Source organism: Phallusia mammillata, chromosome 7 (assembly GCF_965637545.1).
Source record: "Phallusia mammillata chromosome 7, kaPhaMamm4.hap1.1, whole genome shotgun sequence".
NCBI classification, from domain to species: domain Eukaryota; kingdom Metazoa; phylum Chordata; class Ascidiacea; order Phlebobranchia; family Ascidiidae; genus Phallusia; species Phallusia mammillata.
The window spans coordinates 24,616,562-24,724,011 of record NC_137258.1 but is presented as its reverse complement, the minus strand read 5'-3'; the positions used below and the strand labels follow the sequence as shown (position 1 = coordinate 24,724,011).

General features: G+C 37.7%; 8 protein-coding genes across 17 annotated transcripts; 7 read left to right on the top strand and 1 right to left on the bottom strand.

The window, feature by feature from the left end:
• Positions 1 to 9,350: 9,350 nt before the first annotated feature.
• On the top strand, positions 9,351 to 16,944 carry LOC145238235 (uncharacterized). 2 transcript variants are annotated; one of them, XM_080101345.1, is made up of 11 exons: positions 9,351 to 9,629; positions 10,189 to 10,303; positions 10,489 to 10,539; positions 10,766 to 11,274; positions 11,498 to 11,606; positions 11,945 to 12,050; positions 13,085 to 13,253; positions 14,511 to 14,608; positions 15,635 to 15,696; positions 15,778 to 15,856; positions 16,096 to 16,944. In XM_080101345.1, the coding sequence occupies exons 2-11, from the start codon at positions 10,236 to 10,238 to the stop codon at positions 16,105 to 16,107; spliced, it is 1,263 nt and encodes a 420-aa protein (XP_079957471.1). In that variant the 5' UTR covers positions 9,351 to 9,629; positions 10,189 to 10,235; the 3' UTR covers positions 16,108 to 16,944. The 2 variants fall into 2 exon arrangements, with proteins under 2 accessions (XP_079957471.1, XP_079957472.1); XM_080101346.1 differs by having other exon boundaries at positions 9,355 to 9,629; positions 11,501 to 11,606.
• A 3,309-nt stretch (positions 16,945 to 20,253) lies between these two features.
• On the top strand, positions 20,254 to 55,562 carry LOC145237247 (diacylglycerol kinase zeta-like). 4 transcript variants are annotated; one of them, XM_080100046.1, is made up of 35 exons: positions 20,258 to 20,400; positions 20,871 to 21,069; positions 22,105 to 22,143; positions 22,421 to 22,525; positions 24,075 to 24,165; positions 38,147 to 38,261; positions 38,765 to 38,848; positions 39,307 to 39,381; positions 39,534 to 39,590; positions 40,109 to 40,177; positions 40,480 to 40,518; positions 41,007 to 41,144; positions 42,821 to 43,006; positions 43,891 to 43,973; positions 45,748 to 45,922; positions 46,759 to 46,896; positions 47,464 to 47,593; positions 48,764 to 48,882; positions 49,266 to 49,448; positions 49,529 to 49,635; positions 49,832 to 49,918; positions 50,246 to 50,343; positions 50,625 to 50,704; positions 51,023 to 51,071; positions 51,183 to 51,313; positions 51,557 to 51,639; positions 51,709 to 51,751; positions 52,002 to 52,376; positions 52,791 to 52,999; positions 53,059 to 53,133; positions 53,555 to 53,774; positions 53,841 to 53,866; positions 53,933 to 54,096; positions 54,153 to 54,286; positions 54,615 to 55,562. In XM_080100046.1, exons 2-35 carry the CDS (start codon positions 20,871 to 20,873, stop codon positions 54,735 to 54,737), a joined length of 4,029 nt encoding a protein of 1,342 aa, XP_079956172.1. In that variant the 5' UTR covers positions 20,258 to 20,400; the 3' UTR covers positions 54,738 to 55,562. The 4 variants fall into 4 exon arrangements, with proteins under 4 accessions (XP_079956170.1, XP_079956172.1, XP_079956173.1 ...); XM_080100047.1 differs by lacking the exon at positions 20,258 to 20,400 and adding an exon at positions 20,525 to 20,580; XM_080100044.1 differs by lacking the exon at positions 22,105 to 22,143 and having other exon boundaries at positions 20,254 to 20,400.
• A 795-nt stretch (positions 55,563 to 56,357) lies between these two features.
• Positions 56,358 to 59,111, top strand: LOC145239611 (uncharacterized). The gene is made up of 4 exons (XM_080102976.1): positions 56,358 to 56,890; positions 57,154 to 57,233; positions 57,909 to 58,037; positions 58,180 to 59,111. Exons 2-4 carry the CDS (start codon positions 57,158 to 57,160, stop codon positions 58,488 to 58,490), a joined length of 516 nt encoding a protein of 171 aa, XP_079959102.1. The 5' UTR covers positions 56,358 to 56,890; positions 57,154 to 57,157; the 3' UTR covers positions 58,491 to 59,111.
• Positions 59,112 to 71,066: 11,955 nt separating this feature from the next.
• On the top strand, positions 71,067 to 73,889 carry LOC145239709 (uncharacterized). Of its 2 annotated transcripts, none has more exons than XM_080103097.1 (2): positions 71,067 to 71,973; positions 72,403 to 73,889. In XM_080103097.1, the coding sequence occupies exons 1-2, from the start codon at positions 71,964 to 71,966 to the stop codon at positions 73,491 to 73,493; spliced, it is 1,101 nt and encodes a 366-aa protein (XP_079959223.1). In that variant the 5' UTR covers positions 71,067 to 71,963; the 3' UTR covers positions 73,494 to 73,889. The 2 variants fall into 2 exon arrangements, with proteins under 2 accessions (XP_079959223.1, XP_079959224.1); XM_080103098.1 differs by having other exon boundaries at positions 72,181 to 73,889.
• Positions 73,890 to 73,950: 61 nt separating this feature from the next.
• LOC145239710 (uncharacterized) lies at positions 73,951 to 76,433 on the top strand. Its single transcript, XM_080103099.1, has 4 exons — positions 73,951 to 74,182; positions 74,368 to 74,448; positions 75,100 to 75,204; positions 75,873 to 76,433. Exons 1-4 carry the CDS (start codon positions 74,033 to 74,035, stop codon positions 76,017 to 76,019), a joined length of 483 nt encoding a protein of 160 aa, XP_079959225.1. The 5' UTR covers positions 73,951 to 74,032; the 3' UTR covers positions 76,020 to 76,433.
• A 57-nt stretch (positions 76,434 to 76,490) lies between these two features.
• Positions 76,491 to 82,828, bottom strand: LOC145239708 (GDP-fucose transporter 1-like). Of its 3 annotated transcripts, none has more exons than XM_080103095.1 (8): positions 82,764 to 82,828; positions 81,459 to 81,606; positions 80,837 to 80,934; positions 80,282 to 80,478; positions 79,862 to 79,951; positions 79,245 to 79,420; positions 78,831 to 79,028; positions 76,491 to 78,456 (listed from the first exon to the last, which is right to left on the bottom strand). In XM_080103095.1, the coding sequence occupies exons 2-8, from the start codon at positions 81,597 to 81,599 to the stop codon at positions 78,295 to 78,297; spliced, it is 1,062 nt and encodes a 353-aa protein (XP_079959221.1). In that variant the 5' UTR covers positions 81,600 to 81,606; positions 82,764 to 82,828; the 3' UTR covers positions 76,491 to 78,294. The 3 variants fall into 3 exon arrangements, with proteins under 3 accessions (XP_079959221.1, XP_079959222.1, XP_079959219.1); XM_080103096.1 differs by lacking the exon at positions 82,764 to 82,828 and adding an exon at positions 81,885 to 82,066; XM_080103093.1 differs by lacking the exon at positions 82,764 to 82,828 and adding an exon at positions 81,683 to 81,786.
• LOC145239707 (uncharacterized) lies at positions 82,800 to 102,317 on the top strand. Of its 3 annotated transcripts, XM_080103090.1 has the most exons (13): positions 82,800 to 83,042; positions 83,722 to 83,827; positions 85,644 to 85,813; positions 86,329 to 86,486; positions 86,877 to 86,992; positions 87,300 to 87,481; positions 87,902 to 88,101; positions 88,322 to 88,436; positions 89,145 to 89,333; positions 95,981 to 96,103; positions 98,722 to 98,906; positions 99,193 to 99,294; positions 99,725 to 102,317. In XM_080103090.1, the coding sequence occupies exons 1-13, from the start codon at positions 82,800 to 82,802 to the stop codon at positions 99,855 to 99,857; spliced, it is 2,022 nt and encodes a 673-aa protein (XP_079959216.1). In that variant the 3' UTR covers positions 99,858 to 102,317. The 3 variants fall into 3 exon arrangements, with proteins under 3 accessions (XP_079959216.1, XP_079959218.1, XP_079959217.1); XM_080103091.1 differs by lacking the exons at positions 82,800 to 83,042; positions 83,722 to 83,827 and adding an exon at positions 84,695 to 85,001; XM_080103092.1 differs by lacking the exons at positions 95,981 to 96,103; positions 98,722 to 98,906; positions 99,193 to 99,294; positions 99,725 to 102,317 and adding an exon at positions 91,623 to 93,063.
• Positions 102,318 to 104,729: 2,412 nt separating this feature from the next.
• Positions 104,730 to 106,814, top strand: LOC145239616 (uncharacterized). The gene is made up of 5 exons (XM_080102980.1): positions 104,730 to 104,834; positions 104,908 to 105,000; positions 105,136 to 105,321; positions 105,664 to 105,928; positions 106,278 to 106,814. Exons 2-5 carry the CDS (start codon positions 104,937 to 104,939, stop codon positions 106,378 to 106,380), a joined length of 618 nt encoding a protein of 205 aa, XP_079959106.1. The 5' UTR covers positions 104,730 to 104,834; positions 104,908 to 104,936; the 3' UTR covers positions 106,381 to 106,814.
• The last annotated feature ends 636 nt before the right edge of the window (positions 106,815 to 107,450 follow it).

Below are 107,450 nucleotides of genomic sequence, written 5' to 3'. Positions count from 1 at the left end.
CGGCTGAACGTCAAATAGTTTCGCGGTTTTGTGGCAAGTTTAAATCTTCCCCGCTTTCTATTGAGAAATATCGTGTGGGAATATTTTCATAACAACTGGCTTTTAAACACTACAAACGGACCTGTTCATAAGTTTAATGCTGAAAATAGAAATAGACGTATAACAAAAAAGCATGTCGCTTTTTACGTCTATTTGGGCCGTTATTTTCACCATTAAACTGGCTTTTACTTTATTTGGTTTTGTTTAAACTTTGCTGAGATTTTTTGATACGGCAGGGTTGGAAGGTTGATAGAATGAAATTTAACAAACTAGAGCAGTGGTTCTCAAACGTTTTCAGCATGCGGCGCGTTAAAGTACTGAAATTTCCGTCCGCGGCACACTTCGCAGGTTAACACAACAAAAGTTGTTCAAAGAATGTTAACTTTCAACTTTATGGTGGTGCTTTATATTTTTTTTTGCTTTTTTGAAAAAGTTTTCTTGGCACACAGTTTAAGAATCACTGAACGAGAGGTTGCATGTCCAGGGTTAGACTTGGCCCACAACAAATTGACGTTTTTGTATTTGGTGTTTATGTGATGTAGTTAAACGTAAAGTCATTTCGGTGGTGTTTTACAAAACGTCTTTGTAATTGTTTTCGTTTGTTGTCAAACACTTTGAAGCGAGAAAAACAGAGTGAAATCATTAAATGTTGGTGTTTTACCGGTTCGCCTTGTTTGATGCGTCATCAATAATTGGACCACCTGTAGTGGTAATGGCCAGCATTTGGGGATTCGGTTTCAACAAATGTTAGATTGCTTTGATATATTTCTATGGTGACGGTTGTGACGCACTTAATGACGTGCTGATGTTTGTTGGAGAAAAAAAGACAAGAAAAAGTCATTTTTTTGCTTTTTTGTAAAAACGATTAACATACCGCAAAAAATACTATATTGTAGACAGGCAAATTGAAATGTGTTTATGTTGCCTGGAAAAGGAATTGGTTGTTCATAAAATGATCTAACCGGAATTATGTCGTGTCAGCATTTAAAAAAAAATTTAATATTTTAGGCGAGAAATTTGCGAAGGTAGTAAACCCGACTTTTACACAATTCATTCATCTGATTTTACGAAACACGTGGAATCTGATGGCGCATGGCGAGTTGGTGACGAGAAACGTCTTTGAAATGCCGCTCTGATGATTCATACATCGGTCCCGCGCGCTCTAATTATGACATCATACTGCCCTTTGCGCTACCAGTTTGCTCTCTGTAAAAATTTGGCATTGAAGCTCGGTTTTGAAGGTTGTGGCCGAATCGATGACGCATTGCCGGGTTTTTCCCCAAGTTGTCAAACATGTGTATTGCTGATTTAAACCTTCTCATCGCAGAGAGGCCATTTATCGCAATGTACAGATACATCAGGAAGGTTAAATGGCCCTCGCCGGGTTTCATCTCGTAATTGCCGCCAATTTGTGTCTGTATACCCGATGTTAGCGCCAGCCCCCGCCTGCCGGAAACCTAAGGATATCAGGTCGATGTTTGGGTTGGCTCATATTGGCTTCTTACTGCCGTTTGACACGAATGACTTGTCTTTGACCGAAAATGGACTTAAAACGCAAAAACATACCGTACATGCTTTGGCGATTGAAAGAGAAATGCAATAGTTGTTCGTTCGTGGTTTTGGAGTCTAATCCAACTACAGCCTTAGTTGAAATTGTTACTGGTAACAGATAGTGTTTAACTGTTGTTTTGTATAAATTGATCCAGTTGAATTTCTGCTCAGGCACCGAGGCAAAACATAAAAAGCAAACATTGTATTTTGTTCCTTATGTGGAGACATTTTAGTGAAAAAATGTAGTAACTGTTAGTTACCTTGGGGAAAAATGTGTAAGCATTATTGCACTATGTTGGGTCAAAGACAGTGTACATTCCACCAGACAACATTTATTTACAGTCCATGGTGATAAAAAATACATTTAACACTATTCTATGTTTCATTTCAAAGTATCTACCAAATGATTCTACATGGCTTCATTGCACAAACTGAATGTTCTTCTGCTTTATACCCTGGGGCATTTGTTTCTTGCTCAAGCTCCTTTCGTCGTTCAACTTTAGTTCAGTTTCACTTTCACGAATTTCCCTTTCTTCGTACAAATGCCCAAATTCATTACAAGCGTCTTGTATTTGTTCTGCGTAAATTTAATAGCCTTCCTAAAACTTTCCAATCACTTTTAGCGCAATTTTACTCCTAACTAGCAACGTGTTAAGATTATAACTGGAAACTTGATGTCTCTTCGTAAAATTTGTGAAAAAAATCCAAGTCGTTACAGATGTCCTATATACTTAAGTGCATCAATCTGAGATGCAAAAAACCTGCTGTTCTTGGTTGCAACGTTTTAGTAATTGCATGATATATTGTGTGAGTTTAACAAGTAGTCAATCAACGGAACAAAACCAGTGAAGTTGACAGGTTTTGAATCGTTGCTGTATTTCCGCTCAACTTGTGACAATGCTAATTATATGTTTCGTCACAAAGCACATTATGAGTCGAACAGAAGTGGTGGAACGCGTTTGTACAAATCAATCACCTGTCAGTATCGATTGAAATAGCTGAACAAAGCATTAAACCCAGTGTTGCTATTTTCTAAGGTCTGTTTATCTTATTTATGTTGTGAAAGTTATGTGGTTAAGTTTTAGATAATTTTATGCTGTTGAATAAGTAAAGATGCAGAAATTGTAAGCTGCCATTTTATGAATCCAACAACAGGGGACAGAAACTACTAACAAGTACAAGATACAGTTTTAATCTTCCAAAATAAAACTTAAAAATAAAACCTAAACGAAAACAGCGTTAGACTTCACTTTTGTAATGTTCTTCAATATTAAAAATGGGCAAACGTTTTCCAAGTGACACTTATCATTTAGGTTTACAAGTTACCGTTTGAAAAATCCAACAAACAAAAGGGCAATGACAACAAATTATTGCAAAAATGTCATGTTTTTTCTGGGACATATTGGCTTTTTGTTTCTTGTTTTACAAAACTTAAAACTGATTCAAATAGCTACGTATTGTGACTCTGTTTATTAAAAACTTAGAGTCATTTAAATTTTTCACACCAGGAAATTTTTGACTTTAGTGTGTTTCCAAATGTTGCCATTTGCCATTTGGTCCCAACTATATTTGAAGCCCGACAAATATTGGACAAATTATTGCGTCGCTTCGTCCCGTCGTCGTATGCGACCTGACCTAGTTTGCGCGGTTGGAGCAAGCTGCAATGGTTAGGGAGGGGCGGTTTGGAGTAAGTGGACGCACACGCACCCTCGCGCAAGTACACACACACCACTACTGCTGCTGCTCCTGCTTCGTCAAATTGGCCGACCCTTCAAATCCGACACGCCGGCTTGCTTGACGCTGCCACAACGAGAATTTATTCGCTGCAAATATTCTTTGTTGAAGAATTTTACAAAGTGCCAGTTTTCGGAATATTTTAAAAGATTTTATTATTCTTTATGCCAGAAAACTTGCATTTTCCGGACCAGTCTCGAACAGGAAACGAGTTTGTAACGTCAGCAAAAATACAAGTTCTTGAAAAACAATTAGTATTTTGTTTAGCATTACACCAGTTGAACAAAAAAATTAAATATGCAAACTGGTGGACGAAACGCCTTATCGGTATTTTCTAAAAGAGCTGTGAAGTAGAATGTCGTTTAGTTTTGGAACAGAATCTTTTGTTGTTTTTGGCACCAGGTTTTGGTTTCGGGCGAGAAAAATCGCAAAACTTTATTTGCAAATTATGAAAGTTATAAATCACTCGCCAAATCTCGTTTTTCTGACTTCCGCGGACCGACAATGCATGTCTCCCTTCTGTCACGTCACAGACTTTCTTTTGTTCGCCCACAGTCGTCGGTTTGTGACGGAAAGAAAGAGGAACGCGTTTTGTCTTTGTTTGTTGAATTTCCTTACAAAAACCTACTGGACTGTACGTTAGTTTTCAGTACGTAACTAAATTTCCGGTCAATGACGTATTATTCGTGTTATAAATAGTGTTTTGTTATTTCTGTGTGGAATGCTTTTGTGATCTACAATGCTTGGGTGCGTTTCAAATTTATTTTACGTGGTAAAAATCGTTACCAGTACATCAACGGTCAGCACTGAATAAGTTATATATCTGCGCAAATTCAAAAACGAAAGAAAAAATGTCAAATTATTACTGAAACTCAGCGGGTGGTGAGATGAGTTTAAAACCCTTAAGTTGACTTATTGCAGATCTTGTGCAAAGTTTTTCAGGTTTTTATTGCCAGTCTAAATATGCCAGGTCAGCTTTACTTCACAACCCACCAAACATCGTTGTCACGAAACTTAAGTCTTGTATATCACTTGTTTTGTTGCTTAATATTATCACTTGTAATATTAAGTTGAATCGCCACACAGTCTGTCGTGTTAAGTTCAATGCTATTCATGTAAACTTTACAATTAATGTTGTCGACTGTCATTTAGATGTTTGAGAAAATTTGTGATTAAATCGAGATTCTAAAACTTTGTTTGTTAAAGAAATTCGTATCAGTGATAGTCATTGTTTAAATAGCTAAGCAGTCGTAACTTCCTAAATCTTTTGGTTTCTCGGTCAATCCGTTTGTCTGCCTAGTTACTTCATTGGACAAAATGTACTTTGAAAACGAAAATGCAATTTATTTTGGGTGTAAGGCCCACTTAGTAACGCCATCAATATTGTGAAGATTATGACTGTAAAAATATTGGCTGGCGTGTTAGTGGGGTTTGTAAGCCTGTGATCAATTACCGAACGGCAGTTGGTAATTTGATAGTTGAGCTGTTGGATCGTATGTTGTTTGTGGTGTGTTCTGTAACACGCTAAGATTATGTGGTTTTGTTTCAATGCATCGACAATCTAAAAATAGTGTATGATATCGCCTTGTACAATTCAATGCAACTTCAGTGTGCGATTTTAGACGCATGTTTTTACTAAAGATTACAGTTGAACTGTTTTTGTGACAAAACAAGTTTAACTGACTGTAAATTACTATATTCGCACTTTCATATCGACGCATCACGCTTGTATTTAGCAACGCTGACCAAATTGACTGGAATCAACCAAGTTTTGCGTTTAAATGGCGTCGCCCTTGTTGCCAGTTATGCGTGGAATGCTATCAGATCGCGCTCTGCACCGCGTACCACTGTCCTGTTCTCGAACGTGTAGCGCGTGGTTGCGGTTTATGATGTCACAAAAAGACGGCGATTGACTGTGCCAGGGGGCGTAGGCTCGCAATCATCAACTTCACACTTCCGCAAAAGTGGCTTTTTACTCTTCAGATGACCTTCAGACTCGTGTGCAGCCATGCGAGGCGGCAGCTGGTCTCGAAGCAGCCGTTGTTTAAGCATTGAAACTGGAAAGACGAGTTTTCTTTGTGTGGCGCCGCATGGTCTTGGAGCCAGTTGTGAAAATTTTGGGATTGTTAACCGAGGAAAGACGGCAGCAACTGGAAATGAAATACGTCACCTTCGCTCGGGGTCAAGCTGGGGTGAAAAATCCCACACACATAAGTTGGGTTTGCGCTAATACTCGTGTCCAAACAGTTCATACTGACTGGCTGCTGTTTGTCGCTGGAAAACTCCTTTTTTCTACTCAGTCCTTTTTATAAAATTGTAATTGCCGTTTACCATTTTTACACGTTAATATGGGGTAGGGGTAATTCAATCACGGTATTATTGTTTCCAACATATTCTGATAATCGTTGAACAAATCTTGTGTTTTTTAGCAACTAAACTATCAACTCTTATAATTTTGACAAACTCAACACAGCTAATGTTAGTCTTACGGAGCTGAAGGGAAACAGCTGGCAAATATGTACTTAGCAACGTCCAAAAAGCGCAAGGGTTAAAACCTGTTCTCTTGACGAAACACGGCAAAACTGCTTTAGGTAAAATGTTCTTGTTTTGCTTTGATTTCATAATTTACAACCTCGTGAATTTAAACTGTTGTGAGATGGTAGATTCGTCTCGTTTTAGTAAAAACCTTAATGTTTCTTGCCGTGATTTCATATACGTTATGATGGAAGAGATCCGCCGGATATGAGCGACTTAAATCCCGCAGGTTTCGACATGTTCCACCAATCTGTATGTAGTTGCCTGGGGTCGACATTCTGATTGGTGGGTCGATGTAAATGTTGCTAATACGTGGTTTCCGTCAAAGCAATTTCCCATATTGGCCCCCGGTATGAAATAAATAAGTACGTCATATTGAATATACAAAAGGAAGCGTGGTAATATCTCGATATGTTGGTAGTTGCTTGGTTTATCATGCCTTAATTGTCGGACATTTTGCATATTATTCTCGTGTCGTGAAAACAGGTTTTCATGAATGGGATTTAAGGTTCTAGTGACGTCTTTAAATTCTGAGTAAAGTGAGAAAAAACAGCTGTTTCTTGAAGAGAACCTATCTCTAATATTTTCATCAATAAGTTTTTTTTAATATTAATTGACCGTCCCTCCTTGGAATTCATCCAGACTCAATGCTTGTCGCGATTTTTCGTCCAGACACGCCGGAACGATCGCGCCCACTTTGTGTGTGACGTCATAAAGAGCGGTGTTACGTGTGTGTGTTTGTGATTATGCACGCGTGAAGCGTCTTTCCTGCTTTTATGGAGCCGGGCGCATTTCTGTAGCAGATGTCGACGGCCGGTTTTTGCGCCAGGCGTTGATGTTACGTCGCTCGGTACCAGGCGAATGTCGTTCTCTGCTGACAGGGTTATAAGTCAAGATATTATGTTAGTTTTTGTGAAATTTAAACAGCATGTTTCAGTTCAGCTATAGTTTGTCATCTTAGCAGTTGTTCGACGGGTAAAACGTTCCATATAAAGCCTAGTTTAACGTATGTTAGCTAGACAAAGCGAAAGTAATATTTTAATGTCTCTGATCAAACATTATACACGAAGTTTGACTTTCATCGTAAAGTTTCAGCAAGCTATCTCATGTTTTGTGGAAATATAACTTTCTTTTACCCGGTTAAAAGTGCTGGAAATGTGGCATGGTGACTTGCCTGTTTCGCCACGAGTCTTTGTTAGTTCCTGACATTTATATCACAAAGTTTGGGCGGTATTGAGAAAGTAAAATGAAAATCAACCGAGGGACTTGATTTTTTGCGATTCATCTATTTGTTGAAACCGAGTATAAGTATTTTAAACCTTGGATGTTTAAGAACTGGTAGCTAGCGTCGATTTTTTATGGTACGGCATGAAATTATGCACTGTATTTTCGGACAGAAGTAGTTTTTACTGTGAATGTTTTAGTTTATGATACATTTGAGGACGTTCAGTGTTCAACGGTTGTTTGTATGGAGAGTTTTTTTAAGTCAAATATGGATTGTGTTCGTTAATACGGAACCGTTAGTAACGTATTGCGCCCTTTATACCAGCTAAAGACGTTCTTTTATCCATTGTTACGTAACAACGCCATCTAAGCACATTTATATTGAACGTTGGTTTGTCTTGCAAAACGGAAGCATTGAGGGATTTTGAAGGAAGAAGAATTTGGTTCATAATTTTACGTGGACATTTTATTTCTCGCGATGATATCATCACAGTTTCAGCATTAAGCCACAAATTATTTGTAGCGTGAACACAAAACATCACCGTAAAGGTGAAACGGAATGAGAAAAGGTTTCAAACTGTGCCGTTGATTTCCACGCGAACCAAAAATTAAACCAAATTTCTTCCAACTATGATTATTTGAGTAGATCATGGCTTAGGAATATAAAACGTGGTTTTTCATGTTTGTATTTTGCTAATGTTCGTAGGGTATGAACTTTTGGGTAAAGTCGTTGGTTTGATTTTCAACTGTTAGAGACTGCGTTACATGTTTTTGTAGTAAGTTTGTCTGGAAAATGTATTTGGGCTTTAAGGAAGCTAAGAATGCTTTACACAAATTTTAAGGGTTGTAATCCCGTCGTAAAGGTTTGTCTGTCACGTTGTGCAAAGCGGCAAGCGACTTAAATCTTTTAATCCAACAAGCAGTCCAATATAGTAACTCATACATTCATGATTTAGCTGCGGGATTCAGTGACAAATACCTTAATCACAGCGACAAGAATCGCTGGAAAATGCATTAGGGAGAATTTTTGTGAAACTGTTGGAAATATTTGAAGGTTGTTGTTGGTTTTACGCGACAAAGTTTGCTTGAAGTTGTCGGCCTCGGGCGGAGATGGAAATCTTTGTCGAATTTGCTGAGCTTGGCAATTTTTTTCGCAGGTTTCCTAAAACTCGGTTAGTTCTGGTTCCAATAAAAGTCGGCGACCATATGTTTCCCATGTCTGGCCACCGCCCTAAAACTGCAACCAAATTGTGACAAGTATAAAAACTCTGAATTTATTTGTCCAAATAACTTCCACCATGCATTTGTTTTCTCTGTGGTCGCAAAGCAAACAAACATTTGAGCAGAAATGACGTTTTTGCAAACTTTTAAAGCTCGAAATTATCCTTGTCACAATTTTCGAGCTTGTTATGCCCGCATTCCTGGCGCGTTTTGGTCAAAATGTCGTCGGCTGAACCGTTGTGAACATACACAACCCAACAAGTTGAATTGCAGCACTTTTGTGGCAATATTCGGTTCGCAATTCAATATTTCGCTTCACCCCACTACCGTTTCCGAAACTTGCTCCAAATTTGTACCTTTAGCGCGACGACCTTTGTTGGAGGGCGTTTGTGATTATTACGTCATAATGATAGCTCTGTTTCTGATCGTCACGTGATCACTTTGGTGCGGAAGCCGGTTTGTCGTTTACAATGTGGATGTTGTGATGAGACCGAACGGAATTTGTTTGTTTGTTTTTGTTGCTGATGGATTTTGCTGAGGTCGTTTGGCGCAACCTTGAATGTTTGTTTTTTGATTTGTTGCGAGAAAGTGAACACAAATTAAAACGCTATTATTGGTGAAAAATCTGTTGTTTTCAAGCGAGGCTTTGTTGTTTAGTTTTACAGAAGTGTTTTTTTCCATTACTATGCTTGTACTTCGTGTGTAGATAAAAATATTTTTAACAGTTTGGCGCAGTTTAACAAGTTTGTCGTTCAACTGGTGTAATGCTAAACAAAATACTAGTTGTTGTTTCAAGAACTTGTATTTTTGTTGACGTTTCGCCACCAGAACGGTAGAGCTTCTTTAGAGCAATGAATGATGTATTTGCGAGCACAAAAACGAAAATGCGCAAGCGCAGTTTGGCCCAGATTTGAAAAAAAAACATGAAGGTTTATCAAATTTCAAATTTTGTTTTTCATTAAAACAAATTCTTTAGTCGTTACATTAAAAGATTTCCACGCAGCACGAGCGATTCGCACCAGAAGCAGTAGTTTATTGAAGCAGCTGTTTGTTTAAATGGCAGACGCTTCCATCCCATGCGGCACGCTTTAATCTCCGGCGTAAACGACTAGAGCGTGACGCCCTTTAATTGGTCGAATTTGGCACGTGGTCCCAACACAAAGGTTCTTTGTTACGCAGCATGTGCCGTCGGTTGGATTGAAATCACCGTACTTTGTGTTTTGCAGATATACCCTAGAAAATTGTTAATTTATTTATTTGCTTATTAGTTTGTGCTGCCGGGCGCGATGCGATATTAAAGCTTGGCTTCGAGCACAGATTTCAAGGTGAGTTTGCTGTTGTTGTGATTTTCTTCATTAAATAAAACATTACTCCTTAAACGAAGTCGGAAGTGAAAAACAAAAACAAATTGTGTTTGATTCCAAAAACAAATTTCCAACTACGACACGAGTGACGTAGTAAAACGTCAAAAAGTTCTTGATTTTGCGATTAATAATAGCAAAGTCGTTACGGCCCCGCTCTCTTTATGACCGCACAGTTGCGTGCGCATCATAGTCGGTAATTGTGATGTCACAGAGGCTAATCACTCCTCCTAGTTTAGCGCGAACACATTAACGCAAATTAAAACGTCGGTTTCTTTTCTCCTAATACATCAGCAGGTTTTAAATAAGATTTTCAAACCTATAATTTGTTCCAACTATGGTTGTTCCGATCTTTTCATGTTTTTTATCATGGAAGTGCAAGATACAAACTTGCAAGTATTTTTTGCAGTAAATTCACACTGTTTTGCGACGGCGCCGAGTGTAGGTTAGAGATAAAAAAATACGTTAATCTCAATCGGTTTGACCACGAAATTATGTTCACCCCGTTTCGTGTGTTTTTCAGATCAAGATTTTTTGCGGACTGTGATTTTTGAGTTGCATGAGATTAAAATGTCTGAGATTTTGTCAAGAAAGGCGAGATGCAGAGAGATTGACCGTGTAACGTTGCCACGGAAACGGTGGGTTGTGTTGCTAAGTGTTTAGTAGAATATGGGAAAGTTTAATTTACTGGAAATCGATAATAGTATTGCTCTGTAGTGCTACTAAAATGCCTGTAGTGTTTTGTTGGGTTAATTGTCTAATCATTAGTCAACTATGTTCCACAAAATGTTGGGTTAAAATTTAATGATCAATTTATCTGCAGGTTCCAAAGAAAGAGGTTACACAGTACAGAGAAGGGATACATAAAGGACAGGTATGAGCAAATTGTATTTAAAATTGGAAAGAAAATAATATTGAATAACTGAGTTGCAGGTTGAAATCCCACTGCAGAGCAGATTCAGTAGTGAGATATATGTAACATAACAAACAATTTGCGATGAAGTCTTTAAGTTCAAGCTTTCTCTTTAAAGCAGTAAAGTCATTTCATTCATGAAAAAAGAAAAAGTTTTGCAAAAATTAGGTATAAAAAAATTTTTCAGACAAGAGCTGGAACTTCCGGTGTTCACAACCAACACCTCTACCTCATCCGACACCACAAACTATGCCCCCATCGGTCAGAATACCTCTCTTGTCACCACGGCAACCTCTCCTCCAGTGGTCACCACGGCAACAGCGGTGGTACCTGGTCGCATGTGCCTAAACCCGTACCAGCAATCTGTGAGACCTGCGCTATGCAAAAATTCCGACGTCGAGCCATCCGACCAAAGGAACTACCACTGCTCACAACTTGCTCCCCTTGTGATGCCAAAACACGATAATACAAGCGACGAAGAAATGATCGCTGATAGTCCTGACTCTGGTTTCGAATCCACGACACCCAGTGGAAGTTCACTTGTTGATTTTGATGAAAACTCGTCAAAGTCCGATAGTTTTGATGAATTGTTAAAAGAATCCATATCTCGAACACCGTCTGTGAATTCCAATTTAAGTGAGGACAGATTATGTTTGATCCCACCACCAAAAGCTGAGCCAACTCCTACTAAAAAAGGTAAAACACCAAAATTTTTCTAAATGTTTCCGTTTGTACTGGAAATATATGATGTAAAAGATAATAGATTGGACAATTTAAATCTGCTTGCATTTATTTTCAGGTTTAGTGTGTTTTTTTCTGTTACAACTTGTTTTGTACAATACATAAATTCTGAAAACAATAACATATGTCCATACATGTCCATACATGTCTGTTTAAACAATTTTCAAAATGTTTTAAGCAGTGCAAAAGAACATTTGTCTATGGGAGGGATGTCTACAACAATTTCCAACAAATCGTGATCTACATTTACATTTGACCACAGAACATGTTAATTCAACAGTTACCAGGTAAAATTCATGTAAAATATCAAACCTGAACAATGTTATGGTAAATTAAACTTTCCGATTTCAAAATGATTCCTTGTAGAATGATTACAGTTGTAAGCGCCCAATTTGTTATCTGTATAGGTGTCTTGTGTTTTGACATTAATTTGCTCATAAATGTAAATAGTAAACCAACTTAGTACTGCAGTTAAAAAAACAAACAAAAAATAGTTGTAATGTTCAACTTTTGTGGTTTGAAATGGCACAAAAGCAACTTGTCATTTAACTTCCAACCATCCAGTGTTTAAGTGTGCTGTAAGTGTTGTAGGAGTCATGTAATCCTTTTCGTGGTTGGTTTCCAGGTTTTGCTGCATGTGGTCGGAATGCAAAGTCTACCAGAAGCCGACGAGAAACTTGTCGTGTCTGCAGCAGCATATTCGCTTTCACACCGGAGTCAAGAGGTTTCAGGTAACTAACAACATTTATTGGATTTGCATTTCTGAAAGGTCTCGACCTCTCTCTTGTAAGGTTCTGGTATTATCCGTGCAGCTTAAACACAAAGCTGTTCTTTAAAAAAAATAGGATTGAAGTTTTTGGATGAAGTGAAATGAAAATAATGTTTTTACTGGCGGTTTATGCATTTGCAACTGAAATACCTATTAATGCAACAACCGTTTTTAAGCCTGTTTCACTATGTCTCCATTGTTGCCATGGTAACCCTGGTTGACAATGAGTAAAAGTGACATATGACCTAACAATGACCTTGTTAAATTCATGAAATTCCAGTCCTTTGTGTATTTCCCTGCAAATGCATTCTGTCGGGTTTAGATGTTGACAAAATGTAAATTGACCACAAAACCTGAAGCACACATCATGTGTACCAACCAATAAAATCCTACACAAATGTTATTGCTTGTAGTCAAACAAATTGGCCTCATGGACATTTACACATTTTACACCTCAAATTTCTCAGTGCTTGTATAAACCACAATTTAACGTGCTTTGACATTTTGCAATGATCATGGCAACTGGCTTAATCCATAAAAGAAGTGCTGAAAAGGTTTGAGAAATGGATAGATTTTATTGCAACCTTTAAGAATAGCTGTTGTCATCATTATTTTAAAGTGTCACATCAGGTTGAAATATGAACCCTGTACAAAGACTTAAATAGTAATTTAATCAAAAACATAACTACATGTGTGTATAGAATACATCATGCAGACATTTCAACAATCCCCATAGCCATCATCATTACAAAGTGTCAAATCAGCTTGAATTATAATTTACACAGGCTGCCAGGCATTAAAGAGACCTGTCAAAAACATAACTACATGTGTGTATAGAATACATCATGCAGACGTTTCAACAATTACTGTTGTCATTATTATTACAAAGTTTCACAGCAGCTTGAATTATAATGTACACAAGCAGTGAGGAGATTTGTGTTGTAAACGATCCAAGTTTTTGCGGTGAATATAAGTTGGTATTTTTATCATTTTCAGTGTTGGCTTGAGGGTTGTGACGCGAGTTTCAGTTCTCAACAAGGACTCGCTCGTCACGTGCCGTCACACTTCACTGATTGCAACCTTCCCAAAGCGAAACTTTCATCCCACAATGAACGGCGATACCTTGTAAAGCGCAGAAGAATTAAGGACAAAAGAAAGGCTTTAGGTGAGCGAACTTTAGTTTACTTTTCTTTGTTCTTAATTTAATGAGAAAGGTTCTAGCTGGAAGTTCTGTTTTTCGTATGTTACCAAAATTTAAACTTTTTTTACTTGTTTTTGATCCAACCATACGTACTATATCTTGTTGTGACTGAGAAACAAGGCTTAAATTACATGAATCTTACCAATGATAATAAACCGAAACGTCTGAACTACTTTAAAAAAATCAAGTTAAATTGAACTGTTTCAAATTCAACTATATATGTTACCAAAATTTAAACGTAAAAAGAGCTCTCTTTATGATCCAACCATACGCACTTTATCGTGTTATGACTGAGAGATAGGGGAAATTTTACACGTGGTTCTTTAATACGAGTTCAACGTTGGAAAGCTTCTACCAAAATAATCGAATCTCGGCTACTTCCACCAAACGCAGCCGAAATAGTGAAGTCACGATATTTTTATAGCGCTCGCTATTTAGATCACTGTTTATTTTTAAATTTCCTTTCAAGTCTTATGATGTAATAAACGTGCGCGCGTGTGTTCTTTGTGACGTCAGAAATAGTGTCTGGCCTGCGTTGCCAACCGCGCAACGTATCGTCCGCATCGAGCTACTTTTCTTCATGCGTTGTTACTCATTTCACGAGCAAGCCGCGATATCCATTGTTACAACGAGGCAGCGCTATTGTGACGTATCAATCCTCTTTTCGATGCCACTATGATACTAGAACACAAATTAGTTTTGGAACATTGCTTCTTGTCAGTTTAGAACAAACATTTTTAGAACATTTTTAATTGATTTTGATTGTTAGCACAACAATGGCTTTTATGCGGAACAAACCGCTTTATCTTCACCACATTAAAGCGAGTTGTTTCTTGGTATTATACAAACATGTATGCGTGTGACACGAAATAGGGTTTGTTAGTTTTTTGTGGATAGGCAGCCCATTATAAGTTGTTGTTAAGTGTTTAAACCCGGCCGCTGAGATGCTGGCACATTTTTGTAGGCAAGATGAGTTTAATACCGGCTTCAACAATAAACACAAAGTACACTAAGCTGTAATGAGATACACCGGACGCGAACACTTTACACTGGTGCTTCAGTATTAACCGGAATAACCTTCACTTTCACAGGATTGTTTAGAAACATTTGCTTTCTTATTTCACCGTAACAACCTTTCACAGTGTTTGCGGCAAATTATCGAAATTTATTTGGCAAATTTAACGCAATAATCACCCTAACGTTGTAACTTTTAACTTCCAGCCAACGTCCACGACTTCATTGACCAAAGAACTGTCGATACGCTTCTGACGTCACTAGTACAGCGCGAGAAAGTGACGTCATCAGATACTACGTCACAGGTATGTTTTAATCTTTCCTTTTGTAGTTGTTAATAAAAATGCATGTTAGGTATCAAATCTTCGTTAAAGTTGCATTTAAGGTAAAGGGCGGTTTGCCATGTTTTCGTTGTTGGTCTTTTTTTCCTTCAATAACTTTTATTGTTTTTATTCTGCCACGTAAAAAGATTTCATTTGGTTCTAACACTAAAAAGACAAAGCTGGACTTATAAAAGTTCATCTGAAAACATGTTTTTAACCAACGGAGATATTGTTACATAAAGTCGCCACCTTCTTAACTTAGGCAAACTTCGCACGAAAAAATGTTACTCGAAATCTTTGCTGCAAAACCCGGAATATTTTTGATCGGCCTCGTGGCAGGAACGAGCTCCTGACCTTTAACCCCTAGTGTTATCGCTACTACGGCTCTGTTACGTCATAAACCGATCGTCGAGCTACGCGATCATGTTCAAATTCTTGCAGCAAAATTCAGCTATTAGCTAAGCGAAAACGATCAGTTTTACCACAACTTATAAAAGTCGGCAGCGGCATTTTAATTTGAAATGTCAATTTTGTCGGTTTATCGTTTAACATTTTTATGTTTGTTATTGTTTGTCTTTAATCACAAAATAAAAATATTGTACCATCGTCTAAAGCGGAAGTTTTAACTGTGACAACATTTACCGGTCACTCAGTTGGTTTAAAATATTGAATTTGGTTTAATAAATTTAAAAAAAAACGGATGTGGTTTAATGGGTTTCACCCACTGCAGCAAATTTTGCGCTGGAAAAACGCCTTTACCTTTAAATTCCACACATAATTATGGTTCACATATTGTTTTTGTCCTTATTTTTTTTCTTTTTTCTGTCTAACGCTGGTTTGTAACGCTCGTTTGGTCAAGAAAGATTGCTTCAAATTTATTTAAATTTGGACAGATGCATGTTATTATCTCAAATTTGATTCTACTGAAGTTTGACCCCAAACGACCCAGCGGTTCACCCACAGACCCCTACCTATATGCTCCAAACATATTGTCTTTAATATTTGCAGGTGACTTGCAAACGACGAAATTTCGACGGCAGCTCGTGGTTTCTCGCTGACCCACTTTTTACGTAAGCTTAATTCCGCCTCAGGGCTCTTGTGTCGAGTGCAAAGATAAAAATGTAAATAAACGGAAAATTGTGCGTCTTCAGGTGGAGTAAAGTCGAGCAGGAAAACAACGGTGGGAAACTTTTCTTCGGAAAACCGCTTCCAAGATGCAGAAAACGGAAAGTAAGAGGAGTTTTAACATTTTTTTATTCATAGTTAAATGCGAACCTAAAAATGTTGTTTGAAAGGTGTGATTTTCACAACGTTCCAAACACTATGACGACTTATTGCTAGGTTTTTTGAAAAATACAATTTTGCAAAAAAATGTTTGAATTAATAAAGAAGATTTCACAATTTGGCAAACAACGGACTTTTTGAAAATAAATTATTAAAATGAAGTTATATTTAGTTTTTACTTGCAGGCGAATTATTGAGCCTCCGATGATTCTCTGGTGCCACCCAGCGACGATTTTGTTGTTTGCAACGTACACCAGGGGGCGCCACCTGTTCGTGGATTTATTTTTCTATTTTTTGGTCCAAAAACCTGATTAGTGAAGTTTAGCCAAATTCGTCACAATAGTCCAATTGTTTCGTAGCAATGTAGAAACAAAGCGATATTCTATGCATGTTCACCGTAACAATGCATTGATGACAGTTTCATTTCATAAAAATACAAAACTCAATTTTTGCAGTTTTGTATTTGTGATATTTGTGTGCGTTTGTAGCCCAGAAAATTTTCGTGTGAAAACTTTGTTTATCGACTTTCTGGATTTTTTCAAACAATTCGGAATTTTGAAATTATCGTAAAGATAGTAAACTTTGCTCAAAACGGTCGTGGTCGTATTTTGCTACTGTGTTATAATAACTGCTCGATACAATGTCACTGGAACGGTGGCAAACTTTATTTATGCTCAAGAAAAAATATTTTTGTGATAAATTATGGGCAGAGTTTCGTATCAGGGACCTTCCCTGCCTCACATTCCTTATATGGGAGCAATCTATGATTTGCTTGAAGTTTTGTGTTTTTCTACTTCGTTCGTTCGTCGGTCCTTTGTTTATTTTTCCGGGTTCGACTTCGTTGATCTCTTTGTCTTCGCGTTCTTCCGTTTGTGTCGTCATCATTGCGATTCGACTTTTCGCGCGTAGTACTGATTACTGTTCGGTCTGTGACGTCATGGAAGTCGATTGTGACGTTGCTGCTTTCCATTTTCCCTCCATTTTTTTCGTGTAGATTTTGATGGATTTCAAAATAAAACTTCTTGAAAAATGTAGCGTACTGCGAAGGTTTAAAACAGAAAATAAACAGCGACACCGGAAATTAATGCGTTATTGGCGCAAAAAAGTGAAGGTCACAATTGCTAGAGCAAGGTCAAACGCGCTGCAGCTTCACACAACTGTTAATAGCAGGTTAAGTTACAACAGTTAGCTGTGCAATACTGCACATTAGGAAAGATGAAAAATTCGGCCATTTATAAAGTGTAAGTTATGTCAAGTCGGCTTCTGTGCTGGCACCGGTTTTCCCGGGACTATTCCTCAGTGCGAAAAGGTGGCAACGTTTGACATTCAAACCTTTCAGCAAAGGGAAGTCTCCAGGCCTTATATCCGCTCTCAGCAGTGAGAGGCCGAGCTGTGGTTATTTTGATAAGTGTCTGAGGAAAGCATGACATTATGTGGGCAATGCAGGTAATACGAACGTGTGTGTGCATGTGTTCGTGCGCATTCCTGATCTTTGGTATTGTAAGCATTGTTGACAATGTTTGTTGCTAGAAAAGGATTGCATTGTTATTTGTTTCATGTCTTTAAAAAGAACCTAACAATCTTCTTAACAGCATACCAGATTTTGAGACTTTGAATTAGACATGTTAGAAAGGATTTAAAACTACCCAGAAAACATTTTTAGCACCCTTGAAAGTTGCAACGGGTTTAATATGATTTTGTTTTGCCTGAATCTGAGCTTGATGCAAAATGTACAATAAGTTGTTTTAGGCCGACTGCTCTTGTTGAGAAAGGTCATACATTCACCCACAATCTAATAAAGTTTTGGCAGCTGCTTGGCCGTTTTCAATGGGAACGTGCTGACACTTTTATTTGCCTGCTTACTATTTTTGGGTGTCGATGGAAAAGTGCGATAACGGCCCAAGTTTCACACCTTTATATTTCAAACTTTTTTGCAATTACCTTTTTGATTTAACGTAATCTGCGTCACATGTATGTTGGTCAGCATATATTTGAAGAACTACCGTAATAACTTTCAACTTTTTCATTAGTCCAAACTTCAATGGTGGGAGGTTGCAATCACTCCCAACCTCCCAGTAATAATAACTGCAAATGGCGCGACCCCAATCATACTTTAATCGTGTTTTTACATTAATTTTTAATCACGAATTTTTTCTGTTGATTGCTGGTTGTCCCTTCGGAGGACTGCATTGATTTTTATCGCACAGTGCGGAGTCCTACAGGAGAGTTGTGAAGCAAACGCGCATTTGTAAGTCTACTCTGCCAAGTTATCGCGAAAAAAATAGTTTGGACCCATTTCAGCTGGGATTAGAAATACAAAATTATTTGAAAACTTGTTTTTTGGATTGGTGCTACTGTTATTATTGTTTGTTGGTCAAAGGTTTCACGAATGTAAACTCGTTTCTTTAGTAAAGATCCTATATTTTTTTTTGTATTAGCATAGCAGTGACTGCATTTGACGACTGAAATATAAACGTGTGCAAAAAACGGCACAATACCTCTACTTTTTGTTTAAACATTGGTCTAAAAACCCAAACATTCGAAAAAGCGGTATTGTTTAAGTTTCTATTATATACGGTAGGTTCTTACTAACTTTTATTCTAAAGAGAAACAAAAACTAAAATGTTAATGTTTCTTCTTTTTTAATTGGGGTATATTGTCTTTTGTAACACAAACAACCCGCGAGATACATCAATCAGCTTAGTGCTTAAAAGGAAAAGCGTGTAAAAGTGTTGTTACATGGAAAAATCGAAAATCAATAAGTTTATCCTCACATCGATCGAAACAACTTCCCGGTGACAGATGATTTGTGCGCTGGTGCGTAAATGTGAAGTGAAGCGTGAGATAGTAAACACAAGTTTGACGGCAGGAGAAAATTTTGAGGGATTTCTTCAAAGTTTGAGGCTTTGAGCGAAAAAATAATGAGGTTTAGGGGGGCCTGACGTGCCAGCTCAACCATAACAGCGGCTTTATATTGTTGTGCTGTGATTTTCGTTGTAGAGAGAGTTTTTGTGTTGCTTGGCTGTGTAATATTTAAGCTGGCTGCTTTGTATACATCTACATGAGCTGCAAATATTGTGTGGGTGTGTGTGTGTGGGTGTAATTACTGTGAAGATCTTGAATGTGTGGGTAGCAGTTATTATGTCTGTTGATTTCACTGATGCATTGTCTCTTGGAAGATTTCTGCTTGAAAGACTTTTTACTTTGCTTTGTTGCGTGTCGATTTAAAAAGTGTGTGTTACTGAACACAAAGTGCAAATGCAATCATATCAGGTTACTTGTTTGACTTTACCCTTTTTATTCAAACACATGGAGCAATTTCTGTTTTATTATGGTTTAAGATACAAAACGTTTTGTTGCCATAAAGAACATTTCTTAAAATAGCATAATGCATTTAGCGTAGCAAATAGTGTAACCATTGGAAGCATAACTTCATGCTAAATATGTTTGATGTGCTAATATTGTGCAAATAAATAATACTTTTTTTGAGTTTGTTTTTGTGATGGTTGTGTTAAACTTATACTATTTTAGATTTGGCTAACTACCCCTTTTTGCAGGTTAATATGGCATTTGTACATACACTTTAATGGCAACACAGTAATACCAAACCAATTAGAATGTGCTATTATTCTGGTTTGTATTTAGCAATTTAAAATTTTTAAAAACATTTTCAAGAAAAGAGCTAATTTTGTCATGTGGATGACAAAATATAAATCATATAAATCCTTTGATGTTTTGAAATTTTGCTGGAGAGGAATGAAAAGCAAAACATAATTTTGTTGAGGATTGATTGCGATTGTAATACACAACTGCTAATGTAAACCTCCTCTCAGAGATATAGTGCGAATGGACATAAATCAATATTTGCTGTGACAATGCAAGGGGTAGAAGGGCCTGGTTTTTCTTTTATGTCCAGAATACACAGAACAGGTTGAGGTTACTTATTGAAGGTTTGATGGTTGTAATGAATAAATTATGCAAGCTCTGTAAGTGGAAACTGCAATGTTTAAATATTGGCATGAATAAATTATTGCAATGCTGTGTTAGAAGTATGTTTTTTGACTGTTGGTTAGAAAAGAATGTGTATTCGATGGAATAAGTGAGAGGAAAATTTTATTAGCTGTACAAAGCAATAAAATAGATTGTGTAGGCAATTTTATGAATGGAGTGTGATGTCACCTATGGTTGATCATTTACTACAAAAATGCAATGCAGTATTTTTAAAAGGCTCATTTTTATGAATCACCTATGCTGCTGAATATAACAAGTTTTTTACTATTTATTCTAAAACTGCTAACACTTTTTGTGTTTAAAAGTGTTGTGGTTATTGTGTGACCGATTAAAACTTTTTGTTTACAGAAAAAATCTTAGGTTATGTTGTAAGGGTGCCTAATTTTTTTAAGTTGATAAAATGTCAAAATGTGGATGAGAAGTTTAAAATTGGATCTCACCAATCTTTTGTGGCTGAGCTCAACAAAATAACTGGCAAGGTATTAGAACTTATTTGTTTGAATAAAAAATCTCTGTTTTGGGAAAAGACTAGTGTCCTATATTTAGGAATAAAAATCTTGCAAAACATGTAACAGCTGCTTGTGAGTCATCACTTTAATGTAAACAAAAATTCCGACATAAACTGCTTCAAGAAATGCATTGCTCAGCAGACATTTAAGGTATCTATGCGCAATAATTCAAAATGTTAACAGCTTTTACAATATTTTTTTGAGGAATAATATATATTAACATATTTAATTAAAAACATTATGGCAAGTATAGTATGAAATTTTTGATAGTGTAACAGTGTTTAATTGCATGATTTCTGTATTAAAAAAAATAAAATAAAAAATCTTTTATAAAACTTTTATTATCCAACATTCTTAAATGATGATCGAAAATAGAGTTTGTTTTTTAGTGCAACAGTGTTTAATTGCCCTTCAAGATTTTTTTATGTCACCACTCACAGATGATGATAGTAAAACGCAAGCGCAAGGACAAGAAGATGTCCGACCCGGTGATAGATGTCACTCGTACGGATGTAAATCTGATTCAATCTCCACTTCATCTGCCAACACATATGTCAGAAAACAATACAAACAATAATGGCATTGGTGGAGGCAAGAGAAAGAACTACAAGCGGTTGTACAGTGAAGAAGCTAAAACCAGTAAGTTTGTAGTGTTATTAATCCCATGAACTAAAGTATTAGAATTTCTCTTTGGGTATGCTGTTTGTTAAGTTTTTCTGCTCCCCTTGCCAAAGGTTTTGCTTCTATTTATGTAACACTAACACAGATTTGAAAATTAGCTCACTGAAAATCGCATTAAAATTTGCATTAATCGTAACAAATGCAGTTTTGGTTAAAACATTATTATTGGAATATATTTACCTTGATGTAAACTTTCTTTCATGTTTTTAAACAAGTTATATATATATTTAATTTTTTTTGGGCTCGACTTTAACTAAATTGTAGTATTTAAGCAATTATGGCTTCATATCTTACCCAGTGTAACGCTTTGAAGCCAGTAGCATGACACGAAAAACTTTGTTATGGTCACGATGTGGTCTACTCAGGCATGTAGTTTTTATCCATAGCACCACAGCGCAGGCAGTATTGCGAATTGAGAGTCTGTGGTCAGTTGATTAATGATAGCATCACTATTTCCTTTCCTACTATCGGTGCTGAGGGAGACAAAACAATTGAATAACTGGCACCATTGCTATTTAAGTTTTGATAAGGCAACTTCTGTAATATTTTGTAATATGTTTAGTTGAGTTTGGTGGTTTAGATAGTTGGGTTTTCAAGTGTTCTTAATGTTTTGTCTATGAGCTTTTTCTTAACTTACAAAAATTGCAAAAGTGCATTTAAAAATCTTCAGTAAAAAATGGGAATTTACAGTTGCAAGAATTTAAGTTTTGCAAGTGGATTGCTTTGGCTACATTGCAGCAACTTGTGTTAATTTGGGCCACTTAAAACTTGTTGCATCTGTAAACACATGCTTAAATGGAATTTATGTCTCCAGGCAATAATTCTTGTGTTAGGAGACTGAAGTTAATTTATCTGCACTCTGCAAACTAAACCTTATGTTAGCATTTGATTTCTCATTGAAAGTTAACTTTATTTGTAACTTTAAATTACTGAGGAATATATTGACTTTCACTACCTTTGGATATTCAGTGAATGTTTGTGTTTTGTTTCCAGACAATAAATCTGGATTGCTGAAGAAAACAAAACAAAAAGGTGTTTTTTTGTTGGTTCAATTTTTTTTTTTTTAATTTTGCTTTTATATGTGAAAAATAATAAAATGCTTTTTGTGGGTTTATTTTTAAAATTTAAACACTAAACTAAACACAATAAAATCTTTACTTGAAATTTTTTTTGTTCCGTTTTAAATTGGAAAACAATTTCTCCCTTCCTAATGCATAAAACTCAACAACATTTATCCCTAAATAGAATTCACTTAACGGAGACAGAGTGGATTACTGAAATGGATTTAACACCGTATTATTGATTTCAGGATCTTTGGACAGTCTGTCGGACAGATTTAGTCGAGCGGGCTCGGAAAGTTACAGAAACAGCGAAGATGCAACAAGCTCGAAAGATTACGGTGCAATAGAAACAGGTAACTATAAATCAATAGAAATTTATGTACAAATATGTTGTATCCAAGATTTTCTGTGTAGATCTTATGAGAAAAATAAGAATAAAACTTCACATGAAAATGTTTGTGTTTGAAAGATATTTGAAATTTATAAAATAATAATTTTTTTGAGATCATTGTAAATAAATAAATTACTAGATTGTATTTCCTTTTACATGAACTAAGTAATTTCATGGTTGTGTTTGTCCTTTATATAATGTTTTTTTAAATATAAGGTTAATGTGGTGCATCATATTCATGTTTTAAATTTAAATCACCTAATTGAGATCCAGCTCAAAAAAGGTGCTTAGCTGGATTAAAGTGTTTGATGCATAGCCTTAAAATACCTGTTAATCTGTCCCATGGAACCACTGTGAGCCCAAAATACCTCCTTCACTGTTAAATATGACAGATGAGGAAGATAAAAAAAACTCACTGTTCTAAAGCCAGCCAACCTTACAATAAATAAATTCATCACACAACTAATCCTATTTTAAATCCCATCCTATTTAAAAGTTCTAAAGCAAGTTTAAAAGTTTGTAAGCTTAATATAGTTTTCTATAAATATCACTTACTGGACGGGACTTATAAATATTATATTCTGAACATGTATTTTTAACTCATAACACGATAGGTAGGTGTTTCCTAACAGCAATAAACAAATTCTCATCATAACTAGCGATGAAAACATTCGGTTGACTTGTGATAAAATACTAAAGTTGATAACTTAGAAGCATTTTGTAACATCAATGGCTTATTTATGGAAGGTATTTTTGGATAAAAAGTAACAGTTTGGCTGAAACTTTCACACAATATGCAAGTTTTTAAATGTTTACAGCAATGGGAGCGATGTTAGTAGATGGAATTGTTTTGGTTTAGTGAAGCGCTGTACTGTAAACTATGACTAACCCAGTGCCATCCTGCCAGCATCTATGTATGTGATTTAGGAAATAAATGAACAATGCCTGACTTGTCTTAGCCGCACAGATTGTAGTACTGTGTATAGCTTGGGTACATTCTACAAATGTTTTATGTGGAAATTAATACTGTTGAGTTTAATGTAGGTTATGAAATATACAGAAATGTGTTAAGGTTAGAAATTTGTAAATATAAGATAGATTACAAAGGTTACTAGTTACTTTTATGTAAAAACAAACCACAATGCAGACAAAACATTTCATCTGCTTTAAGAGTAGATCAATGTTTTTTGAGTTCTGCCACCAGATGTAAATAGGATTTGTTATTTTGTTAAAAAGTTTAAATAATGTTTTTCGTTTAATTTAAAGCACCAGTGTATGGCCTATTTGTACAATGTGTTGAAACCAAACACTTTACATCATGTACGGCTTTGCTTATAACTGAACACGGTGTGTTACCGTTCTAAACCATTTGTTTCGGTTGTCTGTGTTTGCGCTTGAAGGTTTCCCATGTAAAGTAACAGATGGCGTGCATTGATTTTGTAGGTGCCATAAGACTCCCTGCATCAGGCAGCTTAATCGATGCATTACCTTAAATCTGCTGTGTTATGTAGTTAATACCGACGACGTCCGATTGCCAGCGGAATATCCAACGAGCGATCATTTAACCGAGCGGAGAACCTCAGCACACCGCGTGTCTTACAGGTAAGCTTGGTTTTACACCTCAACGCATTTCACATATTTTCTTCCTAAACCTTGTTTCGAGGGTATGTGATGTCTGCCGTGGATTTAGTTGCTGTACTTAAGCGGTTGTTTAGGGTCAAACTTTCACGTAATATCTACAGACACAATTGTTCCCTCGTTACAATGGGAAATCTGTCCAGCGGTCACAAAACATATCATTGCCGTTTCCCTTACATGCAACCACAGAAAATTGCTTTCAACTCTCTTATTTAGCCACCAAAACAAAATCCGTGAAATTCCGGTTTTGTGTTTTCCGTTGGTTTGCTTTAGTTGTCATGGCAACGAATGTAAATCAGATAATGGTAAATATCAACGCTTGCCAAAGTCATAACAGAGTGAACATAATGTAGCAACACATGGAATTCATAGTTTTATGTCCATTGTGTGCTCACAATACACTAAATTTCCCCTGTGACGTACTTTCATTTGAAGAGGAAGCGAGACAATGTGACGTCACATCGACCGATATTTTAGGACGAAAACAGTTGTGACATCATAATGCACTATAGAGATGAAAGTGGGCCGCTATAAAGTGACGTAAATGACAGTTTTTGTTCTCAATGTTTTCATCAATTATTCAGCTTTTAGCCACCAACTCTTATATTCCGTGTTTCGTTGCAGAGTTGTGAAACTATATTGAATCTAACAAAATGTTTCACTTTATCACTTAAAGCTGGTTTGCGAGCAAGCTTAAAACTTTCAGTCGTGAAAATATTGGGGTCTAAACCGGTCGTGTTTATACCAGGGTTTTGGGCAAACTGTTTGTGGATAAAGAAATTTGATTTTTTCCCCCAATGACTAAAATATGTGACACGGCTGACTGCGCAAAACTCGCTTTTTTGATCGTTTATAAGTTACATCAAAATTATCAAAGATTTTGTTACAACTCCTGATAAAACCATGCTTTTCTTAAATCGTCAAGGTCTGATATAGTTTGACCTCTAATTGTGGTAACACGTGCGCTTGCATACGTAGTTGTGTGACGTCATCCTGTCAATCAACCAAATTTTGTGGGAAATCCACCAGAAATAGCTTTAAGTTTCCCGGATGTAGTCCTGACCTACATTTAAGCTCGGTCATTCTGTTGAGCAGCTGAATAGACCTGCTAACTGGACGCTTTGATGTTAGGGGGAATCTATTCATGATTTCTGCTACTTTGGTTGGTTTTCTGATGCAAACCTCAATCTCGTGCAAAGTTGTCTGGTTTATGCAAAGTTTCGTAGAATTTATTCGACCATTCGCTTGTCGAGTTTGTGACAATGTTTAAATTGTATTCGTCATTAGTCAAGTTTGACCGAAAGATAAGTTTGTATTGGTCGGATAAGTCAATGCATAACTGTCAATGGCCCCAAATCGATCGTTAATATCAAGTTGTCTTCTTGTTGATTTGTGTCACACAATGCATTGTCAGAAATCATCAGGGAAAAAAAAATTGGATTTGTTTGTAAAAAAGGATTTTATGAGTTAAACTGGTGTGGGAGAAAGTTTGACGGCAGATTTACGAAGCATCGTCAACCTCCTCTATAAAGACAACAGGAATGGCTTGAAGTTTTGGTTTCACTCCTCACCGGGTTTCTGCCATCTGCGGTTACTTCATGCCCCTGCTGTAAACTTTTATCGCCTCCTTGTCACAAGCCCATCCGCATACATCGTGAATTTTATGTTCCTGAGTAAACCTTACAAGCCCGCGTCACTGGTTGAGTCCACTTTGTGTTTGTACAGTGACGTAAATCAGGTGATGTAAACTCTTCACAACAACCGAGTAAAAGTCGTTCTCTGTATTTTTAGATCAAAGTAAATTGTGCCAACGCCAAACCTACCGCGTGTTTCACCAATACAGCGATTCATTTGTTCGAAACTACTGAAATAGAACTCTATGAGTCGATTGTTGTTGCGCGCTTTTCCACCATTCATATGTCGTTTGGCCATTGTTGAAAGATTGTGACGTCATAGAGCCCTCTGTTTGTCACGATCAGATTTACAAGCCGAAAAAGCGTCCCCTGTCACTTTGTATGAATGCGGGAATGAAAAGGAAATCTAATTACGGACGTCGAGTCTGGTATATTGGAGCCGAGCTTCTTGGATTGCCGTCTTCAAAGACGCGGTTCTAAATTTATTGTCAAAACAGAAAAGAAACTGAATTAGAATCGAATATTTTGGATTATTAGTGCACGCCACGTTCGTGCTATGCCCTGTTGTTGAAATACGATATCTACCTTTTGCACTGCGAGTTGGTTTCATCCGCGTATAAAGTCTGGGTGACCTGAATACTGTAGACCAGTGTTTCTTAACCTGGGGGTTGCGACCCCCAAAGGGGTGGACAAGCACTTTTTAGTGGTCGCGAACTCGCGAAGACTTGACCCAACTCAGGATGATTTTATACCAACTTTTCCCCCTGACATCTTGTTAGCATAGTAACTCACACAACAGCTTGATTGCGACAGCATTTGCAATTGTACACTTCTATGATTGCGTTTTTGGCTTTTGTTGGTGAAAAATGATGAAATATTGAAAGGATTTATGGTGACATGATGAACACATTTCTGGAAGTAAAACGTCTTAAATGTGTTTGTAAAGGGGTCCCGTTGTGTTAGAAAACCTTAAACGGGGGTCGCAAAGCAATGAAGAATCACAGATGAAGACAATACAATAAGAAAACTTTGCCAACATGAAACCAGACCAATGTTAGAAATTCATTTGGGAGATTTGAAACTTTTCCATCATGCTTTGCAAATCAATACATTACCAGTAATGAGTTGTTGGGCGAGTTTGTTTGATTAACAAACCCACTAATGAGTCGACTTTGAACTTGGCTGGTCTAGATCAATGCGCACCATTCACCAATCACTTGCAGAACGTTTGGAGCAAAAATAATGTGATACTTGAATATGTATTTGTACACCACGTTGACATTGTACGTTTTCAACGAAGTTTTTATTACCGATGTTTGGAGGATATTGTGCTTGTTCTTATTATTCTAAGGTTGCCACCATTTTTGTCATTTTAATTACTTGACCGGTTTAAAAGCCCAAATATTCTTCTTAGCAAATTATTGCTACAAAACTGTGACAAACACAAACATCGGGACAAACACAAACAAGCGTGAGTACATAGTATTGCAGAAACCAAATTGTCCAAATCGGGTAAATTATATTTCATCTTTCTCTGTTGGAATACACTGTTCTGATGAATATTAATTCGTCCACAAATGAATACTTTAGCAATCGTGTACTTGATCTGCTGTCGCACATGTGAATCTCACAACATCTACATGGAGATGATTTATAGCTTGTTTGACAGTTGGTTCGCAATTCTGTCACCAGCCAAAGGCTTTCTGTATGTTGACTTTAAGTAGTTTAAGCAAATTTAAGCTTAACTCCCAGATGCTAAATTACAACACTGAATTTTTGAAAAGTTATACACTGTTAAAGTTATTGTCATCACAACATGCTTTTCATCAGAAAAAATGTTTTCTTATGTTCGTTTGCGAATTGGAAATTTTATGTCTAGATTACAAGTGCGCCAAGTTGCAAATGACTTTGTTAAGTCAATAAAATAGTTTTACGCCCTAAAACGCGCGAATAAGTTTTTAAATGTTTTGTGTGAAATATAGCATTTATTACTCGCTAAAATGCGAAGTGTTTTTGACATTAAACGACATTTTCAGTTATGGCATCAAGGGACTTTTCATTTCAACTGACGATGATCTTTTGCGCCTTTAGCGTTTGTACATATTCATTTATATGCGGCGCTAGTGGGCAGCAGTAAGCACATATTTTGTGGCTTGTTGCTAGTTAATTTTTTCGCCCCGTGTTGAAAGTAGGTCGATATTAGAGTGTTATATTTACAGACAGCTGATCGATAAACTGCTCAGCATCAATAATACCCTGTGTGACGACTTTTTTTCAGCTATTGTTGCTCACAATGAGATGAGTTTAGGCGTTTTCTAAGTGTAGCTGGAAATTAATAGGACGCCGTATCTTTTGTTAATCACGCTGGTGTTTCAAAGTAAATCAGAAGCAGATTAAGATTGTGTTTTGCAAGGGTGGCAGGTTTTAAGTAAGGGTGAAGCAGAAGCTGCTAGATTTCCTGTGTTTTTAGAATTTCCCCAATTATGTTTGATATTTTTTTTTGCATTATCATATTACACATTTCACGCTTAAACCGGGCTTTTTAACACGACTTTGGTCAGACGAACGTAAAATTATCTTAAAACCTACATACAATGTAAAAATGCAGTTTCTTGAGTAGAAAGGCTGATAGAGTTGTTTGTGCAACAAAATTTCCAACCGAACTGTCAGTGGCTCGCAGCACAGGAAACGAAAAATTGAAATGAAACCATTGTTGTCATCACAATTAAACTCGTACATACGTTGTATACGTTTCCGGTTTTGCAAAATTGTTATAATTGCGAGTTATCAAAAGTTACTCTCTAGTTACGAGTTGAAATGTTTACCAAAACAGAATTACGTCGTTTGTTAGTGAAAAAATGCGGATGTTTTATTATCAATTGAGTAATGATTATGATTCGTATACATTGATTTGTCCAATGATTTTATCTTCGGTTGGTTTCACCGTTATCTACTCGTACATATTCTTCCTTATTCTTTGCCATTTGGAAAGTCCAAAACATGTCATAGATTTAATTGGTTTACAGAAATATTTGTGCATAAAAGCTTCGTTTATTCCAAGTACCCTTTCGACCATCTTTAAGTTAACTGTGTCCACTATTTAGTGTTTTTTCTTGGAACAACCTAAACACCCCAAAAAGGCGGCAACATTTTATCGCTATTTGTGTTGCACGATGTGACCTTTAAATTGTTTTAAAACACGTTAGCACTTTTTGTTGAAAAGTAATTCGCCCTTTAAGTGAAAGCATTTTAAAACGCCACACTGGAATGTTCAGCGACAAGGTGGTATGTTGTTTACGTTGCATGGAAATGCCGTGCAACCTTCTGACACAATAATCTCGTTAACTCATGTAGGATGTCCCAGTCACGGTTTGACATTTAAGTTTGTTGTTTCGACATTTCGAAACAATTGCGGGCAATTTTTCGTGCCGCGACTCACTTCGTATTAATGTCAGCCATATTTTTCGACGAACACGACTTTAAACGCAACAATTTTGCTCTTTGGGTGGATTATCGAAAATCGTTTGGCACAGACAAAAGATAAAACGCATCTGTTAGCCAGGAAGATATTCGTTAGCCAGGAAGATGTAAGAATTGCATTACTGCAATCTACATAACATTGCTGTTGTCGTGACCAGGACAAATGCGTTTTTATCACAAGTACTGCAAGTACGATAGCAAGGCGCATTGAGGTGTTCATAACATACAGATTAGCTGACAAACATATCACACAACAATTTAACTTGTGATCGTAGTAGAAAATGTTATGTTGGCAGTTTGAACAGTGTTTTGTACAAAAAATGTAGAAACAGGAAAAAGGCTAACAATTGATAATTGCCAAAGTATTGTCTGAACACGTTAATGAACATTTGGTTAAAATTTGCAATTACTCTTTTATGTTGTACACATAAGATAAGATGAACAAATGTTTAAAGTTTAAAAAGTGGTCTTTAGTATGCAACACATTTGAAAGAAATCATCTATTTGTGATGACATAGAGATGCAAAATAGTAAAATATTACCCGTGTCACAAATAAGCATTAGAAACTGAACTCTTTAGACAATGTTTCAGTTTTAATTTACAAAAAGCTTAAAACTGTTGTGATGTAAATGTTTTTTTTAATTACTAGTTTTAAATACTGAATAGTTTCTAAGTAATGCGTGTTACTAAGTGGGGCGTGTTGGTTTTGCTATCATTTTTGACTATTTCAAACGTTTAAAAACGCTTTCATTCGAATGGTGTGGGTTTGCAGCATAAATGTAGAAAACAATCGATTAAAATGTGAAACGTGAAGAGCTGAACAGGCTTGAGTGGCTGAACACGAACACATTTTAGCTTGATGCCTGTTTCCTTCAGCCGGTCTAACATGGAAATACGATCCGCATGCCCAATAGTGTATCAAAATTGAACAATAGTTATGCTAAACAATTACCACCGCTCGAACGTTTGACGTGAGCCGCTCGGCCTCAAACTGCCTTAATAGAAACAACAATTCTTATCTCATTTTAAAATGTAGTTTCAACGCATTTAAATGTATGTCAAAAGTTTTGGAATTTATAACATTTTAAATCTACATTCAGACGAGCTAATAATATAATAAAAGTAAACAGCTCACTGTCCAGGCCATATTGCCTTGATATTATCAGCTATAGTAAACAAGACACTCTCAAAGAACCAATTTAAACAGACAAAACGTTTATCTCCGTTCTACCTGTGTGAGCGCACAGTACTGTCTATGACGTCACAAGACAAGTGCAGGCGATGCTTGGGGTTGATAAGGAAGTGGTTAGGCTGCTTGAAACACGCTGTCGGTCGCGTAGTTTGTTGTGGTTTTATGTAGAAGGCTGTCTTGGTGTAAAGTCTTGATCACGTAGACCAGTGGTTCTCAAACTGTGCGTCGCTTCAATTTTCCAAGGGAGTCGCAGAATAGTTCTGTTTCGTGGCTTTTTGTTGTTGTAACAGTAAAAACATCTTCAATAATAAGTTTCCTCATTAACTTTTATTTGCTGGTGCGTCGCAAGCCCAGAAAAACTTGTCCATGGGAGTCGCAACAAAAAAAGTTTGAGAACCACTGACGTAGACCAATTCAGCTGAGGAGTTGATTTATTGAAGATTTATTGAATTTTCTAGTGTGTGTGAAGCTGTGGTTACAGTTAGAATAACAATGACGCTTTTGAATGGATGTAGGGAATCTTACTTTAATGCTATGTTTCTCGAATTGCTGTAGGGAGACTACAAAATGTTCAGCATCTAGTCAAGTGTTTTTGAATGGTTAAAAAGCAGATTTGCAACATACGTCCAACAATTTCGTTTGAACAGTTTTTCGTTTCAAGGAAATTCGCACAAAGCCTGGATAAAAATTTCAAGATAAATGGCATCTGCTTTCCAGCCATTGTTTGTTACTGTTTTGTTTAAATCAGTTTCGGTCGCTAAAAATAATCGTGCAGCTCTTGTGCATCGCTGCAACAGCACGTAATTGTTAACTTGCAGGAAATTAAATGCCGTATGGGTTTAACTTAAAACTGTAAAATAAGCAGACCAGCCTTTCAAACCGTTTGACGTCATTTCTAACCTTCCAGGCAATTCTTATTAAAATCCCATTTTTCTGCCCAATACGCAAAACCTCAATAGCTCGTTGATTGAGCTGCAAACCCGTCAAAAACCTCTTATTCCATGGCGCTTCCTCCTGCCACTGAGATTGAGCTGTCAGGGTAGTTTGTGACGTCATAGAGTGATCTGTGTTGATGTTTTGTGATGAGGGTGATGCGTAACACAGGTAGCTGTCATTGCACAGTGTTCATGTTGTTAGTAAAGATCGTAGACACCAGCTTAGTTTTTGCAGCCCTGGTAGTGGAGGAACACAAATAGATTACTGAAAGTTTTTCGTGTTAACGCGCCCACCCAACGAAATAAACGTTGCTTTGTTATTAAGCATATACATCAATTCCGCAATCACTTAAACTAAAGCAAAAATATTCACCAAATTAGCAGAAGGATGATTTATTAAGGTCAGACTTACGTAAAATGTGACTTGTTTTACGAGTTGTAAAATATCATATTTTTTGCAAACTCGGCGCAAAATGGTAGTAACATGTTCGGCAAGGAGTAGTGATTTACGTAATATGTAGATTTCATGTTTGACCCCTGACCTCTGAGTCACGTCACCAACTACTTGGTATTCAAGCTACTTATGTTTTGCGCAAACACGTACTGGTGGAACTGCTGCTATTTCACTACGCTGTCATGAGTCCTATACATCGTCTGTGTTTGTGTTGTGCACTGTAGGGGCTCCAACCTGTGTCAAGTAGTCAGTGCTGGAAGTCTTATATGTGCAGAATGCTGGTTCCGAACTAGCTTGGAGCAGTCAACCATGTAAACTGAAGTTTTGAGCAAAATTTTGCAAATTCTGATGCTGTAAAGTAGTAAAGTGTCGTTAGCAAATCGTCCAGCAAAAATCTACATCCAAAATTTATAGTTTGGATTTTAGTGTAGTTCAGAAAGGTTGAAGAAGTTGGAAACCACTTCTACACTCTTTAGCATGCTCGGTTGCACAAGAATGGCTTGATACCTCTTTGTGATAAATCTGCGCTTGATTTTAAAACTTTTTATTTAGTTCTGTGATATTTTACCTTCCAGCCAGTTTATGATTAGATGCTGACTTGTTAGTTCCAGTGCCTTGGTGCCTATGAACGTGTGTACGTGTACAATAGCGGTTTCCCAGTTACTAAACCACCAATTTGTAACCGAAATGGTAATAGCTGGGATTAAATAGGAAAATCCGGGCGGTTGAACCTCTAATCGGGAAAATGCAACGACCACCTTTAAGTGAACGAAAGTATTTGAGGCAATGTTAGCACAAAGAATGTTGAGATCACGTATAGCTGTTAACAACAGTGTTTTGCAACCTTACTAAATTTCGGCACGTTGATAAATCACTTTTCTGTTTAATGACAATTAAGTATGAATCATTTGCCAGTGAAAACGCATGCAAATATTTGAAAACATTTGAAAACAACTATCACGCGATCACTGAGGCCAATTTTGGTGTTGAACTAGATAACCCATTGTGAAATAACTTCACGAGTCTGCACAACCTTTATATTATAAGTGAGGAGCAGTGGCATTGTGGGAAAGGTCAAGCTTCAAGTTTGTGCATATTTCATCGCTTACATAACTCGTTTACTTCAACTTTGCCTGCGGGCCATCATCATAATTTCGCTTCTAGCAGCAATGTTCTGTGGTGGCGAAACTTGCTGATGATGTTTGGGTTCCTGGTTTAGTGGTTGTCACACCGCGGTAATGTCATCCGATAGCAGTTAACATGGGTCGTGATGTTATTAGTTTAGTCGCTTGTTTCACATCAGTACAGCCTTTAACCGCTGTTGCAGTTTGAGCTTGTCTGGTATTTTGTAAATGTCACCCATTTGAGCGGAGAAAACACAAACAGTTTTCATTGCAAGCTGCGCAGTAGTCGAACCGTGAAAACAACCCGGTTTGCAGGAAAGCAAGTTGTTTTTTGCTCGGTTGTCTGTTTGTGTTGTGACAAGCATACTTTATGACATCATAGATCAAATTTTCAAGTTAGTTTTCCGGTTTTCAATGCATGATTACTGAAGCGTGTATCTTACGTCAGATGCGGGATTATTACAAAGCTTGTTTACAACTGAGCGCTAACCTCGGGTGGAAATGTCCAAATATAAATGCAGCCGAACTTTTTAAACAGGTCTATGAAAATGTTATTAGTTTGAAAAAAAGCGCTTTTGCACTCAGACAACAGAAATTTTGGCACATTTTCAACAGAATGAATTGAGTATATTCAAGGTCTCTGACAGTTATTGAAATTATACAAACGGTTGCAGTGTGCTTTCTGCATAGATTAATATTTTCCGTTAATATTCAATAGTCACTAAAAAGCTTTTTATATTCCGCTGTAGAAAAAATAAACATTCTTCAAAGTCCGATTTTATTTGTCGACGCTACAAAGCTCATTTACGGCGTTTCTTGTGACATCATAAAGCGTTCTGTTGACACGTGGTCTGTTCGCTACATAATTGATGGGTTAAACGATACCTCAAGCATTGTTGCGTCACAAACCCTTTTGTCCGTGCCCCGTCGACCGGAACCAGTAACGAAACTTTTTCACATCAGGGCTTATTTATTTGCCAGTAAATTGCGTTTCAATCAGCTTCAGGTCGAATCGGTTCAACACATCACCGCGTGTTGTAAGAACACGTGTATGATAAGCATTGATTTGACATGTGTACATAATATGCATTATTTCAATATATTTTGAGCTTTGATGAATTTAATCATCAGGAAAGATATGAAATGCAATTTGTAGTGAGGCAGGTATTTAACAAAACAACTTGTGATAAGGTTAGCACGTTAGCAGGTATTTGCAGTAAAGCAGATAAATGTGTGGAATAAATATCATAGGATGTGGTTTTTAGAAGCGATTAGGTGCAAGAAAGTTTGTGCGTTTCGCGAGGATCGGATGCAAAGATGAAACATTTTTTGACGTTTCGTGTTTTTATTTTAAACCATTTCCTTACTTGAATATTTGTATCGCCAGTTCGGGACACAATCGTATTGATCATGCCGACACTTCAATAAATTTGGGCGAAAATATCGGGTCGGGTAGAAACCCGCTCAATAAATCAATCGACAATGCTTCTACTTTTTAATCCCATTAGACCGAAAATTAATTACAAGTAAAATATAATCAGGTTTCGATATTTCAACAAGTCGTCGATTCAATACGTGTTGAAGTAACAAGTCGTTCGGTTGTTCGCAAGTAAAATATGTGGACAATATTTTTGGAAGTCTTTGCAGGGTTTGGTAGTTTTGAGTGCAGCGGAAATTTTCATGTAGTGCATAATATCACGTTGTTGAGTCATAAATGCGATACTATTACATCACAGATGTGTTTGTTTGTTAACATTTTCAAGAATATATGTTCCCTGACATAAAAATCATGCAGCTCAATAAAAATTGATTCGCATAAAGATCACATGTGTGAAAACTAAAAATTTGCTGGAAATAGTGTTATATGTTGTTGATGTGTATCAAGTAATGATGCTTATCAGCATATTCTGTTAAGTGAATACTAAATCGAATCCAGCGTTCGTGTGATTACAAATATCTGCTTAATAACTCGATGAATTGATATCAAACCCCATTCACGTTATAAGCAGTGTGACATTTTCGAATTTCGGAGAAGAACTTTATGCAAATATGTTCCGAGAAAAGTTTACACGTCCTGTGTTAAATCGATTTAAAGTCGCCATTTCTTTTTTTGATGCAATCTTTGTTTTCTGGCACTTGGCCGCTTTGTTGGTGGTATCAGGGAGTTTTTGTGCAAGTTTGGCTTTGTGCCAAATGTGACCAAAATAATTAGTTTAGATTACTTTAGAATTTAGTTCAATTTTTTTATGCAGTGTTTGCAGTAGGAAATGTTTGGTAAAAAAATCTTTCAATCACTTTTTTTTGGATTTTTGAGTTATTTCGTTGTCAGTGTTTCGGTTGTGGCTTATCAATTCCAGTTATCTTGCCTCAATTCAACATCAGATAACGTCCGTCAATGTTTGATACTTTCCCACAATCAAATGATAATGGAAGTTAGATGGAAATGTTTTGTTAAAAATAGACAGAATCTTTTTGTTCGTCTGAAATAAACCCGGGTTACGTTTTTACTTCCTTTAATTCTAAATTGGACAGCCTGGCATTTTACATTTGATGAGCAAACCGCCAACCACCCGAGTGTGGATTTTTGTGTGAACGTTACTCTCATACTGATTGGTGACCCCATGGATCGTTGTGAATATTTACAGCCGAGTAAATTTGTGGCACGCAATCTAAACTGCGTTTGCACTTTGCCGTAGTTTCTGCCGCACTGCACATGCATTCACACAGTTACGAGAAGCATCGTGCGTTTAAACTGACTTTTTTTGGAATTTTGAGAATAGACATCAGCATTTTGTGGTAAAAACCGTTTGCAAAACAAGGAGACCGCAAGATTTTTATATCTCCAGGAATCTTTATAGTTGTTGGAAGCAAAAAACAGACTTTATTTAAAAGATAAAGGTCTTCAAGACCTTGTTTTGAATATATTGCGTGCAGACAGTTGTAGAAACTTTGTTTATATGGCAGGATAAACCTATTTAAATGCTTTTATTTGCAACTGGTAACACTATATATTTTTGCAAACCACCCTAGCAACCTTTTAGTCGTAACACTGCTGCTCACTGGAGCGTATCGTGCCTGCTGAAGCATGTCGTCACCAGCTCCGCCTCTCACTCGAAAACGAAGTTCTCGCGAACTTATAATTCCATCTGCTTACCAAAAACGACTCAACATACGAAGACGAAGCTCTGTGACGCAACGAGTGACGTCACTGCCCGGTGACGTCACTGTGACGTATCAGAGGAGCCGAAGCAATCCTGTGATTTCTGACAAGTCTCCGCAAAGTCGTTTGGAGCGACGTCGCAGCGCAGTGACGTTTCCTTCCACCTACAGATCCCTGAACGCTCCAACCAAAAACCCAGGGTGCAATACGTCATCAGTGACGTCAGCAACCGATATTTGTTGCTACGTGCCACGTGGTGTGATGCAGCACGGCAGGCAGAAGAACGATTGGTCCACTCTGGTGGAATGTTTGACGCACAAGAAGGCCGGCAACAAAATAAGCCCACTCGAAATTCGGATAAGAAAGAGTTTGGAGTAGGTGCCTATCACGTCACAATCATATAGTTCCGCTCTAGGGCTTAGATTTCTATACATTGCTTAATAATCATGTTTCCTGCATATGTAAGATTGAAATATCGATTGTTAAATCCGATTCGGCCGTTGATTGTTGCCAAATCCATTGATTATTGTTACGTCATAAGGAGTTCCTGTGTTGGGCGGAACCTGGTGTTGTGTTGGAAGATAATAATGTGACGCGACATTCTCCACTGTTCGGTCACAATGAGTAGTCAAGCGAATCGTGTGCTGGTGACAACTGCCGCCCTTTCATTGTTACCAGCGATTATTTGGGGTTAAATCGGGAGCAAATCGTTGTAGTGTTGTGGAAAGTTGTCAGTTCGTGTAAGGTTTGTCGCAGTTAGTTAGCGAACGACGCCAGTATGTTCCACAGGTAAGTTTAATTTGCATTTCGTGGCCCTAACATGGCTTCACAAGTCAGTTTTTGATTCTTGAGAGCTTTGTTTGACATTTCGTCGTCAATTTATTGATCGCGGTTGTGACGTAACAGATAGGTTTCGCGTCATCAGTTAATTGTGTTTTGCCTCAAAATGTTTCTTACATAATGTTGGTGTAGCAGCCGTGTTAGTTCGCAAACACAGGTTTTGGCAACATACCAATTTGTATTTTGATATATTGTGTGTTTAAAATGATAAATTACCAATATGGCATTGTGTTAAGAGCAAAATCGCACCTAAATGGCCGAAATTCCACTCAAAACAATCAAGTGATCTTTGCCTATTGTTGCAACAAAGTTTAACCAACAATGAGCATTGTTACGTCATAAGATCCTCGCTATTTGTAGGTTTTTAAATCACCTCAAGTTGGTTGGTTGTGGCATTTGGTCGTTTTATATTCCTTATGTGTGTGTGTGTGTACGTGTGTTCTTATCTATGTGTGTATGTATGTGTGTGTGTGTGTGTGTGTGTGTGTGTGTGTGTGTGTGTGTGAATATATGTGTGTAGGCGGTAACAAGGAAACGGATTGTTTATGGCTGATACACAGTCTTACCGTTGCACTCCTGTGCGATTGCTTTGTCTCGATGTGCAACCTCCAACATTTACTGACTTCACTGACACAAGATATAACCCTAATATCGAACAGTGTCACTTATAATTAACTTACTGGGTGGATCAACTAAACAAACACTAATAAATTGATTACCACTTTAAATGTGCAGTCTTATACTTGCTGCCATATATACCTGTGTGTATTTTTGGTCGCAGAAAATTGATGTACAATTATAGCCTAGTTTAACATAATGACTTTGCACATTACCATGATGTGTTAAGTATAGCATTTATCCCGGATATTTATACTATGCTATAACATTTTTTGTTCTGACATGATAAAAATACATCGACCATATGTTAATAGCATCCATTCAGCAAAAAACTAATGTAGTATCATAAAAAACTAAATCACTTTGTTATTTAAATCTTGCTTCGAAACTGTTGTCAATATCAGTGAAATAATTTTCAACCACGAATTTGTTAAATATGCAAACCTGGTGTTCGAAACGTTTGTTCACAATTTTGCAAAAAATCTTATTTTTGTATTTTTTCAACAGGAAAGCTATCCAGAAAGCTGGTTACAACATGAACGAGCTGGTTTCAGCCACAACTGCCAGTTTTTCTCCAGTAGCTCAGCGCAGAATGATTCCCAACACAGAAGTGGATTGGACGGTGAGGAAATTTTATGAGATGAAACCTTATTTAACATTTTGGGGGTTTCTTAACTGGAAACTTCTTTAAGAACAAACAGCAGCTATTAAGTTGCACACTGCAACATGCTGTGTATAGGGCAATTGTGTCAATTTGCGGTACGAGTTAGTTTCATTAACAATCAAATTAAAATTTAACATGCAAAATCCTTATTCATACCTGTCGGTCAAAAGGGTATAGTCACATTGAATGTGTTCTAAATAGGTGCATTGATAAAATAGGGTGAAGATTTCTAATTTAACAACAAGAAAATAACATTAAAAAAAGGTTGCACGTTGTTTGCAACAATTAAATATTCTTTGTACTTTTTTCCTCAACTAAACATTTTTTTCAGCGAGAATTTTCCAACAGGCCATTAGCATAATCTCCGTCGAATCTCTAGTCCAGCCTAAAGCTGTAGCTTTGTGACAGCCAATGTTTTTTTGGTTGTTTATTTAAATATTTTAACTATGATTTCTGTGTAGGAAAGTGCTTTAAGCGACGACCACCTCTGGGCACCGAGCAATGCTTCAGGTGATCTTTGTTACGTCGGAGAACAGAATTGTGTGGTGAGTATGACGTCACAATTGCCGAAGTGACGTAGCAATGAATAATTTATTGCGTGTTGAAAAAGAATTCGTGTAATTGGGGTAAAGGTATTTAACCTGGCAAATTGGGTGAAATCGTGAAACAAGAATCGATCGAAATTTCAAGTGTAACCTTTCGCAAATCGATAGTTAAGTTGATTTAAACGTGTCTTGTGATTTATTACGTTTCATGCCTTTTAAAAAATGTTCCAAATTACTCCAGTGAGGTAACGACGTCAATGCGATATGAATATTTAATAAAAACTATTGGGTCATTAAACACAAAATCAACTAAAAAAAACTGGATCCTTTTAAAAACGTTATCAGTCAATTTCACAGGGATTTTCGAATATTCAAATTGTTGGTTACTGTGATATTTTCTACACACATATTGTTTTCTTACGTTTTCGTGTTGTTTTTAATTTCTTGTTTGTTTATAGAAATCTGGAGGTCGTAAGAAATGTTCAGCTTGTCATATTGTGGTCCACGATGCCTGTTACGCTCAACTCGTCAGGGTGAGAAGTTAAAAACTGAAACATTATGAAACACAGGCATTAAAAACAATGAATACTTTGCCACAAATTGCTGTTTTGCCAGAAAAAAATCTTTATTTAATTTTGAAGCGCACGTATATTTTCCACGAGTTTAAATGTTGGAATTGTTTCAGATCGGATTTCGATGCAAGACGACATTCCGCGAGGCTACCACTAGGAGCATGCGAGAGGCGGGTGGATTTAAATTAGATTTCAATATCAAGATGATTTATGTGGCAGCCGAATTGTGTTTATTTTTCAATCAATATAATATTTCAAGTCTATAATTGCCCCAGCATCGCCTTGGTGACGTAATAATGACGCTTCTGGTCAAACAATGGATTGAATCGATTTTATGTCGACCACGAAAACGCGTGAATCGATTTTTATGAAATGTCTTTTTATGCGCCGACGACGTTTTCTCTACAAAGCAAACGTCATTCCCCAACATATAGATCGTCTCCAAGCGTTCTTAAATGTCGCTGTTCGACTATTTTTAACATCTGCCAGAAGAAAAAATGACAAAACTGTTTTTAAGGCGTGGTTAGGTTTATCCCTTTTGACGTCATAATAAGGTGTGTTACGTAAACAAACACGTTGTGGAATTATAAAAAAAGTAAAAACATTCAGAAAAAAAATGCAGCGCATTGCAAATCCGGGATTTCTTTTTCATGCTGCTTGGTTCATTTGTGAAATATTTTATTTTTAGACTTTAGTTGTTCATCATCATTGGGTTCATCGGAGAAAGCAAGAAGGAAAATGCAAACACTGTTCCAAGGTGGGAAAAAATAAGTTTAAAAATAACGATTATGTCAACTTGGCAATATGATTATGTACGAACATATAGAATTTTAATTGGATTATTCTTTTGTTTCTTAGTTCCCTGTTGCCATAAAATGTATCGTGTTTGAAAAACAATGAAACATTTATTATATGCGAGGTTTCACATAAATAAATCTCAATATCGGTCCTAGAATTCGCAAATTATATCTCTTTCGGTTTCAAATATCACCTTTTGTATTGTGTTCAGCTCGTTTGTGACGTCACAAGTGATAATCAATTCCGTTTATTTTGTCACAGTCGTTTGAGAAACGTTTCGGATTTCGTGAACCGACCAAGGTAAGTTGAATATTTTACTCCTGTTTGTTGGAACAAGTCAATAATTCAGAAGTTGGCTTCGTTTCGTGACAGAAAATATCTGCTAGATTTAAAATAAATAAACAAGGGTTTGTTTCAGCCCAGAAGCATAGAAGGTGCCATCCAATATATTGTTGCATGTGTAACAACTTATGCAAGACTTAATTTATTAAAACCGGCCTCTCTCTATTATTTGAGATAAATCGGAATGTTTGGTCAAAAAGACGAACATTTTAGCCGAAACTGACACAGTAATTTTGCTAAAAACTAAGTTTTCGCACTTTAGACATAAAACTAATTCGACATATATCGCGTCTACAATAGTTATGGAACAACTGATCTAAGTATAGTATGGCCTTTAAAATTGAGTTCTCATTATGTTTCAAATCCAACAAAATTTCGGGCCAAAAAAAATTTTTCTCGCCTAATTTTGAAACTGTTGCGAATCGCTTTTGTTTGTTTTTTCCCAGATCGTTGCAATAAGTTGTTCGTGGTGTAAGGAGACCTACCACAATAAAGTCAGTTGTTTCCAAATGCACAAAATCAACGAGCCGTGTTCGCTTGGAAACTTCGCGAAAAGCATCGTCCCTCCGACATGGATTACAAAAGTGGGTGAAAATATTCACATAAAGATGTTAAATGTACATTGAACCAATATCTACCAAAGATAATCTAACGAGAAACAAACAAGCCAATATATTTACATAAAGCATGACGTTTCGACATCAACTTGTGTCATTCTCAAATGAATAAATCTAAAATCAAACAGCGCGTAAAACCAGTAAAAGCAGCAAAAAAGGCAAAAAACACAAGCGCGAAAGGCAGGTTAAAACGTAAAGATAACGGCGATGAAAAGTCACGTGTTAAAACGGTATAATGGGGTCGAATTGTGATCTACATTTAGCTCTGGGGCTGTGTTCCTTAATGTTGAGTGATTCCAAAATCAGCAGGCGAGTGAAATCTTTTGACGATACACTGGCTTGTTTGTTTCTGGTTAGAATCTTTAATACCGTGAAATCTCTACCAAAGATAATCTACATATATATATATGTATATAATATAAAAGCATCATTCCAGTAAATAATAAGTAAGCTGCAGATAGTGCAAAGATATAATCTACTGCTGAATAAATTGTCCTGGCTGTGTTTTGCTATTAAAAAATATTTACTTAATGTGTTCGATGTTGTTTTTATGTCGAAAGCTGACTTAAAAGTTTTTGTCCGTATGGTGTGGCTCGTAAATTTCAAGCCTTGTTCTGCGCCGTTTTGCACAGTGGTGGGGGTTTTGCACACATACGATACCGTTAAGGAAGCCCCAATTTTATTCACCGAACATCTAGAAGAGTTAGGCCAAACTATAAGCCCAATTTTCTATTCAATGATACCGTTTAGTTGTTCAGCGATGAATAGAAACATGTAATTATGGCGATTTTGTCGTAAACAACCTGACATTAAATACCGGAAGCTGAAAGCCGGAAATAAAATTACTAAATAATCGTTGATGGATAACTGAGTATTTTCGTCTCACAAAAATAAGATTCTGATATTGTTTCTGTTTCAAATACAATTTCGTTTGATGCACCGGTTTTTGACGTCATGGTTTCGCTTGGCTGCCGCTGAGCATCTCTTAACCATCGAAGCGAATCGTATTTAGATAAAGGTGACCTTTATGACGTAACACGAGCTGTTGGGATCGGTCACGGTTGGGTGATTGTGATCCCAACGGAATGTATGTGGGTTTTTTTCACCTGTTGACACGAAACAGTGTGAACTTTTGATGCGGGTTTGCAAGAATTCTCACACCGATCTATGCGATAGTGTTTGTTTAAGTTGTTTTGTAAATATTCGAATTAAGTGAAAGTTCCTACACGATTCTGTATAAGGCAATTACGATTTTTGTCTTTGACTTTTTTATGATATTTGGCGGGAATTGCCTCAATATTTGGGAAACCCCCTTTATCAAAAGTCCAACATTTACTAAACGCCATCACGCAATATTAATGTAACGCCCAACCTTCAGCGTTGTGTTTATAGAAATCGAATAGTTCGACGCTGCTCCAGAGCAGACAAGCAAGTATCCAACACATATTCCCACCAATAGAAATTAGGGTTAAATCTTTCAAAAATACTCAAGAAAAACTGGCGTGTCATTGTTTTACCAGCAAAGTAATTTTCAGTCCTGTGCACAGATAACTTGAATTTGATTATTTTCAATTTTCTTCGGGGGAACCCCCTTACAAACTGCCTCATCAGCAAAATATGACTTAGCAAATATATTTTTTCAGTCGTCACAGAAGCAGAAATCTCTCCGCAACCGATCGAAGAAGAAAAGAGGTTCAGGAGGGACTTGGAGGAAGAAATCTTCTAAGGAAAGTCGGCAGAAAACTTTCGTGATCCGCCCTCTGTCGCATCAAGCCGCATTCCTCGCCCCAACCCTCATATTTATTAACCCCAAGAGCGGCGGCAACCAGGTGGGTTTTGTGGGGCAGAGGGGCTTTCCCATTTGACATTGGCATTGGCTTCCTCATTTCACGCATTGGGCAGTTCAGCAGTTTTATTAGCAGTTGTACTTTTTTATTAGGTTTTCAGGTTTTATCGTGCATTGCTCTAGCATTCAGTGTTATTTACCCTGATAAAGGCGACCTTTGTAGGACGTCGAAATGTCGGAATAAAAATACATTTGCCAGAAGAGCTTCATAAGGTTGAGATTTTGCCTGGCAGCAACAGCTTGTATATGTCGGGTTTTGTGTACTTGAAATACACAACAACCCATAGTAATTCGATTTGTGCTCACAGGTTTTATTAGAAGTGATACCTTTTATTATTAGATATTAATCAACTGGATTCTTTTCTTGAAATATAATATAACTAATGTTTATTCGATTTATACCGTCAATTTGCTGTACAACATATACCAGCTATAGAAACTCATAGAGCGGTTTTGCAAAATTTTCGCAAACAACACAACGACTTAAAATTCACCCAGGGAAAGTCCCAGCGACATTGTGTGTAAAAATAGAATACATGGGGTTCCCAGAAAGGGGTAAAACCCAGCGTTAGGAAATTCCCGGGGTTTTGTATTATGCTGCTCAGCACAGAAATAAAACAAAACTTAAAGTTTTTCTTTCACCAACCTGATAACCCTGGGAATTCTGCAACATCTGGTAACAGTAGAAGATATATCGAAACCCATTATTCTCTTATTAAGCGCTGGCGGTGATCCATAGATCGTGGGTTTAATTCCCACCACATCCGGATTTACAATTTAAATTGTTTTCTTGCTTCCTCCAAATAATTAAAAATTAAAAAAGGGCACCAAATAATTTCAGTGTTTCACAAGTTGTATTTTTTACAGGGCGCTAAACTGCTTCAAGCCTTTCAGTGGATCGTCAACCCGCGTCAAATATTTGATCTATCAAAAGGCGGACCACAAGAAGGGTGAGGACAAATAAAAACATATCTATAGAACCGTCTCACGAAATTTTATGGGATCTGCGAACCGGTTACCATTACTGGTTACTGTCAATGGACTTTTTGTAACAGAACCAGCTGAAAAAAAATTGAATCCCACCACTTCCCAAACATTTTTTTCAAACCTTTTTGCCTCAATTATTATTCGCCCTTAATTTACCTTACCCATTTTATTGCAATGATATCAGTGGTTCCCAACTTGGGAGGAATTTCTCCCAGGAGGGAATTATAAACTTTAGGAGAGAAATTTGCTGTACTTTTTGCATGTGGTTTGCAAATAGACACTTAAGCTTTGGAAATATAACCTGATTTATATTCTAATCCTATCTACATCTTCTGTGGGAAGGAATGAAAATGTTTTAAATTGTTAAATATTAAGTTTACCGTTTCAAAAGGTTAACTTTGTTTCTGCTGAAGAAGCTTAAAGCTCCTATTTCAGCCTAAACAAGCTTTTGAAAACATGACATCCATGAGAAAATATATTACTCAAAAGAAAAAAATTAAGCATCGCCTTAACAGCCATGCTATCCCTTCCAAACATTCGGTGTGCTGCAAGTTTTAGAAGTTTGTGACCCACTTCACACTTTCTGTGTGACATTTGCCAGGCCAGGTATACAACATGCGTTGCGTTTTATCCAAAAATACGCTCGCATTGTTCTTAATTCTTAATCCTCGCTTCAAGAAATCGGGACAAAGGCACAGCGTTCTGTAACCTTTCACTAATACAATTGACTTTATGTCTGTAGCGTCGTATGTTCCGCCTAATTCAGTTTCGTATAATAATGCACGGCCACTTATTAATAATACATCACCAGTGGCAAGAATAACCTTTATGTTGACGATAATTTGATTATTCGGTTTTGCTCGAAATAGAAATTGCACCGAAAACACAAAACAGCCACGCAGCATCTGATTGGACGGTTTGAAATTGTTGTTTATTGAAAATCCCGCCTTTCAGACATTGATGACTGATATTTCAGTCGATTGATTTGATAAGGTTTTTGATACATTGGTCACCATGTTTTTGTTTATACTCCTTTGGACTTATTGTTTGTAAATTTGATTTAAAATTTTGGTAAGATGAGAAAAGTAGCTAGAGGAATTTAATTAAAAATATTTTAATTGTCATTTCATTAAAAAACAAATATGACCACTAAGAGCTTGTGAATACATTTTATCATTGAGATTAAACAATCGCTGTTGTCATCATCTGTGTAATATGCAGGTCTTCTGCCAGTTTGTTTTCTGGATCGAGCGACTTTTCAAGCCAGTTTTTTAGTTTCAATTTTGTTTGGCGTTGTTCAAATGCCAACACAGGTTGTAACATGCAGGGGAACAAGGAATTGGGGAAATTCCTTCATATCTTGTCAAATATCACAATTAATTATTCAGATCCAATCCCTTAACGCAGCATGTTTGGTCTTTTCAAGTTGACATTAAATATATTATGTGGAATGTAACCAAGCAGAGATATGAGTATAAACCGGGTTGTCGAAGTCTTCAATATTTAATGTCGTTTTCTGCAACTTGTTACATATTCTGCAAAAGCTAAACTCAGTAAACCATTACTTTTATGTGTGGTTTTACCCATTTTTTTCTTGTGTGTTTCTTATTTCTTGGTCTAGAACCTTATTTTAAACCCAAAAGATTGTTTTATCCCCAAACTTGTTTTCGTCTGTTCCTGTCTACCTATCAATCTATTAGCTTTTAAAAATTATTAAAATTTTGTTATTTTTTACAGACTGGAACTTTTTCGTAAAGTTCCGAACCTTCGCATTCTTGCCTGTGGTGGAGATGGAACTGTTGGATGGATTTTGTCGGTGTTGGATAAACTTGCTATGCCTCGACCGCCTCCAGTGGCCATTCTACCGCTTGGAACAGGAAACGATCTTTCGCGAACTTTGAACTTTGGCCCAGTGAGTGTGATTAAGTAAAACGTATTACGGTAAAAAAAACTGAGGCCAAGCAATTACGATTATAGAAAATATTTTATCTTGGGTAACTTCGGTTCCTTACATCATTGCAACCTTTTTATTTGTACGTTTAAGGCAATTTAAGTAACACAAGCTTGGGGTCACTGATGACAATTTTACGTCACAGAAATACAATGTTTACAAAAGTTGAAGTTTAAAAAACAAAAAAAAACGCAATAAAATCGCTCCTAGAATCTATAAAGCATTTTTGTTAAAATACATTTGTTAAAATAGTCAAAAAGTTGTTAATACGCCACATGACCACTGCAGTCGGGTTCTCTAAAGCAGGGGCGGGCAACCTTTGTTACTGTGGGGCCAATTACAAATGTCAAAGTTGGATCGCGGGCCGCACCTGTGTATAACACAAAGCGATTTTGCTTTGTTGCTTAACTACAAGTATAATTCGCATTTGATTCTAGTCACATATTGCCAGGTTGCAGAAAAAATAGCATTGGGCGCATTAATCTGCTCAAAAACATATATTAGTTGGACTCGTTTGCCAATACATTTGAAATCCAAGCGTCTCTGCGGCCGCACAACCTTCAAAGAAGGGCCGCATGCGGGCCGCAGGTTGCCCACCCCTGCTCTAAAGCCTTTGACTGTTCCTGTTACTTGTTTATTCCCTTTACGGCACAGTTTTGTAACCAGCTTTTTGTAAAACCACTTGTCCAGTGCGCTTGCGATACGTTTTTGTCTTCAAAGCCATTGACCGTTGTTTTGTTACATCTTTTCACAAGACCTAGTTTTGACTGCCAGCTAAAACAAGCCTCACTTTCCAGGGTTACACAGATGAAACTGTTCCTAAGATTTTACAAGGTGTGGAAGAAGCTCGACCCGTTAAGTTGGATCGGTGGAAAATTTACGTGGAGAAAAACGAGCAAGCTCATCTGGCACCAAAACATACGGATGATGATGAGGTGGGTTAGGGGGTGGGAGGAATTTTAAAGTGGACTTACAAGTCGGACAAAGTTTGGGCTTAAATCTTAATAAAACTGGTTTAATTCAGACCTTTCACTTCAGTAAACCTGACTTTCCAGTCCAATAATGGCCTTTAAAAAATCGGTTCGGACCCGCTGACAGCTGCTTTAATCAAGTCACATAATCCTAAACCAAGTGTGTAAAACCTTGGGCCAAACAAAATTCAATCGGGTAGAGTTTGCACTCCGTCGCATTTGTTCCGTAATTTCACTTGAGTAAATCTAACTTTCCAGTCCAATAATGACCTTTTCAAAAACAAACCTGTTTGGACCTGCTTACAATTGCTTTAAATTGGCTTTTGAATTATTTTGTTAAGTTTAAACATCAAGTCACATAACCTAAAAAGAAGTGTACAAAACCGTAGGCCAAACAGAATCAACCGGTATACACAATATATGCACAGAATATATATTCCACCGAATTGTTTTGGCATCTATAGTTCCTGTGTACGAATACAGCACTGGTGTTAATGCAACCAAGCAAAACACGACATTGTTATGTTTCAGATGAGTTTTCCATCATCAGAGGACAACCCACCATTAACAGGTGTCGATCAACCGCCACTAGATGTCGTAAATAACTACTTCAGCATCGGCTCGGACGCGAATGTGTCGCTAGCGTTCCACGAATCCAGAGGTAAGCGCTCTGTACTTCTGTATTAAACTTGGGTTTGGATGTTTAGGATATGTTAAGTGGAAAATAAACCAAAATCATGGAAAACCGACATGTGTGCAGGGCAAAGTCGGGCCAGGTTCGGGCTTAGGTTTCTTAAAAACGGGCTCGATTCGGGCCTGACTTTGTTTCCTTGTGTCAGTATTTTTTTGAATAAATTTATCTAGCTAAGTTGCTGGACCTGACCTAATTGTCAAACAGCCCTAAAACGCCTTGTTAAAGACCATTTGTCTATAAATGTTTGTTGTATTGGTCTTTCCTGAGGCTTCAATGTATAGGCCTGTCAATCAAACTTTTGGGGCTAAACGGGCTTCTCAAAAACGATTCGTGTTCGACCCGGGTTTCGGGCTTGGACTTTCGGGTTCGAGCTCCAACTTCAGGTCTGTTTACAACTCTGTGCATTTGTATTAAACTTGTTGGATGTTTAGGTCGTGTTAAGTGGAAATAAACCAAGATCATGTAAAATTAACATGTGATGTGTGCAGGGATCAACTACTGCTAAGTCCCGATCTATATTACTGTTAAGCATCTATGTCCCTTATTCGAATAGAAAACTTAATTTGGTGAGCGCGATAAGTTTGTGAATCTACCACAAAATCTCGTCAGCAGCTTGTCGGCTGATTATCCTAGCATAGGATCAGCAAAAATTCTGACAGTCAACCTGAAGCAATTTTACAAAAGTGGCACTTTGCCGCCACCTAGCCGATTATCAGCGTAGAGTAGCAGAGCGCAGTCCGCTTTATGTATTGAAGTTTAAATGCCAGCGCACTATATCTTTCAAAATTGTGATTTTTTTCGCATGCCATCCTTTCAGACCATCTGGCAAGCTTGCGATGTTAATATATAAGCTATTGCTGCCAGACATAATATCAAGTTTATAGAGCTCTTCTGGCAATTGTATTTTTATTCCGACGTTTCGACGTCCTGTACAGGTCGCCTTCATCAGGGTAAATAACTGAATGTGCGTAGTACAGTGTACGATAAACAAAGTAAAAAAAATTAAATGCAACGAAAACGCAACGAAAACACTGTGCGATAACGGTATTAATATTCGCCTTAGCTTTTCCCACAAATGCTTGGATAAACCCGCTGGTGTTTCTGCTTTTAATAAATTTCCCTGCTTTAATTTCCCAGAGGCGCATCCGGATAAGTTCAAGAGCCGAACGGTGAACAAGATGTATTACGTCAGAGTGGGAGTGTTCGAGTATCTTACACGACAATCGAAGGATTTGTCAAAACACATCACAGTTGTGGTGAGGGGAAGCTGCAGAGTGCACAGCTGCAAGACTTCTATTAAAAAGACTTCGTTCTGTGATTTTTTCTGACCCACATATGCAAAAAAGTTTTAGCTGACTTTCCAACCCAAATTTCTTGCGCAATGTTGTCATATATGTTTTTATTTTTCGTACATGGTAATAATAATACTGTTTAATTGTGCTATGGTGAATTTAATAAGTTATGTATTCAATTTCGTTTGATGCAGTATTCGAGCAACGTTTTGCATAGTGAATGTCCTTAAAATTTAATAAGTCGGCTGCCGTGATTCTATTTGAATAAGTGACCTTATTGAGTTTAGACAAAGAGCCTTTTTATACGAGCTGCTTGTTCTAATTCCTTCACATATTTTCCATGACAGTGCGACGGTCAGAACATCACCCCCAAGATCCGTGAGCTTAAACCCGTCTGCATCGTTTTTCTCAATATCCCGAAATACAGCTCAGGTACTTGCCCTTGGGGAAGTCCCACCGGTACGGAGTTTGTGGCCCAACGTCATGACGACAAACTCATTGAGGTTCTCGCCTTCAGTCCAAACCAACTGGTAGGTTCATTGATACTTATGTGCGAAGACAACTTTCTTTGTAATTTGTCGTGTCATAATCAGTGGTTGTTACGTCACAGGGCATGATTTTTGTTGGAGGTCACGGTGAGAGGTTATGTCAGTGCAGATCGGCTTATATCAGAACTTACAAAACTTTCCCCATGCAAATTGACGGAGAGCCATGCAGGTGGGAAAGTGTTTTGGAAAAAATGAAATTCGCATTACGTTAAGAAATATTGGTCAAATTATGAATCTGCGATAGTTTGTGTGATTCCTTTCTTTCGTAAATGTCAAGTTTAACCAAAATAACCTAATTCTAATCAATTTCACTACATAATTCAAGTTACACGAATACAACCAAGATTGTTCGCTATTTTACTCAGATTGAATCCTTCCAACATAAAGTTCGAGTTTTTGAATCAAGCCAACGTTCTTTACAAATCGAAGAGAAGAATTTCCGCTGCGTCAGAGTAAGAGAGTTTCCTTTTTCTTTGTCCAAAAATCGACGACTAGTTAAAACCAAATTCAAGTCAAAGTCAAAAATACCTTAACCAAATTATCGTGTATTTTTAAACTCACAAACCTTTCTAAAAGTCAAAGTTAAGACATTAAGCTTTAAAAATAAACATGTAGCATCATAATAGCTCAAGCATCACCATGAAACAGTAGGTGCTCGGCCAAACTTAAAATATAAGTTTTTAAACTTCACCGCCAACTTTGTGGTGGGATTTAAACCCGCGACCTCAGATTTGTAGTGGATACAAATCCTCACAATTTCACTCTCATATTCATTCCAGTCCCCATCCTCACGACCAGATTAAGATCCGACTAAATCTTCTCACAAACCACGATTTCGACGCACAAGGCGGAAAGAAGGACAAACTTGTGACCAAAGGTGATTGTTGTTGCTCTAACTAAAATACGCAAGTACTCTTAACTCGTTGAAACTACTTTACTTAGTTTGTTGACCACAAAACTCAAACTCGCTTGGTAAATAACTCGACCTGTGCTCAGAGTTCACAACTTTAATTAATTTACTCCATCAAACATTTTTTAGCCTAGAGAGTTTTAAAAGAAAATAGAGGCAGAAAATAACTAGAGGTTTTGGCGCTAAGAGACGTGCTTCTGTCGTAGAAAGACGTTTGTGAACAAAACAATTTCAAATTATTATTTCAGCCTCCCCGTTCCTGGTGACGGTTGTGATGAGCAACTCAAGGTTGGACGTTTTACGAAGTTGCCTCGATAGTTTGAACAATGTGAGTTATAAGTTATGTGGACTATTGTCCCATCTAAACATATGTATGTTCCACCTGTGATATATATTTTTGAATGTTCGGAAAAAATAGTTTCGTTGGTCGTAACATTTTTGTAAGAGTGTTCGGATAGCTTTAGTTCGATAACAGTTTGGTAAAAGTTATTGTTGACTCAATAAATTTAGTATAATATATGGTCTGGTTACTCAAAAAATAAGCACAACGTCCTTAACATATATCTTTCAATATTTGGTAACTTAACAAATCATTAAACCCCTGTTGTTTACATATTGGTGTCTTCAAAGTACAATCTTTTTACAGGCGGCAACTTCCAACGAATCTACAGGGGAACGATGGTTTTTTCTTGATTGTAAGTTTCTATTTTATTATTTCAACCCAGCTTTAAAATAAAAGTGTTGTAAAATTACGTCGGTGAAACATTTCCATGGACGCAGTCAAACGTGTTTTCCTGATTTTTTAGCGAGCGACGATGACCGATTTTATCGAATCGACCAAAACCAGGAAAACCTGCATCTTGTTTGTGACGTCATAACGGCTGATCGCGAACTTTATATTCTGGAAATTTCCGAACCTCAGACCTCGCCATTGTTGGTAAGTTCAAACAATCGAAACATTCCACAATTGTTAAATATGTCTTTATGACGTCAACATGAAGCATTGTGACCTGACAATTGACTTTATAATTTATTGGAATGTTTGGTGATTATATATTACTTTGCAACGCAAAGAGGGAATTATGTCCATTTTTAACGTTTAATTGTTTAATTTTGTCGAAACGCACTCAGCTATGAAGATGCCTTACAAAGAAAAATAATATTTTGTCTTGTTAATTAGCATTTTCCGGTTCGTTCGCGGACAATTGACCGGAAATCCGTCCAGTTCCGGGGAAGAGTTCACAGTGATTCTGTGGTGATCGGGTAAGTTGTGTGGAAGAAATATATTTCACTGTCACAAGTAATTTTAATGTTGATTGTTTGTTTGTTCAGAGACAACTTGGCCGAACCGGTTGACTTCACTATTCTCGCACAGGTGAATTACAATCTAAAGAGTTTGAAATAATTAACAGAGGGTGCTTTAGTTGACATGGAGTCTGTTTTAATGATGGAAATGTAATGGATTAGGCAGCACCTATCCCTTCGATAGGCAAATTGATCATCGACTATTGACGTTTTTGTCAAAGTTAAATGCTGAATATAAAAATTTATATATTTCGCCTAAATTAAAAGCAAATATTTTAGGCTGAAAATAGTTTAAATATCTTTTGAATTCTTTTCTCAAGCAACGTTTGTCGATGACGTCAAACAAGTCGGAAACGGAAGTGGATTCGGCGGAAATTAAAAGCGGAAACTCGAGTCCTCGGGTTTTTACGTCACAAAAATGTCCGTCACCGCTAGATGTCGTGTTCGAGCAGACCAGGGAGGAAGAATCGACGTTAAAACCGCCTGATGACGTCATATCGCTTCAATCGGACGGAACTGACGTAACTCCGGCGATGGACCCGGAAGTGACACCAGATACGTCGGAAATGACGCAACAATTGCGAGATTCTATGATTTCTATTGACAGCGAAAAATCAAAAGATTCCGAGCAACGTGACAAGGCGGTTACTACGTCACCGGGTTCTTCTCTGACGGCATCGCCTATTACGTCACAGGTCAGTATCAAAAATTATAACCAATGTGATGTGTATCATTTAGCTCATTGAAGGCGTTATACCGAATCAGTCGGTCTCCTAAGCCTTTCCTTGTGGCAGTTGTTCTCAACTGGTGGTCCATGATGACTTTTTGGGTGGTCCACAGGACGTCCACTAAGTTTGGTGGTAAACTAGAGAGGATTGCAAATTACATGTTGAAAGATTATCCAAATGTTATGTTAATAATTGTATCCTATTGGGTAATTCGATCTTGCTCCAAACAGAAATGGTCCACGATATCAGTTTTACTGGGCCAGTGGTCCATGGCCTGAAACGAGTTGAGAACCCGCCAAGTGGCAAAGTGTAGGCGACAAAAATCTACAAACTGCTCATAGAAAAGCAAAAATGCATTGGAAATGTTTTCTATTTTTACAGCGCGTCTACGAAAGCGATGGTTCTGCCTACTCCACGTCAAGCAACGAATACGTCATCACTGACGAAACAGGCGAAACCTCACAGGGCAAAATTGCCAAGTCACGCCAGCAGTCGTTGATGACTCAGCGTTCTCCTAAAAAGGCCCCCCTGCGCCCGGCCCAGTCCAACCCCCCAATTCCAACCGGTCAGCTGCTGGGAGACTTCGTCAGGTTTGTGTCATCATAGGTACGTAACAAACCGGTGTGTGACGTTGACATGTGTGTTGCAGTAAACTGGATGAGAGCGGCGAAAAAGATACGAAGAAGAAACATCGCAGGAGTAACACCGATACTGACCCAAAGAAGTAAGTAATGAAACACATGACAATTCACACGTAACCACCGAAAATGAGTCAACAAATAAAAACGGGACCAGCAAGCTGCGAACTATGCACACTGTTCCGGCCTATGAGGTCCCATCAGTGCAGCTGGTGACAAGACATAGGCTGTATTGGCTGGTGTAGCCATCTTACAGCACTCCAGTTTTTTAGGAACCATTGGCTCACATATTCTGTTCGATGCCACAACTGGGCGTAAACCACAGAGAAAATTGACACCATTTATTATCATTTATTGGCTCGATGCTTTTACATAAAATCAGGAAAAAATTTACAAATTATGTCTCGGACTTGGTTTTAGCGTCAGACAAAATCACCTTAACCTTACCTTAAATATTTGCCGAATGAACATTATTTTACATCAAATTTATTTGAAATCTTTTTCCAGGTCACTTGCGAGCGGAGGTCAAATGCTTCTCAGTAACTTTGTCAAAACAATGAAGTTGTCCAGCAACAACAACAATAATAACAACAGCAATAACAACAACAACCTGAACATTGAAACCTGCCAAAGTTGTAATGACGTCACTATAGGCATCCCGCATCGCCATAGCAACCGTCGTACCACGTGTCGTCGCCATAGTTACACTGGAGCACGTGACCATCTGGTAACAATAGATTTGGAATGTTTTTGTTCTATTTATTATTTTCTAACATCCGTTATTTTTTCACAGAGTCAAAAAACTGAAAATCGTTTTTGGTAAGTGTGACATCATAAAGTGTTTTTGTTGGCGTCATAAACAATTAATTGTAAACAATAATATAGGGATTCGCGATTGTTGGAAGCTTCGGAGCGCGGTGACGTAGAAGCGATGAGAAAAGCGGTGCATTGTGGGGCGGACTTGTTTGCGACCACTAGTGGTGGAGAAACTGCTCTCCATTGCGCCACAAGAGGGCAGCATAACGACGCGATAAAGTATTTGACGAAAGGTATTTCTGTGTCACGTGTTTGGAGCTTTTTTTCCTCTAACGATGCTGTTTTTTAGAAATCCCTGAGATTGTAAATTTGACCGACACCTCGAAACGCTCCGCACTGCACCTAGCGGTGGAGAATTGTGACAAGGATGTTTGTGTAGATTTGGTTCGTGCTGGTGCAACCATAGGGATGGTCGACGCTATGGTGGGTTTGAATGGTGGAAATATTCTGCATATTTCGTTGGGGGTGCTGTGTTCTCCAATTCAATGTGTAAATTGTACACGGTCTTCTGCGAGCCTGTGTAGCTCAGTTTTTAGTGTTACCAATAATACACTCCTGTCGTGGGTTCGAATCCCACCGCATACAAGACTTTAAAATAAACTATGCCTTGCCGCATTAAAACGGCTTGATATCGTTTAACAATTCTCGCCGACCTGGTGCATATAGACACGAGCCTTTATAGTTGACCTATGTAGCTTGTGAGTTGGAGTGCAATTTTCCGTGTGATTGATTCCTTGTGTTTGCTTCCCAGGGTCTTAGCGTCATCGACCGCGCCAAATCAACGGACGACACGTCACTAGTCGACTTCCTGACGTCAGAACAGAAAACAAGGTTAAAAGCGGTCATGCAGATCGCACCGGAGACGGACTTATAACATTTGACCTTTTGACCCATCGGTGCAACGTCATACGCCATCTAGTGGTACTTCCTACGTCATCAGTTTCATCAGCATGTCAGTCATGACGTAACTACCACGAAGCACTTAAACCGAGTCCGAAGTTTGCGGGTTCGAACCCCGCGTCGATCGGCAGATATCAGCATGTAAAACTTTCACTGATGCAAAAATACTTTCCGTCCCTTGGTCCGGAGCAGTGTAGGCTACCACAGCAAAATCAGTCAACATTCCTCTATCTTTTCGGTACTGTACCTTATACTTTGTGCTGTGTTTTCGCCAATATGAAGCCCCACTACAACGACATTCCAACATTATTTTTATGTTTTTACAAACTACTCACTATTTGCGCCGTAATACTAACTTTACTTTTACGTTTTTTTCAGTATTACAAAATACCTAACTTACTTTCGTACGAAAGTTTTTCGTCAAAGTGACAAAATAACAAAGTTTCGAAAAGAATTTTTACGTGAAAAGTTAGTTTGTGCAGTATTTAAGTTTTTGTGCACTTCAAAATCTACTTATCACCGCTACAAACAGCTCGATCGAATTTTTATTTGTTTTGCACTGTATTTCCGTTTCATCATAAATTTTTCTTCGAAATTATCGCGATCGCCATTTTTAATCACGTCATCATCTTCCTTTTGTGACGTCACTGCATGTTATGTGACGTTTAAATCGCCGACAAACTTCAACAAAAGATGACGTATTGTTCTGTATTCTGTTTCTGACGTAACAATCTCTATTATTATTCAGATCGGGTTCATGATTTTTTCGTGCAATAAAAATTTGATGGGTTCCATTAAATTTCCCGCGCAAAGTCGGTTCCATGGTGATGTCGACGTCAAAGTAGACTATTTGGCCTTTATTCTCGATATGTTTGCAGGTGCATGAACATACCATTTTAACCAGCAGGTGCATTAAGGTTGAAGTTCGTGGAACTCCTGACCATCTTGCACAAAACTTATTCAATATCTTCTTCGGGTATAATGGTATAATAGATTCATCGACTCAGTAATTAAGATTTTAATGGTGGTTGCCATCACCAAACAACGTGTAGGCCAGGGGTCGGCAACCTTTTTTGCACTGCGGACCGTTTTTGAAACTGAAATTTTATCGCGGACCGGCCTTTAAATAACTACAAATATTTCACAATGAAAAACGCCCAAATTAGTTTATCATCCCCGAGATCCATGGGCAAAATGTTTTAAACCATTTAACCTGAAAAAGTATACGGCCCGGTAACGAACTCGTCGCGGACCGGTACTGGGCCGCGGACCGGCGGTTGCCGACCACTGGTGTAGGCTACAGTGGTGCAAAATTAAGGTAATTTAATTGTTACCTTTCGCAACTTGTATGATTTGTCGTTTGTTTTAGAAGACATTCAGAATGCTTAATGGGCAACAAATACAAGCTTTTTCTGCAGTTTGAAGCACTAATTAGGCACAACACACCGTGGCATTCTGCTTTGGAAACTTGCTGCAAAAACTGGAGCGTTCAATTAAGCTTCGTATCTTGAGGCAGATTACGCCTGGCGCTTTTGCACGAAACACGCTTTCCCGTTTCTGCGTTCCCACTCCTGGGTGAAGCAAAGCAGTTTGGGTCAAAACTTGTGGCGTGAATTGCTTGATTTTTTGATCTGCGTGTATTGCTCTAGTCTAGTACACCCGCAATGATAGAGGTATTGGAGACTTAATGCATGTTCCAGGCAGGTTGAGTTGGTGAAGCATTTTGTAGAGACATCATGCTTTACTAATGTATATTTCGTTTTGCCAACAATGCTGGAAAGTGGAGTTTGCTTAGTAGCACTATGTCTGTATGAGACAATGTGTTTCGAGTGTCTATTTTAGGCTTAAATCTTTTACCGTATTTCGATTCTACAAAATTTAAAAAATCAAAGACGCCCTGCATAGGAAGGATTCTGAACCAAGCGATCTGCGCTCTGTCGCACCCAGTGGCGGAATGCAGTTAGTGACGTAACGTGCCCGGTTCAGTGGAGCGTCAAGCCGTGAGCATTGAAGCGGAAATTGAACATCGTTGCCCCTGACAAAAGCCAGGATCTATATTGGTTGTGATGCAATAATCGGAGACAGAAGATAATCCTAGCAAAGTTTCTGGAAGATTATGAAGTGAAGGTGAATGTTCAAGTACCGTTAGATTAATGGATTGAAATAAAAAATCTGATTTTTTTTACTATTTAACAAATGTAGAAACGATTTAAAACGAATTTTTAACGTTGGCTAATATTTTACGTATTGTATTGGAATAATTAAGAAGATTATACATGTGGTTCTCAGATATTATAGTTTAATTTCTGGTGAGAATTGGGTTGACGTTATATATGGGTTTGATTTGTACTTGTGTAGTGCATGTAAAAGTAATCTAATCCTTCTTTTAGTACAATGGAGCCACCAATGCAAGACCCCAGACCAGTAAGCAGCAACCAAGAATTTGCCGAGTTCCGGAAAGATCTTGCTGGTATTTAACACGTTGCAACATTCACCACATTGTTGTTTGTAATGTAACCTGTATCTTAACCCCAAGTTTTATTGTTTCTCCTGTATTTTTATCTTGTGTCTTAGGCATGGAGCATTAGGGTTGAATTGCTTGGTTTATCCCAGTGGTTCTCGACCTTTCGTGGACCGCGGCCCCTAAAAGTAACTTTTTGGCCTGTGGCCTCTTCAAGTAACCCTGTACGACCTGTGGCCCTCTTAAAAAATTAGAATGGCAACTCGTGTTCGAATTCTGTACTAATTTCGACTTTAAACGGGTCGAATAAAGTAAACACGGATCTGCAATCGTGAAAAACCTCAATATAGACAAAGAGTATGTGAAACAGTCGATTAAATTGGGGAATAAAGTTATTTGCAACACACACTTAATTATGTCATTAAAAAAATGGATTTTAGTGGGTGTTTCTGATGAATGTACACTTTCGGCCCCCCGGAACATAGCTCGTGCCCCCAAACCTGCTTGAAAAACCATATGCATATCAACACTTGGTGGCAGTATTTAATGGACAATTCACATTTGCAAGTAATTGTCTGATTTACTTTGCGACGAAAATGTCGTTAAAAACTCTCCAGTCAAGTATTTTAATTTAAACCAACCTAATCTCGTGAAAATATCAATAACTCCGAAGTTACGTTTCAGCTTACAAGAAGAAGACTTGGTGGACGGTTCGAATCTTGGTCGTAATTGCGTTTCTCATATCTTGTGGAGTTCCGGTGATAATTTGTGGAATTATGTTTCTCGTTACCAAAACCGATCCGCCCTCGACAGGTGGGTTAGGATTGTGATGTCACAAGTTAATTCCTAGTCTCAAACCTTCCACTAAGGTTTAAGGCTGAAAAACTTAAGTTAGCATCAGGTCGGTTATATCATTTTATACAAGTTAAGTGAGAGTTTTAATCTTGTTCTTTAGGTATCGGCGAAATTATGCTTCCTATCGGCTGTGTTTCACTTTTCGGTGGAGCGCTGGTTTTCTGCATTTGTCGGAACAAGATCGCCACCAAGCGGCAATATCAAGGCATCCTCGGTCGACGAGGGCTCGATTCGGAGCGGAACACGCACTTTAATCCTGAGCGTTTTCGTCAAGAGGAGGAACCACGAAGCTCCGGACGCGCTGTGAGGGGAATCGCCCCGCAAAGCGAACGACCGAGACGTGGAAATTCGGCTCGCTCATCGGACGACACCCCTCCCCCTCCCTACTACTCTGTAATCGAGGATTTGTAAACCTCGTGTCTGTCGAACAATCAGATCATTCGAAAAGTTACATTGTCATTGTTTCCATGGTAACTAAGGCAAAGCCAGAAAACTTCTCAAAGTGATTTAATCCGTTTAAACCCTTTTGCGTTGTTGCTCGAAAAACGTAACCGAATCTTCTGTCTTCGTTGAACAAACAATCACATCATTCCAAAAGTATTGTTGTCAGTGTTTCCATGGTTACTGGGCCAAAATCAGTAAACATCTCAAAGTAACTTACTCTCTGTTATATTTGAAACCTTGACCTTTCGCATTGTTGGTCAAAGTTACAGTAATCGAATCTTGTTGGCCTAATTCTGATTTACTAAAACGAAACAAAATCCTCAGTGACGTAACTTACATCTTCTAGTCACGTGACAGTTGCCAGGGTAACCACGTCATAATGTTATTGATTCAACAGTGTTTCGAAATGCACTTCAAGCTTTGTTTTTTTATTTCTCTTCCTTCATGCTTACATCGTACGCTTGCCTTGTGACTTTTGCTCGTTGGCAAACTTGTGTAAAGGTGTAGTAACAACTACAGTGGTTTTCTTACTCTTACATAGCACCATTTGCCTTAATATTTGTCTTTCAGTAAATCTCAAGCTTTCTATTTTTGTCGCAAATATTTGTTCACACAATGACCGTTTACCATACGATAGTTGCGATCACGTGGTATTATCCAAATGAGCTAAACCTCCTTAACTTGCTATTTGTGGCAGAATTGCCGAGCTTAAAATCATTGCATGTTTTTGGATTTACAATTATTTTGTTTCAGATTTTCCTTCAGTCGTTTGTTTGTTTTATTGGTTGAAAATTTGCATTTTTCTTTTCTTGGTCACTAGGAGTTATAACTTGGTTGAAAATCCCAAGTAAAACCTTCTCTTGCGATAATTTCCGTTCAATTTGCGTTGGCTGCGCCTAATAGAGGCGATGACGTGGAAGCAGGAATCCGAAAAACCAAACGCCGTAAAATTGACAGAAGCTCAAACGAGCAAACCATGCTTATGAGTGAACGGTCGTGATTCTTCGTCCCTCTTGCGTTTTTTTGCGGACAGGGTTTGTTGGTATTTAAATTTTTCAGCCTAATAATTATGATTTGGATGTTTCCCAATAAACGAAGAATTTTTTTAAGTCTTTAAAATAAACTTGAATGTTCCAACAACTTTTTGATGTCGCATTTTTGGTGTTTTTACAATCAACATTTCTTGTTTTGAAGAAAACTCTGTTGTCACGTACGCAGAAATACCAAACGCTGCAAGGTATTTTGTGGCGCTTCGTGCTTACCCCGTTTCGCGGTTTTACCCGGTTTACCCCGCGGTGTAGGTGTGCAGTGAGGTGTAACCGACACGGATCATCGGTTTGCAGTGCTTGCGATGTTTGCGAGCAGTTCTTGTGGAAAATTATCGACTTGAAGGTGTGGTAGTGATGAAGGAAAATTGGGTTGGGATAGCCGAATTGTATTTAGCATGCGTTTGTGCGTTTCAAACGAAATGTTTCCTGCTTTTATAATGTAGTTTTATCAAACTTTGAAACGTGATTTTTAAAAATTTAGTTTGCGAAAATTTCGATTGTCGACTTGTCAGATTTTAAGGCTTCTTATAATCTGGATATTTTTTTGAACTCTATTTTTGAATAAATATCAGATATAAACCTTGAAACATATTCGGTAATGAACTTTAGAAATTTGTTTGAAGTTGCAGAAGTTAAAAACGGCAAGTCATTCTCGGTTATTGAGGATGCGTTCGAGCGTTTGAAACGAAATGTCTTCTAGCTTTTATCTTGTTGTTTTATTAAATTCAAAAGGATTAAAACTTGTTTTAAAAATTTTGTTTGCAAAAATTTCGATTGTCAATTGTTTACATTTTGGCTTTTACAAACCGGAAAACAAGTCGCATTACTTTGAATAAATATCAGATTCAGGTGAAGAACTTTACAATATTTGTTAGAATTTGCAAAAGTTAAAAAACAGCCAGTCATTCTCGGTTAGATAAGCGGCATCGAGGTGGGTTTCGCATGGCTGAGCACGCGATAACAAGTATTCTGTATATTCTGCTGCAGGTTTGTGTTATCATGGAACATGAAAGTGTTTGAGTTGGATTCTTGGAGTTTTACTTAAGTTATTGTTTTGGCAATTTATGTCGGATGAGCAAAATGTCTACACCCGAATCAATAACTCCACCACCGTCGTTTCGACGTAAGTGAAATTTATATTTTGTTACTTGGTTGGATCATGCTATCATGCCGTAAGTTGTCAAACGATTTTCCGAACTATAGTTTGCACGCAGTTGGCACGATCGGTCAACTTAAAAAGTATGGGTATAAGTGAAACCACTTCGAAAGAAAATAGGTTTTATCGAACAAGCGAATTGAAACATTCTGTGTCGGCAATTTGTGGTTTTATACTTACATGTAAATTGGTATTGTACACATGGTGCCCCAAAGCAAATAATCATTATTCTTTTACCAAAGCCTGTTTTTTGAGTGTATACAATGCTTTGTTTGACTCATAATGCTTTGGGAATCTTTTTTTTGTTTTGCTGCTTTTGTTAATTTTAGTCATTTGTCAGTGACTTACAAAGTTGTGGCATTTTTCAGTAAACCTTCTATAAACGATTAACCTACGATTTTCAACAACACGAAACCTTTTTCTATATTGTCAGGTTCGCTTGTAGGCAGAAATTCCTCGAACTGTATTAAAGTTCTTCTCATACTTGGAGCTCAGCTGGTCGCCGGCGGGATTTTACTCGCTACAACGAGTTTCTTCACACACAGAGAAGTAGGAATCAGCGTTTCCATGGCCGGGGTCGTTATGCTTATTGCTGGATTTCTGCTTTGCGTCTGTCGCTCCAAAAGTTCAGGATCTTCAATTTCATCTGAGCTTGATAACAGCTCAGTGTTTCGATTACACCGACTCCCGGAAGTCTCACCCGACCCCGAAAATTGGACTGAAAACCCGCCGGACTATTCGGAAGTTCCCGGGGTCTCGTCGGGACAAATCTACAATGATCTGCCCCCACATTATAGTGACGTGGTAAAGACGAAAGAACAAATGGAGAAATGACGAAGAAACTTTCTAAGGCATTTTAAACTTAAAAATGATCAAAACTACTGCCGTCGAACATGCTCAAAAAAAGTTCGATCTGTACATTCTTTACGAAATATATGCACAGCTTATATGCAAAACACACAAAGTCTGCCTTTCCTATAATTGTATATTTCTGCCATTGTTGTATTTTGTTTGTTTTGTTTTGCCCAAATCGTGATTGCACTTATTGTATTGTTTCATGTTTCAAGTTCACTTGTAAACATTTGTCGCACAGTTCTGCAATTTCCATGGCCCTTTTCTTGTTATTTAAAAACGATTCCAAACTTTTTACAAAATTTAAACGCTTGGTCTAAACTAAGTATTTCCAATCGACATAAAAATCATACTGGGTTTGTGATTTTTATGCTTAATTTTCGCCTGTTTTCTTTTGAAAATCAGCTGTTAGAGTTGAAAGGTTACGAGTGACACGCAAGACTGAATCTGTAAAGCCACAATTGAACGCAAAAACTAAAAGTAAAGGACAAAAACAAGCATGGAAGTTACGAAATTAAGCGTGGATGGATCACGTTGGACTTCAAATACCCTGCAGAGCAGTGGTGGGATTCAGCCAGTTCGCACCGGTTCCATAGTTATATATATATAACCGTCTCACGAAATTTTATGAGATCAGCGAACCGGTTAGCATTACTGGTTACTGTCCATGGACTTTTTTGTAACAGAACCGGCTGAAAAAATATGACTTTTGTGAAATAGCCGACTGACAAAAAAATTTAATCCAACCACTGCTGTAGAGGTCAAGCGACCCAGCAAGAAACGCCCGAAAATTGTTGGCTCCTGAATCTTGTTTAAAAAAATTGGGGGGCTAGAAAGTTCAATACAGGCCTACAAGACACTTGCATAATAGATGATAGACTGATAGACTTTCTGTTGGCTTTTTTGTGAAAAGTGATGAAACCGCATCGAATGCAAAATTAAAACTACGTTTAGTGCCTCTCTAAAACTGCGAAACAGTCTACAAATTTGCAAACTATTTAACGATTTGTATTAAAAGAAATCATGCGAACCAAAAATTAACGTAGTTTATGAGTTTCCCACTAAATCAATTCGAACAAGGACCTGACAAATGTAGCAACTAACTTTTGTCTGAATTTTAACATCTTTCCTTAATTCGAATAAAAACTTGAGTCACAAATGGAATTCCCCGTTTACCTTGGGTGTGTGCAGTGATGTGTAACCGACACGGATTGTTGGTTTGCAGTGCTTGAGTTGTTTTCGGGCAGTAAAATTTTACTGGAAAATTTTGACTTGAACGTGCGCAGGTGATTGCAGCGGACTTGAAAATTACGTTTAAAAGGCTGAGTTGCATAAGTAGATTTTCTTCTAGTTTTTTTTCTGGCTAAATTACTACGAGATTTTAAATAATCGGTTGGAGAAAACTTTGAATTGTCGAGTTGTAGTCATTTCAGCATTTGTAGAAACTCGATTTTTTGGACAAAATACCAGACGTCAGATGTCGCACAGTTTCCGGATCTTTTCCTAAATTATTGTTTGGGTGATTTATGTCGGATGAGCAAGATGTCAAGTTCCGAAACATCGTCCGACGAATGTAAGTGCAATTTATATTTGCAACATGTTCTAATCATGTTATTTTTGGTGATAAACTTTGCAAACGGCGGAGCCAACCAATTCATTTAACACACCCAATTCATTTAAGTAACATGTATAAATCAAGTTTCCATCTGAGTCGTTCGTATCGACAGTTTAACATTTAAAATTTACTGTTATGTTGATACTTTAATGTGCTTTTTATCCCCACAACAACGACGACATCATTATTACATACTAGCTCGGCATTTCATAAACACGCATCCCACTGTACCTTGTTTGACTCACGATGACCTAAACCAGGGATTTCTAATATTTTCTTCACACGCCCTCATTTCAAACTTAAGAACATTTATTCAGAACTTTTAACTGTTCAATACAAGAGAGATTATCGGTTCTCATTCGGAGCCGATGGACCCTTAGTGGGATCATGAGCTTTATTCTCAGTGTAGGCTAACTAAATAACTTTTTAGTTTACATTTACTGAAAAATAGACTCGCAATTTTGAACCAGATAGCCCTGTCGTGCAAATAATCCATTTTTTTTTCAAGCTTTGCGTCGGCGGAGAAGAAAAAATATCTGCTTTAAATTTTTCCTCATTCTGGGAATATTAATGATCGCTACAGGAGGTGTCCTATTAGTATCGGGTTTCCCAATAATTGGCGTCGCACTCAGCATGTCAGGGGGTGTTGTTGACTTTGGTGCAGTGGTGTACCACATCACACGTTTGCCCTCAGCTCCACCTACTCCTACAATTTCAACAGTGCATAATGGTGAACTGTTTCGACCGAACCGACATCCATCTTCAACCTCTCTATCTGTGTCTACAGCCAATTTGGGTTCAATTACAGCATTGCCTGACAGTCCAGTGTTAGGACTTCATCAATCTCCAACTTTACCTCAAAACAATTTGCGATCAGTTACATCAGTGCCTGAAACCTTTTGGCCTTTATCTGCAAATAATTTGGATTTATTTTCATCTGTACCTGACAGTCCAATGTTGGAACTCCACCGATCTTCAAATCCAAATTCTTCAAATAATTTGCGCTCAGTTTTACCAGTCCCTGATAGCCCAGTATTTCGACCGCATCAGCTCCCGGAAGTCTCATCTGGCCCAGGAACTGGGACTGAAAGCCCGCCGGACTATTCGGAAGTTTCCGGGGTCTCTTCGGGACAAATCTACAACGAATTGCCACCGCACTATGACGATGTGGCGAACACAGAGGAACAATTGGTTGCAGAAAACCCATTTTAAATCTAAATTCGGACAACATACATTTGTAAATTGAGTTGTATTTTTTGTATATTATTGGATAAAAAAGAATTGTTCAATTTTGCCACATATTACTTCACCAATCAACTTATAGGATTGATTCCTCACCAAAACAAGAACTTTGCTTCATCTGCGAGCCTATTTATAAAAGTTATTTTTTTACGATTTGCACAGTTTATATCTGCACCATTATTTATTTTTTCGTCATTCGTTTTCCTTTGCCTAAATCGTTATTGTACTTGCATTATTTGGTGCTTTATTCAGTTCCAGACACATGCCGCTCAATTCTGCAAGTTGCATAACCATTTTCCCAATTTCTTGGACTAAGTTTCATCTATCTACATAAAAATCATATTGTTTTAACGATTTCTATGCCAAAATCAGCTGTTAGAGTCGAAAGGTTACGAGTGACGCGCAAGACTGAATCTGCAAAGCCACTACTGAACGCAAAAACTTAAGTCAAGCACATAAACAAGCATGGAAGTTACGAAATTAAGCCTGGATGGATCACGTTGGACTTCAAATACCCTGCAGAGGTCAAGCGACCAAGCAAGAAACGTTTTTCTACAAGCTATTGCTGCCAGACACAATATCAAGTTTATAGAGCTCTTATAACATGAAACGTTTTGATCAAAACTAGAGCCGGAAACTTGTGGGTACAAAGGTGTAGTAAATGGCCTTCGTAACCTGCTTAGCAACACCGTGCTTATGTTGGTAAATTTGCGTATAGCGTATAGATCGCGATAACGATCAGCTTCTTCTGGATCTCTGATGATTAGTTGATTGAAGCTATACGTTGTAGTGATATAACTTCTGTTGGTATTGAATGAACTTATTTGCACGGCAATGTCTCTAGTCAAAACACTTCCAATGAATTCTTCCCTATGCGGGAGTTCAAAATAGTCTGCTAGAACAGGGCTTCCCAAACTAGGGGTCGCGACCCCGGAAGGGGTCGCTTAACAAACTTGAGGGGTCGCAAAGAGCTGTACCAATTTTGAAGGAAGTACTCCATACACTGGCGTAAAGTACGGGGATGCAGCACCACCCCGGCCTTGACCTTTGTATAACGTCAAATGTCATTTTTGTTCAAGTTACGTCAGTTTTAAAACGTTTTTAGCTAACAGCAAACGCGGTTGTAGTGACGCCATTGATCGAACAAACGTCGGTTGAAACGCAACACTTGCAATTGGTTTGAAATAGACAGGCATTTTAATGCAACAAAAAGATGACATATAGAGTTGTAGACTAACGTTTAAGTATTGTGTGGCGCAATAACGTTCTCTAATAAAAATAGGTAAGAAATTTACGATTCCTAAGCAGTGTTTAATGTCCGTTTGCAAAGCACTGCAACGGCCTAAACTTGGTGCAAGGTTATAAGTAGTGCCTATTTGCAAAACAATGTGACAGAAACTAAAGGCTAAAGCACGTACAAGGTATCGGTGTTTGGACGTGTAAAGTAGCAGACTCTGAGTACCGTTTGGTTGTTTTTTGTTTTCGCTCGAATTAGTCGTTTCAATAAAAACCACAAGCGTATTTTTTGCATTGTTTATCATGTTATCCGTGCAGGGTCGCGGAAAATTTAAAGAGATTAAGAGGGGTCGCGATCAAAAAAGTTTGGGAAGCCCTGTGCTAGAACAAACAGTCTATAGCGCACCAGTCTCTGTGTACGTTTCTGTAATAAACCAGCGGACGGCGCGGTGGCACGCCAAGCGGTATTATGTGTGGTAGATAAAGGCTACCTGTACTTTCGTCCTCACTTTCAGAGTTTTCTTCATCAATCAATGTCATGAGTCTCGATCAACAAGGGTTTTGCACCTCAGTTTGTTTATTCAATCAACATGCTTATTCAAATAGAAGGTTTAAGAAACAAAACAAGTCGTTAGAAAGTAATAATAACAACCTTTACTCATAATTTCAAGTTCTTCTAGCAACAAACACATTACTCTAAGTAACCATTTTGGACAGCAAGCAAATTAAGTTAACTGCTATTGGGTTAAAACTGTTGTGACCAATTACATTAGCGGTGCGTTTTATCAATTTATAACACGTGGCAATAAACTGCACAACTATGCTCTGGCCATTGGCTCTTGCACAAATTTCCACAGAAAGTAACGTCCAATCACAACATGAGGCAAAACATACGGCTAAAGCTCGCAAACACCAGATCACTCAGTTGCATTTACGTCCTAATTAACTGCGACCGGAAAAAGTCCGAACATGATTTGTCAATACAGTGGGATTTGGATGCTATACATTTTAACTTCCTCGCAGCCTTTGAGCTAGCGAGTCAAAACCGAGCTATTTTGGTAAACAATTATTGCAAAGTTTACACAAATTATGCCGCAACCGCTACAAACTTCTGACTGAAACTTGTCTAAAAAATATTTTGAAAAAATATTTTTTAATACAGGCCAACAAGACACTTGCATCCATAGGCTGGACTTTCTGGCTCTTTTTGTGAAACTGATGACACCGGAGCGAACGCAAAATTAAAACTGCAATGTGACTATCTAAAACTGCCAAAATAATCTACAGGTTCGCAAAACCATTTGACGATTGTTTCAAAATAAATAATGCGAACATAAAATCAAAGTAGTTTATGACTTCCACACTAAATCAATTCAAACGAGAAATCTATAGAATCGTCTCACGAAATTTTATGAGATCAGCGAACCAGTTAGCATTACTGGTTACTGTCAATGGACTTTTTGTAACAAAACCGGCTGAAAAATATGACTTTTGTGATAGAACCGGCTGAAAAATATGACTTTTGTATCAGAACCGACTGAAAAATATGGCTTTTGTAGTAAAACCTAATGACAAAAAATTGGAATCCCACCACTACTTTTAGCTGAATTTTAACATCTTTCCTTAATCCGAATAAAAACTTGAGTCACAAATGGAATTCCCCGTTCACCTTGGGTGTGCAGTGATGTGTAACCGACACGGATTATTGATTTGCAGTGCTTGAGTTGTTTTCGGGCAGTAAAATTTTACTGGAAAATTTTAGACTTGAACGTGTGCAGGTGATTGTAGCGGACTTGAAAATTAGGTTTGAATGACTGAGTTAGACAAATAGAATTCCTTCTAGTTGTTCGCTAAATTACTACGAGAGTTTAAATAATCAGTGTAAGAAAAATTTGAATTGACGAGTTGTAATCATTTTAGATTTTCCAGAAATTCGATTTTGTTGGACAAAATATGAGACGATAGATGTAACAAATTTTTGGATATTCGCTTAAATTATTTATTGATGATTTTTGTCCGGTGAGAAACATGTCATCTTCTTATGAAAGTAAGTTCAATCCATATTTGTAACATGTTCAAATTATATTATTTGCTGGTGGAAAACTTTAATATCAACGGAACCAACCATTTTATTAAAAAAAATCGAAACCTCTCATCAAGTTTCAAATGTGAGTCGTTCGTATCAACAGTGTGGAAATAGTTTTGCATTTTATAAACACGCATCCCCTGTACCTTGTTTGACTCACGATGACCTAAACCAGGGATTTCTAAACTTTTTCGCGCGACCTCGTTCAGTGCGACCCCAAGTGAGCAAACGCCCGCCTCTCACAATGCAACAGTGAATAGTCCATCGGTTCTCAATTGGAGCTGATCGACCTTTAATGGGTGCAATGAGCTTTATTCCCAGTGTAGGTTAACTAGAAACATCCACCAAATATTTTTTTAGTTTACATTTACCGAAAAGTCAACTGGCAATTTTACAACATGGCCCTGTCGTGCAAATAAACCGTTTTTGTTTATAGTTCAAGCTGCGCGCGTTTTAAGACAAAGGTGGACCATCGTGAAAATTTTTCTCATCCTGGGAATACTCATGGTGGCTGCAGGAATTATTTCAGCAGCAACGAGTTCCCTCGGCACAATAATTGGCATCGCAATCATCGCGATTGGAATTGTAATGCTCGGCGGCGGACTTGTAATTTATTGTTGTCACATCAGAGGTGAATCCTCATCTCCAACTACTGCCACTACTTCATCAGTATATGACAGACCGTTGTATATAGGCGGACGACCGTACCAACCTCCATCACCAACTTCTTTACCTCTGTCTGTAAACAATTTGCGGTCAAGTGCACCAACGACTCGTACAAATTCGTCTCCGAGTCTGTTACGTACAACTTCATCAATGCGTATGAGGCGAATGTTTCAATCGAACCGTCGTCCTTCACCAACACCTTTGCAATTGTCTTCAAATAATTTAAGTTCAGTTACACCAGTGCCTGAAAGACAAGTGTTTCAACCAAACCGACAACCATCCACAAATCCTTCACCTCTGTCTCCTAATAGTTTATGGTCGGTTACATTAATGGCTGACAGACAAGTGATTCGACCGTACCGACATCCATCTCCAAATTCTTCACCTTTATCTCCAAAGAATTTGCGTTCAGTTTCATCAGTGCCTGACAGCCCAGTGTTGGGAATGCGCCATTCTTCAACTTTACCTCAAAACAATTTGCGTTCATTTTCAACATTTTTACCAGTGCCTAGTAGTCCTCCAGTTTCTCGACCTCATCTGCTCCCAGAAGTCTCACCTGGCGCGGAAACTAGGACTGAAAGCCCGCCGACTTATTCGGAAGTTCCCGGGGTCTCGTCTGGCCTCCCGGATGTCCAATCTGGCACGGAAACTAGGACTGAAAGCCCGCCGACTTATTCGGAAGTTCCCGGGGTCTCGTCTGGCCTCCCAGGTGTCCAACCTGGCACGGAAACCAGAACTGAAAGCCCGCCGACTTATTTGGAAGTTCCCGGGGTCTCGTCTGGCCTCCCGGATGTCCAACCTGGCACGGAAACTAGGACTGCAAGCCCGCCGACTTATTCGGAAGTTCCCGAGGTCTCGTCTGGCCTCCCGGATGTCCAACCTGGCACGGAAACTAGCACTGAAAGCCCGCCGGACTATTCGGAAGTTTCCGGGGTCTCGTCTGGCCTCCCGGATGTCCAACCTGGCACGGAAACTAGGACTGCAAGCCCGCCGACTTATTCGGAAGTTCCCGAGGTCTCGTCTGGCCTTCCGGATGTCCAACCTGGCACGGAAACTAGCACTGAAAGCCCGCCGGGTTATTCGGAAGTTTCCGGGGTCTCTTCGGTGCAAGTCTACAACGAACTGCCACCACATTATGATGATGTGGTAAATACAGAGGAACAATTGGATGTAGAAAACCTATAGGGCATTTTAAACTTAAATTCGGACAACAGACATTTGTAAATTGAGTGGTTGTATTTCTTTGAAGAGTATTGAATACAAAGAATTGTTAAATTTTGTCAAATGTTACCTCACCAAACAATTTATAGGATTGCTTCCACACCAAAGCAGAAATGATGCTCTTATCTGTGGTCGTAAAAGTTCTTTTTGGACGATTCTTACCCTAAACAAATGCACAGCCAACTTCTGGTTCATTGTTTATTTTTTTACAATTTGTTTTGCTTGGCCTAAACCGTTATTTTAATGTTTGGTGTTTTTTTCAATTTTTTTAGACTTATTTCGCTCAATTTTGTATGCTGCACGACCCTTTTCCTATCTCTTGGACCACGTTTTATTAACCTACCTAAAAATCACATGTTTGTACGATTTCTATGCCCATATATATTCACTTGTTTCTTTTGAAAATCAGCTGTTAGAGTTGAAAGATTAAGAGTGACACGCAGGACTGAATCCGTAAAGCCACAATTGGACGCAAAAACTAAAAGTAAAGACCAAAAACAAGCATGGAAGTTACGAAATTAGGCATGGATGGATCACGTTGGACTTCAAATACCCTGCAGAGGTCAAGCGACCAGGCAAGAAACGTTTTGTATAAGCTATTGCTGCCAGGCATAATATCACGTTTATAGAGCTCTTAAAACAAGAAACGTTTGGATCAAAAACTAGAGTCCGAAACTCCTGACTGAATCTTGTTTAAAATTTTTGGACCAGAAATTTCAATACAGACCAACACAACACTTACAACCAGAGGATGGACTTTCTGTTGGCTATTTTTTTGTGAAAACAGATGATGCTGCAGCGAATGCAAAAATTTGAAACTACGTTAAGTGCCTCTCTAAAACTATCAACTAGTTAACAAATTTGCAAAATCATTTGATTTGTATTAAAAGAAACGATGCGAACATAATATCAACAAAGTTTCTAAGTTTCTCACTGAATCAATTCGAATTCAAACGAGGAGTTGACAGATGAAACTTTTGGCTGAATTTTTACAATTTTGCCTAATTCAAATAAAAACTTAGGTCACAGATGGAATTCCCCTTTTATCTTGTGAGTGTGCAGTGATGTGTAACCGACACGGATTGTTGGTTTGCAGTGCTTGCGTTGTTTTCGGGCAGTTTCAGTGGAAAATTTTAGACTTGAACGTGCTAGTGATTGCAGCGGACTTGAAAATTACGATTTAAAGCCAGAGTTGCATAAACAGAATTTCTATAGTTTTTCTTCGAGTTTTTCTATGCCTGAATATGCGTTTCAACGATTAATTTGCAAAAATTTTGATTGTATATATTTCTAAGCATTTCAGCGTTTGTAGAAATTCGATTTTTTGACCAAATATCGGACGTCAAATGTAAAACTCATTTTCGGGTCTTTTCTTAAAATATTGCTTTCATGATTTATGTCGGATGAGCAAGATGTCAACATCCTCGAAAAGAAAGCGCAATTTATATTTAATACATGATCTAATCATCATTAAGGGTGTTTTGCAAATATCTTTCGAATTTGGGTTTATCGGAGGTGGACCAGTCTGCAGAACATGGCAGTTCCCGACGAGATCTCGTGCGTGCAGGATCTACATGTCCCGCGTGCGCGCGTGCACGACCCGGAAGTTCGCGTGCAAGATTAATTTCAGCAGGCGCAAAGCAAGTAAAAGAGGCCAAGACAGCCCAATTAAATGCCTTTCGTGCGAAATTCCCGCGTGCAAACCACAAAACTTGGCGTGCAAAATGTTTTTAAAAAAAACAGTCGTGCGTGCAGCTGCCACACTCTGCAGACTGGGGGGTGGATGTGCCCCGTTGTATTATTGATTTAATTGACAATTTCCCTTGACCTATGTGTCCACATTTGGGACCACCGAGTACCGTTACTGTTATACTTCGACTTGCTTGAAGCTGAATTTATTGCCAAACTACTAACAAACCCTAACGATTCTGAAACTAAAGCTGATTGTTTTTTGTGATTCTTGTGATTCGACATTCTACATAATTCCTGGCCATAACGTATCGTTTTACGGGTCGCTGTTCGTGTTAGAGTGCGCAGAGTGTATTCATTTTTTTTTCTTTTTTTTTCGTCTGTTGTGTTACAAATTTATACCTATTCAGGGTTGCCATACCGTCCTTATTTCTAAGAAATGTCCTTATTTTTGACCTCAGTTCTTATTTTGTCTTATTTTTAACAATTACAAGCAACAGACTTAGTGAAATAACAGTCAAATCCCTGCTACAAGAATAATTAAACCTAGACCTGAGCTGTTGTGAGATGCACAAAGTATTTTCTACGAACAAGGAGTTGCTGGAACAGACTATTTTTGGCAGATAATATGGCATATGGTATGTCATAACTCGTATATATGCAATAATTTGTTTGAAAACGTTTGTTTCGTTTTGTGTAAAAATCATTTTTTGATTTGTCTTTATTTTTGTGTCCATGTCGATGACAACCCTGCTCATAATGACAGATCCTGATTTATTTAAGTTTATAAAGTTTTTGCATTTTTTAAGATCATGTCTTATGCTCTTAGCCTGGATGTTTTTTAGACACATTTTCTGACGACGCCTCGGCGACCCCGTTGACCCCTTGACTTGTTTGTGACCCCACTTATTGACCGTTTCGACCAACATCCTAGAGATTTTGGTTTTGCTTTAACATATTTTGGTCAGTTAAAAAAAAACATATAGAAAAACTAATTTCCATTTCAAACAAAAGTAGCTACTATCATGTAGATAAACCTTCTTTTTTATTCTAACTTTGGCGCCTAGGAACCAGCAGGTGGCAGTGCTTGAAAGTTCTTCTCACTGCGGGAGGTAGTCTGCTCGTTGCAGGAATTATCGTATCTGGAGCTCTGTTTTCGTACGTACCAGCATTTGGTATGTCAGCTCTCGCGGCTGGAGCTGTTATTCTCATCGTTGGGCTTGTGTATTACCTTCGCTGCATCAGAAGTCATTCCTCAGCTCCAACTACTCCCTCACCAACGACTCGTACAAATTCGTCTCCGAATCTGTTACGTACAACTTCATCAATGCGTATGAGGCGAATGTTTCAATCGAACCGTCGTCCTTCAACATCTTTACAATTGTCTTCAAATAATTTAAGTTCAGTTACACCAGTGCCTGACAGACAAGTGTTGGAAATGCAACAACCTTCAACTCCAAATTCTTCACCTGTGTCTCCTAATAGTTTATGGCCGGTTACATTATTAGCTGACGGACAATTGATTCGACCGTACCGACATCCATCTCCAAATTCTTCACCGCTGTCTCCAAAGAATTTGCATTCAGTTACAGCAGTGCCCTACAGGCAGCCCAGTGTTAAAAACGTTACAGACAGCCCAGTGTTAGAAATGCACCATTCTATGCCTTCAACATCTTCACGTGTTTCTCCAAACAATTTGCGTTCATTTTCATCAAATCCTGACAGCCCAGTGTTAGGACTGCACCAATCTCAAACTTTACGTCGAAACAATTCGCGATCATTTTTAACATTTTTACCAGTGTCTGACAGCCCAGTGTTAGGACTGCACCAATTTCAAACTTTACGTCGAAACAATTTGCGATCATTTTCAACATTTTTACCAGTGTCTGACAGCCCAGTGTTAGGACTGCACCAATCTCAAACTTTACGTCGAAACAATTTGCGATCATTTTCAACATTTTTACCAGTGTCTGATAGCCCAGTGTTTCGACAACATCAGCTCCCAGAAGTCCCACATGGCCCGGAAACTCGAACTGAAAGCCCGCCGGACTATTCTGAAGTCCCTGGTGTCTCTTCGGGACAAATCTACAATGAATTGCCACCACACTACGACGATGTGGTAAACACAGAGGGACGATTGGATCCAGAAAACCCATAGGGCATTTTAAACCTAAATTCGGACAACAGACATTTGTAAATTGAGTTGTATTTTTTGAAGATTATCGGATAAGTAAGAATTGTGGTGTTTTGCCAATTGTTACTTCACCAATCAGTTCATAGGATTGATTACACACCAGAACAAGGTGCATTGCTTTTATCTGTAAAAAGTTTTTTTTGTACGATTTTTCTCCTAAGCAAATGCAAAGCCTATATCTGCACCATTGTTTATTTTTCCTCAATTTGCTTTGCTTTGCCTAAAGCGTTTTTGCACTTGTTGTAATTTTTAGTGTGTTAAAGTTTATTCCAGACTATTGTCGTGTAACTATTCAAGCTGTATGACCCTTTCCATATCTCTTGTGCCACGTTTTATTGTCGAAATAAAAATCGCATTGTTTTTACGATTTCTATGCCCAAACGCTCGCTTGTTTTCTTTTGAAAATCAGCTGTTAGAGTTGAAAGGTTACGAGTGACACGCAAGACTGGATCCGTAAAGCCACAACTAAACGCAAAAACTAAAAGTCAAGCACATAAACAAGCATGGAAGTTACGAAATTAAGCGTGGATGGATCACGTTGGACTTCAAATACCCTGCAGAGGTCAAGCGACCAAGCAAGAAACGTTTTAATCAAAACTAGAGCCCGAAAATTGAGATTTTCTGAGTCAAAAACGTCCCATACAACTATTCACGTAAGTTTTGATCCAATGTTTTACGTTCAAAAGTAAGCCGTATTAAATGGTAGTTCATACAGTTTTAAGTTCTATTTTAGATACATGTACTTTAAAATCCTGTTCTTGCAGTAGTTTAAGTCAATATAAATTGATAAAAATGCATTAGAAAACTTGTAAATTTTATTACAACGTTTTGCATTCAGGATCCAACAGTACACACAACTTTGGATGACGCATTTACAAGTGTGATGTCATCACTCTCAACATGCACAAGACAATGCCTGGTGAGTCACATATTTTTTGTTGAAACTTGATGCCAAAGTTTGTTGTTATTGATGCTGTCAAACCAGTGTTTTTTAGCAGGATATGCATAAAGCAGTTTTACACTGACGAACGAACAAGTACCTTTAGTCCTTTCTCAATTACATTTGGCCTCAGTCTATAACATAGTTGCTAAATATGTCTAATTTTGATCTACCAGCCCTTCAAATGTAATGTCTGTAGATTAAATGGGTATTAAGAACAATAAACGTCAACCATCCAAAAATTCACTTTATTATTATATAAGACCAAGGTTGCAATAGGGCAGATTTTCCATAAAATTTCACAAAGTCGGTGATTTTTTAATGTGGTTAGCACTAAGAACGGAGTGTGCAAAATAAACTGAACATAAAGAATCCTGAATTTGTTTGCAAACCAACACATAAATACATGTTTTGCATTTCGGTAGTGAGTACAAAATTAGATCACATGCTGAAAGAGTGTCAGCATATATAATATCGCAACATTTCATTACTATATATAAAGACTTAGAAATGTGGAACTGCTTATTAGGATGAACGAAAGCCAGTTCAAACTGCAAATCAACAGAATAAACTGTGTTGGGACGGCAAATTCTGGTGATGAATATGATACATTGTATTGCTGTATTCCAGAAATATTATCGAAGTACTGAGCCTTCCACTCAAAGCCGACAAGACCAACGATTCTGTCACAAATATCTGCAGCCAAAATACACAGAGCTACAAAGAAAAAATCCAGTAAAGTTGTTTGATTTTTTCATTCGTATTTGTTTGATTTTTTCATTCATAACTTTTGCCAGTTATACACAGAGTTTCATCCTCACAGGTTCTTGTGATTAGAAATTAATAGTGATGGGACAAGTACCCGGTACTTGGTATCGATACTCGTACCCGGTATTGAAATATTTTACCTAAATTTTCGATACCAACGTTTGATACCGAAGGTCGCTTTTCACTATAAGAATAAGGGCAACTTTTTTCCAATATTTGTCTCAGACAGCACAAAATCGGGAAAAAGTTCTGCCAGGTTATATCTACTTTTTTCGCCATTGTGTGGAAATCACACTTTTCTACATGTTTCTGCATGTGTGTGTATGAACATGTACCCTGGCCATGGCAGATAAATTAGCTTGTGATACACAACTGAGTACAACACTATATTTAAGTACTCAGTATCGGTACTCGCTTCAAAATCTGGTAGCGTCTCATCACTAGAATTTAATATTTCTGGATAAAAGAATCTATATGCATAAAAAAGTTTTTTCCAGTTCAATTGTCTTATTATTTTGCTTTTTGAACTACAGGCCCTTTTCATGTACTTCAAACATTTAACTACATTATCCCTAAATCAAGCCCAAGTGGCTATTTCTGACAATTAGCTTTAACTGTTTTAATGTTTATTTCAGCTTGATAGAAGAGAAGGTTTAAACATCGTCGTTGCCCCGGGAACGTACAGCGTGACTGCGGGTTCCCATGGTGACAAGGCCCACCAACAAACTCATATCGTTAGAGTTGGTCACGGTGAAACGGCATCTCTAGATTTCAATATTTGAAGTCAAACGCTGCAAGCATTTGGATGATGATCTTTGTGAGAATTAGGTGATGTTATTCACCACACATTTTTACTTTTTATAATTTGCTGAAATGTGATGAATAAGATTTTATGTGGACTAGATAACAGCATTATTGGATATGTCGAGTTTAATTAAAGACAAGACTTTTGTATCTCACTGAAGAATCCAAGGCTATCAAAACTTGCCTGCTGTTCAATACAGGCAAACTAATTGAATGTAGCAGATGGTGTATTGACATAACAAGTGCCACCTATTTTGTGATCCATCTGTTTCTGGTTTTCTGTATGAATGTGTCTGACTACCCGCATTTCTGCATTTTGTTTTGTCACTTGTCATTTACTTCACTTTTGGAGTATTTTTGTTTATTTTTTTCTAAATAAATGTCAAGGCCAATTTAGTGTCATTGAGAAATCCTTTTTTCATTTGTTATCAGCAAAGACAACATCAAGATACAGTAATAATACATTGTTTATTAACTGCATAGCAATAGCAAAAGGCACACTAACAAATAGATATGTATACATAACAATGTCCTACTTTATACGAGCTTGAATACTTTAAAGTTTTCTACAGACATTCAGTGGAATAAAAAACAGCACCTAAGCTGTAAAGTACCTCAGTACGAACTATAGGTGGAATTTAATTGGTACTGCAAATATGCTAGTGTCAGCATTAATACCCTTGCAAAGCATTTTATAAACTTGCACCTTCCTTAAAATTTGCTGACATCAGCATCAATATGAAAATGTATCCACATTTACCTAATGTCAAATTTTGAAGTTGCAAGTTGTATGAATCAGTGGTTTTCAGCCATGAAAAGGCCGTGTAAAGTTTCCAGTGTGTTTTAGAAATTATACCTTTAGAAAGACTTAAAATAGTGTCATTTGTGTGTTATTGTAAAAGTCAAACCAATCCAAGTTAAAGTAGAGCAGTGGTTCCCAACCTTCCATGGTCCGTGGCCCCCTAAAAGTGTCATTTTTGCCTCGTGGCCCCCTGCATGTAACCTTGCAAGTCCTGTGGCCCCCTCAAAATGTAAATGGCAAACTTGTGTGGAAATTGGATACTAATATCGGCTTTAAACGCAGATCGAATAGAGTAAATAAGGGTCCGCATTCGTAAAAAGCCTCAATATAGACAAATAGTATGCAAAATAGTTGATTAAATTAGGGAATTTCTAGTGGGTGTTTCTGGTAAATCTACACCTGTGGCCCCCCTGAACACAGCTCGTGGCCCCCCTGGGGGGCCATGGGCCCTGGTTGGGAACCACTGAAGTAGAGTGTAGGAGCAAAGATAAACGTTGAAAAAACAACGGTATATCCAGTTTACAATTTGCAGAACTACAAAAAAGTGGTTTAAGCGAAAAGGGTGACAACCACCAAACTGAAACAGTAGCTGGTCAGGCCAACCCGATTTTGCAAAATTTTAAATTGAAGTACAATTGACACAAAAAGGGTTTTTTCAAAGTGCTTCTGTTGAAATGGAAACAACTATGCACTGCAATAAAATAAACCAAATACTAAACAAGCATTTTTCTAAAAGTTGAAGACAAACAGAAAAATCTTGTAGACATGTAGGGGAAACTCAAACTTAAAAGTAGGAAAATTATTTTGATGTGACTGTCACTTACAATCCTCTACTTGTGCATATTTGGACAATTAAATAGAAGCATGGTGTGTTAAAACAAGCATAAACTACATGTAAATTACAGCAATAACATCAGCTAATGATGTAATTTTATCTACAGTTATCACAGAGCACCTAGAGTACTTTAAACTAAAACAACACAATGTGTAGGAATGATCTACAGACCATTTTCTAAAAATCTACCTCCAAAAAGTGGGCAATGGTAGTATCATAGAGTGGAAACAAACAACAACGAACTGTCAGTTAAAACCAGGGTTTCTAAACCTAGTATTGAACCAACCACTTAAAACTAATATTTTTTATCTACAAACATCATATTCTGATGCTTTGAAGTATTATATCAACCACAAGTCTAAAAGATATATACCAAGAGATAAATAGTGCAACACAGGTTGTAAAGCCCTGGTTTTAACAAGATTCCAACTAAATGGCAAGAAGTCAGTTTCAAAACATTAGGAGTTACAAATATGGATCGCCACATGTTTCACAGACTTGACACATTCTGTTCACTAACACATTGCTGACCGGGTCAGTTTCAGTAACTGACTGGAATTGACCTGCTTCACAACTATAGTAGTTTAATATAAGTAAAAAAAAATCCACAGTGACTTTAAACAAGCTGCTGCTTTTCTTGCTGGTCCGATCTTTCGTCTGTAACCTTGTTGCTTAAAAGTTGATGGTCTTTTTTCATTTCAAGACTTTTTACAATCGAGTAACTTCCAGTACCGGCAAGAACCAACAGATTTGAAACCCACCATAACGCAGTTTTGATCTAAACATTAATATACGTCAGTTAAAACCACAGCTTAGTTGGTGATTGTTATCCCTGCTTATGCTAGTGAAGACCTAGTTCGGATGAACCTGGTGGTACAATTGCGTTCTCATTTCATACAGACTGTGAATACCAACCTTTAAGTTTAAGTTGAGCCTATTTCGTTTGGAAATATTAAAGCAACACAACAGCACTAAAACAATTTGTGAAAAATGTCATGGTTTAAAAGGGACATTGCATAAAAACTGTTTCGAGTCATGTGTGCGTTTTACCGGATTGTAATTGTAGGTTTGTGTGATCAAGACCAATTTTAAGTTTAAGTGCCAATCCCCTCTGAAAACATTCACTTGAACCAGTCATGTTAATTTTCTTACCTCCTGATAATACATGACAGCTATCACTGTTTGAAGACAGGCTTTGGCGACTCCGCTAACTGTGTGGGTGACCGGGGTTGTTACTTTAATTTCCAGTCCGACCACGAAACCCATGATGAAACCAAAGAAGCCGGAAGCACACATGTACATCCAGAATATTCCGTCGAATAATCTCGTGAAGTTCCACAACTCGCTCACCTATGTACAAACAAAATTGCTTTTTAGCCAAAATGTGACAAGCACACACACACGTTATTGCATAACAGAACCTCTTCAAATGATAGTGAACAATTGTGTTACAAATAGAACTAACAACTCTCTAGGTTTGACTATTAACAGGCAGTTTGTATGTGGACATATCTTGCTAAAACCACAACGAAAGAACTACTGGTTAAAAAAACAGTGTGAATTCACCTCAGTGAGCAATATAAGAGGAAGGAAAATGAAACAAGCATTGATGTTGTTGTAATAAGTCAGCTTCCATATGTCACCATCCATTGAAGGCAGCACTTTTTTAATGTAAATTGCATTGAGTGCAACCATGGCACTAGCTGCGACGCCATAAATAACTCCCTTCACAGACAATCCATCTGCATAAAACAAATGTAGATTTTTTTTTCATTTGTATTTTAAGCTTTACAGAAGCTGACATGTACAGTATGTGGGTCAGGCAACGGTGCTTGAGATTTAACTTTCAATGGGCTCACCACTAAGCTTGTGTAGATTAATATGTAAACGGTGACTACTGGAAAGACTCCTGTCCTGGGTTCAATTCCCAATGCAGGTTACACATTAAAGCAAATGTCTAATGCATTGGAATGTTTGGGTTGCAAACTATAACTTATGTGCAATTATTGCTGGTATGTTTTGAATGTTTCAGGGTTTATCCCACAAAATAATACCAATTTTGAAAAACTATGCAGTAACTAACAGTAACCACATGCCTAAGCTCTTTTATAGGCAACATGTTTCCAACTTAAATTTGAGGCATTGTTTGAAACCAAACTAAGTAAACATCTAGGCAGGTTTACCTAATGATTCTCCCTCCTGATTGACACCAAGGAAGAATCCACCGATGATGATCGCACAACATACCAGGGCCGGAACTGTTGTCTTCTTTCCTGTAACAAACAACGATCACACATGTTGCTCATTCAACTACTGAAAATTAGTTATGGCGTAATTAAAATGTCTTTTTATCAGCCTGATTATCTGCAACCTTATGCAGTCAACTTAAAAATAGGGTGGTTGCTTTTTGAGCCACTACTAGAGGACTAGTAACAACCAAAAAGATTAGCATTTATAAATCATGTTTCCATTGGTGCTTCGAACTTTTTTTTACCGATCAGCTTATAACATTATTTTGTTTTGCCAAAAAGCCCTTAATTTATCTTTGCGAAAATAGTGCAGAGGCAATTGATTTTAATCTGCAACAAAACAACATCACTCACCCAATATCAAATATGTAAAAATGAGACTGAAAATAGTGACAAGAGATCTTGCAACTGTGTAAAAAGCGATCCCAACTTCAAGCAAACAGAGATTGTTGAGAGTAATCATGCTCACGAACACGACACTCAGGGGAAGCGCTTCTCGTGATAATTTCTGGTCAAACATGAGTGTGGGAAATGTGATCGATCCGGGGCACCTGAAAATGTGAAAGAATTGGAAAATAAAGACTAACTTTTAAAATGAATACATTGGGTGATGCTATGTAGCACCATAACAGAAACATATATCTCATCTACTACAAGTTTTAATTGTGCAGAAATGATATCCGGATTCCGGATTAATTCTCTACCCTTGCATCTTTAAAGGATATATATATGTAGTTATGGTGTATTGAAATCAATATTTTTAGCAGGTTTAGTCATTTGAGCATTGCCATTGTACATCTTTCAGAAAAATGTGATTTTAATTTAATTCACCAAAAAAAGGGTCAGTCAAAATGATTCAAGTCAATGTTTAAATCAACACAAACTTATAATTTAGACTGATGGGTTTACCTTGAAGCGATGTAACTGCATAAATAACATAATCCAACTGTGACGACGCATTGAAACCAAGTCACAAAAAGCGGAGCATTCAGTTTCAAGTCATCGCTCTAAAAAATAAACAAACATTTAAACATAGCTTGTGGCATGTTTTTAGTGTAGAAAAAAGTCGAGGCAAAATTATTATTTGTTTCCGCCTAACAAAGAACAGCTTCATTGTGCCAAACAAACATTTCTTGTTCTTTTATGTACTCATCTTATAGGCCATAGGTGGGCAATCTAGCGATATTACGGAGACAGGCCGCAACGATGATCATGCATTAACATGGTAGTGTAGGCAAAGTCAAACACACAATGATTTTGTCTTTGTATGTAACATAACTTATTCTTAGTAATCAACTGATAACTATCAACGTTTAATGTAACAACTCTTTGGTATAAAAATGGGCGCTAACGCTTATTTTCCGTCCGGCCAATCAAAACAAAGTACGAGTCACAGGCCGCAGGTTGCCCACCCCTGTTATAGACAAACATTTAAATATAGCACATAGCATGTTTTAGTGTAGAAAATTAGTCCCGGTTAAAAAAACAGGTTCATTGTGACAAATAAACATGTTTTTTACTTGCATTTCACCTTTAAAAGATATTTGTTGAGAAACACGAGACTGATGCTGACCGACCAGTACAACGCCACAACACCAACAACTCTCATATATTTCGTTAACAACGACTCCTTCCTCATGTTTTCTTCTGATTCTTCCTTGTTTTCTGGCATAATTTTTCTGAACAAATGCAAAAGTTAGACTGAAAACTAATTACCTGTTTTACATTTTTAAAATCAAAGAAACGATGCAGCACAGATTTAATTTAAAACTTGTGCCGTGCTTATTCCCATTCCACGCTACAAAACAACCGGACCGGACGTAGGATTTTGTAACATAATCCATCACTAAATAATGAACAAACTGACAGCTTATTGCAAAACAAAGCTAAGCACATTTACAGATTTAAATGAAAAGCTTGAATCTACAGTAAAATGTTTGAAACAAAACCTGCTTACAGTGGTCAATTGTCCGGTTTATTTCGTAACAATACAACATGCGACAATAAAAGAAGAATACAATGACGTCATAGAACAATTGCCGCGTGTCTTTCCGGTTTAATGGTTACCGTTTTCCGTTGTTTTTTGTTTCTTAAAATGATTGTTTCGACTTTACCACATTTTTAAGTTCTACTGTATTAAATAAGTTTAAAGATTGGAGTAAAGTAAATCCTGTGAAGGTGCAAAAAATGACTGGAAAAAATGACACGCTTGAATGCTTCCAGCACCCTCATAGCCAGTGATGCGAGACATTTGGAGGGTTGTTGAAAAAAATCCCCCAACTCACAACAAGCTAGAGGTGCTGAATAAGTTGAGTGGTTTGTTGAGGGCACTTGAGCGAAAGTTGTTCGTGTGCTTGAAGTCAAGTTTGTGATCATTTCTGTTGTTCTTTGTAGAAACAGAACATTATAGTGTAGTTGCTTTTGTTTGTTTTGTTTGTTGTTGTTGTTTGAATTCTCAAATTGGTAACTTGTTGATTTTTTAATTGGAAATAAAACCTAGTGTGGTTTTTGAAAGAGCTGTTAAATATGAAGAATGTTTAAAAAGAATTAAACAAAATTGTTGGAGTTTAACTGTACCCTTCTTTTGTTAAGACGTTTTATAACTTTAAATAAATTTAAACAGTTACACAAACAAACTCCTTCTTACTGTGTTTATTTTTCCATTTTTTTGTTTATTATTTTGATGTTTGCAGAGAATTAGTTGGCTCTTTAACCTAAGTGTTAAAATCAAAAAGGAAAACAAATTGTTCAGCATTAAAATTCATTAAACATCTTCAATAAAAACTGAAAGTAATAAAAGAGATTTTAAGAACTAAAATAAATTTTGACGACTTACATTTTTAGTTCTTCCTTTTGACAAAATGAGGTAAAAATGACGTCCGAAGTTGACCCTCACGCGACCTCGGAAATCCAGGCAGTAGAATTTCCTGTTGTTGGATTTTCCCACAAATCGAGCAACAAATACGGAAGATGGAAACACAAGGAGCAATGTAACAATGAATCGGATAACCTAAACTTCGATGAAAACCTGGGAAATAAAACTGCTGTGAATGTGGAGTTTGAGAAGCAGCTTGATGAGTTGGCGATTTGGTTCGAAAATTGGTCACATGATGAGGTTGGTGGGATAATATTTCTAGACAAGGTTACAACTGAATATTTTTATTGAATAATCATGTAATCTATTCATAAGCTATTACTGCCAGGCATAATATCAAGTTTATAGAGTCCTTTTGGCAAATGCTTTTTATTTCCGACGTTTCGACGTCTTATACAGGTCGTCTTTATCAGGGTAAATAACACTGAATGCGACTAGTATACAGTGCTCGATAAACAAAGGAAAAAAAATTACCCTGATGAAGGCGACCTGTATAAGATGTCGAAACGTCGGAATAAAATTACATTTGCCAGAAAAGCTCTATAAACTTGATGTAGTCTAGTTGTGGGCTAGATATTAAATACCCAATGTTCTCTGATAGCAATGTTTAGCTCCATTTCTAAGGATATTTTCTTAATCTTACTACAAATTTTTTCTTGACTTTAAATGTTAAAAAAAAACGTTTCCAAACTTTTGATACATAATACGAAAGGTGGAAATCGTTACAAGAATGAAAGCAAATTAGGGAATGGTTCCCAGAATAAATATACCATAACTTCTTGTTTTGTGATAAAAAAAAACCAGACACTAACGATGTGGACATGGTTCAAGATAGTTGTGATAAATTGTATTGAAGTTTTGTCAAATTAACTCAGTGAATTTGTTGCAATGAGCCATAAAACTATTATTTTTGTTGCAGAGATGCAAGATTCTGGAGCATTTAATTCTGTTGGGAAATTATTCTCAATTTCAACTACTTTGGACTTCAACGCAACCAGTGTTGCATAGAGATTTCATGTACAACTGTAAGTGAAGTTATATAATCTATAACTAAGCATGTCAGAGTATTTGTGACAAGTTTACTTTTATTCAAGTCTTTTCATTGAAAGCTAAATAAAAACTGTGCACCTTAACAAAAAGTAGGCTGTTTACAGTAACATGTTTTATCTGGTTAAGAAAGCATGGATAAAAAGCACTGTGTACAGTGAAAAACTCTAACTCTATGCATGTGTGCTGTCAAAATGTTGTGTTATTATTATTATTTATCCCAGCTGGTGTATATTTTGTTGATTGTCTTTTCACTTTCTGAGGCACTTTAATGGTCAAACTGATCTGGAATGCTTTTGTTCAGTTACAAGCTTGGGTTGGTATCAAGTTACACAGCTCTCTGTACAATTCCACTTTAACATGAAAACGATTCAATGCTACTTGTTAGTGGGTGGGAATCCATGTTAAAACTTTAACTGTCTTTGCGCTTTTGTTTGGTATAAATTTCATGCAATTTGTTTTTATATAAAACTTGCGATAAATACCAGCACCATTTTTAAAGCAGCCAAAAATTAAAGATCTGCTTAATTTAAAACAAGTTAATGAAGAACATCAAGTCATGTATCCTTAAGACTTTAAGAGAAATATATTTTGCCTTTACAGCATCACCAGTATCTTATATATAGTCATCTGACCCATTGACCTATAGCTAAGTTAATCATGCTGTTAACACTGGAATGTCACAAAAGCATTCCTGTAATAACTTGATTTCTTTTCTTAACTACTGATAATTGTATCTAATTAAGTCAACCCACAACAATTATCAGAACAAACCCTGTGGCTTAACCAGCTGTTTAAGTTAAACTTCATTCATAAATATTCTTCGCTTAACTTCCAGTTGCTATGCAACATGTTCAGTCTTGAGCCAAATTGTTCTGTTCAAACAATTATTTTACAACCCCTTTGCCATTCTTGGGCATGTTTTACAGCCAGCTACGTTTTATGGTTATGCCTGTTATCCAAGAACTGTAAAAATGCCACGACTGGTGAAATTTTGCCCCAGGCATTATAACTGGATCGACCACTTAATAGTGCGTTGGCAAAATATGAGAAGAGTTTAAACTAATTTTAGCCAATATATAACTTGAACTTTAATGATTGGACTTGATTTAATGTGTGCAAATCCATTTTGCACCACTGGTAATCTAATTGGTATGTTTTTGAGCTGGGTTTCACATAATGATTCATGGCATTTTCTGTTTTTGCATTTTCTCTGATCAATTTTGTTTACAAATAAACTAAACAAAAACTTTTCTTGCAAAAAAAAAATGTCTTATTAATTTTTTGAGCCAGTTTTTTATTACTTTACGCTGGGTGGATTATGTGGACCAAGGTTGTATTCAATAAAGTTGTATGGCTTAGTTGATTTATTTGTCTTCCTTTGTAATGTTTTATTGATAATATTTGTTTAGCTTTCTATGTATTGAATTTAATTCACCAACCTGCCTGAACAAACATCTTTTTTGTTAAAGCAAGGTGCGGCATCTTTTCTATGTAGTTTTGACACTGGTTGAAACATCCTGTTTAAACAATTGTTTTTATTGAAAGTGTTCAGTAATTCTACTGTTAAATGAATCCTTTATGGGTTTAAATTGTTTTTTTCTTGCGAAACAATAACAACTATTTGGAATCATTAAGCTATTGCCTGCAGGCATAATGTGTACATACAAACATTGCTCTTCCAGCGGTTTTGTTACGATGTTTTTGTCATAATTAGTTCGATTGTTTTTTATTTGATTTTTGGGCGGTTAAAAAAAAAACTAGGTTTTATCACAACTATACTGTTGTTTCCAGCAAGAGAGCGTTACCCGGACGAGTTTTTCACACCTCTCAGCACTGAGATATCTCGTTCAACTCGACAAAGATTGACAAGGAATCGAACAATACAACGATATCATCGAGCAAAAAGTGTCTATCTCAGAAACGAACAAGATGTTAAATCCCATTTCCGACTTCTGCCCAAGGTATGATTTGATGTAACTATATTCCTTCTACAATATTAAATATCTATATTTATCAATCAGTCATAGTACGCCAGGCCTATACCTAATCAGCCAGTCTCTTAAGCATTCACATGTGGTAAGGCACAGAAAAAAATCTAGCCTGCGGTGGGATTCGAACCCATGACATGAGTCTTTCTGGGACTCGCGCTCTACTAACTGAGCTACACAGGCACAGTGGTGAATCCGCTGAAAGTTGAATCACAAGCACCGTTGCCTGCCTCGTATGCTGCACATGTCATCTTCCTAGTAGGGGATCGCCAGTTCGATAGCCCAGTATGAATATATTCATCTTAGTATTTATCATTAAAATAAGCTATAAATCCTCCTTTTAAAGATTTTAATTCCAAAATTTGCAGAAAAACAAATAAAGTTCAGAACAAATTGAAAATTATTACTGATTAGTAGCACACTATGTTCTGTTTCATCAAGCAAAATATCAACTGAACTTAATCACAAAATTATTTTTTCTGACCCAGATTAACGCGGAAGAGAGACAAGGAGATGATGATGAAGAGAGTGAGGACAGCGGAGGATTGGACTCTCCCTTCCGACTCCCGAATCTTCATCACAGGAGAAGTTTAACAACTCCCATCGATCATGTTAAATCAAGTTACGAAAATCCTAAAGCAAACTGGTGAGTCCAATGATTTCTGAAGTCCACACAAACATTAACAAAATAGAGTTGCTTAAACTGGTTAAAATGTTAAAATGTTAAAATGTTCGATTTTCACAGCAAACCTCGCGTTAGAAATCTCATGTTTGCTCGTTCAAATGTGAAAATAGGTAATAACACCCTATTGTAGACAGATGCATTGAAGACAAAAACAATTTTATCTCCAAATATTTCATAAGCGAACTTGGTCAAGATTGGTTGAATTAGGTTGTGTTTGTGACCTAAAATAACTTTTTTTTTAAAGTGGCATAAAAATATGCATTAAAGTAAAGGGCCTGAAAAGTCCTGATTTAACAACAGCACCGTTTTGGGGGTGGTTCAAATAAACTTGACACTTTTGTGGTTTTGTAGGATGACGGCGATGCAGGTGAGACGACATTTACAAGCTGATGAAGGTCGTGTGAAGGTCATAGACTCGACGCCCAACAATGCTACTCTACTTTACCGCTGGTTCAACAACTGGTCAGGTGTGATTTCGATTTAAAACCAGAACCTTAACCAGTTCTTTGATAAGTTTTCATATGTTATTTAAAAAAAAAAAGTTGTTGTCTTGTAAGTGGAAACGACTAAAAATAGTAGCTTTTTTTACAATTAAATAGCGGTGTTTAAAATTCTTGATGTTTCACGATCTATCTCTTCTTGGTTTTTTGTTCCGGAGAATGTTGTCCTTAGCAACCGAAGATGCAAAATACAAAAATTTGTTTTCTCCAAAGTCTAAACTTTCCCTGACAATTTTCGTAATACAAATCTGACAATAGCTTGTTTATGACGCAGGATCACAGCGCGCGACGTTCTTCCGGTTGGCTTTGATGAAATTGGACGCCCGCCAACTTTATTTCGTCGCTAACTTCTTGTCAGTGAGATCACATCGGGACATGTTGGCTCTTCTACCTTCAAACTTGTCACATTATATTCTGTCCTTCCTCACTCCTACCGACCTCAGCAACTGCTCCAAGGTAACAATTATTGGGTCCCTTAACTTACAATGTTATAAAAAACTTGGCTTGAAAAACATTTCAGTGGTGGGATTCAAATTTTTTTGTCAGCCAGTTCTATCACAAAAGTCATATTTTTCCGCCGGTTCTGTTACAAAAAGTCCATTGACAGTAACCAGTAACCGGTTTGCTGATCTCATAAAATTTCGCTAACCGGTTCGCTGATCTCATAAAATTTCGTGAAACGGTTCTATAGAACCGGTTCGAACCGGCTGAATCCCACCACTGCTTACAATGTTATAAAAAAAACTTGACTTGTAAAAACACTTTAACCGGTTATTGTAGATAAAGCAAAACACAAAGTGATTCCGTGACAGGTTTTTAGATTTTATTGGCAATTTTATGGCATCACAAACCGACCGCGATTTGATTGTTACGTAGGTTTCGACGACTTGGCGTAAATTATGTTACAACAACTTTATATGGAAGAGAAAATGCCTGGAAACCCGGATGGGGGTGCGACCAGTGTGCACGCCCCTGTTGGGGGGCTGGAGGTCAAGTTACAAAGAGGACAAGGTCATGAAGAGAAATTGGCGGGAAGGAAAATGTCACGTGACTGAACTTGCGGGTCACGTGGGAAGGTACGTTTGTGACGCCATAGTGACTTTTTGTCATTTCGTCGATTTAAAGCCAAAGTTGTAAAAAAAAACTAGAACTTTAAATACATTTTCGTAACGTGTTGTTTAAGCTAATACTCAGCAAAAAATGTACATAAATAGAATGATCAAACAAATGTTAACTTTATGATATGAGTTTTAACAAATAGCAACGATTTCAAAAAAACTGCTTTTTATCCTGCAGCGTTCTGTCTGTTGCGATCCGAGACGATCTACTTGTCAGCGGTGGAAAAGATAATACTGTACGGGTCTGGAATCTTGACAATTGTAAACTAATCCAGACCTTCACAGGACATCAGGTGAGGCAAAATAAGACCTTTGAGTAGATTACGTTGTTCTCCACGGGAACCGTAGTTTGACTTTTTACGATCGAGTCGGGTAAAGAGATTTGAGCAACGTTAAAAAAAGTTTATTTACAAGTTATACAGTACTTAAAAAATCGTGAGGAGCTTAAATCTAGCAACGTGGTGATTTTGTTGCGGTTACCGTCGATTTTCGCGTCAACTTTTTCGTGGAACCATTTTCTGTGTTGAATTAACACTTAGCTGTTGACCGCAATTTACTGATAAACGTGTTAATGTTGCAAATTACCACTTCAATCAATTAATTAGAGGTTTGGCAACAATCTTAAAACGTGCCGCAATGTTGAAATGCTGGATTGCATTTGTTCGCAAATTCGGCTTTTGTATGTGTCATTTAATATCTGGGATTTTTTTATTCCCTGCTAATCTGATAATCTCCCCTGTTGTGTTATCGACTAAAATATAGCCGAACGCAATAACAGAACAATTTTAAATGATTTTAAGTTTACCCGTGTTGATTCTGTCCATTTTTTGCATTCTTGCCATCTTTAAAGGACAAAAATCTGTATTTAGTCAAACTGATTGCTATGTTACAAACAGCAGCAAACCTGATTTTTGTACTTCACAAATGTCGTGTTGCAAAACTTTGCCAAAACCGCAAAGCACTTTGGTTCTTATTAAATCCCCCTATCTTCTTCCACACAGAAAGGAGTTTGGTCTGTAGCCATTGTTTCCCCTCACATGATAGCGAGTGGATCATATGATCGAACCGTGAAGGTTTGGAGGCTCGGGTCTCACGGAGCTTGTTTGAGGACTTTGTTCGGTCACCAAGGCCCGGTTTGGACAATGGTTTGCAAAAAGCACTTCCTCGCTTCCGGTTCCCACGACAGAACGGTAAGTTCCGGTTCCCACGGTCGATTGATAAACTCCGCTTCACATTTGTGACATTTTTTTGTGTGCTACGTTTTAGGCAGTTTATACGAACGCTGGGAAATAGATTCTAATAGTCTATTTTGTTTTTTATGTTATTCCAACCTATTTTGGTCAAATGCGCCCTTGTTCGAAATTAAACTTTCCCTCAATCACTTTTGTAGTTTTATGTTTTGTTTTACATTTTAAGACCAAGTCGATCAATTTGTGTATCCATACTTTTGAGTATGATACAGTTAAAACACACCATTTACATTACTGGCCAAACTTGCTTCTTCACACATTTATCATTTCATCAATTTATAAGTAACTATGCAATATTTTTGATATCTAACTTTAAACGAGCAATTTGCAAAACTTTTTTATTTTTTTCACTTTGCAATATTAGCCATAAAAAGCATAGAACAAAAAATGATACGAAAAAATATCAATAAAAAGACGTAAAAATTCATTGCACCACCACTAATAGGAATGACTACAACGTACAAACCTAAAACAACAACACACAGACAACAAACCTAAAACAACAACACACAGACAACAAAACTAAAACAACAACACACAGACAACAAACCTAAAACAACAACACACAGACAACAAACCTAAAACAACAACACACAGAAGTCAAACAAAAAAACAAGTACAAAAAATTAGCAAAACCACTTTTTGGAAGTTTTAATTTCAGCTGCAGAAAAGTCTGACCTGTGACGATATTCGGTTGTGATGTCACAGTTTAATTGTTTCGTCATACATATAGACCATCATAATAGCCTATGCATCGAATATTATTGATATGTTGTGGTTAAATGACAAAACAGTACCTATTTTATCCAGTTCCACCAAGTAGAATTCAACTACATTTTTAAAATGTCGACCTTGACTTGTTTATGACGTCAGACCTGGCTCTGTGACGTCATAATCTCTTGCTTGGCGCCGTTTTTTTTCCTTCGAAACTGTTACGTAGGCTTCTGAATGTGACGTCACAATCTCAGGCCCGCGATTTGTCCCAGCTTCTTTTAATCCCGAATTTTCGAACAAGTGCGAAGAGCACTGAAGCACACACGACCGAGATCACCATGATTGCGCCAGCGAAGTAAAACACGACTTGGTAATTCCCGGTTATATCGGCAAGATAACCTGGAAAAGTAATAGATTTTGGAAAGAGTGGATAGACAATCGCCAGTAATTCTTAACATAATGGAAAGGTGCGTCAACGAACTTACACAGACACAACAATACAGCACATAAGCACTCACCTTTTTACGAGAATGCAATCTAAACAACAATTACAAGACAAGCACGCAGCTACACAACAATAACAGAACAATCTTACAGGTACACAAATCTAAAAATAACAATCACACAGCGAAACAGCTATAATAACACAAGCTAACAACTGCACAACACTTATGATTCAAGCACACATTTACATTACAGTCACAAAACAAGCATTAAAAAATTTCACAACACAAATTTACACTCTGACCCAAACATTTAAGTCTATTTACCTGTGAGTGGCGGGCCGAGCAGTATCCCAACCCCGCCGATGCAGAAGTAAACCCCGATAGCTTTGGGAAGTTGTGCGATAGGAACGAGCCTTGATATGATTGGAATGCACCAAACCCCGTTAATGCCGTTCCCGATACCGAAACAAGCGAAACAAACAGCGAGAGTGGTAAAACCGTGCGCTGATGGGATGGACAGACCTGACACAGCCATTATTCCTTGCGCCACAGCAAGCCCGATAATTTCATATCCCTTTTCAACTTTCGACTTCGACATCTTGCTGGCGAAATAACCTGAAAAAAAAGGTTTCAAGTTAAAAAAGGGGTTTGAATCCTACATGTTGCTTCGAAAAAAAAACACTTACCATGTACATGAGATAGCACGTCTGTGTTTAGAAATTACAGAAACGACAGGCACAGAAGAAGCACGTTTACTTTTCTATGATCATCGTTTATTTTTTAAAACATTTCATATTTCTGTTTGTTTGACCAGCAGAATGTCTTAAAACCGTCTCCTAACCCAGCGCCGGTCCGCGAGAAGTTCGTTACCGGGCCGTATACTTTTTCAGGTTTAATTTTGGAAAACATTTTGCCCATGTATCCCGGGGATGAAATACTACTTTAGACGTTTTTAAATATTCGTAGTTTTTTGAAGGCCGGTCCGCGATAAAATTTCAGTTTCAAAAACGGTCCGCAGTGCAAAAAAGGTTGCCGACCCATGTCCTAACCGATATTGTTGAACTTAAAGATTTCAATTTTATGTATAAAACCGAATGTACCAAGCTACTTGAATCGTCTGTCAATGTCTACTCGAAATCAAGAAATAAGATTTCTTTTACAAACCTGTAACGAGCTTTGTGAGTCCATCCATGACCGAGAATATGATGAGCAGAACCGCCCCGTGTCTGTTGCTCATTCCTAAACTTTCGGCGTGAACCACAATAAACCAGGTCGGGATGAAGCGAGCGAACATATCCAGGAATCCGAGGAAACAATACAACATAAATCTCCAAGATTGAAATAACTGAAGGTAAGGAAGAAATGAAGACGAAATATCACGTAATAAGTTCTTTTCACATGGCTGGTTTTCTACGTCATGCTCGAATGATTGTTTGTCATGCTCGACGGCTCTCGTATTTGAGTCTGACGTATCGTTTTTGTGTTGTTTATTCTTTTTATATATCGGGGAAATGCCTCCACTTCCGCCGTCGACGAGGTCTCCGTTCCCCGCCAGACTCCGCATCAGCACCGCCTTGTGCGGCGAAATGTGCTTTCGTTTGATCAAAGGACTGGGCAAACTGTACAGCGATCTGCCCTTCACCTCATCAAGGGAGCTAAGACTGATTGTGTCGCTGAACACAATATTCGTCAACGTCTCATCCTTCACAATGACGTCATCAACGATTGCGTCATCATCATCAGTGATGTCATTGTTGTTATGTTTTATGGCGACAGGGCGAAGTAGAGCCCCACACACCACTAAGTGAAGACAGAACCCCGCCATGATGAGAAGTGCCCCTTCTAGCCCGTACACTCCCAGAGCGCTGGTCAGCATTACAGGGAGCAGCATGCCACCTAGCGGCGATCCCATCGACCCGATACCGAACACTAGAGCGCGCCTTTTGTCGAAGTAGATTCCCAGTTGTGAGGTGACGTTGCAATATGCGAAGCCGAAACCGATACCTGTGAATAAACCGGATGAGCGTAATGTAACTGGTTGAGCAACATACATTGGTATATTGACCTATTTAACACCAGCCTTGTAATGACGGTGCAGCTGCAGCGCATTCAGCCATGATTCAACAATTGTACCCCTTGCTTTTTTACACCCCAAAACGTTGCAACAATGCACAGTTATTTCCGATGCTATTGTGTCGCTATGAGTTGTTGTAAAAAGGCAAAAAAACAACAACTTTGAAACAGATAGTTACTGCATAAGCAAGAGCCTTCTGCATGATGAAATGACATTAACTCGGTATTCCGGGCTTGGTGATTGTAATATTGCCAAAGTCTTGTTATGTTTTCTTTCACTAAGCAAACAAACTTTTAACCAAGTAACTGATGTGACCTTTATATCACTGATGATGGCATGAGCATTTGCTAAAACGTTTGAACAATAAAGCATGTCCGCGCTTTTTACGTTGTTTTGGGCCGTTATTTTCATCATTAAACTTTTGAATGGATCCGTATATGGTGTTCCAAACAAACTCTGTTCAGTGCAACCCAGTATAATACTGTGACATTTTTCAACCTCAACAACAAACAATCATCTTCTCACCAGTGATGGCACTTCCCACGTAAACCAGCTGTAATATTGAGGCCTGTGAAACGATGATGATCCCGAAGCAAGATATCAAACCTCCGAACATCATCGTACGGCGTGGACCAAGCCAGCTTGTAACCAGACTTCCCACCAAAGCTGTGGAATAAAATCTTGTTCGCCAAAACCACACAAAACTGCTCCATCGTCACTTCGCATCAGTCTGTGCAGACTTGCGCATATTTTTATTTACAATTTTTTTTCTATTTACATTTTTTTTATTTCGCAGATAGAACTGTTAAGGACTTTTAACCAGGGCGGCGATTTTCGCCTCTAGGCGTTTTTATAGTTTGGTATAGTGGTCCGAATTTCGTTAAAAGTTTTGAAAAAAAGGTCAAAAAGACCCTAGTCCAAATCAGGAACATACATAAACTTCAATACCTTATTGGGCCGCGTATAATGTTAAACAAAGTAATAAATAAACTTAACAGACTGAATGTAAGTATTCAAAAATACAATTACACGAAACAACTTCTTTCGAAACGCAAATTTATCAGTTACACATACAACTTCCAACAATATATCAATGTTATAGTTCCCAACACTTACTGCCACACGAGAAGCATCCAAATATCATTGACGTAATCCATGACGTTTTCGCGTTGGACGAATCATATTTCTGTTGCAAGTCGAGAAAAAGAACGCTCATGCCTCGGGGAATTCCCCACACGATTGCATACGTCATAGTGGTTGCGATGGCAACCGCCCAACCCCAACCTCCGTCCGGGGGCCGATCGTAGACCCTAACCATGTTCGATTGTGATGTGATACCGACTGTGACGTCATAAACCTACTTTGCGCCTGTGACTTCTGTAAAACAATCGAGTTTAGAATTTTGTTTTCTTTCTAACATGAGCATCAAGATTCTCGTGAATTGAAACGGGTTCGAACATAGACTTTATATTTACTGACAAAAACATTAAATTTTCACAGTAATTTGATGATTTGTGTTTAGTTCTGAAACCAGCAGGAAATAGCTCTTGTGATGTAACACTGAGCAATTGTTTGTGCTAATTAATTACCACTTCCGATGTATATTAACCGACCCTCTTTACACACATACACTGTCTGTAAACATACTTTGAGACACAACTTTTTCTAATACTCCCTCGGTCGAAAATCTACATTTCTATCCTGAATACAACGTTCTCCTTTATTCAAAATCACCAACTGCTTTGCAAAAGAACCGCGAATTTCTGTCATCAGCACAAATTGCGACATTACCTTTACCCTGATAAATCCAGCGTTTAGTGGTTTTATGAATCAATGAACCCATTGTCTGGTGACAATTATTTGTCTTTCACGTCACAATGAAATCAGAACCCTTTCATTCATGGTCAAACACAATCTCTTGTATTACAAAATCAAGTAGTCAACTCAATCGAGCAATATCTTCTGATTAATGCGTGAATTAAGTATTGCACCTGTGGCTTAATCCAACTAAAACACTTCGGACAACTTCACTTTGTTTACTTTCTGACTCTAGTCTGGTTATGCTAGTGTGCAAAGTCCAGCTAAACCGGGCTTCATTGCACAAAGCTGAGCAGCAGGATTGCTTGTTGAACGGCAGCACAATTAAATCTGTGAAAAGGTTTGTAGTTTCCAGAAGGCTTGTAATAGTTGATTACGGATGACTCGCTGATGTAAAATCAAAAACGACGTTCTTCTAACGGTTACCAAACAGCTTACAGTTAATGATGAAAATAACGGCCCGAATGAACCGCTTAAATTATTAAACTAAGACAGCTTCGTATGCAATGTTCCAAAGCAACAGATAGTTTTACGAAAACTTCGACACTCCCCAGGTTAGCAAACCACCGCACATTTCCAGCCCATGAGTCAGTACAACATTTCTTCACACTTTTTGTCTGCTCTTATACTTCATCACCCCGTTCAACCATTATTACCTGCCACCTGCTCAAATAGCTGATCTTTGTAATCAGTCCACGCGCCGAACTTTACCCCATTCGACTGCAAGTGCATGTGCAGTCAAATATTACCCGACCCCTGCAACAATGCCATTCTTCGCTTTTTTCTGCCTCCCTGTTTATTTTAATACGCGAACCGGACGTATTTTTCGCACAGAAGGAAACACGAGTCTACAGCTTGGCACGTTGCAACGGATATCAAGATTCAAACGCCATATGCATCTCTACGTTATCCAACATACGACAAAATTCATAACGTCATGTACAACTCTACGTCATTTAACAAAGGGCCAATAGATACGACATACACAGTCATACATCGTTCAACAAACGTCGCTATTAAAACGTCATAAACAGCTCTATCTCGTGCTCCAAACGTGACACAACATGTCAGATCCATACACCACCAATCGTTGTGCACACTATTGACACACGAATATTGCTCTCCCAGCAGTTTGTATTAACCGACATTTCTCCGTCCCATTTACCACATATAGTTCCATTCCATCTGTCATTAGACTTTACGTGTGCCTTCTAAATGCTTCCTGTCAGTTGCAGGAAACTGTCCTCCCGTACCCGACCGCCTGTCATACTACAATGCTTGAGAAGCGTTTTGCTCGGGGCGACGCAGTTAGCTGCTTACATAAGTCGCAGTTTTTTGGAAAGTTTCGACAGCATAAACATGAACATTCACAAACCTATAGCTCGTTAACTAGTTGCATCATCTGCTGCCTGAGTACCACCTTACAGTATGAACACATGGAAAACATACGCTTAAATTCAATTATTACTAGCTCGCACAATAGTTCATCTGCTACCACCTTAGAGTTTATAATTAATGCAATTATGACATCACAGGTGAAGTTGTGGGACATGCGTCATTGTTTGCTGCACCGAACATTGAAGGGTCACGGTTCAGCTGTGTTTGCAATGGACGCCGATGATAACATGCAGATGCTGTTCACCGGTTCTGCAGACAGGGTACGTATTCAGCAGTGACGTTGTGACGTGTTTGCGTTTAATTCTTTTCCTTTGTTTATCGTGCACTGTACTACGCGCGTTCAGTGTTATTTGCCCTGATGGAGGCGACCTGTATAGGACGTCGAAACGTCGGAATAAAAACACAATTGCCAGAAGAGTTCCATAAACTTGACCAGTAGTGACTTCATTATTACATGGTACGACCTGCCAACGATGTCGTAGCGATATGATCTAGAAATACAACCTAATATGACGTAACATTGAACACTGTGTGTTTAAAATCGAAATTGCGGCTTCGATCAAGCGTGAACGCGTGTCCAGTGATGCGTAACGGCATTGTGTTTTTCTGACGAAAGCTATATCATTATGACGTGAGAATCGTGTGAACACAAAACCACTAGTGCGTGGCGAAGCTATGAAAATTTCAACCACGTGGAACGAAACACAGATAATGTGGTGAATATGTCACAATGAAGTAGTGAATACGTCACAATACAAACCGATTTATAGCCATTGTTGTTGTCAACCATTTAAATTTGAAGTCACGACTCGATATAGGTTTGAACAAAATTTGAACATCGAAATTTATAAAAAAGTTGTGTTTTTGTGAAACAAACGACGATTGTTTAAAATGTAACGTTTAGTTTTCTCTACATTGCCATAAAGCTTTAGTTGAAGGTCATTTATGTGATGTCATAATAACAAAAATCACAAAGTGTTTTTGCAGAAAAAAGTTTCACTGCATTAAGTTCGCTTGCAATTCCCTACTACTGCAACTCCAAAACAATGGTCTTTCTGGTAATATATTACAAAAATCACAAGCTATTTCATTTTGTCTATTTAATAAAAAACGTTTGCATTTTGGCCAACTGATTTTTGCACACACTAACAACCAACCAAAACATCAGATTTTATTTAAACAACTTTACCCATCAACTAGTTGCGGACTCTGTGGTGGCCAGCAATTATAAACTTGGCTACTAACCCCGTGGGATCTAGTTATCCTTCACATAATAACGTCCATGTGGCCGATCCTATAATGAGCAAATGCCCACACTATTTGACCTACGCGATCCTGGCAACCAGCAAAAAAAGGCTCCAGCAACCAGGCAAGGGGTTCACTTTAGACCCCAATATCTCGCAATCCAAACAAAGCTGAACAGAAAAATTTTAACACAATACTTTTCAAAGCATTAACAAACCATTAATGGCACTCGTTTGAAAAAATATTAAAACCACGAATATTAATACGCTTATAAATATGACTGCTTAATGTTCTTCGATACGTTCCGAGGCATAAAAGCCAATGACATATTCTGTTTCTGCAGAGCATGCCGTTTTCAAAAAGCCCCAACTGGTTATTCTAAGTTCGGGGGCTCTGCCCCGAATATTAACTTGAAGTTCATAACTCGCGCATAATGCCGTCGTCCCCGCTCGCCAGCAATCAATGACGCGCGACAGCTCAAAATGTCGTAAAAGATATTTTTCATATTTTTTCATAGTCTCATATTTTAGTTTGAAACTTATAAATTGTATATTTCAACTTGTTTTTGTGCAAGTTAGGACTTGTTTTTCTGGGTCAAAGTTGTTTACTTGCACCTTGACTGAACGTGCGCTGCGTGGGGCGATACCTGCGACGCGCGGTTCTTCTGTTCCGCATCTCCGTGCTCCGAGGCGGTCAATGGTTTGTTAATGCTTTGAAAAGTATTGTGTTAAAATTTTTCTGTTCAGCTTTGTTTGGATTGCGAGATATTGGGGTCTAAAGTGAACCCCTTGCCTGGTTGCTGGAGCCTTTTTTTGATGGTTGCCAGGATCGCGTAGGTCACTATTTGCCTAATCATATTGCTTTCCTTCATAAGGTAACATACTTAGCAAGGAAGCTACTGACTTCTCGGCGAACTTACATACACAAAGCAACAATTAACCTGCAGTTCAGTAATTGAATGCATGTATTCAACAATGTCATGCTTCTGCCTGCAACACAATGCAACGTATATCCTGGCTCCTGCACCATCTCTGCACAATGCAGCGCACATCGCCACTTCCAATCTATCACGTCATAATGTAAACGCCGCCACCCCTCTCTCCAACAATAGACTTGCTTGTAATCCAAACTCGACATCACTCAAGTGGCATTATGACGTCACTGTGACCTCTCTGCCGTCATATTCACCTGTGACGTATAGGTGATTGTTACCACAAAAAGGCGATACAGTGTTTTGGAATGTCACCTCTGTCTGTGTTTCGACTCCAGTACTTTGTGGTTTTAAGTCACGCCACAATTGTGACGTTTGACAAAGTTGGTTGTGATGTCACTGCATATACCGGATGCAACATTGTTGGTATGTTTATAGCAAAAGTTAAAGCTTACATACATATCGCCAAATAAATTGCTCATCTCGTGAGTTATTAGGCTTAAACTCAATCCAGGCTTGTGGTATGTAAACACTTCGTTGCGAAAATAACTCGCAAATTCTTGATACTTGACGAAACCCCAACCAAATTTATTCACACGAAACAAAACAGTACATCAATATGCCGTCACAATTGATTAGCAGACAAAGGTGCATCGGTGTTGGTTCTACCTGTATTGTGCTTATCTGTCCTTTTGTTTGCAGAGCATCCGCATTTGGCGTGTGTCGGACGGTCAATGTGTGCGAGTTATATGGACCGGGGAGAAATCTTCCATCATGTCGCTCAGCTGTCAACAAAACCTGCTCGCTAGCGCCTCTGGTGGACGTGTCACTATATGGGAGCACTCGACCGGAACGCGCATGCGCACTTACAAGGCGCACAAGAAACGGTTGAGTGATTTTATGCTTTTACAGTTGCTCATATAAAGTTTACCTTTTTTGGCTTTTTTGGAAAGATGCGGATCTTTACAATGTTTTATGCTACTCCGCGTAAATGTAGAAAATTATTATTCCTGATTTCTCAAATTTTTGATTCAATCACTTCGGTTACGTGATTATGCCAAAGAAACAAAACTGCGATTGGAACCATTTTATTTGGAAATTGTGTTTACCGTTTGTCCCTTTTCCGCAGTTTTGGCCACATTATATAGTTGATCACATTTACTTTTTGTTCAGAATTGAAAACGTAAAATTGCGGATTACCGACTCAGCAGCCCCCTCTGGTGTTTTGATCACAGCGGGAAAAGATGGAAAAATTAAATACTGGAATATTTACGGGTGAGATTTACAACATGTGAGGCAATCCATTATGTTGTTGTGTAACATGTATCTGATTACAAATACATGCAATGTTATTCGCAGCATACAACTATTAAGTAAAAGCCCAAAATAGCGGTTTTCCAATTATTACAGAGAAATACTGTAATATTTTTAGGCAACTATTCTTGTAAAAACTCGTAATTAGGAACACTACACTCTTGAAGAGTAAATTAATCATAAACATTACACAAGTTATTTGGCAGTAATGTTTTTGATTAACCTCGTAATTCTTTTGCACAAATGCATGTTGGCTTAGAATTAACTTGAAATTTAGTCTTGGCTAAATAATCGAAAACACAAGTAAATTCGAACAACCATTTCCCAAGCTGGGGGACTTGATAATTTCGATATATTTTATGAAATTTCGTCTCGTGTCACTTTGTTTCAGTCGCGGCAAGGTCAACCAACTTCAAGGTCACGGTTGCCATGTCAACGCGGTCACGGCTGACGCAACGAGGATCGTCAGCGCTTCCTATGACGAAACAATACGGGTTTGGGATTTTAGCGATCTGACGCGATAAACCGTTCCATGACGTAACAATACTGTGACGAAGTAGAATTTTTAGATTGTCAAACTTTAAGCTGTGAAATTTTTTTTTAAGATTTTTAGAATTTTTTACTGTTTAGCTGTGAAACTTACTATTTTAAGTTCGTAATTGCGTTTCCTAGTTTTTATTTGTCGCCTATATTGCATGTTATTACCTGGCTGCCTTGTACGAGATATAGCTACCACTATAGGTTCTATGCATATCTACCGAACAGCCACAGTAGTACAACGGCCATATTTATAAAGCGGCGATATTAATTATTTACGGAACTCCTGATCCTTCTGTGCAACAAAACACTATCTCTGTTAACATAGTATTGGAATAATTCAAATCGGTTTAACTAACATCTGACTTAGAAAATGTTTAGGAATCAATTCTATTTGTAAATTTACAATGAAACGTTACTGCAAATATTAAAGACAACGCCCAAAAAATTATATCGTCAACTAACACAACTAAACTTTGGGGCGGTAACTTGGCCGAATGGCCTGGCGCGCCTGACCCACATACAAAAAAACCTGATCGGGATTCGTCCCCGGGTGTGTCCTGGGTTCGAGCCCCGTGAACGACAAAGAGCAATTATTGTTGGAAAAAAATACAATAAAAAACAACAACACTTAACTTAAAAATGTTTAGGGATCAATTCTGTTGGTAAATTTAAAATAAAATGTTATCAAATTCAAGGAAAACGGCCCAAACTTTGTATCGCTTTAACATTTTTTCCCAAAAATCGCCCCAAGCCACATCATCACATTAGTTGTAAAGCATCTTTTATTTCTATTCATTTTGCGAATCCCACTAACGGATCCAAAATGGCGTCCACGTCTAAACAGTGCTGAGGTTTGACATTGTAATGACCCGGTACACGCGTAGGTGAGGATTTACACAGGTTTGGTGGTCACAACGTGTAATTAACTTAGTTCAAAATGAGATTAAGTGAAGTGGCTCGTGCCTTGCTTCGCCATCCCCGGCTGACGGACGATGCTTGAATTGTGGTGGAAGGTAATTGCGCACATTTGCGGTAAAAACGACCCTCGGTAACTTTTCACATGACGCGCGTTATTGCTCATAGAACGTCGAAATAAGGTGATGATTTTTTGTAGCTGAATTTCTAATGTAAATTTAATTAATTTTTGTAGCACATAAAAGTTGACCGATAAAATCAGTAAATCCTGTATGATAACAAAATAAATATTCCAGGGTATTATTTTATTTCTATAAATGAAAAAATATTTTCATACAAGAACAAACGTACATAATATGTCAAGTGAAAAACTGTCTACAGTTTCTTGTTTTGAAGTTTTTTTACAAATATTCCAAAGCCTGTTTTAGTGTTTTACACATTTTTGGAAATGGGAAATATATCAATTTATTTTGCTGTAACGTAATAACAATTAGGTGTGTAAACAAACAATAATTCTTTGTTTACTTCGATTGTTCACGATTCGTTTTCGAAGGCGGTGATTGTCATTCCATTGTTTAATTGTTTCTTTGAAATTGGGCAAGTATTCCTAGTATGTTAATTGTTACCTCATTGTCAATTTGCATTTACATTCTAATCAACAATTAACCATTGTTTCCCAACACAATCAATGAAGAATACGAACAAACAATTAACATAACCGAAAGGGCTGATGCTTACAGAAATAACGTTTATGTATGTTGGCACTTTTTTGTATTTTCCTATGTTTTGTACTAACTTACAAGTGCCAAATATTCAATAAATTGTGTTTAGCAAATAGGACGAAAATACTGTGAAAATTTTGATGACATGTTTGGTTTTTTACATCAAGTTATTTTTTAGCTGATTTTTCTGACGTACAGACTTCCCTACTGTGACGTTTTTATGACAGATTTTTTTGGGTTTACCTAAACTTTGTGATTTATTTTTGTGTTTTATTTGTTGCGTCTTAAATTACGTTTTTCTTCTACATTTTGGTTTATTGCAAAACATGTTTTCAATTTTTTTGCAAAAAAAGATTTTTCTTTCTAAAGAATTAGGAACTATTTATCGTTGTTTACAAAATAAAACGTTTTTTTAATTTGAGAAAAATGGCAAAAATTTGACTTCGTCATTGTTCGTGAAACTAATTAAACCTACAAGATTGATCGACTCAAGTGCGATTACGTCAGCAGTGGTTGTGTTTCTATATTTGGTTGCAGCGAAGTTCACAAACCTGTCTCGAACTCCTTATAACCCTCCCACCTAAACCGCCTTGCTCCGACCACACACACAGAAAATCACGTAAATTGGTGTCGGAAAGAATTCTTCCGTGATTTCACCAAAACATGCCTCTTTAAATCTTGACAAGATACGAAGTAAGGTCAGGAAATCGCCTTATTTGTGAAAATTTAATTTAAATCATTGTACGTAAAATTACGTTGTAATGTTTGTTTATTTTTTCGTCTCAAGAACTTTTTTCTTTTACCTCACATTCTTGTTTGTTTTGAAACGTCGCTTGAGAACAGGAAGAAACCATTACTTTCAATTTATAAAAAGTTTCACCAAAACAAATATATGTTTTGTTTAGTTTTGCGAATACCTTTTTAAATGCCTCATTTTTTTCAGTCAACTATTTATAAGTGTTTGCAGTAACAAAATCTAACATTCAATAATCTTAGATATTTTCGACATGTTTATTGAATGTTGGCTGTTTGTCATCAAAATTTCACAAATTTGTGGCGAAAACCAATTAAACTGTTTTTCAAAATTAATTAAAACCCGTTGGTCTCTGACTTGTGTCGATTTTCGACAAAAATTGTCACATTCTTTAAAGATTTTATAACATAATAATCGTGATTGTGTCTTAATAAAGGAAACCGGGTTTTGGAATGCGGCAATTTTGTGCCAGGTTCTGCCCTGCGCCGCCTGGCGAGTAAATAACCAACCTTGACCGGTGAAATTTGCACTTTGTAAAAGTCGAAACCTTTTGAAAGCATCAATTGAAACTAGGGGGACTTTTCCAACATTTTAACAAATCAAGACTTATATCAACTTTTTTCAACAAGAACTGTTTTTCACAAACACGATCTAGTGTATTGGCTGACTAAACTTCGTATCACCCATTTCTCTTCATATACATCGAGGGACCGGTGCTGCGCGTAGGTTACGAATCCAATGATTATTGGAAACTTGATTTTTTGCGGTATATTGCAGATACAACCCAATCTACAAATGGATGAAAATCGAAGCGTTAGATTTCTCCAAACTTTATCCCAATTTACAAAAGTCTTTCTAAGACATTTTTTTTCCAAACTAACGAGGTAAATACAGGATTTTCCTAAGATGTATTTGTTTGTACTCTGCAATTCGCTATTGTTGTTTACTTTTATATTTTTTGTTGTCTTTGATCGACCACCATTGTTTCTAATGGTAACGTAGCTTAGTTCTGACACCCGTTACTTGATATAATGTCAGATTCAGCTTTAACACAAGACATTGGACAAACATTGAAGAACAAAAATGTGATGCCAACAACTTTAATGAAAACATTTCGAAGGACGTTGGACGAATCATGTCGGCATTTGTTTCATCAAAGCAGACAAAGATCGTCGAGACCACAAAATCCAAAAACAGTCTACCATTACGCCGGATATTTCGACATTTTCGTCGAGTTGCGAACTTGTTTCAGTTTTAACTGTTGCTTTTGACTTGCAGGTGCAGGCTGTGGTTATTTATAGAAGATATCGGCACGATCTCGATGTAAACTTTCCAATCTTGGCCTCATATCAACTTAATTGTTGTAAAAGGCTAAAGGTTAGCTCGCAATCAGATATAACTCGTAATTTATCTTGACCGCCACCTGGAACTGGCACACGTTCGTGCGTGATGGTCACTTCGCTACAAACATTGTTTTTTTTCGAATAAGTTTGTAAAACTGCAAATTTGGGCTGAAGAAATCCGCTTTGAGCATTCCAATAGAAAATGCTAAACAAAACCTACACTGGGTTGCATATAACTTTGCCACAAACAACGTGTTTTTGACAGAATGACTTTATTGTATTGAAATGAAACTGCCAATTTTGGACTTAATCGATCTGACTTGAATGCCTACATAAACCTACATTGATTTGCACATTTACCATCGTATGTTGTGATGCTTGAAATCAAATGAACGAAAGTTCTGGCAAAATTAACATTCGCGGTTTTAACAGGTCCCATTAACATTCCATCAGCAATTGGTTTGACGAGGTTTTCAAATTATGCAACCTCGCATTATTACAATTATCATCTCATGAATGACTAAGCATGTTTGGCATTTGTGCTTACCTTTTTCAGCAAATATTCACAACTGTTTGATTTCCAGACATGAATAAGTTTAGGAGTGGTTTATACAGATATCATGCAAAGGATTTTCGTTACTTTGTCCAACCGTCAACGTACGCTTTAATTCCTTGTTAAATTAATTTAAGTTGGATCCCAATCTCTCATTACACAACCAAACGAGTATTTGTTGAAAAAAATTGTGTTGTATGACGACTTTGGCTGATTGAAAGACGTGCAACAACTCATAGCCCACAGTAACTGACGGCCTTAACTTTTTGAGTTCAAATTTGCAAATGCACTTTTTACTTTTCCCGAGTTGAACTTTGTGATATTTATCACGTCTGCAAAACGTTGAAATGTTAAAGTTTTGGCACTCCTTGCTTTACATGGAAATCACGTCAGTTGTGCTCTTTAAATGTTTCAGGTTTCAACACAATAACATCATCCCACACAAATATCGCCTGGGGGGCTGGATTCGGCCTCGCCACTATAAATATCCACAATGAGATCTGCACCTTCGCATTTCGGTTGAGTTTGCAAATGAAGTGTCAGGAATCAGGTCAGCTCGATGTTGCCCAAAAAACTTACGAAACCATAAAAGTATAACTGTTTTCGTTTCCGTATCAATGGGACATATTGGTGAAGAGTGGCTCGGGACAATTTGAATTTTTTTTTATTTCGAGGTCAACATTTATGCCGACGAAGTGATGGTTAATTTAATGTAATTGTACATCTAAACAACTTCTTATTTTCCAGAACTGAATTACCAAATTTAAATTGACAAAATGAAGCTGGTTGTTTGTGTTTTCATTTTCTTGGGCATTCTATCAGCAACAGAATCTGCTAAAAGTAAGCGTATTTCTAAATTTATATGTCGATCATGTATTTTCTGGCACGTTTGCATAATGTTGTAAGCATACACTTGTCTAAGAAAATTTTAGGATAGCTGTCTGCAAATGCTTACTAACATTTTGCTCTTCACAGGATCCCGAAGATTGCTTCAAAACCCGAGCGTGCACTCGTCAACTTGCGAGGCCCCATTATGGAATTACTACACCGGAGACAATTGGCCGCTAGCGGGCGTGCTTGAGACAACCAAACCGAAGTTCGTGCTTCGAATCAAAGGTTTGGATTCAGAGGGCAGATACAGACCTGGACGAAAACACACCGGTATGTTACGTCATAAACCCATTATGCTGTATAAACGAGTATTACTCTTCGAGCAGTTTTTATCATAAACAATTGACGTTTCGACGTCCCATACGAGACGCCTTCATCAGGGTAATGGCATATCTTGCAAGACAATGTTCTAAAAAGCGACAATTTTGCATGTTATGACGACATAAAGTAAATTTGTAATGTCCCAAATCGTAATGTTTACGTCATAAACCCATGACGTTGTATGTTATGACGACATAAAGTAAATTCGTAATGTCCGAAATCTTGATGTTTACGTCATGAGCCTGATGATGTAATTTTAGTTTCAATGAAGAAATTGTATTTTTTCCGCAGTTTCTGTACGAATGACGAAGCATAACAAGAAAAGCAAGAAACCCATCAAGATCACTGGTTTCTACGTCATGTTAGAAAGAGTCGGTTCGATTTTGGAAGAGTGTGGAGGTCAGGGAGTGTTTAAAACCTCCAAAGCCAAAAGTCTGAAGACTGCATCGCCCCCTAGCGGCTGTAACCAACCGCTTATTCTGGACATTGGCAAGCGACAAGTGAAATTCGGAACTGGAAAGTGGGTGGCGCCCACGTGTGGCGATGTTATTATGAGGTAAATATTTTGTTAGTCACAAGCGTTATTTTTTAATTTTTTTTTTAATTGATACCAATATGCTTATAATCTAAAAACCAGTGTATAAACCGAGGCCAAACAGAATCAACCTTTGTATACAGTATTTTCACACAATATATATTTAACCAAATGTTTGTGGCCTCATCCTCAGTTCCTGTGAGTGAATGCAACATTGTTATTAAAGCAATAAAATAGTAAAACATTAAAATGGTAAAACAAGCTGTCAGTGTGTTGTATCGCTCACAGGAACTGAGAATGTCATAAGGAGAGCATTTGGTGAATGCAATTCGAACTAGACTATATAACCAATATACTTGTTACATCACAGAACATATATTCGTGGATCCGACAGACGAATTTATAATGACGCTGACGGTTTGGATGAAAGATATCAAACTTTGACAAAACGACTCAGTCCGTCCCTGCACTGAATACGGAAACAAACAAACGAAGAATGATTGTTTAACAGCTTTTTGTTTTATTCTTATTTGTGCTGTTGCAGACCATTGTACAAGCTACGACCCTTTTCACATCGGGCCATAACTGTACTGAATATTGTCTACAATTATTTTTTTTTCAAAATAACTACATTTTTGTACATTTTTGACTGCTGTTTCGATTTCAGTTTAAATTAAACCGTTGTTTTTTAAAATCATTGTTGTATTAAATAAAAAAAATATTATACTTGTAAATTTTAATTTTTGTGTAAAATTATTTTTAATGAAATTTTAATTTTGGAATGTGATAAACCGTAATGTGATGTTTGCGCACCTTTTCAGACCCTTGGTCAACTTTTTTGTGTTTTGTTGTTTCATTTCTGATGTAAATGGTGTAATGTTTAACATTTTGACGTCGCCAAACTCTTGCCAGTCAAATTTCTCATTGATTTGACCTTGAAGCTGACCTCAAAGTTACACTATTTGTAAAATAAACACAACACACCCAAAAACAACTGCGACCTTTCCAGTTCTATGAATAAATATTTTAAGAATGCCAAGTTTAAGGGCAGAGACTGATATTTTTGCCAAATTTGCGTTTGCTTGAATTTCTTGGAAAACGCCTTAAAATTTGCACCGCGGCCTAGATCTGACCAATTTGCAAATTGCGCACACAAAGCTCAGCCATATTTGGCATTGAGCCGGCCGTTGCACGCAATCATAGCCGGGAATTGTTTACAAAACCTCTTGCCTCGCGTGCTAAAACTTGGAATGACGCGCCACGCTCCCCAGTTGCGATTAAAATATTTCAGAATTATTACGTCAATGCGGCGACCACAATGAGGCTCGGTATTTGTTTGTTCAGCGAGCGTTCAGCTGTCATTCACACTTCTTACTACTCGACGAATTGCTTTCATAATGACATTGCATCTTGAAATTTTTGCACCTTGGATTTCACCCGGCACCTTGCGCCTTGCACCTGATTGGTGCACCGGCTTGCCGGCAGCAATGTGACGTCATAATTGACGTTGTGTCGCATCAATCAAGCTGCTTTATACCCTGCT

Bases quoted from the DNA above. Each gene is read 5' to 3' on its own strand.
- LOC145238235 (XM_080101345.1), top strand. From the start codon at position 10,236: ATGTCTGAGATTTTGTCAAGAAAGGCGAGATGCAGAGAGATTGACCGT. The intron at 11,275-11,497 runs GTAAAACACCAA...AAATGTTTTAAG, and splicing joins GCCAACTCCTACTAAAAAAG to CAGTGCAAAAGAACATTTGT. The intron at 11,607-11,944 runs GTAAAATTCATG...GTTGGTTTCCAG, and splicing joins GTTAATTCAACAGTTACCAG to GTTTTGCTGCATGTGGTCGG.
- LOC145237247 (XM_080100043.1), top strand. From the start codon at position 36,107: ATGTCGTCACCAGCTCCGCCTCTCACTCGAAAACGAAGTTCTCGCGAA. The intron at 47,594-48,763 runs GTAAGCGCTCTG...TTAATTTCCCAG, and splicing joins AGCGTTCCACGAATCCAGAG to AGGCGCATCCGGATAAGTTC. The intron at 54,287-54,614 runs GTGGGTTTGAAT...TTTGCTTCCCAG, and splicing joins TAGGGATGGTCGACGCTATG to GGTCTTAGCGTCATCGACCG.
- LOC145239611 (XM_080102976.1), top strand. From the start codon at position 57,158: ATGGAGCCACCAATGCAAGACCCCAGACCAGTAAGCAGCAACCAAGAA. The intron at 57,234-57,908 runs GTATTTAACACG...GTTACGTTTCAG, and splicing joins GTTCCGGAAAGATCTTGCTG to CTTACAAGAAGAAGACTTGG. The intron at 58,038-58,179 runs GTGGGTTAGGAT...CTTGTTCTTTAG, and splicing joins AACCGATCCGCCCTCGACAG to GTATCGGCGAAATTATGCTT.
- LOC145239710 (XM_080103099.1), top strand. From the start codon at position 74,033: ATGGAAGTTACGAAATTAAGCGTGGATGGATCACGTTGGACTTCAAAT. The intron at 74,183-74,367 runs GTAAGTTTTGAT...TTTTGCATTCAG, and splicing joins CGTCCCATACAACTATTCAC to GATCCAACAGTACACACAAC. The intron at 75,205-75,872 runs GTAAAGTTGTTT...TGTTTATTTCAG, and splicing joins AGCTACAAAGAAAAAATCCA to CTTGATAGAAGAGAAGGTTT.
- LOC145239708 (XM_080103093.1), bottom strand. From the start codon at position 81,771: ATGGATTATGTTACAAAATCCTACGTCCGGTCCGGTTGTTTTGTAGCG. The intron at 81,607-81,682 runs GTGCTGCATCGT...GCATTTGTTCAG, and splicing joins ACAAGTTTTAAATTAAATCT to AAAAATTATGCCAGAAAACA. The intron at 80,479-80,836 runs GTAAACCCATCA...TCACATTTTCAG, and splicing joins TGCAGTTACATCGCTTCAAG to GTGCCCCGGATCGATCACAT.
- LOC145239707 (XM_080103090.1), top strand. From the start codon at position 82,800: ATGACGTCCGAAGTTGACCCTCACGCGACCTCGGAAATCCAGGCAGTA. The intron at 83,043-83,721 runs GTTGGTGGGATA...TTTTTGTTGCAG, and splicing joins AAAATTGGTCACATGATGAG to AGATGCAAGATTCTGGAGCA. The intron at 86,487-86,876 runs GTGAGTCCAATG...GTGGTTTTGTAG, and splicing joins GAAAATCCTAAAGCAAACTG to GATGACGGCGATGCAGGTGA.
- LOC145239616 (XM_080102980.1), top strand. From the start codon at position 104,937: ATGAAGCTGGTTGTTTGTGTTTTCATTTTCTTGGGCATTCTATCAGCA. The intron at 105,001-105,135 runs GTAAGCGTATTT...TGCTCTTCACAG, and splicing joins AGCAACAGAATCTGCTAAAA to GATCCCGAAGATTGCTTCAA. The intron at 105,929-106,277 runs GTAAATATTTTG...GTTACATCACAG, and splicing joins TGTGGCGATGTTATTATGAG to AACATATATTCGTGGATCCG.